The sequence below is a fragment of the Phyllobates terribilis genome, unplaced genomic scaffold, assembly GCF_046119375.1.
Source record: "Phyllobates terribilis strain yellow unplaced genomic scaffold, ASM4611937v1 Scaffold_9__5_contigs__length_417890890, whole genome shotgun sequence".
NCBI classification, from domain to species: Eukaryota; Metazoa; Chordata; class Amphibia; order Anura; family Dendrobatidae; genus Phyllobates; species Phyllobates terribilis.
The window spans coordinates 416,403,592-416,547,770 of NW_027362769.1; the positions used below are offsets into that span (position 1 = coordinate 416,403,592).

Here is a 144,179-nt window from a genome sequence, read left to right on the forward strand (position 1 = left end):
ATACAAAGAACTCTTTTATAAACCCCCTCAGAAACTGCGCTGCAAAGGCATCTACCGTATTGGTGTAACACTGGAGTAGCGGTGAGATGACCAGGCTGAAGGCCGGTACCGGCAGTGAGCCAGACAAGCATGGTGCAAGCCGTCACGCTAATGCATGCCCTGAGGGCCGGGGTACTCCACTAAAGGGATGGGGACTTCTTCAGAGCCCTTCCTAGGTGCCAATAGCGGAGTGCCTGGTGGATGGGCACAGTTGGGTCAAACACACCACTAAACTAAACTGGAAAGGTAGAGATGAACCTAACAAACTAGGAAGGTCAAGGAGCATAAATAGTGTCCCCAGGAACGGAGTACACTGGCACTGACACCCCACCCCTCGCAGCCTGTTGGGGAGCCGGTGTATACCCAGAAGCACGAGGGTCACGCTTGCTCTTCCTGACAATGCGAGGAGCGAGAGCAGAGGACGTCATAAGTCTGATATTGACTACCTAGAGCCAATGCGTCTGCATACGGCTGGGTACGTGCGTCTGCATACGGCGGGGTTTTTTGTGTCTGCATACGGCGGGGTGCGTGCGTCTGCATACGGCTGGGTACGTGCCTGCGGTTGCCTCTGTGAGTTGCTGTGTAGGACAGTTGGGACATCTGGCCACTTTCTGCCATCACTATTCGCTTTCTTATTATTCCATTTTGTACAGGATGACGACTGTCTGACAAAGACGAGGTGTTTTCATCATTTTCACTCGTTCTGCCTGGGCCGCTACGCCAAGCACTGCCGGGATAATGGACAGGGAGAGGTAAGAGTATATATCTCTGCGCTCCGTGAGAGGTCAGAGCTGCTCCTGGTCACCTGAAATCCACTGACTCGTGTCGTCTGCGTCACTCTCTCCCATGCCACGGGCTGCTCCTGGTCACCTGAAATCCACTGACTCATGTCATCTGCGTCACTCTCTCCCATGCCACGGGCTGCTCCTGGTCACCTGAAATCCACTGACTCGTGTCGTCTGCGTCACTCTCTCCCATGCCACCGGCTGCTCCTGGTCACCTGAAATCCACTGACTCGTGTCGTCTGCGTCATTCTCTCCCATGCCACTGGCTGCTCCTGGTCACCTGAAATTCACTGACTCGTGTCATCTGTGTCACTCTCTCCCATGCCACGGCCTTTCCTGTAGGATCCGGTCGTCTGTCCAGTTTGTCGTGTCAGTCTGACCTGTGACTTTAACAAGCTTCAGTCTGCTGCACCGCCGCAGCAAGCGGAGGTAAGAAAACCCCCTATTCTTCTACCCTAAGCCCTTCCTAGCTGCCAGCACTAGCATCCTCAGCCCCTGCCTTTCCTGATTCCCCAGGAGCTATATATTCCAGACTCGCTCACATTACAGAGAGAGAAAGAACTGCGCCAGGTTTATGAACGCCAGTTGGCAAATGGAGGAATAATTGACCTAGAAGCTGAGAAGAATCGCTTCTTCATTAGTATCCAGGAGGTGAGTACCCTGTTGCCCTCTGTATTAGATTTCACCTTCTTTGCCGTGTGTGTCGCTCATCTTTGTCTCCTGTTTAGACCTCAAGCAGCGAACATGAAGTTCTCCAAACTGATCCGGTCTCCTCCCATCCTACTGTCCCAAGCTCTGAAGCTACCCTGGGCCCCTTTGTCGTCGAGCCTCGTGTAGGAGGTCTCGGGGCTAGTGGAAGGACACATTTGTGTGGAAACAGACCTCTCCGGAATGACCACTCAAATGGCCAAGTGTGTCGTGATAGCAGAGGATGGACAGCCCGTGGCAGGAGGCGACCTGACCCTCGAAGAGTCAGTCGAGAAGCTGCTTCCAAAGATGACCAAACGGCGGTCAGAAGCCGGGTGACCGCCTGCCGGAACGATGGGACGGTGCAGGCGCCTCCAAGAGGCTGCACTGACGGCTCACTGGGCGAAAAGCCTGATCTATAACACATGTGATAAGTGATTGAATAAAGCATAATGGACTTCTGTAGTGACCGTCTAGACACAGAACATATCCTATTACTCAGGTGAATGCTTGACCCAAAGAAATGGCACAGACTCCTCCAGCAGCACTGAGGATTTCAGGAGACGTGTTTGCTGTGATGTGTATATCGCTGTGATTACGGAAGTTAGGATAAGGTTGTATGAAACCTGAACAGGGTCATCATGTAGGGAGGAGAGAGCAGCACAAAGTATTTCAGGAAGCTGATATGCTCTTTATTTAGATAGCTGTATGTAGACATCAGTAGAGGAGGCCCGTGTTACAGTGATCGGGCACTGGTTAATCTGTGGCTTCTTTGAATGTGTTCTCTGTCCCGTGAGATGATGAGGATTCAGGTGTTGGCCTTCACCTACTGCAAGCAGAGTATCTATCCCCAGAAAAGCGCTCTGATCTACGATAGTCAGGATTCCCCGTGTAAACAGTCCAAGCCGTGTATCATTACCCCGATGTCTATAGTGCCGCCGGCTCCTGGAGGCTTCATCACCACAACGAGCAGAAGCGTGACAATGACATCTGTCTGCTCAGCTGTCCACATCTTCTGGTAGTGCCGATGTCTTCATCATGGGCGAGATGTGGAAAAATCAACCTGCAGAGGAGCCGACAGGTTCTGTTCACATGTTGTTTTTTACACCTGTCCTTTGGCAATAATGGACTTTGTGCCCCGTGTCTTCTTGCATTCCTTTAGCTAGTTTCTATATACTGCTCAATATTGAACATCAAGAAGGACAAGTGGTGGGATTCTGGAGATCACACAATGGAGACGTCTCTAATCTGCAAATGATGAAAAAAAATGATAACAAAATTTTCCAACCATCTTGATTTATTCAGTATGAGCTCCAGGCGCAGGAATCCCGGCACTTCCAACCCTGGCTGCGATCACTGAGGTCATTAATGGTCGTCTGAGGAAGGTTCTGTCGCTGAATGTACAAATCATCAGGATTCACTGCTGGCAGCTCCTGTGTAATCACCGACCAATGACGTCCCCTATGTGCTGGATGAAGACAAGTCCAGAGACTCTGCCGGCAGCTCCTGTGTAATCACCGACCAATGACGTCCCCTATGTGCTGGATGAAGACAAGTCCAGCGACTCTGCCGGCAGCTCCTGTGTAATCACCGACCAATGACGTCCCCTATGTGCTGGATGAAGACAAGTCCAGAGACACTGCTGGCAGCTCCTGTGTAATCACCAACCAATGATGTCTCCATTGAGCACATTGGGGACAAGTCCGGAGACGCTGCTGGCAGCTCCTGTGTAATCACCGACCAATGACGTCCCCTATGTGCTGGATGAAGACAAGTCCAGAGACACTGCCGGCAGCTCCTGTGTAATCACCGACCAATGACGTCCTCAATGTGCTCAATGGAGACAAGTCCGGAGACGCTGCCGGCAGCTCCTGTGTAATCACCGACCAATGACGTCCCCAATGTGCTCAATGGAGACAAGTCTGGAGACGCTGCCGGCAGCTCCTGTGTAATCACAGACCAATGACGTCCCTGATGTGCTCGATGGAGACAAGACCAGAGACGCTGCCGGCAGCTCCTGTGTAATCACAGACCAATGACGTCCCTGATGTGCTGGATGGAGACAAGTCCAGAGACGCTGCTGGCATCTCCTTGTAATCATCGACCAATAACGTCCCCGCTGTGCTCAATGGAGACAAGACTGGAACTGCTGCCGGCAGCTCCTGTGTAATCACTGACCAACGTTGAGGCGAGTACAGTACTAAGCAAATTAAGAATAATTAAAATAAGCGCATTTCGTTAATTGTTTATTTTTATCAAAGTGAATGAACAAAAGAAAATTGTAAATCTCGTCACAATATTGATTGCCCGCCCGTCGTCACCATCAGTTCTTCTATGTAAATTTGTACAGTCAGGGACTTTGTAGGATTATAGGCGAGTATATGAGTAACCAATAACACCAAATAGCTGATGATCGTTATTTTCAAGTGTACGTTGAAACAGAAACCACTATGAATGAGGCTTAAGACTGGGTGGGGAACAGCCAAACACTGTTTGTGGTCAGGTTGTGGAAGACAGTTTCCTGTCACAGGTCCAACACTATCGCAAAAGTGAGCACAGGAGCAAGACACAGGGCAGTTATACTACATCAGCGAGGTCATTCCCAGGCAAAGAATTCAGGATGTGCTGTTCAATCTCTTGTAGAGGCACCAAAATCTGAGCAATGTTGATGACTGCAGAGGCCGTGATTGGCCAAGGAAACTTATTGTAGCAGATAAGACACATTTGCTTATTTCCCTTCCTAATTTGGCTTTTATCCTAAGTCATATTGCAAGGCTCGTTAAAGGGTCGATTGTGACTTGTAGGATTGCTGCTCCCAATAGGTGGCGCTATAGAGTTCAAGTCCTCTTTTCTATGAAGAGGCAATTTGCATATTACATTTCCCAGAGGAGCATTGCACAACTGTAACGAAACAGCTTCTTATCTTAATCAGCCAGATGTTTAGATTTGTTAAGCCAAGAGAAATACACTATTATCGTTGTTGACTTTTGAATGTACAGTACAGACCAAAAGTTTGGACACACCTTCTCATTTAAAGATTTTTCTGTATTTTCATGACTATGAAAATTGTACATTCACACTGAAGGCATCAAAACTATGAATTACCACATGTGGAATTATATACTTAACAAAAAAGTGTGAAACAACTGAAAATATGTCTTATATTCTAGGTTCTTCAAAGTAGCCACCTTTTGCTTTGATGACTGCTTTGCACACTGTTGGCATTCTCTTGATGAGCTTCAAGAGGTAGTCACCGGAAATGGTCTTCCAACAATCTTGAAAGAGTTCCCAGAAATGCTTAGCACTTGTTGGCCCTTTTGCCTTCACTCTGCGGTCCAGCTCACCCCAAACCATCTCGATTGGGTTCAGGTCTGGTGACTGTGGAGGCCAGGTCATCTGGCGTAGCACCACATCACTCTCCTTCTTGGTCAAATAGCCCTTACACAGCCTGGAGGTGTGTTTGGGGTCATTGTCCTGTTGAAAAATAAATGATGGTCCAACTAAACGCAAACCGGATGGAATAGCATGCCACTGCAAGATGCTGTGGTAGCCATGCTGGTTCAGTATGCCTTCAATTTTGAATAAATCCCCAACAGTGTCACCAGCAAAGCACCCCCACACCATCACACCTCCTCCTCCATGCTTCACGGTGGGAACCAGGCATGTAGAGTCCATCCGTTCACCTTTTCTGCGTCGCACAAAGACACGGTGGTTGGAACCAAAGATCTCAAATTTGGACTCATCAGACCAAAGCACAGATTTCCACTGGTCTAATGTCCATTCCTTGTGTTCTTTAGCCCAAACAAGTTTCTTCTGCTTGTTGCCTGTCCTTAGCAGTGGTTTCCTAGCAGCTATTTTACCATGAAGGCATGCTGCACAAAGTCTCCTCTTAACAGTTGTTGTAGAGATGTGTCTGCTGCTAGAACTCTGTGTGGCATTGACCTGGTCTCTAATCTGAGCTGCTGTTAACCTGCAATTTCTGAGGCTGGTGACTCGGATAAACTTCTCCTCAGAAGCAGTGGTGACTCTTGGTCTTCCTTTCCTGGGGCGGTCCTCATGTGAGCCAGTTTCTTTGTAGTTCTTGATGGTTTTTGCAACTGCACTTGGGGACACTTTCAAAGTTTTCCCAATTTTTCGGACTGACTGACCTTCATTTCTTAAAGTAATGAGGGCCACTCGTTTTTCTTTACTTAGCTGCTTTTTTCTTGCCATAATACAAATTCTAACAGTCTATTCAGTAGGACTATCAGCTGTGTATCCACCAGACTTCTGCACAGCACAACTGATGGTCCCAACCCCATTTATAAGGCAAGAAATCCCAGTTATTAAATCTGACAGGGCACACCTGTGAAGTGAAGACCATTTCTGGTGACTACCTCTTGAAGCTCATCAAGAGAATGCCAAGAGTGTGCAAAGCAGTCATCAAAGCAAAAGGTGGCTACTTTGAAGACCCTAGAATATAAGACATATTTTCAGCTGTTTCAAACTTTTTTGTTAAGTATATAATTCCACATGTGGTAATTCATAGTTTTGATGCCTTCAGTGTGAATGTACAATTTTCATAGTCATGAAAATACCGAAAAAATCTTTAAATGAGGAGGTGTGTCCAAACTTTTGGTCTGTACTGTATGTGGTCAAGAAGGACAGTGGCTCAGTGTTTGGTAACAATGATGTTTACTATGCTAATTACATATTTGTACTAAGCCAGCTAGTTTATTTACAAGAGCAGGGGGATTAGCTCAAACAAGAGACCTGAGCACTGCACCTTACCCCCCACCACCCCCGACATCAGCTTTGTAGCATGTCTCCAGCCAGAGTGACACAGATTTGGATTCTGCATAATTCCAGCCTAAGGGTACATGACCCTGACTGTAAGGATACTGATCTGCTCCATTGACCACAGAGAACCCATGGATCCATTTGCGGAGACCATGTTGGGAAGATGAATAATAATAATTTTTATTTATATAGCGCCAACATATTCCGCAGCACTTTACAATTAAGCGGGGACATATACAAACAATAAATTCAATACAAGGTAAGACAGTTTAAACAGTTACATTAGGAGTGAGGGTCCAGCTGCTCGCAAGCTTACATTCTACAAGGAAATGGGGGGACACAATAGGTGGAAAGTGCTTGTTATTTCAGGTCTGGCAATTATAATAAGTCGGGATTATCATATAAAGCTGTATGATCCGGTCATCAGCCTGTATGTTCAAGTGCAATACTCAATTACCGAGTGCAGTTATCGTGTGCATGGAGGGTGTAGAGACAGATGAACAGTGGGGGGCAGATTCTGAATAGTATTTAGGAGGGAACAGGGGAAAGTTAGTTTACTGGGTATTTGAGGTGGTCGGCTTGTTTAAAGAGATGGGTTTTTAAAGCGCGCGTAAAGACGTGGGGGCTAGGCATCAATCCAATCGTCTAGGGTAGAGCATTCCAGAGAACTGGCGCAGCACGAGAGAAGTCTTGGAGACGGAGGTGCGAGGTTCGGATTATGGGGGATGTTAGTCTTAGGTCATTTGTGGAACGGAGGGCACGTGTAGGACGATAGACTGAGATGAGAGCGATGAGTTTATATTGGACCCTGTAGCGAATGGGTAACCAGTGTAATGACTGGCACAAGGTCGAGGCATCGGTGAAGCGGCTGGACAGAAATACGGCCCTGGCTGCCGCATTCAGGACGAATTGGAGAGGAGAAAGTTTGGTAAGAGGGAGACCGATCAGGAGAGAGTTGCAGTAGTCCAGACGAGAGTGAATAAGAGCGACAGTAAGAGTTTTAGCAGTTTCACTGGTGAGAAAAGGTCGGATTCTGGAGATGTTTTTAAGATGCAGGTGACAAGAGCGGGTGACTGGTTGGATATAGGGAGTAAAGGAAAGTTTAGTGTAGAATATGACCCCAAGGCAGCGGGCGTGCTGCTGGGAGTTATGGTTGAACCCTCCAAGATAATTTCGATGTTAGGTAGAGTTAGGTTAGTAGAGGGGGAAACACAAGAAGTTCAGTTTTGGAGAGATTCAGTTTAAGATAGAGGGAGGACATGATGCTAGAGACAGCGGACAGACAATCCTTGGTATTTTGTATTAGGGTAGGGGTGATGTCAGGGGAAGAAGTGTATAATTGGGTGTCGTCAGCATGGAGATGATACTGGAACCCAAATCTGCTGATTGTTTGTCCAATAGGGGCAGTGTATAGAGAGAAGAGGAGGGGGCCTAGGACTGAGCCCTGCGGACCCCGATAGTAAGGGGATGAGGAGGGGAAGAGGAGCCGGCAAAAGATACAGTGAAGGAGCGGTCAGAGAGGTAGGAGGAGAACCAGGAGAGAACGGTGTCCTTGAGGCCGATAGAGCGGAGCATAGTGAGGAGGAGCTGGTGATCCACAGTGTCGAATGCTGAAGAGAGATCCAGGAGATCAGCAGGGAGTAGAGACCATTAGATTTAGCTGTTAGTAGATCATTAGAGACTTTAGTGAGGGCAGTTTCAGTAGAATGTAAAGAGCGGAAACCAGATTGTAAAGGGTCGAGGAGAGAGTTATCTGAGAGATAGCGGATTAGACGGGAGTGGACCAGGCGTTCCAGGAGTTTAGAGATGAAAGAAAGATTAGAGACAGGTCTGTAGTTGGCCGTGCAGTTATGGTCCAGGGATGGCTTTTTAAGTAAAGGGGTTAGGATGGCGTGTTTAAATGAGGAGGGAAAGATACCTGAAGAAAGAGAGAGGTTAAATATTTTAGTTAGGTGAGTGGTGACCACCGGTGAGAGGGACTGCAGGAGATGTGAAGGAATGGGGTCACTGTTGCAGGTTGTAGGCCGAGAAGAAGCGATGAGCTGGGTAACTTCTTCTTATGTAACAGGCTCAAAGATGGCTAGTGAGCTTGAAGTGCGGCAGGGAAGGGGATCCAGGCACTGAGGAGATTGGGCTGAGATGTCCTGATGGATGTGGTTGAAGTCACCTGGCCCCATGGATATGTTGTTTGGAGTTGCCAGGTGGGACCCTCCGGTCGCCTGGAACCCATGGAGACGTTCGAAGAAGCCAGATTGGGACCAGCCGGTCATCTGGCCCCATGCAATTTCTGAGAGGCCAGGGTGGGACCCTTGGGTCTCTTGGCCTTGTACCTCGATGGACTCCTAGCTTCCTAAGCTTGCCGCTACCTTCTCTCTGTGAGGGCCCGTTAGAAGCGGGGGGCCACTGGTTGAGGTAGTCTTTCCTGGAAGTCCCAAAGCCGCAGCTGTGCTATCCCAGGCGGGCAGAGGAGGAAGGGTGAGACTGTAATTTTGCACCATCTTGGGTATTAGCTGGGATTGTTCTGTGTGTTTATTGTCCGCTTTGTAGTTCAATAAAGTATTGCCACGCTGTTTTACCCTCACCCTGTGTTGTCTGAGTAGTGTTATGCCCACGGAAGACCCCAGGTCTTCACAACGGCGAATAAGCCTCCTTACCTTGGCATGCCAGAGTCGGTATGTCACTCTCCACAAGGAGAAACGTTACCCCTTAGACCTTATTTCCCTTTGAAATTGTTGGATGTCCAGCAATGCCATCAGCTAAGAACTGTGTAAGAAAGACTTAGCACTCGCCTCTTCACATAGACTGAAATATTTTATTGTTCATAGAAATTCCAGATTCAAGACGTTTCGGTCAGTAAGACCTTCATCAGTCATGTGGGAGTTGATTACACTGCCGCAAGAGGCACTGAAAGGGTGTCTGCAGTATCCACTGCTTTTACACTGTTTAAAGGATTGGGGTCCTACTTGTGCACGGAAGTATACTCGGAAGTGCAGTGTTTATTATAATCAGCTCAGAGCTGGCAGAAACCGCCGGTGCGACCCATCAATCTACTTTTCGGAGATGTCTGGCCAGAAGTGGCCTTTATGCAACTGTGGACAAAAACCAAACCGTCTACATGGAAACCGGCAGACATAGGAACTGGGTGCAGAGACAAGGTACTAGTTACCCTGGACGAGTCAGAATGTGAAATATTTGGCTGTAACGGAAGGCAGTCTGTTACTAAAGGGCAGGAGAGTGGCACAATGAGGGTCCGCTGGAGAGTGGCACAATGAGGGTCCGCTGGAGAGTGGCACAATGAGGGTCCGCAGGAGAGTGGCACAATGAGGGTCCGCAGGAGAGTGGCACAATGAGGGTCTGCAGGAGCACTGAAGCACGGTGGAAGTGAGTGGTAGGTTTGTGGCTGCATTTCAGCAAATGGAGTTGGAGTTTTTGGTTAGGATTACTAGTGTCCCCGATGCTGAGAAATACAGGCAGATACTTACCCATCATGGAGGCGTCTGATTGTCTCCCAATTTATTCTACAGCAGGACAACTACTCCAAACATCCAGCCAATGTCATCAAGATCGAGGAGAGATGATGCGGCCCCACAAAGCCCTGATCTGACATCATCCAGGCCGTCTGGGGGTCACATGAAGAACCAGAAGACTCAGTACAAGCCTCATACCCGGAAGACCCCTAACAAGATCCTCCATAATGGAGGCGACGGGCGGTCACTCCAGACTAATGATGGGGGTGATACCGACAATGGAGGTCACAAGTGCTCATCAGATACTAATGGCATTTACATTTCTCCATTCACTTTGCATTTTGTTAATTGATGAAAAATAATTAACATTTCTATTTTGACTGCTTCTTTCTCTGCAACATTTTTTTTTCCATTCCTGGCTACGAAATTTGCACAGTAGTGTGTATGTGTGTGTGTGTATATATATATATATATATATATATATATATATATATATATATATATATATATATATATATATATATATATATATATATATATATATATATATATATATATATATATACTATGGTGTGAGAAGGAGCAGCAGTGACGTGATCATGGTGAGCAGGACGCTGGAGCGGAGCCCGATGCGGGTGCTGGAAGCCGTCACATTGGGGGCTGCTGTACTGTTAGGAGTCGGCGGCGTTGAACTTTGAAATGAAGCCTGCACATTACTGTGTGTGTGTATGTATGTATGTATGTGTGTATATATATATATATATATATATATATATATATATATATATATATATATATATAATATACAGTACAGACCAAAAGTTTGGACACACCTTCTCATTTAAAGATTTTTCTGTATTTTCATGACTATGAAAATTGTACATTCACACTGAAGGCAGCAAAACTATGAATTAACACATGTGGAATTATATACTTACCAAAAAAGTGTGAAACAACTGAAAATATGTCTTATATTCTAGGGTCTTCACAGTAGCCACCTTTTGCTTTGATGACTGCTTTGCACACTCTTGGCATTCTCTTGATGAGCTTCAAGAGGTAGTCACCGGAAATGGTCTTCACTTCACAGGTGTGCCCTGTCAGGTTTAATAAGTGGGATTTCTTGCCTTATAAATGGGGTTGGGACCATCAGTTGTGTTGTGCAGAAGTCAGGTGGATACACAGCTGATAGTCCTACTGAATAGACTGTTAGCTGCTTTTTTCTTGCCATAATACAAATTCTAAGTAAAGAAAAATGAGTGGCCATCATTACTTTAAGAAATGAAGGTCAGTCAGTCCGAAAAATTGGGCAAACTTTGAATGTGTCCCCAAGGGCAGTTGCAAAAACCATCACGCGCTACAAAGAAACTGGCTCACATGAGGACCGCCCCAGGAAAGGAAGACCAAGAGTCTCCTCTGCTTCTGAGGATAAGTTTATCCAAGTCACCAGCCTCAGAAATCGCAGGTTAACAGCAGCTCAGATTAGAGACCAGGTCAATGCCACACAGAGTTCTAGCAGCAGACACATCTCTACAACAACTGTTAAGAGGAGACTTTGTGCAGCAGGCCTTCATGGTAAAATAGCTGCTAGGAAACCACTGCTAAGGACAGGCAACAAGCAGAAGAGACTTGTTTGGGCTAAAGAACACAAGGAATGGACATTAGACCAGTGGAAATCTGTGCTTTGGTCTGATGAGTCCAAATTTGAGATCTTTGGTTCCAACCACCGTGTCTTTGTGCGACGCAGAAAAGGTGAACGGATGGACTCTACATGCCTGGTTCCCACCGTGAAGCACGGAGGAGGAGGTGTGATGGTGTGAGGGTGCTTTGCTGGTGACACTGTTGGGGATTTATTCAAAATTGAAGGCATACTGAACCAGCATGGCTACCACAGCATCTTGAAGCGTCATGCTATTCCATCCGGTTTGCGTTTAGTTGGACCACCATTTATTTTTCAACAGGACAATGACCCCAAACACACCTCCAGGCTGTGTAAGGGTTATTTGACCAAGGAGGAGAGTGATGGGGTGCTACGCCAGATGACCTGGCCTCCACAGTCACCAGACCTGAACCCAATCGAGATGGTTTGGGGTGAGCTGGACCGCAGAGTGAAGGCAAAAGGGCCAACAAGTGCTAAGCATTTCTGGGAACTCTTTCAAGATTGTTGGAAGACCATTTCCGGTGACTACCTCTTGAAGCTCATCAAGAGAATGCCAAGAGTGTGCAAAGCAGTCATCAAAGCAAAAGGTGGCTACTGTGAAGAACCTAGAATATAAGACATATTTTCAGTTGTTTCACACTTTTTTGTTAAGTATATAATTCCACATGTGGTAATTCATAGTTTTGATGCCTTCAGTGTGAATGTACAATTTTCATAGTCCTGAAAATACAGAAAAATCTTTAAATGAGAAGGTGTGTCCAAACTTTTGGTCTGTACTGTATATTTACTATGGTGTGAGAAGGAGCAGCAGTGACGTGATCATGGTGAGCAGGACACTGGAGCGGAGCCCGATGCGGGTGCTGGAAGCCGTCACAGTGGAGACTGCTGTACTGTTAGGAGTCAGCGGCGTTGAACTTTGGAATGAAGCCTGCACATTTCTTCCATTAAGCGGCTGCGGAGAGCGAAAATTATTTTGCAATGTCTCCAAATTTCCTGAAACATTTTGTTTTAGACCAGATGAGAAAGCTTTCACCTGAAATACAAGAGAAATGGATCAACTTTTACTCCAGGTCCAGGAGAATGGACAGGGTCACGTGTGATTACTGACACCTTTGATTAGTACACCCTTAGCATTGTGCCAGCTTGTGCACCCTCAGCACTTTGTGGCAGTCGCCCAATGATGCCAGTCTCTAGTATTAATGCCGTCTGCCCCATACAATGGCTTCTGTTTTGCTGTATTCCCCACAGCTTCATTCACTATTATGGGACTGATGATGATGATCTCCATCTCTCCTATAGACGTGAGTGGAGCACCCTTCATGGCCAGGTTTGTTTCTGCTGGAATTGATGTAATATTCCTGGAAGTTGAACAGATCACTGAGATATTAAGATGCAAGACTGTAGAATTGCCGTTCTCAGAACCTGTTTGCTTCCAGCGACTATACCTTTACCAGCGAGGGTGTTTATTACAGATGGGAACCTTACGTGCCACACACTACTAGACTATTGTGGTCAGAACTGCACTGCGGATTTACTTCTATGCTGTTGGAAGGAATGAAAGACTCCAAACAAACCGCTCCCTACATCTTCACTACTGGGACTTGCAGGTGTAATATGGAGGGGGAAGGTAGTATTTTCTTCAGCCACATCTACACTTCTAGGTTTGGATTTCCCAATAGCAGACTGACCTCCAGATAGTCTCCATTCTGATACTCACCACCGAGGACGGGACAGTTATTGGAGTTTTGAAGACGGACCAGAGCACGGCCTCATCACATGTGGGAGTGGTAAGGGACCCCATATAGCGGTAGAACATTGTAAGATTGGCATCTCCCAGTAAATCATTCAGAGAGAAGCTAGAATTCAGCTGCAATTTCATTCCTGGAAAGAAGAAGGCAATATAAGAAATTGAGACAACCTTCCAAAATGCAAGCTTGTGACTCTGTTAGAAGAAAAGGTGCAAAGTCTTCAGGAAAGAATAGCTACGCTGAAGCTCATCAAAGAAGATGAGGATTTCCTTGATATTGCAAGAGAAGGACTTTTCCTCGTTCCTGCAGAAACTAATGGCAGAGTAGAAATAACTATTCAGAATGTTCGAAGAAAATAACCTTTAATTGTACCCAAGTGACCCAAAGAAGCAGGAGGATGAGGAGGCGGTCAGCACCCATACCGCTGAAGAACCGCTGCCAGGCTCTCACGCAGGACAACTATGAAGATGGACATCAAAAAAGTGCTTTGCCCACAAAGAACACTCCAGTAAACCATCAGAAGACTCTTGAAGGGAGAAAAAGAGCTGAGGTGAAAAAGTAAAGCACAGTGGTGGTCATGGGGGACTCCCTACTGAGAGGAACAGAAGCCACTATCTGCCAAACCGGACATCACCTCACAAAAAGTGTGCAGTCTTCCACGTGCTCAAATAAAAGATGTATCTGATAGGGTACCAAAACTCTTAAGTGGCACAGATGACTACAAATACATGTAGAAACAAATTACATAGCAAAAAAGGACCTGGAAACGACATGCAGACACTTTGAAGACCTAGGCTGGAAAGTGAAGGAACTGGGACCGCAGGTGGTGTTCTAATCCACCCTCTCTGCAGAGATCCATGCTTCAGAGAATAGTAGCTCTGTAGAAACTTTCGGTAAAATACAAGGAGAGAAGAACAGGAAGGACACTATTGTAGGTGTTTACTGTAGGCCACCTGGATAGACTGAAGACATGGATGAACTCTTTTTACATGAGATGTCTTTGTTCTGAAAAAAAGTACGACATTGATTGTCAGGGTCCCACAGAGATGACACCGGGGAGATCACACAATATGTCACCGCTGCCGTCACTCTGTCAGGATTTCGTCAGGGATTTGCGAGCACACGATCCCTACTACTCACTACGTAGGTATCGGCAAGCGACCAGTGAGCGTATGGCTTACCTCTGGATTCCAATACATGGAATACGTGTATACGCCCCCTAACAGTCACTGTCAGCTTCACGATAGTCCAATTATTATTATTCGCTGCCACCACTGGCCGAGTTTGAAATCTAATACAGGCCTGGCCCGATGCCTGCGTTCTGGTAGCGAATGGCTTCGGGGGGGGAGGGAACGATTACAGAGCAAAAGAAACAACCATTCAATTTTATATTTAATCCAAAAGAGAGGCAGTGTTTATGAAAAAAAGATACAAGATTTTACAAATAGGGACAATACAATACCAGCCTTCATATTTTTATTAAGTTATCGCAAAAAACAGATAATCTATCTTTGGTTGATCGCAGATGCCCAAAAGTGAAACCATATTTTCTATTATGATTTTACCTTCCTTTAGAGACCACACATGACATGGTTGTGGTCTGCTATTTTGTTACTTGTGCGCCACAGCCCCCGGAGGGGCTTACAGCGACAGGAAAATATCCATATCGTTCCTAAAAATATGGGTCCCATTATTATCAGAATTATGGAACTTTAGTTATTCCATATTTCGTGTTGGTGCCAAACGTCTGGAGACCTCTGTTTAAATTCCTTTTGATGTCCTGGGAATCAAGCTTCCTCAGCTAGATATAAATTGTCGCAGGTCTGTGTTAGAGGAAAGCTACACTCGCATTTTAATTGGGTTGGTAGCACCTCTCTTGAGCCAGCATTTGTTTATGCTACTTCTGCTGTGGGTGATAATTTGCAGAGAGATCACCCTTTAGATTGTCAGCTCTTTTCTTGTGACAAATGATGGATAAAGGAGGGGTGAGAGGAAAGAGGGGTTTGGGAGAAATTGTTAAAATTTTCTTAATATTTCCCTGACAGTGATCATGGGAGATTTTAAGTATCCAGATATTTGTTGGGAATCTCTCTCAGGCAAAAGTAATGGGTCCAGAAAATTCTAATCTAAAGATGAATATTATGCTGTCTGCAGGAAATGCAGGGCAAGCGTTAGAAGATCTAAAGCCAGTAATGAAATATGGCTTGCAAGGGAAACCAAAAGCAATAAAAAAGGATTTTGTGGTATGTCAAAAACAAACGACAAAGATGCTATACGATTTTTACAGGAAGAAAAGCGTGAAGTGGTCGAAAATGATGTTGAGATGACTGAACTTTAAAATTTCTATTTTGCATTTGGGTTCTCTAAGAAAGCAAATGTAACATCAAGTGATCTTCACTGTGCTATCTAAGGAAAAAAATAATCCACACCATCTATAAACAGAGAGATGGTGAGGGAACACTTGGCTAATTTTAAATTAATTTAAATCTCTTGGTCCAGATGAATTGCATCCTAGAGTACTGAAAGAGAAGGCAGAGGAAAATGCAGAACCACTATCCAGAATCTTTGAAAATTCATGGAGAACAGGAGAAGTCCTTGAATATTGGAGAAGGGAAAATTTGTCTTCAAAAAAAAGTAAAAGAAGATGGATCCAGGAAATTTACAGGCCAGCGAGCCTTACTTCTATGCCAGGAAAGATCTTTGAACAAACTATTAAACAGCATGTATGTAAGTACTTGGATAAGAATACAGTAATTAACCAGAGCCAGCATGGGTTTGTAGAAAAAAACAAGTCATGCCAGACTAATCTACTTTTTTTCTATGATAAAATCACTGACTGGGTGGATAAGGGAAATGCGCTAGATACACTATATCTGTATTTCAGCAAAGCTTTTGATAAAGTATCTCATATTATCCTTATTGAAAAAATTACCAAATATGAAATTGACAAGGCAACGGTTAGGTGGATTCATAATTGACTCGTATGCAAAGAGTCGTAATAAATGGTTGCACATCCAATTGGAAGAGTGTTTCAATTGGGGCACTACAAGGCTCTATCCGGGCCCCAGTGTTGTTCAACGTGTTTTATGAATGATCTAGATAAGGGAACTGAAGGTAAACTAATCAAATTTGCAGATGATGCAAAGCTAGGGGGAACAGTTAACACTAGGTAAGACTGAGAAAGGATTCAGAAGGATCTAGATAAGCTTGAACAATGAGTAGCGACTAATAGAATGGTATTTAACAGGGAGACATGCAAGATTCTACTTGTGGGCAAGAAAATCGAAAATGACATCTATAGAATGGGAGGAATAGAACTAAGCAACAGCATGTGTAAAAACGACTTGGGACTTAGGTATACTAATAGATCACAGCCGGCACATGAGTCAACAGTGTGATGCAGCAGCTAAAAAAGGCAAATACAATTCTGGGATGTATTAAGAGAGGCATACAGTCTAGATCACGTGAAGCAACTATCCCCCCCCACCTCCCCCTTACTCCTCCTTGGTCAGACCTTGTCTGGAATACTGTGTCCAGTTCTGGGCACCACATTTTAAAAAAAGTAATCAAAAAACTAGAGCAATTTCAGAGAAGAGCTAATAGGTTGGTGAGCGGACTGCAAACCATGTCCTATGAGGAACGGTTAGAGGATTTGGGAATGTTTAGCTTTCAAAAAAGAAGGCTAAGAGGAGACTTAATAGCTGTCTACAAATAGTTGAAGGGCTGTCACATTGTAGAAGGATCATCTTTATTAAGAAAAGACTAGAAGCAATGGGATGAAACTGAATGGGAGGAGACACAGATTAGATATTAGAAGACACTGTAAGACAGTGAGGAGATCAATGAGTGGAACAGGCGGCCACGAGAGGTGGTGAGTTCTCCTTCAATGGACGTCTTCAGAGGCCGGACAGACATCTGTCTGAGATGGTTAAGTGAATCCTGCATTGAAGAGGGGGTTGGACACGAGGACCCTGGAGGTCCCTTCCAACTCTACCATTCTATGATCTTAGTGATCAACTACTCTGCATATATCCATCCACCACACTGCAGAGCACATGTTGATTATGAAGAAATAGTGATGCACATGGAGGATAGCCTTAAGGAATATTACATAGACACAGTCCAGTAGAAAGAAAGCCTGGCCATAAAGGGAACCGATGGTTCCTGATGGGTGGAGACAGGATCACCTACTCTGATTGTACCCAACACTGCAGTCAGTACTCACCGTCATGTGCTCTGATCATACCCGACATGGCACTCCCCACCACACATGATTGTACCCAACACAGTAGAAAGTACTCACTATTGCACCTGCTATGTTCACACCCGATATGGCAGTGAGTACTCAATGTCACCATGTTCTCTGATATTACGCAACATGGCAGCAGGTACTCACCGCACACTTGCTCTGATTGTATCCATCACAACAGCGAGTACTCACAATCACACAAGCTCTGATTGTAGCTGACACGGAATCGAGCATGCAATGTCATATGTGCTATGATCGCACCCGACATACGAGTACTGAATGTTGCACAGGGTCTGATCTTCGCTGACCACAGTGGCAAGCAATGGAAATGAATTAACCAAATGCAGCAAAAAGTTTGAAATATTTTTGTGGTGCCATATTCAAAAACATAACAAGGTAGTTACCCGGAGAGGACACTTTATCCAGCAGCTCGGACAGAAATGCAAGCTGTGATTTATTAGCAGAGTCCACGGCCTGTAGAAATAGAAAATATTACAGCATTATAATCCACTCGCCCCATAATAACTGCATGTTTTTTTCCACACCTGCCTAAAAGTTTTGCAAAGTAGGTATACTTTAAAAAAATAGTGTTTAATAGTTTACTTTTAGCAATTAAAAATGCAGCGACTGAACATAAGAGAAATTCAAATCCGTATTTGGTGATTGCCTGTCGCCTCCATCGTTCTTCTAATCACTTGCGCACAGTGTATGAAGCAAATTAACAGGGGGTTGCCCAAAACATCTTGGAGAACCGAGCCCAAATCTTCTGTGTATGAGGCTTGTGCAGATCCTCTTGTCTCTTCATGTAATATCTTACAAACACGATGACGCTCAATTCTGAGGCTTGGAAAGAAGTGAGAGTTAAAAATATGAGTTGAATGGAGTTCATGGACTACAAGTACTTAATTGTCCCTTACCTTTTTTATGCATTACTATTTTTGGTTTGGATAAAGGATAGCAAGATTCCCTACAGTGCACAGTCCGCTATGCACACCTGGCCAAAATTGTTGGTAGCCCTCGTTTAATGAAAGGAAACCCCACAATGGTCACAGAAATAACCTGAATCTGACAAAAGTAATAATAAATTAAAAATCTATTAAAATGAACAGATGAAGGTCAGACATTGCTTTTCTGCTTCCACAGAATGTTTAAAATAATTAAACTCCTGAAATCGGCCTGGACAGAAATGATGGTTCCTCTTCTTCTTAACTTAATATTTTGTTGAACCTTTTGAGGCAATCGCACGATTCCTGTAACTGTCAATGAGACTTCTACGCCTCTCGACAGGTATTTTGGCCACTCCTCATGAGCAAACTGCTCCAGTTGTCTCGTGTTTGAAGGTTGCCTTTTCCAGACGCCATGTTTCAGCTCTTTCCAAAGATGCTCAATAGGATTTAGGTCAGGGCTCATAGAAGGCCACTTCAGAATAGTCCAATGTTTTCCTCTTCATGGGTGTTTTTAGCTGTGTGTTTTAGGTCATTATCCTGTTGCAGAACCCATGACCCAATCTTTCTGACACTGGGCAGCACATTTCTCTCTTGAAGCCCTTGATAGTCTTGAGATTTCATTGTACCGTGCACAGATTCAAGACACCCTGTGCCAGATGCAGCAAAGCAGCCCCAGAACATAACAGAGCCTCCACCATGTTTCACAGTAGGGACAGTGTTCTTTTCTTGATATGCTTCATTTTTCCGTCTGTGAACATAGAGCTGATGTGCCTTGCCAAAAACTTCCATTTTTGTCTCATCTGTCCATAGGACATTCTCCCAGAAGCTTTGTGGCTTGTCAACATGTAGTTTGGCAAATTCCAGTCTGGCTTTTTTATGATTTTTTTTCAACAATGGTGTTCTCCTTGGTCGTCTCCCATGAAGTCCACTTTGGATCAAACAACGACGGATGGTGCAATCTGACACTGATGTTCCATGAGCTTGAAGTTCACCTTTAATCTCTTTAGAAGTTATCCTGGGCTCTTTTGTTACCATTCATATTATCCGCTCTTTGATTTGTCATCAATTTTCCTCTTGCGGCCACGTCCAGGGAGGTTGGCTACAGTCCCATGGATCTTACATTTCTGAATAATATGTGCAACTGTAGTCACAGGAACATCAAGCTGCTTGGAGATGGTCTTATAACCTTTACCTTTAACATGCTTGTCTATAATTTTCTTTCTAATCTCCTGAGACAACTCTTTCCTTTGCTTCCTCTGGTCCATGTTGAGTGTGGTACACACCATGTCACCAAACAGCACAGTGAGTATCTGTAGCCCTATATACAGGCTACAGGCCCACTGACTGATTACAAGATTGTAGACACCTGTGATGATAATTAGTGGACACAACTTGATTAAACATGTCCCTTTTGTCACATTATTTTCAGGGGTACCATCATTTCTGTCCAGGCCTATTTCATGAGTTTTTAATTTTTTTTAAATTCTGTGGAAGCAGAAAAGCAATGTCTGACCTTCATTTGTTCATTTTCATAGATTTTTAATTTATTATTACTTTGGTCAGATTTAGGTTATTTCTGTGACCATTGTGTTTTTTTCTTTCATTAAACGAGGGGGACCAACAATTTTGACCACGTGTGTATGTATGCACAACTGTAGCAGTTTGAGTGACAGATGTGAGCATGTTGCCCAGCTGGATGCTCTTATTATAATAGTAATGCGGAGGAGCAAAATGCATCTCTTGAAGGCGAGTTTACAATTTTGAGATTCGCAAGCAAATAATGGGGATGACGTGGAGAAGTAAGTCAGGATAGGCAAGTAGCTGGGTTAATTTAGTAAAGGGGAGTGGAAAGGGACAAAGAAAAAGGCTGCTCCTGTTCTGTACTTCCAAGCAAAATTGCCAAATTGGGTTACGATGCAAGGGTTTTGTGACGACTCGGCATCAATCTGGCCACTTGTGCGAGGGTTTATTATTCTTAATTATGCCAATGTACTATTCCTTTGTTCACTAAGTCAAGGGACATGAGCCATTTGTTTCATGTGAAACTGTCCGATGACCCTTTTTGTATGTTAATTTCATAGAATCATAGAATGGTAGAGTTGGAAGGGACCTCCTGGGTCATCTGGTCCAACCCCCTGCTCAAAGCAGGATTCACTAGATCATCTCAGACAGATGTCTGTCCAGCCTCTGTTTGAAGACGTCCATTGAAGGGGAACTCACCACCTCTCGTGGCAGCCTGTTCCACTCATTAATCACCCTAACTGTCAGAAAGTTTTTTCTAATATCTAATCTGTGTCTCCTCCCATTTAGTTTCATCCCATTGCTTCTAGTCTTTCCTTGTGCAAATGAGAATAAAGATGATCCTTCTACAATGTGACAGCCCTTGACATATTTGTAGACAGCTATTAAGTCTCATCTCAGTCTTCTTTTTTGCAAGCTAAACATTCCCAAATCCTGCAACCGTTCCATTTGTTGAATGCCTGCTGATTACGGATTGCATCAGCCCCCTGCATTGTACTAGTCTGCACCACTTGGAGGACAATTATGCAGACTAATTGAACAATCGAACAATGAGTGAACAGCCATGACTGCCTCCCCCCAATCTTGTGGGATAATGCCCTGAGGTTTATAAAAGGGCCCTGTTCCTGTCACCGGTTTGATTCTACAGGACATCAGCCCAGAGACCATAGTTTCAGCTGGTTGGAATACAGATGGGCTCCACTGCACAGCACTGTTCCAACCTGGGCTATCCAAATGACTTTGCCAATCAGGTCACCTGGCCACCTACCTCACTGTGCTCGGTTATCTTCCTAAGCTCGCTGCTACCTCCTCTCTGTGGGTGCCTGCCAAAAGCGGGGTGCTGCCTGTTGGGTTATTTGGCCCTAGATGTCCCAAAGTTGGAGGTTCTACTCCTTGGTGAGCCAGCGGAAGGGTGAGATTCTGTCATTTGCACCGTCTTCTGTCCTTGCTGGGAATATGCCCCAATAAATTCTTACTGGAGTGTGGCACCTACACCCTGTGTTGTCTCAGTAGTGTTCTGCCTATGGGAAAGGAGTACAGATGTTCAATGAGATGAGCCATGACCCGTGCGGTCTTTCTAAAGACAGCTGGGCCAGCAGATGAGAGCACCCACTGAACCTCGTGTTTCCACAATTGGTGGCAGCAGTGGTATACTACTCAACCCAGCTGATCCAGTGGTACTGCAGGGGACTAGTGTTCATAGACATCACCATCCAAATGCTCCACAACCAGGGAGGCATATAGGCATACTCAGCAAGCCATAGGTGAGGCATACACAGCAGGTTTTGAACGCCACGATATCCAACCCTGCCACCTCGGCCTTGGGAAGTCTAACAGAGTGGATATACAGTCTCAACAGGAAACTGCAACTACAGGAGCTGTGCCAGCTTCGACGGATTGAATGCTGGGCCATTGACACCGGGTTGAATTTGATCCAGGAATTGGTCTGTTGGGATGCCCGGAACACCGTGGAGGACAACGAAAACTGCCCAAGTCGACCCAGAGGAATTAAATTGCTAGCCAGATCAAGGATCCAGTGGCATTCTGGAATCAACAACTCTGTCCCAAGCAGCCCGAATCCAGGAGTTGGTTGCGTTGAGGCCTGGAGTTTCAAGCAGGGAAGAGCACTTGTGTTATGTAATCATTTTTGGAGATAATAATATAATATTATTTATTTATATAACGCCATTGATTCCATGGTGCTGTACATAAGAAGGGGTTACATACCAGATACAGACATCACTTACAGTAAACAAAACTATTAATGATAGACTGATACAGAGGGAAGAGGACCCTGCCCTTTCGGGCATACATTCTACAGGGAGTTCCAGTTCCCCTTCCGCTAGCGCCGGCCCCGTTCTCCATGATGGTCCACCACCAAGGAAATCACCTCCGCTACAGAGATGTGCCAGTATTTAATGAGTCCAAAACCGAGGCTGATGAACACCTGCAGATCTTTGAGACCCTGATGCTGATGCACCAGATATCCACAGCTGATTGGGCCAAATACCTGTGGACTAGTTTAACTGGTTGGGCTGAGGATGCTGTTTGGTCGCTTGGGCCTTGGGACTCCCTGGACTATGGGACTATTAAGTACACCTTGTTGGCCTTTTTTACCATCACCCCTGGAAGATATTGCACCAAGTTCCAGACTTTGTTCACCAGGGGGCCTTGTATGTAGAATTCTGCACTGCAACTGCTGTCTTCATGGTCAGGCTGCCCACTCCACTGTTGCTCTCTGGGACATGATCATGCTCGAGCAACTTATGGAGAAGATGGCCCTAGAAATGCAAGAATGGGTAGCCAACCGTAACCCCGACATCCCAGAGCCAGCAGCCCGATTGGTTATAAACTCGACTGCCAATCGACACCGCTGGAGACCTGATATGCCCATCGATCCCAGAAGACCCATCAACCAAGGACTTGTGCCCACCAACTACTCAAGCAGAAACCTCACCAGGACAAAGATTTACAAACAGGACCTGTGATTTGTCCAACCCACAATGCTGTTATAAGTGTGGGTGCTTTGGAGACATCATCAAAGATTGTCAACAGGGTCAGAGTGCCTTGCCTGAAGCTCGTCTGCTGGCCCGGCTGGTCAATGTCTGCCAAGATGAGCCATCATAGTCTGAGGGACACTACCCCCGGGATACACCAGCAGTGGAGGAAGTGATATACCCTGTCTAAACTCTACAGCAGGTTGGCCACCCTATACCAGCCAACCTCATTCGCCACATCCAGCTGGTCAACGTTGGTGACATCCAGGGACTTCGGGACACTGGGTCTTCCATCACCCTAGTCAGCCCAGATATTATCCCCCCCAGAACACTATGTACCAGGCCACCAAGTGACCATCTCCCTGGCTGGGGGTCAGTGCTCGGACATCCCTCTGGTATGTGTGAAGTTGGACAGGGGGTCCGACCAAGGAGAGGTCGAAATGGGGCTCCCCACACCTGTCATTTTAGTGAATGACCTGGGACAAGGGCTGTCCAGTCAGTTTGGTTTCGGGTGATGACTGTGAGGCTGCGTGCCCATGATGCATTTTTCAAGAGTTTTTGCTGCGGAATTTCCACAGCGGAAACGCTTTTAAAACGCTTGGTAATACGTGCCCCACGGTCCCCAATGACAATCCGCATGTTCTGTGCCCATGCTGAAGATTTTTCCGCAGCGGATTTTCTGTGCGGAAAAATCCGCAGTATGTCCATTATTTGTGCGTTTCCACATGCGGATTTGCCGACTAAATGCATTTGAAAAACGCATGGCAAATCCGCATGTCAAAACGCTTCAAAAACGCGTGTTAAAATCCGCATGCGTTTTTTACTGGCAAGGACATGCAGAAATTTTCTGCTTCAATTCTGCATCGTGGGCACATAGCCTGACAATCTAAGCATCCTGATGCGTTTCCTTTGGCCACCGCTTTTGAGGATAGCTCACACTCCAAGCCTCCATCCTCCTCTTCAGAGCCGGCGACAAGTACATCTGACCAGACTGTGACTATTGACTGGGGGAGATAGATAGATCATAAGTAGTTTAGGGAAGCCCAACTCCGACCCCACCCTAGAGCTTGTCCACAGTATGGCTGTCTGATGGGAAAAAAATTAGGGGGAGGTGTATCGATGGGAGAAGGGGCTCATATCGGGAAAAGCTTGCATCCTGCCTAGAGAAACCATTGATCCGTGTCCATCAGCTTGTTGTACCGCCAGCAGTATCAACCCCAACTCATAAGCTTGGCCCGTGATGTCCCTGAAGCTGTGCACATGGGGGGTCAAAAAGACCTAGACCCGTCTACTGCATAGTTTCTTTTGGCCAAAGGTCACTCGAGGTGCAGAAATACTGAGCCGCTTGTCTGGTATGTCAACAAATGGTGGAGCACCCTGTCTTACCCTTCTCCAATCCATGCCTCTGATAGGTGAACCATCCCAGAGGGTTTCCATAGATGTTAGTAGGTCCCTTAGCCATCCCCAGCTGCAGCAGAAAGAGGTTTATCCTCACCCTGGTCGACTTTGCCACCCGGAGGCCATTGTCCTGTCAGCCATAGATGAGTAGCACGTGGCTCAAGCTATACTGGACATCTTTAGTCGAGTAGTGTTTTGATAAGAGGTATTGACCGACCAGGGGGCCCAGCTCCAAAGCGAGCTGATGCAGACCCTCTTGGTGAAACATGGGGGTGCTTCAATGGAATGCTCAAATAGCTCATTAATCAGTATGCGGAGTCCGAGTTCTCTCTCCCTTCGATTTGCTGTGCGGCCGAAAAGTACGAGGACCTTTTGTAGCTGGTAAAAAAGAGTTGGGAGGACACGTTCCCACATAAGAGGTTCCGATTCAGGATTATGCCAAAAGTTTAGGGAAAAGATGAGGTACCTCATGACCTTTCCCCCCGGGAATTTAGAAGTCGCTCAGGAAAGACAACAACTGTGTTACAATTGTCCTGCCAGAAATTGCCCGAGTACACAAGGTTCTAGTTCTAGTACCAGTATGCAAAAACGAGCTGCAAGCCATGTGGGCTTGTCTGTTTAACTTTACCAGGAATGCGGGAATACTCACTATGCCGTGGCCCTGGATCGAGCAGGTGCCTATGAACGGACTTATCATGTCAACAGGCTAAAAGCTTTTGAGGAAAGGGAGATCACCACTGTTTTAGTTTGTTGTCCCTCTTTAGATGAACCAGATATAGACCAGATCACAAACGTATTGGTGGAATCCAAAAGGGGAATGGGGATAACTGATGTCCCGTTGGGGGAACGGCTTGGTCCATCACAAAAGCAACAGCTAACGAACATGCTCTGAACATATGGACCCCTATTCACAAGTTGACCTGGTCGAACACCCCTTGTCCAGCATCATGTCAACACAGGGGCAGCCACTCCACTAAGACTACCCGCCTACTGGGTGACACCTCTAGTGTTGGCAATGATGAAGTCTGAGGTGCATGACAAATGAATATGGGGGTCATAGTTCCTTCCCATAGCCCATGGGATGCCAGTGAAGTGTTGGTGCCCAAGAAAGACTATAGTACTCTCTTCTGTGTGGACTATAGGTGACTAAGTGAGGTCACCATTACAGATGCTAACCTCATGCCTCAGGTGGATGAACTACTGGACAGGTTAGGGTGTCTCAGTTCATATCTACCCTCGATGTGAGCAAGGGATACTGGCAGATCCCACTTATAAATGAGGCTCAAGAGAAGTCCACATTCATCACACCTTTTGGCCTGTATGAGTTCACCATCATGCTATTTGGGATGAAGAACGCCCCAGCTACCTTCCAAAGGATGGTGGACCAGTTACAAGAGAAATTTCAGGGGGTAGGCCCAGGCCTACCTGGATGATATCGCTATCTTCAGCAACATGTCACGGGTGTGTCAGAGGTGACAGACAGTCGTCCTGCAGTGGTTTGCAAGAAATCTCCACGTTTGGCAGACAGCTGCCTAGCTAGGAGGCTGTCTTTAGGACCCAGCGACTACCTCCCTCTGGCCTGGGTGTATATATACCTGATCTCTCCAGGTGGGCATCGCCGGTTACACTTATTTCTACTTGGAACTTGGCTGAAGCAGCATCACGTCCTCTCTGGAGTCTTGAGGCCATGTGCCCTGTTGGACTTTCTTCTAAAGCTAAGCTGTTATTCCCCTGTGTTGTCTTCCCCTTTTGTCATTAGAGTGCTAGCGGAGGTTGACTAGTGCTCATCTCCTCCCATCCCCAGCTATAGCCTTATGCCAGGGATAGTAGGGTGAGGCACGTGATCGGCGACAGCTGCGGAGGCTGTATAGGGACGTTAGAGGGAGACAGGGTGGCGCTAGTCCAGATTAAGAGGTCACCTCTTCCCCCTTTCCCTGGTGTCTGGGGTCCCTTTCCTCTGTGTTGCACTCACACCTGGCGTGACTCTCTTTGTTGCACTCACACCTGGCGTGACACACGTGGCAAGAGCATCTTCAGAATGTGTCCCATGTGCTGCAGAGGGTAGACAAAGCCCAGCTCACCATCCGACCCGACAAGTGTTATATAGGGATGGTCGAGGTGCTATACCTGGGACATCGGGTAGGAAGTGGGTGCATCCATCCAGAACCCACAAAAATAAAAGCCATTACCCAGTGGCCCACCCAGTCAACCAAAAAACAGTACAGTAGCAAATCTCCTCACTAACCTCTGCACCAAAAGAATTGCCCGCAACCTAATTTGGACCCCAGAATGCGAGTCCACATTCCTCCAGTTGAAAACACGGCTAGCCCAGTCCTCACTGCTCCCGACTTTAGCTGTCGGTTCATTGTCCAAACAGACGCATCAGATACCGGATACTTAGCCAAGTGGGAGCCGACGGTCAGGAACACCCGATGGCCTATGTCTCCAGGAAGCTGTTGGACTGGGAGAGGGCATATGCCACAATAGAAAAAGAATGCCTGGCCGTAGTCTGGGGACTGAAAAAATTGCAATCGTACCGCTAAAGCAAGGGGCTCACAGTCCTAACTGACCGCAATCCCTTAAATTGGCCAAATCGAACTTCTGGTGACAACAGACTTTACTCAGATCGAGTCTCCCAAAAAAGGGCGAAGATCATGGAAAAGCTGACGGACTGTCCCGACAAGTGGAGAAGGATGATCGGAAGCCTATCTAGTCTGGCAACCCCGTCAACAGCGACCCACATCAGGATTCAGCAGTCTCCGGGACAAATTACCAAGGATGAAGAATGTGACGATTCTGCATCAATCTGGCCACTTGTGGCCACAATCTGGGTGAATTATTAATTATGCCAGACGTACTATTCCTTTGTTCAGTAAGTCAAGGGACAGGAGTCATTGTTTCATGTGAGACTGTTCGATGACTCTTTTTGTATGTTAATTTGTGGAATGCCTGCTGATTAGAGATTGCATCAATCCCCTGTGGTGTACTATTCTGCACCACTTAGAGGACAGTTTTCGACACTGTTGCTTCTGGGCCATTGATGGTCTCTGATATCGTGACATCCTCCACTTTGGCTTCGGTACTGGCTCCCAGGCAAGGAGCTCCCATGGTTTCCTGACCTCGCCACCGCTTGAGCAAATTCACATGATATACCTGGTGCGGCTTTTTTCAGCCTGGCTGGTGGACTTTGTAATTAACTTCACTGAGTTTCTTCACCTCATACGGGCCTAGCCACTTGGCCAGGAACTTTTTCTAGACTGTGGGGATAAGCACTAGAATGCGGTCCTCAGGCTGGAATTGCCTCATCATTGCTGATCGGTTATATACCCTTTCCTGTGCCTGGAGGAGATGCACCTTCACGACAGGCATCACTTTCGCCATTCTTTACTGCATCTGGCATTGCTGCTGTGCTTGCTGCTGCAATTGAATCTGTTGTAGCAACAGCTTGGTTGTTTCCCGCTAAGCTTGCTGCTGCAGGAGCTGCTGCTGCTCTCGGTGATGATGTAGCTGCTGCAGGTGCTACTGGTGCTGTTGTTGTTGGCTTTGGATCAGATGCTTGATGAGCTCCTCCATGCTGCCAGACATCGCTAACTGGCTGGCGGCCTTTAACTAGGCCAGGACATATAACACTTTCTCTGCCAGCTACACATGATCCTGTAATCTTGAACGCATTGGACACACCAATTGTGGTAGATTGACTCACTTGGTTGCTTCCGGAGGTAGACACAGGAACTTTTTCATCTGCAGGTTTATTAAATATGGCATAAAGTGCTGCAGGTTCAATAAAATAAACACGGTCTTGCTGGCATAACGGCAAACAAAAAGACAGAGTATAGCACAGTCCTTAGGCATGCAGGATTTGCCTGCTCAGGTTATCGCACACTTCACTCTCCATGAAGTTCCATACAGGAGACCAATCGTTTATAGAGGCTGAGTGGATACCTGTTACAGGTAGCATACGGCTTCAGGGGTTTATAGAGAAAGAGGAACAGGGCTATTAGATTTTATATATTTAATCCAGAAAGAGGCAGTGTTTTAAAAAATGTACAAGATGATACAAAATGGGAACAAAACAACATTATATATACAATTACATAAAATAAAAAGGGATATCAAAAGAAAAGTACTAAACCTGTGTTTAGTACAACGGAAATTGCGCAGATCGTAGTGGAGGGAAGCTCTCCTTTTAGGTAATTGGTACAGAACCTCAGCTCACTGTGTCTTCCAGAACTGACAAAGGCAATAATTCAGAATTCAGGACTTTTTAGGAAGCAAAAATAAATTGTGATATGCAGTGTGTAGTAACATACAGTGTGTGCGCATCTATCATACAATGTATGTGTGACTTACGGTGTGAGTGTACTATGGAGAAAGTGTGTGTAACAGACAGTTCGTGTATGTGTTTGGCTGTGTGTATGTAACTCCGTACATGCTAGGGTAAACGTGCTAGAGTGTGCGTCCGTGGGTGCATTTGTGTGCTTAGGTGCTTGTATGCGTCTGGTTGCGTGTCCATGCCTGGCTGCATATTGGGGTGTGCTTGGGTTTCCGTGCCTATGTTTGTGCCTCGGTATGTGCTAAAGTATGTATGAGTGCTTGAATGCATGTGCAGGCTGGGTGTATGTATACGCATGCTAGGGTGGTGTGTGTGTATGCTAGGGTGTGCATGCCTCTGTATGTATATAGATGTGATTTGCTAGACTGTGTGCCTGGGTTACAATAGTGCATCCTAGGGTGCTTTTATTTGTCTAACTAGATGTATGTGCCTGTGTGCGTATTTGTCAGTGCTAGGATGTGCGTACCTGTGTGTAAGCCCAGGTCTGCTGTCGTGTTGGCTAGAGTGTGTATGCCTGGGTGCATGTGTGTGCTTGTGCTACAGTCTTTGTTCCCGTGTGCCTGTGTATTTGCCGGAGTACTTGCCTGGGTATGTATGCGTGCAACCAAAGGTGTGTCTGCATGAGACCAGTATACCTATGATATGTGTGTGGGTGCATGTACCTAGGTGTGTGTGCACTAGGGTTTGTGTGCCTGGGTACATCTGCAAGCGTGCTGTGTGTGTCTGGGTGTCCATATGTGTAAGTCCTACGGTGTGCATATATGCCTAGGTATGTGAGCATGCATCCTAGGGTGTCCCTGCATGGCTGGGTGCATGCATGACTGCATATGTGTGTGTGCTGTGAACGCCTTCATGCATTACATGTCTCCTAGGGTGTGCGTGTGCCTGGGTGCATTTCTGCGTGTGTGTTCATTTGTGCTGTTTGTTCCTGGGTGTATGTGCATGCTTGAATGCACCTGCATGCATTTGTGTTGTGTATGCCTGGGTGCATGTCTCCTAGGATGTGTGTGCATGCTGCGTGTGCCTGCGTGCATGCTGTGCGTGCCCACGTGTGAGTATGTGATCTGCGTTCCTGCGTGGGGTACTTGCCCCACTAATAATGTGCTTTTAGCTGTGTGATTTGAATTGGGGGTCAGACGAGGGACCCTTTATGCTATTACTCACATCAATGAAGAACCCCAGGACGGCTATTCCAGTCGGGTCTTGTTTGGCTTCTGACAGGCTGATTCCTCCCTTTGTGTGAACGATGTGCATCTATGGAAAACAAAGCAGTATTAGTGTATGTGTGCAAACATGGCCGACAACCCCATCCACACTGAAAAACAAATTTTTTGGGGGGCGTTGTCATGCTGGAAAAGTGCCCATCTCCCAAGGGCCCGGAGTGATGGCGGCATCTTCTCTGTCACTATAGCTAGAACAGTACATCTGTGACTTCATGATCCCATCACTGACATATAGCCCCTCGACACCAGCAGCTCATGTGCCCCCCGACACGGCATCTCACGTGCCCCCTCCCCCCCGACACTATTATCTCGTGTGCTCCCCTTCCTTCCCGACACCAGCATCTCTCGTGACCCCCTCCCGACACCGGCATCTCGCGTGACCCCCGACACCGGCATCTCGCATGCCCCACATAATGACATGACCACCACCGGATTTCACTGGAGGCGCGAGGCATTTGTCTCTGGATGCCTCACCTTTGCGACACCACACAGTTTTAAAGCCATCAGTTCCAAGAACTTCTATCTTGGTCTCATCGCTCCAGAGTGCAGAGTCCCCGTATCCCCATATTTTTCAGCCTGGGTATTGGAAAATTATTAGAGGCTTTTTTGTGCTGGGCTTTGAGTGGCTCCTTTCCTGGATGCCCCCCATGCTGCTGTTCCTTTGCAGTGCACGCCGGATTGTGTCTCCCCCGGTTCGGCTTTCTACTGCTTTAGATAACTGTAGTGAACTTAAATGTGGATTTTCTTCCGCTTTTGTGTTAAAGAAACCTCCCATCTATTTTTTTTATTATGTGTGTGTATATGTGCATTTAGTGTAGTATGAGTGTATGACTATACTCACCTGCTGCTGCTCACTCCGGTGTCCAGCGGCGTTCTTCTCCTCTTCTCAGTGACATCGCCCCTCTGCAGACTGTCTGGGTCAAGCAGAACGCATCATGTAAGCCTATGGAGAGTTAGACTTGCATTGTAAAAAGACTTCCGGCACACACGGAGCATGTGTTAGAACCTTGCTGTTAGGTTTTTTTCCTTTGCTGGTCACATGACCTTGTTGGCCTATTTAATCCTGCTCCGCCCTTCTGGCTTTGCTGGACTTCATTGTATATCTACTTTCTAGCTAGCCTGTGCTCTGTATCTAGCTCTGTTAGTTTGCTTGGTCTACGGACCTCTATGTTCTATCTATTTTGTTTGTTCGTCTGTCTGCTACTATTTCTGTTAGGAGGTGTCCCATATTCCTCCCAGTCCTTAGTACTTGTAGAGATTCCCTCCCCACATCTATAGGTCTCCGTACAGACTAGATTAGGACTTTAGCAGGTCTGATCGCAGGATCAGGTTCCCTGTTACATCGTAGGGATTCAGCTGAGTCCTATAGTAGGGACAGATCTCCTCTCTTTCCTTAGCTTTGGTAGCAGAACATAACAGCATGGAGTGAGTTGGCTAGTCACAATTGTGCTGATGTCACTGAGAAGCGAAGGAGAACAGTGCTGGACACCGGAGAGAGCAGTGGTAGGTGAGTATATCAATACACTCACTCTTCATTACATGTATGTTGTCATAGATGTAATGGTAAAATGGGATCAAAAGCCATAAAGCCAAGTCTTAAGAAGGGACTTTTCACCCTCCTATTGGGGATTGAAGCAGGGCTTTATTCTGAATTGAATGAAACAAGAGCTCGCACTTCATTCCAACCCCTATTCAGCTCTGACCTCTTGCTCTGAACAGGTAATTGAAGTAGGTTGTCTGCTGAAGAACAGCCATGAAGTCTTGGCTCAGTCTATTCAAGAGGCTGAGAAGCGACAAATCGATCACCTCCGGAGGAAACTTGTTGGGTCTTCAAAGGATAACTATATCAGACTTTGTGGAACCAGTTTGCAGTTACGAATACTATTTTTTTGGTGAATGGCGCAGGTCTTCTAGTTATGGGAAACATATTTTCGGTGTCATGACGAAGTGGCGAATGTAACGTATTTACTTACATCACTAGGCTCCAAATTAATATCGAACAGATGGATAACTATTGTAAGGCAGCACTAGTCCTCATACTGGGGGACACTCGCTGCACCGGGTCAATTAAAGCACACCAGCCACGTTTTCCAGTATTTCACAATCCAGCAGTTTATTACACGTCATAAACTGCTTATAACCGAGTCCATCTCAGTGGCTCGCCGACATATCACACATATAATGTCCAAGAGCCTTTCCAGTGACAGATATGTCCACTAGGCTACAGATACAGCCTTCAGCAAGGTAACAATATAAATGTCCACATCAAGTAGTGTTTTTACCTTTGCCGGGTTTTAGCTGCTTCAGATTTGTTCTGCCACAGCTGTGGCTTTACGGCTTCCCAGATGGGGGGTCTCCAGCCCTCATTCCTTCAAAGGCTACTGGTATGTTTACACACATAACATCCAGCCTCTGCCTTCCAGGACTCTTGTATTCCAAGCCTCTTGCCCTCAAAGGCTACTGGCATCTCTTACACACAAGGATCCAGCCTCTGCCTTTCAGGCTTCACCAGGCCTCTCTAGGCCTCACTAACTGTGTCACACACAGGGAACAGGCCTCATGCCTTTCACCCCTGTTTCAAAACTACCAGGGTTTATATATCTTCCAATGCACACAGGACCTGTGCTGATGTCACAGTCATGTGATCAGACCATCTGTGTGCACAGGACCTGTGCTGATGTCACAGTCATGTGATCAGACCTTCTGTGTGCACAGGACCTGTGCTGATGTCACAGTCATGTGATCAGTCACCTGAGGGGGAGGTACATGGTCAGCCAAAACACACCCTGGACCATTACAGTAATGCCGCAAGCCGCTGCATTACACTATATATATGTCACGTTTCCTATAAGATGGGAGGCCTCTTTAACCTCCGTGCTCGGCCAATACGTCTCTGTGACATGGCACAGTTCTATCTTTGCTTTTTTTATATATCACTTCTGCTCCAGTATCTGACTGATAAGTAAAGCTTTGCCTATTGTAATGTCTCCCTGAGACCGCAGACTCAAAAGACTTGATCAGACAGACTTTGGACAAGTCACTCCGTCTGGTAGACTCCAGAGAAATCCCAATACCCTTTAACCTGTGTACAGGGATCTGGTGAACGTACAATTTTCATAGTCATGAAAATACAGAAAAATCTTTAAATGAGAAGGTGTGTCCAAACTTTTGGTCTGTACTGTACAAAGATTTTACAAAGGCGACATTACAATACAGAATATACAGTTACACAAAATAAACAGGATTAAAGAAGAAACTTACTCTATACAGCTCTGGCAAAAATTAAGAGACCACTGAACAGTTTTCTATTGGAAAGCATTGAAAGACTGGTGGAAAGCAGCCAAGACGCATGAAAGCTGGGATTAGAAATCATGGTTATTCCACCAAATATTGATTTCTGAACTGTTCCTGAGTTAAAACACGAGTGATTTGAGGTCTGAAAGCTGTTTCTTTATTAGTATTTTGACGCTTTATCATTTGCTGCAAATAAATACAAAATTTTTAGCTTTGAATTTCGGAGACGTTGTCAGTAGTTTATAGAATAAAACAACAATGTACATTTTACTCAAAAATCTACCTAGAAAGAGAAAAATCACAGAAAATGAAAATTTTGCAGTGGTTTCTTAATTTTTGGCAGAGCTGTAGTTCGCAGAGACGACTCAATATAGCTGGAGGGGAGCTATCCTATGACTGTTACGTAATGGGATCCGTTGCTTATAATAAATATATACTCCCAGCAATGAATATTGATCCATCCTCCGTGAATTCTTTTATGCCTAAAGGGAGACCTGCCCACACACCCCCTTTGCTGACAACACGTGGGCTGGACTCCACCATTCCCAGTTTTATTAAGATATCTGGTTTTTGTGATAACTTATCGTTGGTTGATCGTAGAGGCCCGAAAGTGATACCATTTTTTACCATTATGAATTTACCTTCCTGTAGAGACCACACATGACATAGTTGTGGTCTGCTATTTTGTTATTTTTGCGCCACAGCTCCCGGAGGGGCTCACAGCTACGGGAAAATAAGCATATTGTTCCTTAGCTGACCCGGTCACTAAAAATATGGGCCCCATTATTATCAGACGTATGGAACTTTAGTTATCCATATTTCGTGTCGGCTCTGGCATGGCTACAGACCTCTGTTAAATTCCCTTTGACGTCCTGGGAATACTAACTCCTCAGCTAGATGTACATTTATCACAAACCTGTCTAATTGAGTTTGGTAGCACCTTTTGGGCTAGCAATTGCTTGCCAGGCATTTCTCATGTGTGTGTTAATTTGCATAGATGCCACTGGCCAAGTGTCATCTCTTCTCTTTTGACAATTGCTATAAGGGAGGAGGGAAGAGGGGTCTGGGAGAGAGACTTCTTAATATCTTCTCAATATCTATGACATGGGAGAAGAAAAGATTTTCAATTTTTCTATGACAGGGTGAAAACAGGAAGACACTAAAAGCAAACAGGAGCAGACGACACACACCTAACCAAGGATGCACAAGCTATATCTGGCAGCTTCCAGCAGTAAGCTGGGAGCTTTCGTAGGGTGTGGTGCTTTCCAATTAGCTGGAGCAGGGAGCTGATAACTTCAGCTGAACAGTGCACACACACTGGAAAGCACTGCAGGTCCCAGCCACTAACCTTAATGGCCCATGGTCTAGAGCTTCTGGTTCTGACATCTTCTCTGTCACCAGCACCACCCGCAGAGTAAATACGGCAGCATCTGGCGACAGAAGCGGAAGTTGCAGGAACTGGTTCTGGTGGTGGTGATAGTACCCCCCCTTTTATGAGAGCCTTCGGACCCCTAGAACCAGGCTTACTTGGATACATAAGATGAAACTTCCTGATAAGGTTTTTGGCGTTATTACTCGGCATAACCCAGGAGCTCTCTTCTGGGTCCTAACCCCTCCAGTGCACAAGATACTGCACAGACCCTCTTATTATACAAGAATCCAGTATACTCTGCACCTCAGATTCCAAATTGCCTTTAACTAGAACAGTAGGAGGAGGATTTGTGACTGGGTAAACTGGGGAACTATATGGCTTGAGGAGGGTTTTATGAAACACATTGGGTATCTTAAAAGATGGAGGAAATTTCAGGCGGAAAGCGGCAGGGTTAATGACCTCGATAATCTCATAAGGACCAATAAAACTGGGATCCAGCTTGGCTGAAGGAACCTTAGGCTTGATATTTTTTGTGGACAACCATACCTTGTCTCCAGATCCAAAACTTGGGCCTCTAGAGTGTCTCTTATTAGCAGCTGGGGTCTGACCACCCAGCGCCCTTTTCAGGTGCTCTCTGGCTTCAGACCAGATAACCTTTTATTTATCCACAGGTTTTTCAACCTCTGGAGTGGTTGAAAAGAAGCCAAAATGAGGATGCAATCCAAGATTACAGAAAAATTTGGAAGTTTTAATGGATACTTGATTATTAATAGCAAATTCAGCTAATGGCAGATGATCCACCCAGTGAGACTGATGATCAGACACAGAACACCAAAGATATTGCTTTGAGCATTTGATTTGCAGACTGTCTGACCATTGGTCTCTGGGTGGTAGGCTGAAGAAAAAAACAACTAAATATTGATTTTTTTCTTTACAGAATACCCTCCAAAATCTGGAAATGAACGGAGTCCTTCGGTCGGAAACTATATTTTCCGGAACACCATATAATCGCACAATGTGATTAATGAACAACTTACTTAGGGTTTCAGAGTTGGGTAACCCAGACAGAGGGACAAAATGACACGGTGTACTGAATCTGTCAACCACCATCCAAATAAGTCTTCCCTTCTGAGGGTGGGAGGTCAGTAATTAGGTCCAAGAACTCCTAGGGTTGGGTAGGGGCTGGAGAAAACTGGCAGGATGGGTTCTGGTTGTCTTGGCTCAGGCACAAGTTTCATAAGCAAGCACATATTCCCTACAGTCTTTAACTATGGCCACCAAAAATTCCTGGGTATCAGTCGTATAGTTGTTAGAACCCTCCTGTTTGTTTTTTCTATCTTGTGTTTTGTGGTCACGTGACCATCTGCCTTTATATTCCAGCTCCGCCCTTCTGGCTGTGCTGGACTTCAGTGTTTGACTGTTTCTCTAGCCTGGTGCTTCGGTGCCTTTCTCTGTCAAGTTCGCTTGGTCCTCTGGGACCTCTAGTACATTTTTGTCAGTTTGTCTTTTTGTGTTCTGCAACAACTTCTCTGTTTAGGAGGTGTCCCATTTTGTGTCCCAGTCCTTAGTTCTTTTAGGGACCCCTTCCCTTATGCTATAGGTCTTCGTTCAGACAAGCCGAGGACTAAGGCGGGTCTGTTCACTAGGAACAGGCAGCGCCCTACATTGTAGGGATTCTGCTTAGTCTTACAGTAGGGACAGCTTTCCCCTATCTTTCCTTAGTACATGTTGCAGATCATAACAATAGTATGGTTTATACCAGGTTAACCTGCAAGCCCAGATTCATAAGACTCCTAAAGAATACGTAGGCAAAACTGGGAAGGAACAATTAGTTTTTGTGTAGGAGTAGTGACAGGGACTTGCTCTTACGATCTACGGATCTCTTCCACCAGATCTCAGGAAACAGACGACACCACTATATCCTCAGCGAGACTAGGAACTGGTGCCGAGTCCTCAGACTGAGGACAGAAATCTCAGGAGCATGCATCAGCTTGTGTGTTCTTAGTAACGACAGGTCTGAATATCTCCAAAAAATCAAATCTATAAAAGAACAAAGCCCATCTCGCTTGCCTTGGGTTGAGTCTCTTAGCTAATTCAAAATAAGTCCAATTTTTGTGGTCCGTGATAATGGTCATTTTATGTTTTGCGCCTTTGAACACCCACTTAATTGCCAACAATTCATGAGTATTGATCTCAGAATTCCTCGTGGCAGATGAAGAAAATTTTAGTGGAAAGAAGGCGCATGGACGGATTTGAGCGAGAGACATGGTACCTTGCGGTAACACTGCTCCAACCTCAGAAACATGGACCTCCAGAATAAAAGAGCGCTCAGGATCGGGCTGAATCAGTATTGCGTCAGACCTAAAACACTCCTTTACCTTCGAGAAGGCACAGATTGCCTCAGGCTTCAAATTAACCACATCTGCCCCCTCCTTAGTCAAGTCAGTGAGTGCTCTGTCAACATTTTTTAATAAATTTACAATAATAGTTTGCAAATCCAAGAAAACGCGGCAAAGCTTTCAGAGACTTTGTCTTGCACTCACGCCTTAATTGGTTGGACCCTAAAGGGGTTCAAGCGGAAGACTTGAGCAGACAAAATATACCCCATTTTGCTAGTTTAAAAAATGTTTTCTGATTCTTTGGAGCACAGGACGTACATGTCAGATGTGTGACAATATCAGGTGAATAAACCAAGATGTCATCCAGAGACCACCACATATTGACCACCGATATCTCTGAATAGGTCATTAAGATTCTGAAAAACAGCCAACGCGTTTCTGTGCCCAAAAGGCATCTCAAGACCCTCACAGTGCCCCTCAGGAGTGTTACCTGCTGTCTCACTCATCTCCATCTCTGATACGCTCCCCGCAGCTGGTTGTGGAGATCAGGGATGAGCGGCAGAGGACACGGACTCTTTACAGTAACTGAGTTAAAGGGATTTCCCCATGAATGAAAGTTCAATTTAAAAATTGTCTGTGTCTGACCGTGTACGGAACATACCACAGCTCCTGGGCGGGGGGAGGAAGCAAAAGACAATGCAGACATTACAGCCGGGGATCGCAGAGGATTCATTCTGTGAGGTAAAATATTGTTTAAAAACAGGCAGTGAAATATTTTACCTCACAGAATGAATCCTCTGCGATCCCCGGCTGTAATGTCTGCATTATCTTTTGCTTCCTCCCCCGCCCAGGAGCTGTGGTATGCTCCGTACACAGTCAGACACAGATTATTTTTAAAATTAACTTTCATTTGTGGGAAAATCCCTTTAAATGCTCAGTACAAGGTCTGAGACCACCATCTTTTTTATCAACAAATTGGCGCCTACTGGTGACGTGGACGTCTGTTCAACCTCTTTGTAGACCGTCTGCTATTTAATCTTTCATGACCGAACGTTCTGGGCCAGAAATATTATATATTTTACCTTTGGGGAGAGTGGAGTTGGGTACAAGGTCTATAGGACAATCATAACCTCTGTGTTGGGGGAGTTTTTCAGATTCGGACACAGAAAATACATCAGCAAAATTTGTGAATACATGAGGTAAAGCATTGAGTGCGGCTTTAGGGCACGTTCCAGCGATCCGGAGCTGCTGCGGCCCCGGAGCTGCTGTGGCCCCGGCGCTGCTGCGGCCCCGGCGCTGCAGAACATCCGCATCACTTCTGCCCTCATTATGCCACTGAGCGGACGCACATTGGTTTTTTTCACATGCGGACTAACCTCATTGATGTTTAGTCTTTGGGGAAAGCCCCCATGTGGACCCTCTAGAAACAGTGACCTGCTCCGGACTGCGTGTCCGCGGGTGCACGGAGACACACAATGGCCATGGGATTTCTAGAAATCCACTATGCTGTAACATCGGCCTCTGCGGTTCTGATGCTGCATAGACACAGTGCCAAAACCGCAGGAAATCCTGAACGTGGGCCCGCACCCTTACACAGATTCACAGACGGACACTCGGGGCTCCAGCGTACCATATCACCCCGGTGCCCCTCAATGACTGGGCTATGGTTACGTAACCAAGGACCAAGTCCGCGGCCGCCGACAGGTTATAAAGGACGAAAAATGACAGATTCAAAATGTAAGGCTCCAACATGCAGGGGCCCCTCCTAAGATTACTTTCACCCTGACCTATAACCGAGTGCTATATGATGTTTTATCGGATAGCACTCAGCCCAATGTTATACTTCGGGGCAGTGCTGATCTGCCATTATTTTCTCATGCCGATCCGGCCACAGCATGCTGCGAGTGCCTCCAATGACCGGATCTTGCGCATGCATACAAGTCTATGGGTGCGTGTGAAACATCGGACTGATCTCTGATGTCATCTGAGTGCAGTCCGACATCCGCCTTAAGATACGAGGAAGAAGATTAAGAAATTAAGTGCTCTGTCTTCTCCACACCTGTGCTGAGATTCTTTCATGTGAGAGAAACTGATCACACTCAGATGACACTTGGCTCAGACTCTGACAGTTTGCTCCGAGTGTCATTCGCATAATCATCCCTATTCTCTGGCATACCAGCGCACAAGCTGGTGTGAAGGAGCCTGGGTGCGGTACTTCACCACGCCCTGGGTGAGAGGTGTATCATCAATAGCAGAGACTTTCATAGGGACACAGTCTAGCTGGGGTAAACTAAGATCCTTTGCCTCCATGGCATCAACAAAACTTGTTGCAGGATCACGATCAATAAAGACCTGAAGCCGCACAGACTTTTCTAGGAAAGATAAACAGGTAACAGTAATTTTTCAGAATCACAGGGAGATACCTGTGTGCCTAGGTGGGCATCTTAGGGCCCGTCCAGACCCTGATGTTTCTCTCATGGCAGTTGTCTTGGGCAGGAGGACCTCTAACATTCAGGCTCTCCAAATACAGGCTTGTGTTGCTTGCTCCCTTGTAGTTGATGGGAGTGAGTCGCCCCAATCTGCATGGGTTCCTCAGTGAAGGTAATAGGTGCACTGGTCTTAGGAGAAGTTGCCGCGTCAGAAGTGCGTTCCTGTCTGTGTTCACACAATCACCTATCCAGACAGATTACCAGGGACATGGCAGTATCGAGAGAGTCAGGAGAAGGGAACTGAACCACCATGTCCTTGACTTGGTCAAAGAGTCCAGAGCAAAACCGATAGCAAAGGGCTGGGTCATTCTACTGCGTGTCTGTGGCCCAAACTCTGTACAATAATCCTCGGCAGGACGTCGCCCGCCAAGGAGTGTAGTTAATTTACTTTCAGAGAAAGCTACTCTGTCCGGGTTGTCATACAGAAGCCCTAAGGCCCCAAAAAGAGTTTATACTGGAGAGTTCTGGAGAGTCAGGGGGGAGGGAGGAGGCCCAGGCCTGGAGGTCTCCCTGCAACAGGGATACGTTGAGTCTCGCACGCGGCTCTCGCAACCAGACCTATGTGGCGGACCCTGAAACACAAGCAACAGCTTTCCTTAAAAGAAAAAAAAACTTTACGGTCGCCTGAAAATCGGTCAGGAAGGTTAACCTTGCGCTTGGAAAAATCGAGGGAGGTGCCGCAAGGGCTTGAGCCTGAGCGCATTCTTGCTGCTGAATCTGCTCTGCAAGACCTTAGACTAAATGGGCCAGATCTTGCATTTGATCCACCACTGCTTGGAGAGGATCCATAATTTGTTTGGGCCAAGTGCCTCTTGAGAAAGCCACATTGCATGAGGCGAAACGCGCGTTGAGGTGGTTCTTTCCATGGGTTCCTGCACTTAGCACTTTAAACTTTGGGTCCTATCCTCTGGTAAGGTTCTTTTGAAATTATTGACTGTGGGTATAATGCGGATGGAACTTAGTCCCAGCTATAATGCTAATGATTGTTTCCCAGCTGTCTTACTTTCACTCTCTTTTATGCTATTTACCTTACCTTGGGAGCCCTCACTCCACAACTGATATATATGGTATGGATATATGTGGGGGAGGTCACCAGTTGTTCAGTGCTGCTATTTCCTGATCCTATGTCTCTCTATCTTTAAAATGCTGTGATTTTTTTATATTTATGTATTAATAAAGATTATCCTTCTATATAAGTCACTCCATGTCTTCTCCTTGTTCTTAAGGCTCCAAAGGCTGCCTTGAACAGACTTGTCTAAAACCAATCCGACTGGCACAATCCAGAGAAACCCCAACACCTTTCAATCTCTGTACAGGGATCTGGTTTTACAATGGGACCCAGTGGAATGCTATCATGGAAGGGCTGCCATCCAGAGGCAGGAATGGTTGCCACGCAGCGTCAGAGCCGAGAGATCACATCAAGGACAAAATCAGGATCAGTGTCAGGGAAATATTGAGGAATATTGAAAGTCTGTCATAGATATTGGCCATTTCTCCCTTATTCCGCTTTTGGTCAGTACAAAGCAGTCTCCATAAAAATCTCAGCACAAAGCCCCAATTAACCAAGTCCTTAAACAAACTGCTGGCAGCCAAGAAGTGTTATAACTTAGTTAAGATGGGGGCATCTTGTCCCTGGAAGACGCAGGGGGTGATTAAAATGCAGGATTGCAATAATTTGCATGCAACTGGGAAAGCTTGCTTCCCGAGCTTCAAAAAGAAATCTCCAGACACTTTGACTCTGAAACAAAATATGAAATATTGTAAGTTCCATGCGTCCGACAATAACGGGACCTATATTTTTAGTGGCAGAATCAGCCAAGGAGCAATATGCATATTCCCTGTCACTGTAAGTGTCTGCGTAGAGCTGTAGCGCAAAAACACCAGGATAGCAGACTGCAACTATGCGATGTGTGGTCTCTACATAAAGGTAAAATCATAATAGAAAATATGATATCACTTTTGGGCTTCTGGGATCAACGCGCGATAAGTTATCCCAAAAACCAGGGTTTTAATACAAATCTGAAGGGTGGAGCCCAGCCCCCTGTGATGTCATCACAGGGAGGTCTGTCCCTTCAGCATAAAATAGTTTGTTGAGGCTGAAGCCATGTTCTTTGTCCAGGAGTATATGTCTATCATAGCGGAGGACCCTGTTCGATAACAGTAAACGGAGCGTCTCCCATCCACCTATATTGAATCTTCGCAGCGGTCTTTATAGTATAAGTTTCTCCTTTTATCCTGTTTTATTTGTGTAATGGCTTATGTATTTTAATGTTTCCTTTGTAACATTCTTGTATATATTTTTACTAAACACTGCCTCCCTTTTGGATTAAATATAGAGTGTAATAGTTCTGTTTTTTTTGTCCTGTAATCGTTCCCTCCCATGAAGCCATATACGCTACCAAAACACAGGCGTCCAGCCTGGCCTGTATTATATTTCAAACTCGGCCGGTGGTGGCAGAGAATAATAATAATTGGGCTATCGTGAAGCTGACAGTGACCGTACGGAGGACGTAAACACATATTCCATGCTTTGGAACCCAGAGGTGTGATGCCATGCGCTCACTGGTCGCTTACCGATACCTAAGGAGTGAGTAGTCTGGATCGTGAGCTCGTGATTCCGGACGAAATCCGTGACAGTGACGGCATGGTGAGATATTGCGTGATCTCCCCGGTGTCGACGCTGTGGGAATCCCTGACAAATTGGTGGCAAGCAGTGGGATATTACAGAACATCAGTGGCTGGATTGAGCAATCATTCCTGTCACTGAAAACTTGCACGGTTCTTGCGAGAATTCTGTGCAGAGTTTTAAGAAATCAGACTCTGTGTTTTAATATTTTTTATCTGGGACATTACTGTGCGTGTAGCAGTTGCATCCTCTCCCTTCTCTTGTTTTTCTGTCCTATCTTTTATTTGACAATAATGGCTACACGTGGAGAGCCCTGGTATCACCAGCAGTCAGAGGACACTATCACTGCTCTCTGTGAGCTTAGACAGATTGACCCCACTGGCAAAACCAAGACCCAAATGATTGCTGAACTGTTGCAAGGTGCTGCAGAGCCTGTCCGACAGCAGAGCCTTGATGACGGGGTGGCCAACCAAGGCCCGGTTGGCGCTTCTTCAGGGGTCCCACCTGTGATTGCCAGCCATACCCGCAGCCAGGGTAGTGTGGACCCCCACCTGCAGATGGACTTGGAGCTGCTCGCTGCAGATGATTGTGACAGGCGACTGCAGCTGATCTTAAAGTTCCAGAAGCAAGTAGAGCAACAGGCCCAAGCTGACCGAGAGGCTGCTGAGCGCCAGGACAAAGATGACGGAGAGGAGCACCAGGCCCGAGCTGACCAAGAGGAGCGCCAGGCCCAAACTGACCAAGAGGCTGCTGAGCTAAAGTGGAAAGATGAGCAGCGAAACCAGCTGGAGCTAGCCCGGATTCATAAGGTGTCATCCACCACACAGACCCATGAGTCCAACAGTGCCAACCGTTTTAAACCCCGTCCTGTGCATTTCCCTGTGATGGAAAAGGATGGGGACTTGGACACATTTCTGCGAGGCTTTGAAAAGGCTGCCCACGGACCAGTTGCAAGGTACTTAACTCCAGGGCTCCAAGGAAAAGCTCTGGAGGTGTTTGCTTCTTTCCCTCGAGAGCAAGATGGAGACTTCAAGGCCATCAAGCTTGTCCTGACAAAAAAAAGTACAAGCTGACTCTGGAGGTTTACTGGAAAAAGTTCAGAGTCCTCCAACGTGGACCCCATGATAGCTACAGTGATTTCGTGGATGGGCTCAGAACCAACTTTGAGCAGTGGGTCCAAGGACTGTCGTTACCACCTTCAAGGACCTGAAGGATCTGATGGTGAAGGACCAGTTTCTTCATCTTTGCCCAGTGGAAATGCGACAGTTTGTGCTGGACCCGAATGAAGCAGCCAAAGCAGCCCAGATCGCTGATGCCTATGAGGCCAACCGCACACCAGAGGTGTGGAAGTCAGCCGCCGCCAGCTGGAAAAGGGGTAAGTGTTATGTTCTGCAACTTAGAACTAAGGAATAGGAGGGAAAAGCTGTCCCTGCGCTGAGACTGGGGTGGGTGCCCTATTCCTTATGAATAGTCCCACCGAAACTCCTGCACTGAACTCAAACGAAGACATGTAGTAAAGGGAAAGGGGTCCCTAAAAGATTTAAGGACTGGGAGCAAAAGCAGGAGACCTCATAACAGAAAAGTTAGTTGCAGAAACGAAAATTAAAGGAAACAAAACTGGTGGAACAAGAAGTCCCAGGATAACAATAGTCCAAAGCAAGAAGAACTAAACCAGGAATTATCCTCGGGGCCGAAACCTCTGCCAGAAAACCACAACAAGATGGCCGATAGTAAAACCACATAGATTCTAACTGTAAGCCTACAACCACCCCCAGTGTTCCAGCCAGCCGGCCCTCAGTGGGTTTTGCCCCATCGTCCAGCACCTGGTCTGCATTTGACTCCCATAAGTGCTATACTTCTGACCAAACGGGTCACATCAGCCTAGTCTGCTCGGAGAGACAGAAGATGAACCCCACACCTGAGGCCCCAGGGCCTACTGCAGCCATTCTTTTTGTGGGTGGGGCGGTTGGAAAGGCCCGTGAGAACTTACAACCTGTTACTGTGGGCAACACCGTTACTGTTGGCCTTAAGGACACCAGTGCAGAACGTACCCTCTTCTGCCCTGAGTTTGTGTTACTAGAGGAACTCATTCCTGGGAAGACCCTGACTGTCACCGGGTTTGGGGGTGTTCGCCGTTCCGTACCGATGGCCCGAGTTTTCCTGGACTAGGGTGTGGGGAGGGGGTTAAGGGAAGTGGGGGTGTTGGAGAATCTCCCCACTAATGTGCTATTGGGAACTGATCTGGGACGGTTTGTTGCCCGATACATTCCTGACAACCCTCCCAGATCTGATATGTCATGTAATGCCGCTGTCAAAAATGTCAATGTGATGTATAATAAAAATGTGTGTTGTGGTAAATGGGGAACTCAGCCACCTCATCCCGCAGGGTGATGCTGCTGAGGATCCCCTAAAGCGAGCCAGCATAAGTGCTATGGGCAAGGGGAGCAGGCACGGACACCAGGAAGCAGGTCATCCCGTGCAGGTGACCAGTGTCACGCCAGATAGTGGCATGGTCAATATTAGCTGCCCCATGACTAGCACAGCTCCAAATGAAGATGAGTGATGAGAAACGATGGGGTAAAAATGATGGCAGGAAGGGTAGGCCCCACAACCATGCAAGGTAGGAGGAAGGCACGCATAGCCTGTCAAAGGTGTGGGGAAAACGTAACCAGAACCTGTCAGGGTGATCAGAAAGCTGGATCCCCAGCTTGTCGGATCAGCAGGAAGGGTGGGCCTGGAGGTGGGCTAAAAGGGTCGATTGGTAAATCACCCCTTACGCCCCCTCAAACAGGGGGAGATGTCAGGGAAATATTGAGGAATATTGAAACTCTCAGGACAAAGCCCAAATTAACCCAGTCCTTAACCAATCTGCTGGCAGCCAAGAAGTGTTATAACTTAGTTAAGATGTGAGCATCTTGTCCCTGGAAGACGCAGGTAACTGGGAAAGCTTGCTACCTGAGTTTCAAAAAGAAATCTCCAGACACTTCGACTCCGAAATGAAATATGAAATATTGTAAGTTCCATGCGTCCATAAATAATGGGACCTATATTTTTAGTGGCAGAATCAGCCAAGGAGCAATATGCATATTCCCTGTCACTGTAAGTGTCTGCGTAGAGCTGTAGCGCAAAAACACCAGGATAGCAGACTGCAACTATGCGATGAGTGGTCTCTACATGAAGGTAAAATTATAATAGAAAATATGATATCACTTTTGGGCTTCTGGGATCAACGTGAGATAAGTTATCCCAAAAAACAGGTTTTTAATACAAATCTGAAGGGTGGAGCCCAGCCCCTGTGATGTCATCACAGGGGGGTTTCTCCCTTCAGCATAAAATAGTTTGAGCCGTAAAAGCTGTAGAAATGGAACAGATAATGCACTCACCAACAGTGTTGCTTGATGATAGTCCTGTTTATTCATGATTGCACATGCAGAATGGTGGTGCAGGTTCTGGGGTGCGGGGGTGAGAGGACAACGGCCGTTTCGTGCGAGTCCTGCGCTTCATCAGGTTCACTACAGATGAGCAGCCGGAGCCTTATGGTTAAATACCTGAAAATGAGGCAGTACGGCCAACGCACCTGCACAGGTGATGATTAAGTGAAAAAACACACAAATAAAAAAATGCTTAAAAACACAATGCGACGTATACACAATTACCATGGACTTCTGGAAACTCCTATACATACAGATAAATCCAGGCGATCATTGAGTCCTGTCGGACCTTGTGTGATAGAGTCCAGGATTAGCCGAGCTTCTTTTTGAAGTAAAACTAAATTGTAATTACCTCCGTTTTTGGGCGGACTGACCCTCAGGAGACTCTCAAAGTGTCATTTATTAGTGTCGCCACCATGAGCTTCATTCATGTGCTGAACTAAACGGGGAGCCTTTTCCTGAACGAATCCATCTATACACTGTGTTCCAAATTATTATGCAAATAATATTTTCTCAGATTCCCTATATGAATTGCAGTCATTGTAATTTTCCAGTCCAATAACTATTCGAGTACAATTGAAAGGTTTTTGTATAAACTGCCTATGATAACAGGATATTTTTAAAAAAATAAAACACTCAAACTGCCCTCAAAATGCATGTTCCAAATTATTCTGCACAGCAGAGTTTTCAACCTTTTCATTTTAATAAAGAACAAAAAAATGGTCATTTGTGAAATTATAAGCATTAGCAGGTTATTACACACTGAAATCAAACAGTTTTCACCTCAAAACTTTATTCCAGGTGATGTCACATTTGCACATAGGACCCCTTGTTGGAAAGGAGCTTCTGAACTCTCTCGTCCATTGAATTTGTCAGGTTTTGGATGGTTTCTGCTTCAATTGTTTTGCATGAGGACAGAATACCCTCCCAGAGCTGTTGCTTAGGTGTGAACTGCCTCCTGCCATCATAGACACTCCTTTTGATGATGCTCCAGAGGTTCTGAATGGGGTAGAGGTCAGGGGAGCATGGGGGTCACACCATAAGTTTGTCACCTTTTATGCCCATATCAGCCAGAGATGCAGATGTGTTATGTGCAGCATGAGACGGTGCAAACTTATGGTGTGACCCCCATTCTCCCCTGACCTCACATACAGGGGTCTGATGGTTCCCTATGTAGAAAAACCTACAGAGACAAAAAATCGCATAGACCACATAATTAGTCTTACAGGTAATCAGATCCTTTACTTGACACTTTAGGCTTCCCGATTGGAAAAACTTACTGCTGAGATGCAGTGAGCAGTGTGAACAGTGTCCACATTTGTAATTGTCTCTCTCCAACCAGTTCTTAGGCTATGTGCCCACGATGCAGAAATGAAGCAGAAAAAACGCCTGCAGATTGTACATGCAGATTGTACATGCAGATTGTGCGAGCGTTTCTCCTGCCAGGGACATGCGGGTTGACAAGCGATTTTAACATCACTAGGAAAGTACTTGACAACTTGGTCACACGATATAAATCCATGCAACCGGCATATATAGTGTGACCGAAAGAATGGTAAAAAAATAACTATATACTTACCGTCCGATGGCCCGGCGTGTGCTGCCGCGTTCGTTCTTGGTTGCCGGGATATCGCGAGACACTGCGCTGAAGGGCCTGCGGTCACATGACTGTGACGTCACCGAAGGTCCTTCAGTCTTGCACGCGAGCAGAGGGAAGGAGACCGGGGGCCGTCGGAAGGTGAATATAATCTTTATTTTTTATTTTATTCTTGTTTTTTATGGTACCCGTGTCCGGAGGAGAGTCTCCTGTCCTCCACACCCGGGTACCATCCGCACATTAGAACGCGCCAATAACGCAAGTACAGATGCAGTCTTGCGGAATTGGCATGTTCTAATGCAAGTCAATGGCAGCGATTACGCTGCGTGTCCGCAAAATTAATGGACGTGCTGCGGATTTTTGAGCGCAGCATAAACGCTGTGGAAAAATCCGCATCATGGGCATTGAAAGTGCGGAATTGCATAGGGGACCATGGCAGAAGGCTTACCATGCGTTTATCATGCGGAAATTTCCGCACCAAAAACGCATGAAATACGCATCGTGGGCACACAGCCTAATGAGGAATTTTACATAAGAGATCAGAAAGATTGTGGCATCTTATATATGTGAACAGGGGTTTATTTTTTGCCTTTTGCTGCAGGACCCTATCCTGCTCTAACATATGCCAGCTCTTCCCATTATCCAGGTTACGATGCTTAAATGACCCCATCTGAATTATTATCCTCCTTATCTTTTGCTGTTCAGGAGGCTGATTTTTAGGGGGGACAGACCCCTTATGGAGGGCCTGCTCTAATAATTTGTTGGGATACCCCCTATTCAAAAAATCGCTTTTCATTATTTCTACTTGTTTTTTAACCCCCTCATCACTGTTGTTAATTCTCCTCAATCTGAGGAATTGTCTGTACGGCCGCCCTCGCTTAGTATGGCCGGGGTGAGCGGATTCATACCGCAGGAGGGAATTGTCTGTACGGCCGCCCTCGCTTAGTATGGCCGGGGTGAGCGGATTCATACCGCAGGAGGGAATTGTCTGTACGGCCGCCCTCGCTTAGTATGGCCGGGGTGAGCGGATTCATACCGCAGGAGGGAATTGGCCGTACGGCCGCCCTCGCTTAGTATGGCTGGGGTGAGCGGATTCATACCGCAGGAGGGAATTGTCTGTACGGCCGCCCTCGCTTAGTATGGCCGGGGTGAGCGGATTCATACCGCAGGAGGGAATTGTCTGTACGGCCGCCCTCGCTTAGTATGGCTGGGGTGAGCGGATTCACACCGCAGGAGGGAATTGTCTGTACGGCCGCCCTCGCTTAGTATGGCTGGGGTGAGCGGATTCACACCGCAGGAGGGAATTGTCTGTACGGCCGCCCTCGCTTAGTATGGCTGGGGTGAGCGGATTCATACAGCAGGAGGGAATTGGCCGTACGGCCGCCCTCGCTTAGTATGGCTGGGGTGAGCGGATTCATACCGCAGGAGGGAATTGTCTGTACGGCCGCCCTCGCTTAGTATGGCCGGGGTGAGCGGATTCACACCGCAGGAGGGAATTGTCTGTACGGCCGCCCTCGCTTAGTATGGCTGGGGTGAGCGGATTCACACCGCAGGAGGGAATTGTCTGTACGGCCGCCCTCGCTTAGTATGGCTGGGGTGAGCGGATTCACACCGCAGGAGGGAATTGTCTGTACGGCCGCCCTCGCTTAGTATGGCTGGGGTGAGCGGATTCATACCGCAGGAGGGAATTGGCCGTACGGCCGCCCTCGCTTAGTATGGCCGGGATGAGTGGATTCATACCGCAGGAGGGAATTGGCTGTACGGCCGCCCTCGCTTAGTATGGCCGGGATGAGTGGATTCATACCGCAGGAGGGAATTGGCTGTACGGCCGCCCTTGCTTAGTATGGCCGGGGTGAGCGGATTCACACCGCAGGAGGGAATTGTCTGTACGGCGGCCCTCGCTTAGTATGGCTGGGGTGAGCGGATTCATACCGCAGGAGGGAATTGTCTGTACGGCCGCCCTCGCTTAGTATGGCCGGGGTGAGCGGATTCACACCGCAGGAGGGAATTGGCTGTACGGCCGCCCTTGCTTAGTATGGCCGGGGTGAGCGGATTCACACCGCAGGAGGGAATTGGCTGTACGGCCGCCCTTGCTTAGTATGGCCGGGGTGAGCGGATTCACACCGCAGGAGGGAATTGTCTGTACGGCGGCCCTCGCTTAGTATGGCTGGGGTGAGCGGATTCACACCGCAGGAGGGAATTGTCTGTACGGCCGCCCTCGCTTAGTATGGCCGGGGTGAGCAGATTCACACCGGAGGAGGGAATTGGCCGTACGGCCGCCCTCGCTTAGTATGGCCGGGATGAGTGGATTCACACCGCAGGAGGGAATTGTCTGTACGGCCGCCCTCGCTTAGTATGGCCGGGGTGAGCAGATTCACACCGGAGGAGGGAATTGGCCGTACGGCCGCCCTCGCTTAGTATGGCCGGGATGAGTGGATTCACACCGCAGGAGGGAATTGTCTGTACGGCCGCCCTCGCTTAGTATGGCCGGGGTGAGCAGATTCACACCGGAGGAGGGAATTGGCCGTACGGCCGCCCTCGCTTAGTATGGCCGGGATGAGTGGATTCACACCGCAGGAGGGAATTGTCTGTACGGCCGCCCTCGCTTAGTATGGCCGGGGTGAGCGGATTCATACCGCAGGAGGGAATTGGCCGTACGGCCGCCCTCGCTTAGTATGGCCGGGGTGAGTGGATTCATACCGCAGGAGGGAATTGTCTGTACGGCCGCCCTCGCTTAGTATGGCCGGGGTGAGCGGATTCATACCGCAGGAGGGAATTGGCTGTACGGCCGCCCTCGCTTAGTATGGCCGGGATGAGTGGATTCATACCGCAGGAGGGAATTGGCTGTACGGCCGCCCTCGCTTAGTATGGCCGGGATGAGTGGATTCATACCGCAGGAGGGAATTGGCTGTACGGCCGCCCTTGCTTAGTATGGCCGGGGTGAGCGGATTCACACCGCAGGAGGGAATTGTCTGTACGGCGGCCCTCGCTTAGTATGGCCGGGATGAGTGGATTCACACCGCAGGAGGGAATTGTCTGTACGGCCGCCCTCGCTTAGTATGGCCGGGGTGAGCAGATTCACACCGCAGGAGGGAATTGGCCGTACGGCCGCCCTCGCTTAGTATGGCCGGGATGAGTGGATTCACACCGCAGGAGGGAATTGTCTGTACGGCCGCCCTCGCTTAGTATGGCCAGGGTGAGCGGATTCATACCGCAGGAGGGAATTGGCCGTACGGCCGCCCTCGCTTAGTATGGCCGGGGTGAGCGGATTCATACCGCAGGAGGGAATTGGCTGTACGGCCGCCCTCGCTTAGTATGGCCGGGGTGAGCGGATTCATACCGCAGGAGGGAATTGTATGTACGGCCGCCCTCGCTTAGTATGGCCGGGATGAGTGGATTCACACCGCAGGAGGGAATTGTCTGTACGGCCGCCCTCGCTTAGTATGGCCGGGATGAGTGGATTCATACCGCAGGAGGGAATTGTCTGTACGGCCGCCCTCGCTTAGTATGGCCGGGGTGAGCGGATTCACACCGCAGGAGGGAATTGTCTGTACGGCCGCCCTCGCTTAGTATGGCCGGGATGAGTGGATTCATACCGCAGGAGGGAATTGGCTGTACGGCCGCCCTCGCTTAGTATGGCCGGGGTGAGCGGATTCATACCGCAGGAGGGAATTGTATGTACGGCCGCCCTCGCTTAGTATGGCCGGGGTGAGCGGATTCATACCGCAGGAGGGAATTGGCTGTACGGCCGCCCTCGCTTAGTATGGCCGGGGTGAGCGGATTCATACCGCAGGAGGGAATTGTATGTACGGCCGCCCTCGCTTAGTATGGCCGGGATGAGTGGATTCATACCGCAGGAGGGAATTGGCTGTACGGCCGCCCTCGCTTAGTATGGCCGGGGTGAGCGGATTCATACCGCAGGAGGGAATTGGCTGTACGGCCGCCCTCGCTTAGTATGGCCGGGGTGAGCGGATTCATATCGCAAGAGGGAATTGGCTGTACGGCGGCCCTCGATTAGTATGGCCGGGGTGAGCGGATTCATACCGCAGGAGGGAATTGGCTGTACGGCCGCCCTCGCTTAGTATGGCCGGGGTGAGCGGATTCGTACCGCAGGAGGGAATTGTCTGTACGGCTGCCCTCGCTTAGTATGGCCGGGGTGAGCGGATTCATACCGCAGGAGGGAATTGTCTGTACGGCCGCCCTCGCTTAGTATGGCCGGGGTGAGCGGATTCATACCGCAGGAGGGAATTGTCTGTACGGCCGCCCTCGCTTAGTATGGCCGGGGTGAGCGGATTCATACCGCAGGAGGGAATTGTCTGTACGGCCGCCCTCGCTTAGTATGGCCGGGGTGAGCGGATTCACACCGCAGGAGGGAATTGTCTGTACGGCCGCCCTCGCTTAGTATGGCCGGGGTGAGCGGATTCACACCGCAGGAGGGAATTGTCTGTACGGCCGCCCTCGCTTAGTATGGCCGGGGTGAGAGGATTCATACCGCAGGAGGGAATTGTCCGTACGGCCGCCCTCGCTTAGTATGGCCGGGGTGAGCGGATTCACACCGCAGGAGGGAATTGTCTGTACGGCCGCCCTCGCTTAGTCTGGCCGGGGTAAGCGGATTCATACCGCAGGAGGGAATTGTCTGTACGGCCGCCCTCGCTTAGTATGGCCAGGGTGAGCGGATTCATACCGCAGGAGGGAATTGTCTGTACGGCCGCCCTCGCTTAGTATGGCCGGGGTGAGCGGATTCATACCGCAGGAGGGAATTGTCTGTACGGCCGCCCTCGCTTAGTATGGCCGGGGTGAGCGGATTCATACCGCAGGAGGGAATTGTCTGTACGGCCGCCCTCGCTAAGTATGGCCGGGGTGAGCGGATTCGTACCGCAGGAGGGAATTGTCTGTACGGCCGCCCTCGCTTAGTATGGCCGGGGTGAGCGGATTCGTACCGCAGGAGGGAATTGTCTGTACGGCTGCCCTCGCTTAGTATGGCCGGGGTGAGCGGATTCACACCGCAGGAGGGAATTGTCTGTACGGCCGCCCTCGCTTAGTCTGGCCGGGGTGAGCGGATTCACACCGCAGGAGGGAATTGTCTGTACGGCCGCCCTCGCTTAGTATGGCCGGGGTGAGCGGATTCATACCGCAGGAGGGAATTGTCTGTACGGCCGCCCTCGCTTAGTCTGGCCGGGGTGAGCGGATTCATACCGCAGGAGGGAATTGTCTGTACGGCCGCCCTCGCTTAGTATGGCCGAGGTGAGCGGATTCATACCGCAGGAGGGAATTGTCTGTACGGCCGCCCTCGCTTAGTATGGCCGGGGTGAGCGGATTCATATCGCAGGAGGGAATTGTCTGTACGGCCGCCCTCGCTTAGTATGGCCGGGGTGAGCGGATTCATATCGCAGGAGGGAATTGGTGCCAGTTGATTTTGTAAAACACTCTGTCAGAATTTTACCGTCATCCACATGAATTTTTACATCTAAAAAATCTATGGCCTCTCCTCCTCCCCACTGGGCTGTAAATCTCATATTACAAAAATCCGAAGTATTAAGAATTTATAGGAAATCGAAAAATTCCTCTTTTTTCCCCATCCAGACTATGAACACGTCGTCCACATAACGTAGCTAAGCATGTATACATTATGGATTATTGAAAAAGAAGCAAGACAAAAATATATCTCATACCCTACCATAATTATATATAAATGTAAAGCAAAGTTGCATAATAAATATAGGGTACTTAGTGAACTATTTTTGATCAAAAAAAGTATACAAGCCGTCCCACCAGCGGCAAGGTGACCCTAAATTGGGACGGTACCTATACTGCCTATATTAAAAACCTTACTGTATATCAAAGTTGAAGTAATGCATATAAAAGGGTAGACAAATAGGACCGGGTCCCAACTCCAGACCACCTAGGCCCGTGGTAAGCTACATATATACCAATCAGCTCAACAAAGGGCATGCCACACCCTTAAATTGCACAGAATGCAAACAAGTCAAAAAACCAGACAATGTGAACTGAGGTCTAAGATGGCAGACATACAAGAAACAGAGGCATGTTCACACTAGCAAAAAAGAAGCAAGACAAAAATATATCTCATACCCTACCATAATTATATATAAATGTAAAGCAAAGTTGCATAATAAATATAGGGTACTTAGTGAACTATTTTTGATCAAAAAAAGTATACAAGCCGTCCCACCAGCGGCAAGGTGACCCTAAATTGGGACGGTACCTATACTGCCTATATTAAAAACCTTACTGTATATCAAAGTTGAAGTAATGCATATAAAAGGGTAGACAAATAGGACCGGGTCCCAACTCCAGACCACCTAGGCCCGTGGTAAGCTACATATATACCAATCAGCTCAACAAAGGGCATGCCACACCCTTAAATTGCACAGAATGCAAACAAGTCAAAAAACCAGACAATGTGGTACCCTATATTTATTATGCAGGTATATATGTAGCTTACCACGGGCCTAGGTGGTCTGGAGTTGGGACCCGGTCCTATTTGTCTACCCTTTTATATGCATTACTTCAACTTTGATATACAGTAAGGTTTTTAATATAGGCAGTATAGGTACCGTCCCAATTTAGGGTCACCTTGCCGCTGGTGGGACGGCTTGTATACTTTTTTTGATCAAAAATAGTTCACTAAGTACCCTATATTTATTATGCAACTTTGCTTTACATTTATATATAATTATGGTAGGGTATGAGATATATTTTTGTCTTGCTTCTTTTTTGCTAGTGTGAACATGCCTCTGTTTCTTGTATGTCTGCCATCTTAGACCTCAGTTCACATTGTCTGGTATTATGGATTATTGGTAGAGGTAATAAACTCATTTTCTAGCCAAGCCAGAAATAAATTGGCGAACGTACATGAGACAGGCGTGCCCATGGCGGGACCACTGCACTGTCTGAACCACTTGTCACAAAATGTAAAAGCATTATTGGATAGGACAAAGTCCAACCCCTGGCGAATGAACTCAACAAGGTTACCGTCCATTCCGTGAGGCTGGAGAATTAGACGCACCGCTGTGATGCCCTGTGCTTGAGGAATGCGGCTGTATAAACTCTCCACGTCAACTGAGACCAAATGAAATCCTTCTTGCCACTCGATATCATAGAGGCAGCTCAAAAAAGCTCCCGTGTCCTTAAGAAGGTAAGAAGGAATAGCCTGAAGCATGGGGCGCAGTAACCAGTCAAGGTATTGGGATAAGAACTCTGTGACGGAACCAATGCCGGAGACTATGGGCTCACCCGGCGGCGCCGTTAAGGACTTGTGGACTTTAGGGATGTAGTACCAATAAGGTTTTAAGGGGAACTCAGGAAGCAATTTATTAGCAGTTTTATGTGACAGAACACCGCATTGCACAAACTGCAAATGTGGACACTGTTCACACTGCTCGCTGCATCTCAGTGGTTTTTCAAATCGGGAAGCCTAAAGTGGCAAGTAAAGGATCTGATTACCTGTAAGACTAATTATGTGGTCTATGTGATTTTTTTGTCCCTGTAGGTTTTTCTACATAGGGAACCATCAGACCCCCGTATGTGAGGTTCGGGGACCATTATAGATCGATTCGTGCAGGAAAAGGCTCCCCGTTTAGTTCAGCACATGAATGAAGCTCATGGTGTTGACACTAATAAATGACGCTTTGCTGGTCTCCTGAGGGTCAGTCCGCCCAAAAACGGAGGTAATTACAATTTAGTTTTACTTCAAAAAGAAGCTCGGCTAATCCTGGACTCTATCACACAAGGTCCGACAGGACTCAATGAGCGCCTGGATTTATCTGTATGTATAGGAGTTTCCATAAGTTCATGGTAACTGTGTATACGTCGCATTGTGTTTTTAAACATTTTTTTATTTGTGTGTTTTTTCACTTAATCATCACCTGTGCAGGTGCATTGGCCGTACTGCCTCATTTTCAGGTATTTAACCAGAAGGCTCCGGCTGCTCATCTGTAGTGAACCTGATGAAGCGCAGGACTCGCGCGAAACGGCCGTTGTCCTCTCACCCCCGCACCCCAGAACCTGCACCACCATTCTGCATGTGCAATCATGAATAAACAGGACTATCATCAAGCAACACTTGGTGAGTGCATTATCTGTTCCATTTCTATAGCTTTGATGGCTCAGGTTTTACTATATATGGAATTTGAACCACCTGGCTCGCATGCACACGACTAGTGCCCTGTCTACGTGGTTTTCAGGCTAACACTCTTTCATAAGTAGAGTGCCGCGACTAGTGCTCGAAATTGAAGTCTGCACATTGTGACTGGTGCCTTACTATTTTTCTTTACATGCTGGAAATAGTTTGTTGAGGCTGAAGCCGTGTTCTTTGTCCAGGAGTATATGTCTATCATAGCGGAGGACCCTGTTCGATAACAGTAAACGGAGCGTCTCCCATCCACCTATATTGAATCTTCGCAGCGGTCTTTATAGTATAAGTTTCTCCTTTTATCCTGTTTTATTTGTGTAACTGCTTATGTATTTTAATGTCTCCTTTGTGACATCCTTGTATATATTTTTCCTAAACACTGCCTCCCTTTTGGATTAAATATAAAATGTAATAGTTCTGTTTCTTTTGTCCTGTAATCGTTCCCTCCCCCCGAAGCCATATACGCTACCAAAACGCAGGCGTCCGGCCAGGCCTGTATTATATTTCAAACTCGGCCGGTGGTGGCAGCGAATAATAATAATTGAGCTATCGTGAAGCTGACAGAGACCGTACGGAGGGCGTAAACACGTATTCCATGCTTTAGAACCCAGAGGTGTGATGCCATACGCTCACTGTTTGCTTGCTGATACCTAAGGAGTGAGTAGTCTGGATCGTGAGCTCGCGATTTCGGACGAAATCCGTGACACAGTGACGGCACGGTGAGATATTGAGAGATCTTCCCAGTGTCGTCGCTGTGGGAATCCCTGACAATCAGTAAGAATAGTCAGAAACACAAGCCGAGGTCAAAACACTAAAACCAAACAGAAGCAGAAGACACCTAGCCAGGGAAACACTAAGCTATATCTGTCTGCTTCCAGCAGTAAGCTGGAAGCTTTAGCCGGGTGTGGTGATCTCCAATTGGCTGGAGCAGGTAGCTGATAATAACTCTAGAATTAGAATTAGAATTTTGTAGTGTACACTTTAGCTTTGCTCCTAAGACTTGCATTTTTGTGTGCTAATTTTTGCAACATGGGTCTTGAATGAATTTGTTAGGAAAATTACTTTTTTTGGTTGCAAAATAACAAATCTTGTGTGGAGCCAATAGTCACCATTTGTGGGAGTATTTTGTAGTACAAAAAGTTGAATGTGAAAAGAAACGAAAGGTTTTCTGACGAACCTGTTGGGGTGTACTCATTTATGCTGAGTACTCTAGATATCTATACATTATCTACATATATGTGACATGTACCTAACGATTCACATATATATGGAGTAAAGCCAGGAACTCATTTTTGGCTTGATCCTTGGGGGCTGATATTGAGAGGGACATTTATGAAGTGCATATGGCGCACTATAACCAGTATTCCTCCTACTCCTGTGATGAGTAACTGATCTAATGAGGAAGGTTACGCGAGGGAACAAATAACGATGTGTGACCGGCTAATTAGTCAAGGTGGATGCTAAATGTGTAAAGAATATATTGCACAGTAAGAAACCAGAGATTCATCATCAGACAATAGCGCGGGAATAGATCGTCCGATCGAGCCGCGTGACTACTGTTAGGAAGGAATATTATCATATCAAAGGGATTGTTAACATTTGCCTATGTTATGAGGGGATGTCTTACCACTCAATTTAGTCATATAAAAACATAACAAAGAGACAGGGTCCTCTATACAGTCCTGCTGATGGTTATTGGCACCATGAAGTGTAAGGACATAATGTGGAATCTCCTGAAAATAATGAATCCAGTGAAACAGTTTTTCGTATAGAGACTCGTGGTAAATACAAAAGAGCAAATGATGAACAATAATTTAAAACCAAAAACCAATGGAGGAAAAATAAAAAAACCTAAAGCTGATGTCACTGGTATCGGCTCCTTTACATTAATTTAGTATGGAAACACATTGTGACTCACCTGTGGTAAATCACAAAAGAGATTCTCCTGTGATTGTCGGTGCCCATGTGACATGAATTAGCCAGTGAATGATATCTTCACTGTTAAAAAGCCACATGGTAGGCCCTGATCCTTTGTCACAATGGTGAAGACAAAGGAGCTGTCTGAGGAAATCAGAACTGCTATTATTAGCAAACACAAGACTTCCAAAGGGTATAAGGCCATCTTTAAAGACCTTGGTATTCCAGTTTCAACTGTGCGCAATGTTATTAACCCATTATCTACCAATGTCCTTTTTTTGGGACGCCTAATTTTTTGCTTCTAGCAACTAAGATTTTCTAATTAGGGCCAATTAGGTCCAAAAAAAACAAAAATGAAAATTGCTAATTTGGCAAGTAATGGGGTAAGAAGTTTGCCCAGCATGGAACCGTCCAGAACCTCACTGGACGTGGAGGAACGAGGAAAATTGACAAGAAATGTCTTCAAAGGTGGGTGCGAATGGTGACAAAAAACACCACATCAAACATCTAAAGGCCAACCTGGAACAGTCTGGGGTCATGGTTTCCATAAGTACCATACGCCGCACACTAAGCCAAGAAGAGCTTTACAGGCAAAGGCTAAGGAAGAAACCATTGCTGAAGAAAAGACATAAAAAGGAATGACTGCTCTTTGCTAACGAGTACCTTGACAAACCACAATCCTTCTGGGAAAATGTTCTGTGGACAGATAAAATAAAAATAGAGCTTTTGGCAATGCAAAGCAACAGTTTGTTTACACACGGCACAATGAAGCTTATAAGGAAAAGAACACCTTACCAACAGTTAAGCATGATGGAGGACCCATAATGTTGTGGGGTTGCTTTGCTGCGTCTGGTACTGGAGGTCTTGACTGTATCACATGGATCATGAAATCAGAGAATTATCAAGAGATTTTAGTGACATGTCCTACCCAGTGTAAGAAAACTTGGTTTGAGTCAAAAATCATGGGTCCTCCAACAAGACAATGACCTAAAGCACACATCCAAAAGTACACAGGAATGGCTGGAAAAGAAAAAAATGACTGTTTTAAAATGGCCAGCAATGAATCTTGACCTCAATCCCATTGAAAATCTTGGGGTGAGCTGAAGTCTGCAAAAAGAACCCTGCAAACATTCAAGAGCTTGAACAAACTGCAAAGGAAGATGGGAGAAAATCCCAGATGAGAAGTACAAGAAGCTTATAGATTTTTACACAAAATGTTTGGAGGCTGTCAGCAATGCCGGAGGGTGTGCAGCCAAATGTCACGATTATCGCAGCCTGGGAAGGTCACGCAGAACCATCCGCTGTGATCTCATGTACAATCTATGAAAAAAATGAAGGGGTGCCAATAATGGTGACCAGCACTGTATGTGGCTGGGCTGCAGTGAGTCCTCTATATATGACTGGGCTGCAGGGGGTCCCCTACATGTGACTGGGCTGCAGGGGGTCCCCTACATGTGACTGGGCTGCAGGGGGTCCCCTACATGTGACTGGGCTGCAGGGAGTCCCCTACATGTGACTGGGCTACAGGGGTTCCTCTATACCTGACTGGGCTGCAGGGGGTCCCCTACATGTGACTGGGCTGCAGGGGGTCCCCTACATGTGACTGGGCTGCAGGGGGTCCCCTACATGTGACTGGGCTGCAGGGGGTCTCCTACATGTGACTGGGCTGCAGGGGGTCCCCTACATGTGACTGGGCTGCAGGGGGTCCCCTACATGTGACTGGGCTGCAGGGGGTCCCCTACATGTGACTGGGCTGCAGAGAGTCCTCTATATATGACTGACAAACAAAGTAGCACTCTGTAACGCTAAGAAAGCGAACATGAAATGTATGAAATCTGAATAGCATTACTGCTGCAGAAAATAGAAATAAATGAGAAATCTTTTCTTCTAAATTCTCCAATTCATGTGAACCTGGTAGCCGCATTAATGCGTTTCTCAAAATACCAGGACCCTATCAATGTGAACCGTTCTCTAAGAGACTGTCTGCTTTTATTTCTATTTTCTGCAGCAGTAATGCTATTCACATTTCATATATTTTATGTTCGCTTACTTAGCGTTACAGTTTGCTGCTTTGTTTGTTAGTTGTAAATGGAGATGGCTGCTCCTAGTAAGCACCTGTTCACACCTATTTCTTGTTTTGGAAGTGCCGGACAGTTTTTTCAGTTCCTATGTATAAGCTGTGACTGAGCGCTCCGCCTCTAGGCCACAGGCGATTTTAATTGCAGCAGGATCTTATCATCCCACATACAAGCAGACATACAGTAGAGGAAATAAGTAATAATAAGTATTAATTTTAACATTGAGAGATAGAATATCCCCCCAAAAAATCAAGAAAATCACATTGTATAAATTAGATAATTTATTTGCATTTTGCAGTGAGAAATAAGTATTTGATCCCCTACAAACCATTATGAGTTCTGGCTCCTAATCAACTCGTTACCTGCATTAATGACAGCTGTCTTACATAGTCACCTGTATAAAAGACTCCTGTCCACAGACTCAATCTGTCAGACTCTGACCTCTACAACATGGGCAAGACCAAAGAGCTTTCTAAGGATGTCAGGGGCAAGATCATAGACCTGCACAAAGCTGGAATGGGCTACAAAACCATAAGTAAGACGCTGGGGGAGAAGGAGACAAGTGTTGGTGCAATAGAAAGAAAATGGAAGAAATACAAAATGACTGTCAATCGACATCGATCTGGGGCACCATGCAAAATCTCACCTCGTGGGGTATCCTTGATCATAAGGAAGGTGAGAGATCAGCCTAAAACTACACGGGGGGAACTTGTTAATGATCTCAAGGCAGCTGGGACCACAGTCACCAAGAAAACCATTGGTAACACATTACGCCTTAAAGGCTTAAAATCCTGCAGTGCCAGCAAAGTCCCGCTGCTCAAGAAGGCACATGTGCAGGCCCGTCTGAGGTTTACCAATGAACACCTGGATGATTCTGTGAGTTATTTGGAGAAGGTGCTGAGGTCAGATGAGACAAAAATTGAGCTCTTTTGCATTAACTCAACTCGCCGTGTTTGGAGGAAGAAGAAGGATGAGTACAACCCTAAGAACATCGTCCCAGTCGTGAAGCATGGTGGTGGAAACATTATACTTTAGGGGTGCTTTTCTTCAAAGGGGACATTATGACTGCACTGTACTGAAGGAAAGATGGATGGGGTCATGTATCGCGAGATTTTGGCCAAGAACCTCCATCTGTCAGTAAGAGCATTGAAGATGGGTCGTGGCTGAGTCTTCAAGCAAGACAATGACCCAAAACATATCGCCAAGGCAACAAAGGAGTGGCTCAAAAAGAAGCAAATTAAGGTCATGGCGTGGTCTAGCCAGTCTCCAGACCTTAATTCTATAGAGATCTTATGGAGGGAGTTGAAGCTCCGAGTTGCCAAGTGACAGCCTCAAAATCTTAATGATTTGGAGATGATCTGCAAAGAGGAGTGGACCAAAACTCCTCCTGACATGTGCGCAAACCACATCATCAACTACAAACAACGTCTGACTGCTGTGCTGCAAACAAGGGTTTTGCCACCAAGTATTAAGTGTTGTTTGCCAGAGGAATCAAATACTTATTTCTCACTGCAAAAAGCAAATAAATTATCTAATTTATACAATGTGATTTTCTTGATTTTTTGGGGGGATATTCTCTCAATGTTCAAATTAACCTACCCTTAAAATTATAGACTGTTCATGTCTTTGTCAGTGGGTAAACTTATAAAAACAGCAATGAATCAAATACTTATTTCCCCCACTGTAGTCTCTTAGAGAACGGTTCACATTGATGGGGTCCTGGTATTTTTAGAAACCCCTTCCTGCGGCTACCAGGTACACATGAATTGGCCAATTTATGCGCTAAGATTTCTCACTTATTTCTATTTTCAACAGCAGTAATGCTATTCATATTTCATATATTTCATGTTCGCTTACTTAGCGTTACAGTTTGCTGCTTTGTTTGTTAGTTGTAAATGGAGATGGCTGCTCCTAGTAAGCACCTGTTCACACCTATTTCTTGTTTTGGAAGTGCCGGACAGTTTTTTCAGTTCCTATGTATAAGCTGTGACTGAGCGCTCCGCCTCTAGGCCACAGGCGATTTTAATTGCAGCAGGATCTTATCATCCCACATACAAGCAGACATACAGTAGAGGAAATAAGTAATAATAAGTATTAATTTTAACATTGAGAGATAGAATATCCCCCCAAAAAATCAAGAAAATCACATTGTATAAATTAGATAATTTATTTGCATTTTGCAGTGAGAAATAAGTATTTGATCCCCTACAAACCATTATGAGTTCTGGCTCCTAATCAACTCGTTACCTGCATTAATGACAGCTGTCTTACATAGTCACCTGTATAAAAGACTCCTGTCCACAGACTCAATCTGTCAGACTCTGACCTCTACAACATGGGCAAGACCAAAGAGCTTTCTAAGGATGTCAGGGGCAAGATCATAGACCTGCACAAAGCTGGAATGGGCTACAAAACCATAAGTAAGACGCTGGGGGAGAAGGAGACAAGTGTTGGTGCAATAGAAAGAAAATGGAAGAAATACAAAATGACTGTCAATCGACATCGATCTGGGGCACCATGCAAAATCTCACCTCGTGGGGTATCCTTGATCATAAGGAAGGTGAGAGATCAGCCTAAAACTACACGGGGGGAACTTATTAATGATCTCAAGGCAGCTGGGACCACAGTCACCAAGAAAACCATTGGTAACACATTACGCCTTAAAGGCTTAAAATCCTGCAGTGCCAGCAAAGTCCCGCTGCTCAAGAAGGCACATGTGCAGGCCCGTCTGAGGTTTACCAATGAACACCTGGATGATTCTGTGAGTTATTTGGAGAAGGTGCTGAGGTCAGATGAGACAAAAATTGAGCTCTTTTGCATTAACTCAACTCGCCGTGTTTGGAGGAAGAAGAAGGATGAGTACAACCCTAAGAACATCGTCCCAGTCGTGAAGCATGGTGGTGGAAACATTATACTTTAGGGGTGCTTTTCTTCAAAGGGGACATTATGACTGCACTGTACTGAAGGAAAGATGGATGGGGTCATGTATCGCGAGATTTTGGCCAAGAACCTCCATCTGTCAGTAAGAGCATTGAAGATGGGTCGTGGCTGAGTCTTCAAGCAAGACAATGACCCAAAACATATCGCCAAGGCAACAAAGGAGTGGCTCAAAAAGAAGCAAATTAAGGTCATGGCGTGGTCTAGCCAGTCTCCAGACCTTAATTCTATAGAGATCTTATGGAGGGAGTTGAAGCTCCGAGTTGCCAAGTGACAGCCTCAAAATCTTAATGATTTGGAGATGATCTGCAAAGAGGAGTGGACCAAAACTCCTCCTGACATGTGCGCAAACCACATCATCAACTACAAACAACGTCTGACTGCTGTGCTGCAAACAAGGGTTTTGCCACCAAGTATTAAGTGTTGTTTGCCAGAGGAATCAAATACTTATTTCTCACTGCAAAAAGCAAATAAATTATCTAATTTATACAATGTGATTTTCTTGATTTTTTGGGGGGATATTCTCTCAATGTTCAAATTAACCTACCCTTAAAATTATAGACTGTTCATGTCTTTGTCAGTGGGTAAACTTATAAAAACAGCAATGAATCAAATACTTATTTCCCCCACTGTAGTCTCTTAGAGAACGGTTCACATTGATGGGGTCCTGGTATTTTTAGAAACCCCTTCCTGCGGCTACCAGGTACACATGAATTGGCCAATTTATGCGCTAAGATTTCTCACTTATTTCTATTTTCAACAGCAGTAATGCTATTCATATTTCATATATTTCATGTTCGCTTACTTAGCGTTACAGTTTGCTGCTTTGTTTGTTAGTTGTATATGGAGGTAGCTGCTCCTAGTAAGCACCTGTTCACACCTATTTCTTGTTTTGGAAGTGCCGGCCTGTTTTTTCAGTTTCTCTATATATGACTGGGTTGCAGGAGGTCCTCTATACATGACTGATCTGCAGTGGGTCCTCTATACGTGACTGGGAAGCAGGGGGTCCTCTATACGTGACTGGGCAGCAGGGGGTCCTCTATACGTGACTGGGCAGCAGGGGGTCCTCTATATGTGACTGGGCAGCAGGGGTCCTCTATATGTGACTGGGATGCAAGGGGTCCTCTATACGTGACTGGGCTTCAGGGGGTTTTCTATATGTGAATGGGCTGCAGGGGGTCCTCTATATGTGACTGGGATGCAAGGGGTCCTCTATACGTGACTGGGCTTCAGGGGTTTTTCTATATGTGACTGGGTTTCAGGAGGTCCTCTATATGTGACTGGGCTGCAGGGGGGTCCTCTATACATGACTGGTCTGCAGTGGGTCCTCTATACGTGACTGGGCTGCAGGGGGTTTTCTGTAAGTGACTGGCCTGCAGGGAGTCCTCTATACGTGACTGGGAAGCAGGGGGTCCTCTATATGTGACTGAGAAGCAGGGGGTCCTCTATATGTTACTGGGCAGCAGGGGGTCCTCTATATGTGACTGGGCTGCAGGAGGTCCTCTATATGTGACTGGGATGCAAGGGGTCCTCTATACGTGACTGGGCTTCAGAGGGTTTTCTATATGTGAATGAGCTGCAGGGGGTCCTCTATATGTGACTGGGCTGTTCCCACTCGATGGAGAATGTCAGGAACGACACCAGAGGGATCACACAATATCCCACCGCTGCTGTCACTTTCAGAGCTTTTCCTCTGAGCCCTGGAGTTAAATATCTGGCCTACTGGTCTTCAGGCAGCTGGTACTGCCTGCAGGCTTTTTAAAATCCTCGCAGAAATATGTCCAGTCTGATTCCTTAAAACGTTGCACAGAATTCTCGCAAGAACCGTGCAAGTTTTCAGTGACCGGAATGATTGCTCAATCCAGCCACTGATGTTCTATAATATCCCACCGCTTGCCACCAATTTGTCAGGAAAGATACCGGGGGGATCACACAATATCCCACTGCTGCCACCAATTTGTCAGGAACGACACCAGGGGGATCACACAATATCCCACTGCTGCCGTCACTTTGTCAGGATTGTCAGGGATTCGTGCACACATGATCCCGATTACCCACTAGTTAGCTATCGGCCAGAGAGCGTATGGCGTACACACCTCCGGATTCCAATGCATGGAATATGTGTATATGTCCCCGTACGGTCACTGCCAGCTTCACGATAGCCAAATTATGATTATTCGCTGCCACCACGATCAAATTTGAAATACAATACAGGCCTGATCGGGCGCCTGCTTTCTGGTAGCGTATGGCTTCGGGGGAGGGAACAGAGCAAACAGCAAAAGAAACAGGACTATTAAATGTTATATTTAATCCAAAAGAAAGGCAGTGTTTATGAAAAATATACAAAAGGTTTTACAAAAGCAGACAATACAGTAACGAATATACAGTTACACAAAATAAATGGGATTAAATAAGAACTTACTATACAGATCGCAGAGACGATTCATTTTAGCTGGAGGGGAGGCGCTCCAATTGATTTGACCGTTATCGAATGGGACCCCTTGCTTGTAGAATATATACCTCCCAGCAATGAGTATAGACCCATCTTCAGCTGGGTCTTTTATGCTGAAGGGGGGACCTGCCCACACACCCCCTGTGATGACCTCATGTGGGCTGGGCTCCACCCTTCATATTTTTATTAAAAACTCTAACTTCTACGATAACTCCTCGCTGGTTGATCGCAGAACCTCGCAAGTGTTACCATATTTTTTATCACAAATGTATCTTTCTTTAGAGACTACACATGGCATAGCTGCGGTCTGTTAATTTGGTACTTTTGCATTACAGCTCACCGGAAGGGCTCACAGATCCGGAAAAATATACAGTTTGTTCCTTAGCTGACCCTGCCGCTTAATTATGTGTCCTATTATTATCAGAAGTATACAACTTCCGATATTCCATATTTCATGTCGGAGCCGGAGAGACTGCAGATTTCTGTTGACCAAATGAGGATGCCCTGGGGGTGAAAGAGAATTATTTTTGAAACTAGGAGCTGCGTCCTCCTCACCTAGGTGTATATTTATCACAGGCCTGTGCTACTAGGAATTACATTTGTATGTTAATTAGAATGGAAGAGTGAGTTTGCCACCCCTGGTCTGTGTACGGCGATTTGCATAGAGACCGCTCCATAGATTGCCAGCTCTTCTACTCTGACAAGTAGTATAGAGGAGGGGGAAGAGTGGTTTGGAGGGGGGGGGGGTATTTTCTTAATATTTTCTATGACATCTCCCCCTCTTTGAGCTAGCCTAGGGATCAATTTACAGATCGCCCCTTAAACCTACTTTGCGGCCCACTCTTCCTGCTAATCCGACAAGCCATGGACCCAATTCACCCACCCCCCTTACCGACTGGGGATCCAGCTTTACGATCACCCTGACCGGTTCGGGAAACATTTTTCCCACACCTCTGACAGGCTATAGGTACCTTCCCCCACTACTCATGACAGGCAGTGGGAAACACATTTTCTTTTACCTTGCCTGGTTGTGGGGCCCACCTTTCCACCCCTCATTGTTACCAGGGGAGTTGGGCTAACTATGGGGCAGCTACGACCGGCCATGTCACAGTCCGTCGTGACACTGGTCAGCGGCACTGGACCACTTTCCTTATGATCCCCCCATTTCTCCCCATCCTTTCCCTTTACCTCTGGAGCCGTGCTAGTCATAGGGCAGCTACCACCGACCATGTCACCATCTGGCGTCACACTGGTCACCTGCATGGGACGACCTGCTTCCTGTTGTCCGTGTCTGCTCCCATCGCTCATAGCACTTATACTGGCCTGTTTTAGGGGATCCGCAGAAGCGTCACCCTGTGAGTTCCCCTTTACCACAACACACACATTTTTATTATGCATTACATTTACATCATTGACAGTAGCTTTACATGACATATCCGATCTGGGAGGGTTGTCAGGAATGTATTGGGCAACCAACCGTCCCAGATCGGTTCTCAATAGCACATTAGTGGGGAGATTCTCTGACACACCCACTTCCCTTAACCCCCTCCCCGCACCCCAGTCCAGGAAAACTCGGGCCATGAGTATGGGACAGCGAACATCCCCAAACCCGGTGACAGTCAGGGTCTTCTCAGGGATAAGTTCTTCCGGTAACACAAACTCAGGGCGGGTGAGGATCTCTTTTGCGCCAGTGTCTTTAAGGCCAACAGTAACGGTGTTGCCCTCAGTGACCGGTTGTAAGTTTTCACAGACCCGGCCAACCGCCCACCCACAAAAAGAATAGCTGCAGTAGGCCCTGTGGCCTCAGGTGTGGGGTTCATCTTCTGCCTCTCCGGGCAGACAAGGCTGATATGACCTGTTTGGTCACAAATATAACACTTATGGGAGTCGAATGCAGGCCAGGTTCTGGAAGATGAGGCAGGACCCGCTGAGGGCCAGCTGGCTGGAACACTGGGGGTGGTTGTAGGCTTACCCCCTCTCCAGCTGATGACAGCTGACTTCTGCACCTCTGGGGTGTGGTTGGCCTCATAGGCATCCGCGATCTGGGCTGCTTTGGCGGCTTCCTTTGGCTTCCGGTCCAGCACAAACTGTCTCACTTCCACAGGACAAAGATGAAACTGGTCCTTCACCATCAGATCATTCAGGTCCTCGAAGGTGGTGACTGACAGTCACTGGATCCACTGCTCAAAGTTGGTCCTGAGCCCATGACGCGCCCCTGGGCCTGTGCTGAGTAGCGTTGCGCACGCGGGAGCCTACCCGGAGCCGGATCTGATAGGGGTAGTAGTCTCGTGGCGGTGACCCGGTCCGTGCCCAGGGAGTCAAGCTGAGTGGCAGTTTTTAGCAGAAGATGGTACGGTGTTCGACTACGCCACCCGTTGAATGCGGCTATGAAGCCGCCGCTGCAGGGCAGACCGCTGAGGCCGGTGGAAGGATGGTGCAGCGTGGATGGTGTAACCCCCAACGGGAGGGGTATGGCCTCAGGGCAGCCGACGTGGATGATGGGGGTAGCAGGAACCACTCAGAGACGATGCGGTGTAGTTCAGGGTCTTTACTGGTGACAAAGATAGACCCTCCCGGAGTACTGGCTAGCGGTCGGGGCCTGGTCAGTCCTTGAGCAGATGGGATCCCCCTTGGCCAGGCGGAGTTGTAGGCCTCCCCAACTAAATGTACTCCTCTGGCTTCCTTGCTAGAGGCGGGTAAAGGTAGCCCACGTCCCTGAGTGTACCGTGTGGTGCTCACCCGTATGGCCGGTGACTCGGGGCCTTCTAGTGGCTTCCGCTCCACGACGGCGGTGCTGGTCCCACGCGTGTGACCGTGCCTTCGGGTTTCTTGGCCAGAGGACCTGAAATCCCCTGCCGGGCGGTTTCTGCTGCTGGGTCTGGGTTAATCCCCACAGCCTCGGACTCCGGGTCCGGTGGTAACTCTTCAATCAGGGCAAGCTCTTCAGCTGCCAGCCCCTGATTCCTTTTAGCACTGCTCCCACTGAGCTCCTGATCTTTCTTTCCTATGCTGCTCCTCTTCTTCTCTCTACTCTTCTCTTCTCACTAACCCTGCCTCAGCCCCAGCTTTATATAGGGGAAGTTCTTCCCCTCCCAGGACTGGGCAGGAGGTGTGGCATGCATAGGATTCCTGACCAAGAGACCTCTCACCTGCTCTCAGACATAACATTGCTATTACTGTGGAGACCAGACCCCTGGGGTGCCACATTCCCCCCTAGTGAATTTTAGTACTCCGGGACTAAACATACTTTTGTAAACATAACAAATTACAAACAGAAACAACGCAATAAAGAAAAACATTAGGATGGTCACGGCGTGTCCGCAACCGGGTGCAGTTTTTCAAGAAAACAAGGGTGTCCATTTCACCAACACAGGGAGACGTAACCAGGTAGGGGTCTGTCCTGCCCTGAGTCCTTAACAGTCTTTCAGTCCGTCCTGGGTTACGCTCCAACTATATACACAAAGGATTCCCGGTAAATCCACCAAAGACTCCTATAAATAACTAGAAACACAAAATTATACACAAGCAACAATAGACAGGTAAACATTAATAAACAATCTAAACACTTAGATCCTCCAACGTATGGGCAACTGGCCTCTAGTGACCCTAGTGGACCTACGGAGCTGGCTCACTGGTCCTGAGCTACAGGGTATAGGAGCTGTCAAGGGTAAACTGGGCAGCCGTCTACGGACTCTTTGGCTCACTAGGGGTATGGCAGGCTCACTATAAGCAGAGGGTTGATTCTACGGGTCTGCTTGTGTAGGGTCTTCTGCCTCCTGGACCGGCTGTTCTTCCAGTTCTACCTGTGTCTCCGTAGGCACTTGGGATGCTGGTTGGAGGAACGTGAGGACGGGTACCACAACAGCACCATTGACTTGAGTCCAAGACCGAGGGAAGTCTCCTAGCACAGTACTAACCATATCTTCCCTTTCCTCTACGGGTCGAGGGTCCTCTTGTTCCTCTTCAGGGTTCCGTAGCTGTTCGGGACACTTCTTTAGGTGATCCCGGGATACAATGGCTGTGGTTTCCCCTCCGTCTTTACTGATTGTACAGATCTTCGGGTTGTCGTGGCTTGAGGGCAGTACGGTGTACGGGTCCTTCTCCCATTGGTCGTCCAACTTGTGGAGCCGTCTTTTCCTCTTCAAGACCTGCTCTCCGGGCACCAGGGGAAAAGCGGGAGCATACTGGTTGTAAGTTTTCTCTTGTCTTTCCCAGGCTTGACAGAGACTACGCTCCACGCTCTCCTGTACTCTTCGGTATTGCTGCTGCCTCTCTGTGTCCCAGTTGGCTTCTGGTGAAGTGTCCTCGGGTGTCAGGACTCCCATCTCCAGATCAACAGGAAGCTTACCAGGTCTTGCCCTCATTAGGTAAGCCGGGGTACAGTTGGTGGAACCTACAGGGATGTGGTTGTATAGGTCCACCAGGTCGGGCAGCTTCTCAGGCCACAGACTGCGTTCCTCCAGGGGCAATGTTTTCAGGAGATCTATCACCACCTGGTTCATTTTCTCACAAAGTCCATTAGTTTGCGGGTGATAGGGTGTTGTTCTTATCTTCCGGCATCCATACAGGGTGCAGAACTCCTGGAAGACCTCCGCTTCAAAGGCAGGCCCCTGGTCCGTCAGCACCTGCTCCGGATATCCATGCGGACGGCAGAAGTGCTGCTGGAAGGCTCTAGCTGCTGTGTGAGCCGTTAAGTCCTTGACGGGGACGACAACCAAGAACCGGGAGTAGTGATCCACGATGGTTAACGCGTAGACGTAGCCACCTCTGCTTGGGGTCAGCTTTACATGATTCAAGGCTACCAGTTCCAACGGCTGTCTGGTGATGATGGACCGCAGGGGAGTCTTCTGGCTGGCACGGTCCCTCCTTCTTAAGTTGCATGGGCCACAGTCTCTGCACCACCTCTCGATGGTTCCTCTCATGCCTACCCAATGGAACCGCCCGCGCAGCAGAAACTCCAGCTTCTTCCATCCGAAATGCCCAGCTCCGTCGTGGTATGCCTCCTTCACCATAGCTGCGTCTCTTCTTGGCACCACTACTTGCCAGATTAGTTCATGCGTCCGGGAGTTAACCATTCTGCGGCACAACTTTCCCTTATAAAGAAACAGTCGACTCTTCTCAGCCCACAGTTGCTTGGCTTCCTCCGGAGCGTCTGGGTCAAGGCGTGCATCTGGCCGAGTCAGCATCTCCTTTACCAGACGGACGGCAGGGTCACTGTCTTGCGTCTCCACCCAGTTGTAATGAGGTAAGGGGTTGAACGTAGCGGTTTGCTTACTTCTTACACGGTGGGAATACTGGATAGTCCCATGACTGTGGAACGCGGGGAGCTCAACTTCTTCCAGTTCCTCTGAATCTTCCCCTACGTCCGGTAGGTTTGGCATCCTGGACAGGGCGTCTGCGTTGGTATTGGAGCGTCCTGCCCGGTATTTGATTGTAAACTCATAGTTGGACAAGCGGGCCATCCATCTCTGCTCTAGGGCACCGAGTCTTGCAGTGTCCAGGTGTGTCAACGGGTTGTTATCCGTGTACACGGTGAACCGGGAAGAAGCGAGGTAGTGCTTAAAGCGTTCGGTGACTGCCCACACCACTGCCAGGAACTCTAGCTTAAATGAGCTGTAATTCTCAGGGTTTCTTTCGGTGGGTCGCAGTTTTCGGCTGGCGTAAGCAATTACCCGTTCTTTCCCCTGCTGGATCTGGGATAGTACGGCTCCTAGCCCGATGTTACTGGCGTCGGTGTAGAGGATAAAGGGCTGGCTATAATCAGGGTACACCAGGATTTCATCCCCCGTGAGGGCCATCTTCAGCTGGCGGAAGGACTCTTCTTCCAACTTCTCCCATCTGAAGGGCGGCTTCTGGTTCTTGGCCTTCCTGGACTGGCCTATCAGGAGGTCCTGCATAGGAGCTGCCTTTTTGGTGAAACCGGGAATGAACCTTCGGTAGTAGCCTACCAACCCGAGGAACTGCCTCACTTCCTTTACGCTGGAGGGGCTTGGCCATTCCTTAATTGCGGTGATCTTATCAGGGTCGGGAGCCACTCCGTCAGCACTCACCACGTGTCCCAGGTACTGCACCTTTGGCTTCAGGAGGTGACACTTGGAAGGTTTCACCTTTAGGCCGTAACTTGCCAGAGCTTCAAACACTTCCGCCAGGTGCTTCAGGTGGTCCTCGTAGGTCTTGGAGTAGACGATGACATCGTCCAGGTATAACAGGACCGTCTCAAAGTTCCGGTGTCCCAGACAGCACTCCATCAATCGCTGGAAGGTTCCTGGTGCGTTGCAGAGTCCAAACGGCATGCAGGTAAACTCGCTAAGTCCCATCGGGGTGGTGAATGCGGTCTTCTCCCGATCCGCCTCTGCTACAGGAACCTGCCAGTACCCGCTAGTGAGATCCAAGGTGGAGAAGAAGTTAGCAGATTTTAAAGCAGCCAAAGACTCCTCTATTCTTGGTAAGGGGTACGCATCTTTGTGTGTGATACGGTTAATTTTCCGGTAATCTACACACATTCTCATGGTGTTGTCTTTCTTTTTGACCAAGACTAGTGGAGCTGCCCAGGGGCTACAGCTATCCCTGATTACCCCAGCCTCCTTCATGTCTCTAAGCATCCCCTTGGCGTGTTGGTAGTGTGCAGGGGGTACGGGCCGATACCTCTCTTTTATGGGAGGATGGTCTCCCGTGGGGATGTGGTGTTCTACCCCCTTGACTCGCCCGAAGTCTAACGGGTGTTTACTAAACACTCTCTCGTACTCTTGAACCACCCGGTAGACTCCCTGTTTCTGGTGGGAGGGAGTGGAGTCAGTACCCAAATGTAGTTGCTGACACCAATCCTCCATTATTTTCTCAGAGCCGTTACCTTCCTCCGGATGAGATGGAGGCAAGGGTTCCACAGACTGTATAGAATTTTGGTTGATAGTATATAATTTGGCTAGCGTAGCATACCGGGGCAGGTATACTTCCCTTTTCCCAATATTTATTATGCGAACGGGTACCCTCCAATGGCGTACATCAACTACCCCCCGGGCTGTCAAAATGGTGGGCCTACTGTCTGAGTAGACTGGCTCTACCATGGCCTGGTAATCTCTACCTCTCAGACCAATAGCTGCCCGGCACCAAATCATCATTTCATTTTTCGGGGGTATGGCAATAGGGAAAGGGTCACACATTCTTACGCTACCAATCTCACCGCCGGAGAGTTCCACTTGTTGCCGTCGCATCAGTGCCCGGATCTCTTTCTGGAGCACTCGCTGCTGGCCGGAGCTGGCGTTCTTGGCAACCTGCTGTAAAATGAAAATCACCTCTGCAAGACAATTTTCAATCACATTAGTTCCTAGAGTTATCTTTGGGTGACTCTCACGCTTGTCAATGTCCACAATGATCAGTCCCTGTGCTGCCAGTTCGACTCTACCGATTTTAATGGTCATCTCTTTAAATCCGATCTGCGGCACGGGTTGACCATTGCTGGCAATGATACTCAAGTCATCGTCAGGGTAGCGGGTTATATCCGAGTCATTCCAGTACTGCTTGAAGAGCACGTACGGGATGGTGGTGACCTGTGACCCGGTGTCCAGTAGGGCACTCATAGGAATGCCATCCAGTACCACAGGCAAGACTGGACGTCCTCCCACATATTTGTCGCGCCAGCTCGATGGGCCTGGTGATCTTTTTCCTGGGGGTTGGCCCTCTACCCCAGGTTGTGCCAGTTTAAAGGACAGTACCTTGCCATATGTCCGGGTTGATTGCAGCGGCGGCAGATGGGTTGTCCGTCCTCGTTGTATCGGTCGCTGGGTCTTCCTCTGGCCGGTGGGGTCCTCCTTGGTCGACGCCACGGGGTGTCCTCCGGTCCGGATGCCAGCTGGATCTTCCCTGGAGTGGAAACCTGTAAAGACTGCACAGTTCGGGTTAGCGCAGCAACGCTTTTAGCTAGCTCTTGGACCTGATGGTGCAGGTCTGGAGCCGGGTCATTGTTCAAGGCCTGCGCATCAGCCCCCACAGGCCCTGCCGACAAGGGCGCCGCCTCCTGGTGGTAAGTGATAGCTGGGCGCCTGTGGGTCACAACGCCACCCGGTGCCGGTTCTCGGAGCACCCGGATGGCTCTGTCCTTGAACTGTGCAAAGTCCAGATGAGGATCCTGTAAGGCTATGGCCCGCAACTGGGTTCGGTGGACATTGCAATATAGTCCCTCTATAAATTGTTCGGTCAACAGCCTGTCCTCGTTTCCCACGCTGTCGGGGTCGGTCTGCTTAATGGCTCTCAGGGCCTCTTGTAGGTTTAGTGCATAGTCTCTTCTACTCTCATGTGCTCGCTGCTTGCACCCATAGAATTTAAGCTTAATCTCGGCTGAGGTGCGGGTATCAAAGGTGTCCCTCAGCCGGGTTAGTATCCCTGCGACAGTCCTCCTCCCAGGTGGCCAGGACTTTACCTCCCTTTGGGCTGCCCCGGTTAGTTGGGCCACCAGGATGCTCACTTTTTGCTCTTCTGTGAGGGGGTACACCTGGAAGAGGCTATCCAGCTTTTCTCTAAAGTCATTCAGGGTATGTGACTCCCCTGAGTATTGGGGTAGCCAGGCTGCTCCCGGGATATAGGGCATGGTAAAAGGCATGACTGCAGCAGCGCTGGCGGGGGTTGAGGCAGTGAAGCTCTCCTCCGTATCCGACATCTTCCTCCCCCCTAGTGGACCGTGGCCTACCTTGCGATGATCCTCTTCCGTAGGCCGCGGCTCCGCAGTGGATCGTCAGGGTTGAGGACCTTCTGTCGCGCTCCTGTGACGTCAGCGTCTGCTGGGCTCCTTCCAGGACCTTACGCGACGTCTGGACGTGAGGCGGGGCTTCAGTTCTCGCGCGCTTTTGGAGTCCACACCCCTCTTCTTCCCGCGCGGCGTCTTCAAGATGGCGTCCAACGGCGGGAAAACTCCACGGAAGGCGGGAAGAAGGCTGAAAATGGCGCCGGATGGCGGGAAAACTTCACGGATGGCGGGAAGAAGGCTGAAGATGGCGCCGGATGGCGGGAATCTTCGCGGATGGCGGGAAGAAGGCTGAAGATGGAGCCGGATGGCGGGAATCTTCACCACAGGTTAGTTTAAAAGTCTCTTTTTTCAGGCACGCAGTACCCGGTGGTTGCGGGCACGGTATCCTGCCGACTACGCCAAAAGCTGACGCGCCCCTGGGCCTGTGCTGAGTAGCGTTGCGCACGCGGGAGCCTACCCGGAGCCGGATCTGATAGGGGTAGTAGTCTCGTGGCGGTGACCCGGTCCGTGCCCAGGGAGTCAAGCTGAGTGGCAGTTTTAGCAGAAGATGGTACGGTGTTCGACTACGCCACCCGTTGAATGCGGCTATGAAGCCGCCGCTGCAGGGCAGACCGCTGAGGCCGGTGGAAGGATGGTGCAGCGTGGATGGTGTAACCCCCAACGGGAGGGGTATGACCTCAGGGCAGCCGACGTGGATGATGGGGGTAGCAGGAACCACTCAGAGACGATGCGGTGTAGTTCAGGGTCTTTACTGGTGACAAAGATAGACCCTCCCGGAGTACTGGCTAGCGGTCGGGGCCTGGTCAGTCCTTGAGCAGATGGGATCCCCCTTGGCCAGGCGGAGTTGTAGGCCTCCCCAACTAAATGTACTCTTCTGGCTTCCTTGCTAGAGGCGGGTAAAGGTAGCCCACGTCCCTGAGTGTACCGTGTGGTGCTCACCCGTATGGCCGGTGACTCGGGGCCTTCTAGTGGCTTCCGCTCCACGACGGCGGTGCTGGTCCCACGCGTGTGACCGTGCCTTCGGGTTTCTTGGCCAGAGGACCTGAAATCCCCTGCCGGGCGGTTTCTGCTGCTGGGTCTGGGTTAATCCCCACAGCCTCGGACTCCGGGTCCGGTGGTAACTCTTCAATCAGGGCAAGCTCTTCAGCTGCCAGCCCCTGATTCCTTTTAGCACTGCTCCCACTGAGCTCCTGATCTTTCTTTCCTATGCTGCTCCTCTTCTTCTCTCTTCTCTTCTCTTCTCACTAACCCTGCCTCAGCCCCAGCTTTATATAGGGGAAGTTCTTCCCCTCCCAGGACTGGGCAGGAGGTGTGGCATGCATAGGATTCCTGACCAAGAGACCTCTCACCTGCTCTCAGACATAACATTGCTATTACTGTGGAGACCAGACCCCTGGGGTGCCACACCCATCTACCACATCACCGTAGCTGTCATGTGATCCACGTTGGAGGGCTCTGAACTTTTTCCGGTAAACCTCCGGAGTCAGCTGGTACTTTTTAATCTGCTTGATGTCCTCATAGTCTCCATCTTGGTGTCGAGGGAGAGAAAAAAACACTTTCAGAGCTTTTCCTCTGAGCCCTGGAGATAAATATCTGGCCCACTGGTCTTCAGGCAGCTGGTACTGCCTGCAGGCTTTTTCAAATCCTCGCAGAAATATGTTCAGTCTTGTTCCTTAAAATGTTGCACAGAATTCTCGCAAGAACCGTGCACGTTTTCAGTGACAGGAATGATTGCTCAATCCAGCCACTGATGTTCTGTAATATCCTACCGCTTGCCACCAATTTGTCAGGAACGACACCGAGGGGGATCACACAATATCCCACCGCTGCCATCACTTTGTCATGATTGTCAGGGATTTGTGCACACACGATCCCGATTACCCACTACTTAGCTATTGGCAAGTGAGCAGAGAGCATATGGCGTACACACCTCCGGATTCCAATGCATGGAATATGTGTATACGTCCCCGTACGGTCACTGCCAGCTTCACGATAGCCCAATTACGATTATTCTCTGCCACCACCGATCAGATTTGAAACACAATACAGGCCTGATCGGACGCCTGCTTTCTGGTAGCGTATGGTTTTGGGGGAGAGAACGATTACAGAGCAAAAGAAACAGAACTATTAAATGTTATATTTAATCCAAAAGAAAGGCAGTATTTATGAAAAATATAGAAAAGCTTTTACAAAAGGAGACAATACAGTACAGAATATACCGTTACACAAAATAAACGGGATTAAAGAACTTATTATACAGATCCCATCGATGATTCAGTTTAGCTGGAGGGGAGGCGCTCCAATTGATTTGACAGTCATCGAACGGGACCCCTTGTTTATAGAATATATACCTCCCGGCAATGAGTATGGACCCATCCTCAGCTGGGTCTTTTATGTCGAAGGAGGGACCTGCCCACCCCCTCCCCCCTGTGATGACCTCACATGGGCTGGTCTTCAACCTCCATGTTTTTATTAAAATATCTAACTTCTATGATAACTCCTCGCTGATTGATCGCAGAAGCTCACAAGTGATACCACATTTTTTATCACAAATTTATCTTTCTTTAGAGACTACACATGGCATAGCTGCGGCCTGTTATTTTGGTACTTTTGCATTACTGCTCACCGGAGGAGCATACAGCTACGGAAAAATAAGCGTATTGTTCCTTTAGCTGACCCTGCCGCTAAAATTGTGTCATATTATTATCAGAAGTATAGAACTTCCAATATTCCATATTTCGTGTCGGTGCTGGCGAGACTGCAGATTTCTGTTGACCCAATGGAATGCCTTGGGGGTGAGAGAGAATTCTTTTTGAAGCCAGGAACTGCATCCTTCTCATCTAGATGTATATTTATCACATTCGTGTCGGTGCTGGCGAGACTGCAGATTTCTGTTGACCCAATGGAATGCCTTGGGGGTGAGAGAGAATTCTTTTTGAAGCCAGGAACTGCATCCTTCTCATCTAGATGTATATTTATCACATGCCTGTGCTACTAGGAATTACATTTGTGTGTTAATTAGAATGGAAGAGTGAGTTTGCCACCTCTGGCCTGTGTACAGCGATTTGCATAGAGACAGCTTCTTTGATTGCCCGCTCTTCTATTCTGAGAAATAGTACAGAGGAGGGGGAAGATGGGTTTGGGGTGGAGAGAGAGAAATTCTTAATATTTTCTATGATACAGGATTATACCTAAATTACTTTCTGGAACTTAAACCTCATGGATTGTCAGTGGATCGTACGTCCTGGTGCCCCGTTACCTCCATAGGGTACTGCCGTCCTGTTAGTCGGTGCTCAGAGCCCACGGTGCCATTTCCCCAGTGAAAATGAAAAGCAGTAGCTATGTATGTTGCAGGGAGACCCCCACCAGATACCGAGACTCCATCGCTGATGGAAACTTCCACTGTGAAGACAGTAAAAGAAGGAGGTGACTGATACATATAATGGGGCGATAGCGGGAAATTATCAACTGTGTCTGTAGGATTGTTATTAGTGCTGAGTGTCTATGGGATTACAATCTGTAGGATTGTTATCAGTGCTGAGTGTCTATGGGATTAGAATCTGTAGGATTGTTATCAGTGCTGAGTGTCTATGGGATTATAATCTGTAGCATTGTTATCAGTGCTGAGCATCTATGGGATTACAATCTGTAGGATTGTTATTAGTGCTGGGCAGCTGATGAATTTTAATTAGTGGGGTTAGTATCTGAGTTGTGAAACTATGGGATTATAATCCCTGTCAGTATTACCACTGGTAAAGTTGTGGATTGGTTAGCGTGTCAGTAGAGGGCCATTGAAGTCACCTCTACAGTGACGGTACCTGTATGCCCCGTGTTGCTCAGGCTCTGCAGGACGTCCTTATTACTGTAGTTGGTAAACACCAATTGGCCCAGGCTCCCATTGAAATTAGCAGAGGCCTCTGGGATATCTATTGGCGACTGACGTGATCCATTACAGGAGCCCAATGATGTCCAAGTGGCCGGACCTGAGGAGCAATAATGAGATCAATAATCAGCGCAAGATCTAACCATCTAAACCAGAAGTCAATGAGATGCCAAAGACCAGCACAGCTCCCACAGAGAGACCAAAGATCCCCACACATCAACCACAGCTCCCACAGGGAGACCAAAGCCCCCCAGCGACCACAGCTCCCACAGGTAGACCAAAGCCCCCCAGCGACCACAGCTCCCACAGGGAGACCAAAGCCCCCCCAGCTCCCACAGAGAGACCAAAGCCCCCCCCATGACCACCGCTCCCACAGAGAGACCAAAGCCCCCCCACAACCACAGCTCCCACAGAGAGACCAAATTTCCCCACACATCAACCACAGCTCCCACAGGGAGACTAAAGCCTCCCCAGTGACCACAGCTCCCACAGGGAGACCAAAGCCCCCCCAGCGACCACAGCTCCCACAGAGAGACCAAAGATCCCCACACATCAACCACAGCTCCCACCGAGAGACCAAAGCCCCCCAGCGACCACAGCTTCCACAGAGAGACCAAAGCGCCCCCATGACCACAGCTCCCACAGAGAGACCAAAGATCCCCACACATCAACCACAGCTCCCACCGAGAGACCAAAGCCCCCCAGCGACCACAGCTTCCACAGAGAGACCAAAGATCCCCACAGCTCCCACAGGGAGATCAAAGCCCCTCCAGTGACCACAGCTCCCACAGAGAGACCAAAGATCCCCACACATCAACCACAGCTCCCACCAAGAGACCAAAGCCCCCCAGCGACCACAGCTCCCACAGAGAGACCAAAGCGCCCCCATGACCACAGCTCCCACAGAGAGACCAAATTTCCCCACACATCAACCACAGCTCCCACAGGGAGACTAAAGCCTCCCCAGTGACCACAGCTCCCACATGGAGACCAAAGCCCCCCCAGCGACCACAGCTCCCACAGAGAGACCAAAGATCCCCACACATCAACCACAGCTCCCACCGAGAGACCAAAGCCCCCCAGCGACCACAGCTTCCACAGAGAGACCAAAGATCCCCACAGCTCCCACAGGGAGATCAAAGCCCCTCCAGTGACCACAGCTCCCACAGAGAGACCAAAGATCCCCACACATCAACCACAGCTCCCACAGAGAGACCAAAGATACCCAGCTCCCACAGAGAGACCAAAGCGCCCCCATGACCACAGCTCCCACAGAGAGACCAAATTTCCCCACACATCAACCACAGCTCCCACAGGAAGACTAAAGCCTCCCCACTGACCCCAGCTCCCACAGGGAGACCAAAGCCCCCCCAGTGACCACAGCTCCCACAGAGAGACCAAAGATCCCCACACATCAACCACAGCTCCCACCAAGAGACCAAAGATCCCCACACATCAACACAGCTCCCACCGAGAGACCAAAGCCCCCCAGCTCCCACAGAGAGACCAAATATCCCCACACATCAACCACAGCTCCCACAGAGAGACCAAAGCCCCCCAGCGACCACAGCTCCCACAGAGACCAAAGATCCCCACAGCTCCCACAGGGAGACCAAAGCCCCCCCAGTGACCACAGCTCACATAGAGAGGCCAAAGATCCCCACACATCAACCACAGCTCCCACAGAGAGACCAAAGATCCCCACACATGAACCACAGCTCCCACAGAGAGACCAAAGACCTCCAGCTCCCACAGAGAGACCAAAGATCCCCACACATGAACCACAGCTCCCACAGAGAGACCAAAGCCCCCCAGCGACTACAGCTCCCACAGAGAGACCAAAGATCCCCACACATCAACCACAGCTCCCACAGGGAGACCAAAGCCCCCCAGCTCCCACAGAGAGACCAAAGATCCCCACACATCAACCACAGCTCCCACAGAGAGACCAAAGCCCCCCAGTGACCACCGCTCCCACAGTGAGACCAAAGATCCACACACATCAACCACAGCTCCCACTGGGAGACCAAAGCCCCTCCAGCGACCACAGCCCCTACACAGTGAACAAAGGCACCCACACCCACACAGTAACCACAGCCTCCTTAGAGGGACAAAAAAAAACAGCTCCCACAAAGAGACCAAAGATCACCACACATCAACCACAGCTCCCACAGAGACCAAAGCCCCCCCCACAGCTCCCACAGAGAGACCAAATTTCCCCACACATCAACCACAGCTCCCACAGAGAGACCAAAGCCCCCCAGTGATCCCAGCTCCCACAGAGAGACCAAAGATCCCCACACATCAACCACAGCTCCAACAGAGAGACCAAAGCCCCCCAGCTCCCACAGAGAGACCAAAGATCCCCACACATCAACCACAGCTCCCACAGAGAGACCAAAGTCCCCCAGCAACTACAGCTCCCACAGAGAGACCAAAGATCCCCACACATTAACCACAGCTCCCACAGGGAGACCAAAGCCCCCCAGTGATCCCAGCTCCCACAGAGAGACCAAAGATCACCACACATCAACCACAGCTCCCACAGAGAGACCAAAGATCCCCAGCGACCACAGCTCCCACAGCGAGACCAATGATCCCCACACATCAACCACAGATCCCACAGAGAGACCAAAGCCCCCCAGCGACTACAGCTCCCACAGAGAGATCAAAGATCCACACACATCAACCACAGCTCCCACAGGGAGACCAAAGCCCCTCCAGCGATCACAGCCCCTACACAGTGAACAAAGACACCCACACAGTAACCACAGCCTCCTTTGAGGGACAAACCCCCCCAGCTCCCACAGAGAGACCAAATATCACCACACATCAACCACAGCTCCCACAGAGACCAAAGCCCCCTCCCTACAGCTTGACCAAAGATCCCCACAGCTCCCACAGAGAGACCAAAGATCCCCACACATCTACCACAGCTCCCACAGGGATACCAAAGCCCACCTGCTCCCATAGAGAGACCAAAGATCCCCACACATCAACCACAGCTCCCACAGAGACCAAAGCCCCCCTTCACAGCTCCCACAGAGAGACCAAAGATCCCCACAGCTCCCACAGAGAGACCAAAGATCCCCACACATGAACCACAGCTTCCACAGAGAGACCAAAGCCCCCCAGCGACCACAGCTCCCACAGAGAGACCAAAGATCCCCACACATCAACCACAGCTCCCACAGGGAGACCAAAGCCCCTCCAGCGACCACAGCCCCTACACAGTGAACAAAGACACCCACACAGTAACCACAAAACCCACCTTCACTGACCACAGTCACCCACAGAACAACAACAGCTGCCACACACAACAACCAAAGACCTCCCCAAAAAAGACTACAGCCCACCTATAGCAACCAGAGGCCACCACAGACTGACCAAAAAAAACCATACACATCGACCACATCCTCCCCATAGTGACCAAAGACCCACTGCCACAGCGGTAACTCGCATGCCTTCTCAGCATCGCCGTACTCATCGTGGTCAGGCAGGCTCGCTGAGTTTTGCCTCTTGCAGCACTCCTCAACACTGCTGCATATGAATGTATTTCCATTTGGCCTTAGGGGTGCATGTCCGGTCTCTGCAGGAATTTAACCCTGCTGTGTTCTGCAGAGATTAGGTTCCCCGGCATATCCAGCAGGTTTTATAATAGGCAGCTCTACCCACCACTCTTGACCCTAACGTTGGTTCTCAGTCAGTTTGTTCTGCTACTGTCCAGTTAGGCCATGTGTGTTTTGTTTATCCCATTATTAACCTGGCTCGCATGCCCGTCCTGTCTGACCTCTCTGCTCCTGGTCTCGGCTATGTGCATCGATCCTGTTCTGCCTGCCCTGACCTCGGACTGTCCCACCACTTCTTTGTGTTTACCCTCCTGTACCACGTACCCGCGTTTCTGACTCTCTGGTCGGCTGCTGCAGTCCCGTGGACTGGCCTGGAGTGGTTCCTGTTGTGTAGTGGCAACCCAACCTATCCTAACGATCAGAGGCCATAGTGAAGACCCAGCAGACACCTGGTCACGCTCCTCCAGGGTAAGCCCGGCCCATTGTACAGTGGGTGCACCCCCCCAGCGTTATACCCACACACAGTGACCATAACCCCCACACAACGATCACCGGGCCACATAGCAACCACATTCCCCACAGCAACCAAAGCCCCCATTCAGTGACTCAATATCCCCACACAGCAACTAATAACCCCCACACAGCAACCAAAGACCCCTACACACAGCAAACACTGCCTCCACACAGTTGAGCACAGCCGCCGAAAGAGCAAACAAAGCTCCACATACAGTAACCAAAGACCCCACACACCAGTGACCAAAACCCCCCTCAGCAACCACAGCCCCCACACAAAGACCAAAGAGCATCCACACAGTGTCGAAAGATACCCACACAGCAACTAAAGACCCACAGACAGCGAGCACAGACCTCCATACCAGATACAACAGTCCCCTGCATAGTGGCCATAGTGTCCCACATATCGACCACACAGTATTGACTGCAGGCCACAGAATATATCTATTATACATGTCCCTTACGAGCCACAAATATATGTACAGAATGGGAGACAACAACTGTAATGACAAAAAGACTCACCACAGGACGGCTCAGTGTAACACCAATCTGGAACAGGAAGACATGAGAATCACATAACTAGGAAGAGTATGAGGAGGAAGAGAAAAAATAAGGGGGTGATGGAGAAGTAATGGATACAGACATTATAGGAGAGGTCCATGGGATGATGGAGCCGTCATGGATACAGATATTATAGGAGGGGTCCATGGGATGATGGAGCAGCCATAGATACAGATATTATAGAAGGGGTCATGGGATTATGGAGCAGTCACAGATACATATATTATAGGAGAGGTCCATGGGATGATGGAGCCGTCATGGATACAGATATTATAGGAGAGGTCCATGGGATGATGGAGCTGCCAAGGATACAGATATTATAGGAGAGGTCCATGGGATGATGGAGCAGTCATGGATACAGATATTATAGGAAAGGTCCATGGGATGATGGAGCAGCCATGGATACAGATATTTTAGGAGAGGTCCATGGGATGATGGAGCAGTCATGGATACAGACATTATAGGAGAGGTCCATGGGATGATGGAGCAGTCACAGATACATATATTATAGGAGAGGTCCATGGGATGATGGAGCCGTCATGGATACAGATATTATAGGAGAGGTCCATGGAATGATGGAGCAGTCATGGATACAGACATTATAGGAGAGGTCCGTGGGATGATGGAGCAGTCATGGATACAGATATTATAGGGGAGGTCCATGGAATGATGGAGCCGTCATGGATACAGATATTATAGGAGAGGTCCATGGAATGATGGAGCAGTCATGGATACAGATATTATAGGAGAGGTCCATGGGATGATGGAGCAGTCATGGATACAGACATTATAGGAGAGGTCCATGGGATGATGGAGCAGTCATGGATACAGACATTATAAGAGAGGTCCATGGGATGATGGAGCAGTCATGGATACAGACATTATAAGAGAGGTCCATGGGATGATGGAGCAGTCATAGATACAGATATTATAGGAGAGGTCCATGGGATGATGGAGCAGCCAAGGATACAGACATTATAGGAGAGGTCCATGGGATGATGGAGCAGCCATAGATACAGATATTATAGAAGGGGTCATGGGATGATGGAGCAGTCATGGATACAGACATTATAGGAGAGGTCCATGGGATGATGGAACAGTCATGGATACAGATATTATAGGAGAGGTCCATGGGATGATGGAGCAGTCATAGATACAGATATTATAGGAGAGGTCCATGGGATGATGGAGCTGCCAAGGATACAGATATTATAGGAGAGGTCCATGGGATGATGGAGCAGTCATGGATACAGATATTATAGGAAAGGTCCATGGGATGATGGAGCAGCCATGGATACAGATATTTTAGGAGAGGTCCATGGGATGATGGAGCAGTCATGGATACAGATATTATAGGAAAGGTCCATGGGATGATGGAGCAGCCATGGATACAGATATTATAGGAAAGGTCCATGGGATGATGGAGCAGTCATGGATACAGACATTATAGGAGAGGTCCATGGGATGATGGAGCAGTCATGGATACAGATATTATAGGAGGGGTCCATGTGATGATGGAGCAGTAATGGATACAGATATTATAGGAGGGGTCCATGGGATGATGGAGCAGTCATGGATACAGGTCAGTGATTTTAGGAGGGGTCATGGGATGATGGAGCAGTCATGGATACAGATATTATAAGAGGGGTCCATGGGATGATGGAGCAGCCATAGATACAGATATAGAAGGGGTCCATGGGATGATGGAGCAGCCATAGATACAGATATTATAGGAGGGGTCATGGGATGATGGAGCAGTCATGGATACATATATTATAGGAGGGGTCATGGGATGATGGAGCAGTCATGGATACAGATATTATAGGAGGGATCCATGGAATTATGGAGCAGTCATGGATACAGATATTATAGGAGGGGTCATGGGATAATGGAGCAGTCATGGATACAGATATTATAGGAGGGGTCATGGGATGATGGAGCAGTCACAGATACAGATATAGGAGAGGTCCCTGGGATGATGGAGCAGTCATGGATACAGATATTATAGAAGGGGTCATGGGATGATGGAGCAGTCACGGATACATATATTATAGGAGGGGTCATGGGATGATGGAGCAGTCATGGATACATATATTATAGGAGGGGTCATGGGATGATGGAGCAGTCATGGATACAGATATTATAGGAGGAGTCATGGGATGATGAAGCAGTCATGGATACAGATATTATAGGAGGGGTCCATGGGATGATGGAGCAGTCATGGATACAGATATTATAGGAGAGGTCATGGGATGATGGAGCAGTCATGGATACAGATATTATAGGAGGGGTCATGGGATGATGGAGCAGTCATGGATACAGATATTATAGGAGAGGTCATGGGATGATGGAGCAGTCACGGATACATATATTATGGGAGGGGTCATGGGATAATTGAGCAGTCATGGATACATATATTATAGGAGGGATCCATGGGATGATGGAGCAGTCATGGATACAGATATTATAGGAGGGGTCATGGGATGATGGAGCAGTCATGGGTACAGATATTATAGGAGGGGTCATGGGATGATGGAGCAGTCATGGATACATATGTTATAGGAGGGGTCCATGGGATGATGGAGCAGTCACGGATACATATATTATGGGAGGGGTCATGGGATAATTGAGCAGTCATGGATACATATATTATAGGAGGGATCCATGGGATGATGGAGCAGTCATGGATACAGATATTATAGGAGGGGTCATGGGATGATGGAGCAGTCATGGATACAGACATTATAGAAGGGGTCATAGGATGATGGAGCAGTCATGGATACATATGTTATAGGAGGGGTCCATGGGATGATGGAGCAGTCATGGATACAGATATTATAGGAGGGGTCATGGGATGATGGAGCAGTCATGGATACAGATATTATAGGAGGGGTCATGGGATGATGGAGCAGTCATGGATACAGATATTATAGGAGGGGTCATGGGATGATGGAGCAGTCACAGATACAGATATTATAGGAGAGGTCCATGGGATGATGGAGCAGCCATAGATACAAATATAGGAGGGGTTCATGGGATGATGGAGCAGTCATGGATGCATATATTATAGGAGAGGTCCATTGGATGATGGAGCCGTCATGGATGCATATGTTATAGGAGGGGTCATGGGATGATGGAGCAGTCATGGATGCAGATATTATAGGAGGGGTCATGGGATGATTGAGCAGTCATGGATACATATATTATAGGAGAGGTCATGGGATGATGGAGCGGTCACGGATACAGATATTATAGGAGGGATCCATGGGATGATTGAGCAGTCATGGATACAGATATTATAGGAGAGGTCCATGGGATGATGGAGCAGCCATAGATACATATATTATAGGTGGGATCATGGGATGATGGAGCAGTCACAGATACATATATTATAGGAGAGGTCCATGGGATTATGGAGCAGTCATGGATACAGATATTATAGGAGGGGTCATGGGATGATGGAGCAGTCATGGATACAGATATTATAGGAGGGGTCATGGGATGATGGAGCAGTCACAGATACAGATATTATAGGAGAGGTCCATGGGATGATGGAGCAGCCATAGATACATATATTATAGGAGGGGTCATGGGATGATGGAGCAGTCATGGATACAGATATTATAGGAGGGATCCATGGGATGATGGAGCAGCCATAGATACAGACATTATAGGAGAAGTCCATGGGATGATGGAACAGTCATGGATACAGATATTATAGAAGGGGTCATGGGATGATGGAGCAGTCATGGATACAGATATTATAGGAGGGGTCATGGGATGATGGAGCAGTCATGGATACAGATATTATAGGAGAGGTCCATGGGATGATGGAGCAGTCATGGATACAGATATTATAGGAGGGGTCATGGGATGATGGAGCAGTCACGGATACATATATTATAGGAGGGGTCATGGGATGATGGAGCAGTCACGGATACATATATTATAGGAGGGGTCATGGGATAATGGAGCAGTCATGGATACAGATATAGGAGGGGTCCATGGGATGATGGAGCAGTCACGGATACATATATTATAGGAGGGGTCATGGGATGATGGAACAGTCATGGATACAGATATTATAGGAGGGGTCATGGGATGATGGAGCAGTCACGGATACAGATGTTATAGGAGGGGTCATGGGATGATGGAGCAGTCATGGATACAGACATTATAGGAGAGGTCCATGGGATGATGGAGCAGTCATGGATACAGATATTATAGGAGAGGTCCATGGAATGATGGAGCAGTCATGGATACAGATATTATAGGAGGGGTCATGGGATGATGGAGCAGTCATGGATACAGACATTATAGGAGAAGTCCATGGGATGATGGAGCAGTCATGGATACAGATATTATAGAAGGGGTCATGGGATGATGGAGCAGTCATGGATACAGACATTATAGGAGAAGTCCATGGGATGATGGAACAGTCATGGATACGGATATTATAGAAGGGGTCATGGGATGATGGAGCAGTCATGGATACAGATACTATAGGAGGGGTCATGGGATGATGGAGCAGTCATGGATACAGATATTATAGGAGAGGTCCATGGGATGATGGAGCAGTCATGGATACAGATATTATAGGAGGGGTCATGGGATGATGGAGCAGTCATGGATACATATATTATAGGAGGGGTGATGGGATGATGGAGCAGTCACGGATACATATATTATAGGAGGGGTCATGGGATGATGGAGCAGTCATGGATACAGATATAGGAGGGGTCCATGGGATGATGGAGCAGTCACGGATACATATATTATAGGAGGGGTCATGGGATGATGAAACAGTCATGGATACAGATATTATAGGAGGGGTCATGGGATGATGGAGCAGTCACGGATACAGATATTATAGGAGGGGTCATGGGATGATGGAGCAGTCATGGATACAGACATTATAGGAGAGGTCCATGGGATGATGGAGAAGTCATGGATACAGATATTATAGGAGAGGTCCATGGAATGATGGAGCAGTCATGGATACAGATATTATAAAAGGGGTCATGGGATGATGGAGCATTCATGGATACAGATATTATAGAAGGGGTCATGGGATGATGGAGCAGTCATGGATACAGATATTATAGGAGGGGTCATGGGATGATGGAGCAGTCACGGATTCATATATTATAGGAGGGGTCATGGGATGATGGAGCAGTCATGGATACATATATTATAGGAGGGGTCATGGGATGATGGAGCAGTCATGGATACAGATATAGGAGGGGTCCATGGGATGATGGAGCAGTCATGGATACATATATTATAGGAGGGGTCATGGGATGATGGAGCAGTCACAGATACATATATTATAGGAGGGGTCATGGGATGATGGAGCAGTCACGGATACAGATATTATAGGAGGGGTCATGGGATGATGGAGCAGTCATGGATACAGATATTATAGGAGAGGTCCATGGGATGATGGAGCAGTCATGGATACAGATATTATAGGAGAGGTCCATGGGATGATGGAGCAGTCATGGATGCATATATTATAGGAGGGGTCATGGGATGATGGAGCAGTCATGGATACAAATATCGGAGGGGTCCATGGGATGATGGAGCAGTCATGGATGCATATATTATAGGAGGGGTCATGGGATGATGGAGCAGTCATGGATACAGATATTATAGGAGGGGTCATGGGATGATGGAGCAGTCACAGATACAGATATTATAGGAGGGGTCATGGGATGGTGGAGCAGCCATGGATACATATATTATAGGAGGGGTTATGGGATGATGGAGCAGTCACAGATACAAATATTATAGGAGAGGTCCATGGGATGATGGAGCAGTCATGGATACAGATATTATAGGAGGGGTCATGGGATGATGGAGCAGTCATGGATACAGATATTATAGGAGGGGTCATGGGATGATGGAGCAGTCACAGATACAGATATTATAGGAGAGGTCCATGGGATGAATGAGCAGCCATGGATACAGATATTATAGGAGAGGTCCATGGGATGAATGAGCAGCCATGGATACAGATATTATAGGAGAGGTCCATGGGATGATGGAGCAGTCATGGATACATATATTATAGGAGGGGTCATGGGATGATGGAGCAGTCATGGATACAAATATAGAAGGGGTCCATGGGATGATGGAGCAGTCATGGATGCATATATTATAGGTGGGGACATGGGATGATGGAGCAGTCATGGATACAGATATTATAGGAGGGGACATGGGATGATGGAGCAGTCATGGATGCAGATATTATAGGAGGGGTCATGGGATGATGGAGCAGTCATAGATACAGATATTATAGGAGGGGTCATGGGATGATGGAGCAGTCACAGATACATATATTATAGGAGGGGTCATGGGATGATGGAGCAGTCATGGATACAGATATTATAGGAGGGGTCCATGGGATGATGGAGCAGTCATGGATACAGATATTATAGGAGGGGTCCATGGGATGATGGAGCAGTCATGGATACATATATTATAGGAGGGGTCATGGGATGATGGAGCAGTCACAGATACATATATTATAGGAGGGGTCATGGGATGATGGAGCAGTCATGGATACGGATATTATAGGAGGGTTCATGGGATGATGGAGCAGTCATGGATACAGATATTATAGGAAGGGTCATGGGATGATGGAGCAGTCACGGATACATATATTATAGGAGAGGTCATGGGATGATGGAGCAGTCACGGATACAGATATTATAGGAGAGGTCCATGGGATGATGGAGCAGTCATGGATACAGATATTATAGGAGGGGTCATGGGATGATGGAGCAGTCACAGATACAGATATTATAGGAGGGGTCATGGGATGATGGAGCAGTCATGGATACAGATATTATAGGAGAGGTCCATGGGATGATGGAGCAGTCATGGATACAGATATTATAGGAGAGGTACATGGGATGATGGAGCAGTCATGGATACAGATATTATAGGAGGGGTCATGGGATGATGGAGCAGTCATGGATACAGATATTATAGGAGAGGTCATGGGATGATGGAGCAGTCACGGATACATATATTATAGGAGAGGTCATGGGATGATGGAGCAGTCACGGATACAGATATAGGAGAGGTCCATGGGATGATGGAGCAGTCATGGATACAGATATTATAGGAGAGGTACATGGGATGATGGAGCAGTCATGGATACAGATATTATAGGACTGGTCATGGGATGATGGAGCAGTCATGGATACAGATATTATAGGAGAGGTCCATGGGATGATGGAGCAGTCATGGATACAGATATTATAGGAGAGGTCCATGGGATGATGGAGCAGTCATGGATACAAATATTATAGGAGGGGTCATGGGATGATGGAGCAGTCATGGATACAGATATTATAGGAGAGGTCATGGGATGATGGAGCAGTCATGGATACAGATATTATAGGAGGGGTCATGGGATGATGGAGCAGTCATGGATACAGATATTATAGGAGAGGTCATGGGATGATGGAGCAGTCATGGATTCAGATATTATAGGAGGGGTCATGGGATGATGGAGCAGTCATGGATACATATATTATAGGAGGGGTCATGGGATGATGATGAGCTAACATAGTAAGACCAGGCCAATGGAGCATCTTTAGTAGCAGGATTCCAGCTGAGGCAGGTTCTTAATCCCACGTGTGGGATATTTGTCCAGAGTCTACGTGTACCTGAACATTAACCCTTTCAGGGAAGGGGAATGGGAGAAGTAATGGAAGTTAGAGCACAAACATTTCTTATATCTGATGAATCTCTCGTTGAGCGGCATCATTACCTGCTTTACTGGATGGAGAATAGAGGAGCAGTAGAAGAGCCAAGCGATGAAGCTCCATAATGGTGGAAGATATCTGTGGCAAGAAGCAAGTTTACAAATGGGGTAAGTCCTCCTCGTACATGTGCACCGTCCTCCCAGGCCGCCCTCCAGATCCCGCACATACTACTAGAGGATAGTCACGGATCACTATATACTGTAATGTACATTATTGTGCTGAGATCTGGAGGATAGCCACCTCAACATATATAATATATTCTTCTTTTTTTTAATTTGTTTTATTGAGAAATTACATAACCAAGAAAAAAATCTGTGAAAGACGTTGGCCAGCGGACAGTGCGACGCAATGAACGTAGGTAGAAACACTCTGCATTGTTTGGGTGAAATACTGTGTAGACCCGTCCAAGAGAATCACTGGAACGTCCCACCCTTGGAGCCTTGAACCTTGTTGCTGCTTGCAAAATACTTTTCTTATTTTATTCCATGTATAATATTTTGTAACGTTTGAATATAAGCCGGATGTCTTTCATGGATGGTAGCATTTAGTAATCGCCATGAGGATTCGTTACTACTTGTATACCTTCTCATCTGATGGAGCATAATCTCATCACATGCACATTTTTTTATTGTATAACCTGCTATATCACTGCTCTTGGTAACGGATTTGCGAATGTATTTGACTTCACAGAATTACAATATTTTACTTTAATGTGCGACTCAAACATTTTTGAAAGCCGTGGAGTGTAAGGTACAACCCATCGGTTATCCATTTCAATATCTGCGTACTGATTAACCCTATTAAATCTGAATGTTGCCGTATATCCTCCCTGTCCAGGTTTCCGTCTTCTGTAAAGAGGATATCCATCATCTCCTGTCTGTGTTTCTTCAATTAAGTTGCGTTGATACTTTTTATTCTTTTTATTGCCTTTTCCTTTCTTTATGCATGATGATCTTGGGTCAAGTGGCTCACATGACCTGTGGATCATATTTTAATAAATAGGTTCAGAAAGTACCAAGTCCTCTTTTGAGTTTGGAATAACACTGTCCATTTGAACAGGGCATATCTTGTCCTTTTAGCCATATCAGTATTTGTGCATACCAGAGACCTCTTTTCTGTCACTCAATTAAATACATTAAACAATGAGTTTCACCAAAAATGTGACAATTAGTAATTGCCACCATGACCTTAATAGTGAGTGTTCTGTAAACCATACGCTACGAAGCCATACGCTACCTATCAGGCGTCCAGTAAGCCTGTAAAAACAACTGATGACAGCTAATAATATTTCTTGGGTTGTTGTGGAGTTAGCAGTGACCAGGGTACAGTGGGTACGGAAAGTATTCAGACCCCTTTACATTTTTCACTCTTTGTTTCATTGCAGCCATTTGGTAAATTCTAAAAAGTTCATTTTTTCTCATTAAAGTCCACTCTGCCCCATCTGGACTGAAAAAAAACAGAAATGTAGAAATTTTTGCAAATTTAAACAAAAAGAAAAACAGAAATATCACATGGTCATAAGTATTCAGACCCTTTGCTCAGACACTCATATTTCAGTCACATGCTGTCCATTTCCTTGTGATCCTCCTTGAGATGGTTCTACTCCTTCATTGGAGTCCAGCTGTGGTTAATTAAACTGATAGGACTTGATTTGGAGAGGCGCACACCTGTCTATATAAGACCACACAGCTCACAGTGCATGTCAGACCAAATGAAAATCATGAGCTCAAAGGAACTGCCCAAGGAGCTCAGAGTCAGAATTGTGGCAAGGCACAGATCTGGCCAAGGTTACAAAAGAATTTCTGCAGTACTCAAGGTTCCTAAGAGCACAGTGGCCTCCTTAATCCTTAAATGGAAGAAGTTTGGGACCACCAGAAGTCTTCCTAGACCTGGCCGTCCAGCCAAACTGAGCAATCGTGGGAGAAGAGCCTTGGTGAGAGAGGTAAAGAAGAACCCCAAGATTACTGTGGCTGAGCTCCAGAGATGCAGTAGGGAGATGGGAGAAAGTTCCACAAAGTCAACTGTCACTGCAGCCCTCCACCAGTCGGGCCTTTTAAGGCAGAGTGGCCCGACGGAAGCCTCTCCTCAGTGCAAGACATATGAAAGCCTGCATAGAGTTTGCTCAAAAACACATGAAGGACTCCCAGACTATGAGAAATAAGATTCTCTGGTCTGATGAGACGAAGATAGAACGTTTTAGTGATAATTCTAAGCGGTATGTGTGGAGAAAACCAGGCACTGCTCATCACCTCCCCAATACAATCCCAACAGTGAAACATGGTGGTGGCAGCATCATGCTACAGGGGTGTTTCTCAGCTGCAGGGACAGGACGACTGGTTGCAATTGAAGGAAACATGAATGCGGCTATGTACAGAGATATATCCTGGATGAAAACCTCTTCCAGAGTGCTCTGGACCTCAGACTTGGCCGAAGGTTCACCTTCCAACAAGACAATGACCCTAAGCACACAGCTAAAATAACAAAGGAGTGGCTTCAGAACAACTCTGTGACCATTCTTGACTGGTCCAGCCAGAGCCCTGACCTAAACCAAATTGAGCATCTCTGGAGAGACCTGAAAATGGCTGTCCACCAACGTTCACCATCCAACCTGACGGAACTGGAGAGGATCTGCAAGGAAGAATGGCCGCGGATCCCCAAATCCAGGGGTGAAAAACTTGTTGCATCATTCCCAAGAAGACTCATGGCTGTACTAGCTCAAAAGGGGGCTTCTACTCAATACTGAGCAAAGGGTCTGAACACTTATGACCATGCAATATTTCAGTTTTTCTTTTTTAATAAATTTGCAAAAATTTCTACATTTCTGTTTTTTTTCAGTCAAGATGGGGTGCAGAGTGTACTTTAATGAGAAAAAAATTAACTTTTTAGAATTTACCAAATGGCTGCAATGAAACAAAGAGTGAAAAATTTAAAGGGGTCTGTATACTTTCCGTACCCACTGTATATACATATTCCATTAGTTTTGAATTGGAGGTGTATATACCTTATGCTCATTGTTAGTTTCCCGATAACCGGCCTATTAGTGGAAAGAGCCTGCGGCCTCCTCCGTTACTCATCGGTCAATCGTGTAATTGTCTAGAAGATAAGGGGCAGCAGAAAGCTGTTTGCTTCATAGATAACAGCGGGTGGGTTGAGATACGATCCCCATGGCTGCGATCTTTGAGAGGGTATAAATAATGTGTGTGTATATAATAGTGTATATATAATGTGTCTGTTTATTGTGAGAAGGTCACTGGTAAAATACTGGAGGGGAGATATGTGTCACTCCAGTATGCTGAAGCATTTTTACAAGTTCATATCATTCTAACTGCTGAGAGGGGTTAATCGGCCGTGTTAAAGGTTTGGTTTTTGTGAATAGCTGAAGAGTGGATGGGAGGCTTTTCACCATATCTCCACCCCTGGGTGTGGTCCAGAAGGTGTACATGTAGTCTTTGAACTCATTCAGTGTTTGGTGTGTCTGGAGACAAGATCTCCAGAGCTGTGCTCATGTTAAAGAAAACTGAACCATGTGTTTTTTTCCCTGAGTGGGAGGATCCCCGCAGTCACAGACTGTACTGTGTTATTTTGTTTTTCCCATTATGACATAAGGGCCGTGTTTATTAACTTAACTTTGCATTGGTTTATGCAGTATGTTTTTAATAAACCAGTTGAAATCTTAAATTGAAAGTGTTCCTGTGAATACATCTTGGAGCAGCTGAGTGAACTGATCTACCACAATTGATGTTATAGGTGCGAGCAGCGTTCCCAGGGAACACGTGTGACTGCTATAGAGGGACTGCATGTCCAGGGTGAAGGCGGCCGTCAGATAGCATGGAGGACCTGATTAAACACCTGGTGCAAGCCCAGCAACAGCTGGCACAACAGGAGACTAGTAAGCTGCTTATGCAACAGATCCAGCAACAGCAGCTCCAGCAACAGCAGCAGTAGCAACAAGTCTAGCACTGACAACAGCAGCAGAAGATTGAGTTGCTCACTGCCAGGGTTTCACAGGGATGACACCAGGGAGATCACACAACATCTCACCATTGTTGTCACTCTGTCCGGATTTCGTCAGGTATTCGAGCGCACATGATCCCGACTACTCGCTAGCTATCAGCAAGTGAGCAGAAAGCGTATTGCGTCACACCTGCGGATTCCAACGCATAGAATGTGTCTTCACCCCGTACGGTTACTGCCAGCTTCACGATAGCCCGATTACGATTATTCGCTGCCACCACCGGACAGATTTGAAACATAATACAGGCCTGGTCGGACGCCTGTGTTCTGGTAGAAAATGGCTTCGAGGGAGGGAACGATTACAGGACAAAAGAAACAGAACTATTACATTTTATATTTAATCCAAAAGGGAAGCAGTATTTAGGAATTATATACAAAGATTTTACAAAATGAGACAATACAATACATATGCAGTTACACAAAATAATAAGGAGAAACTTGCTATAAGATCGCAAAGACGATTCACTATAGCTGGAGGTTGGGGGAGCTCCACTTTGATTTGAATGTTAATGTGATCCGTTGCTTATAGTTATAAGCTATATGCTTATAGCTCTCTATACCCCCCGGCAATGAATGCTGATCCATCCTCCGTGGATTCTTTTATGCCTAAGGGGAGACCTGCCCACACACCCCCTGTGCTGACATCACAGGGGCTGGGCTCCAGTCTTCACATTTTTATTAAGATATCTGTTTTTTTTGTGTTAACTTATCATTGGTTGATCGTAGAGGCCCGAAAGTGATACCATTTTTTTCCGTTATGAATTTAGCTTACTGTAGAGACCACACATGACATAGTTGCGGTCTGCTATTTTGCTACGTTTGCGCTACAGCTCCCCAGAGGGGCTCACAGCTACGGGAAAATAAGCATATTGTTCCTTAGCTGACTCTGTCACTAAAAATATGGGCTCCATTATTATCGGACGTATGGAACTTTAGTTATCCCATATTTTGTGTCGGCTCCGGCCTGGGTACAGACCTCTGTTAAATTCCCTTTGACGTCCTGGGAATGCTATCTTCTCAGCTAGATGTAAATTTATCACAAGCCTGTGTTCAATTGGGTTTGGTAGTACCTTTTTGGCTAGCATTTCCTTAACAGGAATTTCTCATGTGTGTGTTAATTTGCGTAGATGCCACTGGCCAAGTGTCTGCTCTTGGTCCTTTGACAAATACTATAGGGGAGGGGGATGAGAGGGGTTTCAGGGAAAGAGAGAAATTGTTTCATATTTTCTTAATACTTCCATGACATTCACGGAGGCAGTTTGTGGTATGGCAGCAGCTCCGACTCCAAGGTCAGCTGATGATTTTTCCATCCGGAAAGCAGTAAGAAGAGCACTGCAGAAAATGACCCCAAAAGATGATATAGAGGACTTTTTGACTGTGTTTGAAAGAATCATCGAGAGAGAGAAACTCCCAGCAGAGGAATAGGTGGAAGTGCTGGCACCATACTTAACGGGGAGCCCCACAAAGCCTACTAAGACTTTGTCTTAAAAGACATATACAACCCTGAAAATACCCAAAATATCTGAAACAGGGTATGTATTTAAATAAATATATATGTGGGTGTTGTCCCAAGAAGACTAATGCATAACAACAAAATATAGTCAAAGAACACCAAAAAAATGGTGAAAAATATTTTTATTAATAAATATAAAAGCTGCGTCTTGCAGACAAATAAAAAATAGATATAAAAGGGGAAACAACAGTCAGCAGAAATCACAGAGAAACGTATATAAAGTGGGTATAGTCAGTTGGTAACAATCTACTATATAATTGTCTTATCCCGTCTGTCTGTCTGTCTGTCCAGGAAATCCCGCGTCGCTCATTGGTCCGGCAGCGGCCAATCAGCGCCGCGGGATTTCAGAAAAAAGATGGCGGCCGTTAGCGGCTCATCTGTGGGACGGAGCTCAGCGGCGTTGCAGCCGGGAGATGCGCTCATCTCCCGGCCGGTAACAGCAGAAGGACCCCGACCGTCGGACCCATGTGCAGGATGGAGATGCAGCCGGGAGATGAGCGGCGCGATGCGCTCATGTCCCGGCCGGTAGCAGCAGAAGGACCGCCGGCGTCGCTGACATCCATGCGGAAGGGAGGACGGGGAGCAGCGCTGCGGGTCGGGATACTTCTGCTGCTAGCGCCCGCTATGTCCCGGGTTCTCGCAGCGGAAGTACCCGCACAGGCAGCGCCGCTCCCCGGTCCTCACCAAGACGATTCGATGATTGGTCGCGGTCTTCGGACCCGACCAATCACTGATCTTAGCGCAAAAGTTAAATACCGCTGTGCTGATTGGTCGTGGACGCTGCCCGCGACCAATCAGCGATTTGGGCGCCAAATTTAAATATCGGCCGCGACCAATCAGCACAGTAGTGGTTAACTTTAGCCGCAAGATCAGTGATTGGTCGCGGGCCAAGACCGCGACCAATCACCGATTTGTGCGGCACATTTAAATATCGGCCGCGACCAATTGGATGTCAGCGCCGCTCCCCGGCCCTCCCTTCACACCCTTGCCGCATGGATGTCAGCGGCGCTGCCTGTGCGGATACTTCCGCTGCGAGAACCCGGGACATGATCGGGCGCTCGCAGCAGAAGTATCCCGACCCGCAGCGCCGCTCCCCGGTCCTCCCTTCACACCCTAGCCGCTGATGTCCCCACAGTATCCGCATGGTGTTACAAAGATCCGGACATTTGTGTTAAAAATCGCTGATTGGTCGCTGGCGGTGCCCGCGACCAATCACCGATTTGGGCGCCACATTTAAACACCGCTCTGCTGATCGGTCGCGGCCGGCGGCCTCGACCAATCAGTGATTTTGGCGCCAAATTTAAACACCGCTCTGCTGATCGGTCGCGGCCGGCGACCAATCAGCGATTTTGGTGCCAAATTTAAACCCCGCTCTGTATCGCTCTGCTGATTGGTCGCGGTCGGCGGCCGCGACCAATCAGCAGTATTGTCGCCAAATTTAAACACCGCTCTGCTGATTGGTCGCGACTAATCAGCGATTTTGGTGCCAAATTTAAACACGCTCTCCAGTCCTCACTAACACGGTTCGCAGATTGGTCGCGGCCGCCGCCCGCGACCAATCACCGATATTGCCGCCAAATTTAAACACCGCTTTGCTGATTGGTCGCGGTTGCCTAACGCGACCAATCAGCGATTTGGTCGCCAAATTTAAACGCCGCTCTGCTAATTGCGCCCCATCGGCCGCATACATATTCTAGAATACCCGATGCGTTAGAATCGGGCCACCATCTAGTTACATGATAATGTAACAACATATCGGATCCAAAAAAGTACTACATAGATTTAGTAAAAATACACATGTCCCAGATGGCACAGTAAAAAATAGTGTCCTCCTTAATCTATATATATAATCGTCTTATCCCGTCTGTCTGTCTGTCTGTCTGTCTGTCTGTCTATCTGTCTGTCTGTCTGTCCAGGAAATCCTGCGTCGCTCATTGGTCCGGCAGCGGCCAATCAGCGCCGCGGGATTTCTGAAAAAAGATGGCGGCCGTTAGCGGCTCATCTGTGGGATGGAGCTCAGCGGCGATGCAGCCGGGAGATGAGCGCCGCGAGGCGCTCATCTCCCGCGCGGCGCTCATCTCCCGGCCGGTAACAGCAGAAGGACCCCGACCGCCGGACCCATCTGCGGGACGGAGATGCAGCCGGGAGATGAGCGGCGCGAGGCGCTCATCTCCCGGCTGGTAGCAGCGGAAGGACCGCCGGCGTCGCTGACCTCCATGCGGAAGGGAGGACCGGGGAGCGGCTCTGCGGATCGGGATACTTCTGCTGCGAGCACCCGCTCATGTCCCGGGTTCTCGCAGTCGAAGTAGCCGCACAGGCAGCGCCGCTCCCCGGTCCACACCAAGACGATTCGATGATTGGTCGCGGTCTTCGGACCCGACCAATAACTGATCTTAGCGCAAAAGTTAAATACCGCTGTGCTGATTGGTCGCGGACGCTGCCCGCGACCAATCACCGATTTGGGCGCCACATTTAAATATCGGCCGCGACCAATCAGCACAGCGGTGTTTAAATGTGCGATCAAGATCGGTGTTTGGTCGTGGCCGATATTTAAATTTGGCGCACAAATCGGTGATTGGTCGCGGGTCAAGACCGTGACCAATCACCGATTTGTGCGGCACATTTAAATAGCGCCCGCGACCAATTGGATGTCAGCGCCGCACCCCGGTCCTCCCTTCACACCCTAGCCGCATGGATGTCAGCGGCGCTGCCTGTGCGGATACTTCTGCGAGAACCAGGGACGCTCGCAGCAGAAGTATCCCGACCCGCAGCGCCGCTCCCCGGTCCTCCCTTCACACCCTAGCCGCTGATGTCCCCACAGTATCCGCATGGTGTTACAAAGATCCGGACATTTGTGTTAAAAATCGCTGATTGGTCCCTGGCGCTGCCCGCGACCAATCACCGATTTGGGCACCAAATTTAAATATCGGCCACGACCAATCACCGATCTTGGCTCCACATTTAAACACCGCTGTACTGATTGGTCGCGCCCGCTATTTTAATGTGGCGCCCAAATCGGTGATTGGTCGCGGGCAGCGGCCGCGACCAATCAGCAGAGCGGTGTTTAACTTTAGCGCCAAGATCACTGATTGGTCGCGCTCTCCGCACGCGACCAATCAGCGAATCGTATTGGTGAGGAGCGGGGAGCACAGCTGCCTGTGCGGCTACTTCCACTCAGAGAAGCCGGGACATGAGCGACTGCTCGCAGCAGAAGTATCCCGACCCGCAGCGCTGCTCCCCGGTCCTCCCTTCACACCCTAGCAGCTGATGTCCCCACAGTATCGGCATGGTGTTACAAAGGTCCGGACATTTGTGTTAAAAATCGCTGATTGGTCGGTGGCGCTGCCCGCGACCAATCACCGATTTGGGCGCCAAATTTAAATATCGGCCACAACCAATCACCGATCTTGGCTCCACATTTCAACACCGCTGTACTGATTGGTCACGGACGCTATTTAAATGTGGCGCCAAAATCGGTGATTGGTGGCGCCTAGCGTCGGCGACCAATCAGCACAGCGCTGTTTAAATCTGGAGCCAAGATCCGTGATTGGTCGCGGTCAATATTTAAATGTGGCGCCCAAATCGCTGATTGGTCGCGGGCAGCGCCAGCTACCAATCAGCGATTTTTAACACAAATGTCCGGACCTTTGGAACTCCATGCCGATACTGTGGGGACATCAGCGGCTAGGGTGTGAAGGGAGGACCGGGGAGCGGCGCTGCGGGTCCGGATACTTATGCTGCGAGCGCCCGGTCATGTCACGGCTTCTCGGAGCGGAAGTATCCCCACAGGCAGCGCCGCTGACATCCATGCGGAAGGGAGGACCGGGAAGCGGCGCTGACATCCATGCGGCTAGCGTGTGTAGGGAGACATGACCGGGGAGCGGCGCTGCGGGTCCGTATATTTCTGCTGCCAGCGCCCGCTCATGTCCCGGCTTCTCGGAGTGGAAGTAGCCGCACAGGCAGCGCTGCTGACATCCATGCGGAAGGGAGGACCGGGGAGCACACTGTCCGCTGCTTAGGAACACGGCGCGCGACATTTAAAACCTGTGGTGATTGGTCGCGGACGCCGCCCGCGACCAATCACCACAGATTTCCGCGCCAAATTTAAACACGCTCTCCGGCCAATTACCGCAACATTTCAAATATCTATGCCACCTTCGGGAGATAGCACGGCTAACTCCGCCCATGTGGTCATGTGACTCACAAAATGCTCATAACGTACTGAGCAGGTTTTCTCTGTCACACTGTGCGAGGGACTTCAGTCAGACTGTGCGAGGGACTTCTGTCACACTGTGCGAGGGACTTCAGTCAGACTGTGCGAGGGACTTCAGTCAGACTGTGCGAGGGACTTCAGTCAGACTGTGCGAGGGACTTCAGTCAGACTGTGCGAGGGACTTCTGTCAGGTTTACTGAACACGTTCTGCCAGTGACAGTGCGCTGAAGAGATACTTCTTTACGCTTCCTGTTTTATAATGGGTCGTAAGCGAAAATACGCCACGGAGGAAGACAGAAAAGCAGCAGAAGCAGCAAGAAAACGACAACGTCGAGAGCAACAGACACCACAACATACTGCCGCCAGACAAGCCCAGGATGCGGAAGCTCACAAAAAACGTCGGGAACAGGAGACACCGCAACACACTGCCTCCAGACAAGCCCAGGATGCAGAAGCTAAAAAAAAACGCCGGGAACAGGAGACACCGCAACACACTGCCGTCAGACAAGCCAAGGATGCAGAATATCGCAAGAAACAACGGGCGCAGGGCACACCGCAACACACTGCCGCCAGACAAGCCCAGGATGCGGAATCTCACCAAAAACACCGGGAACAGGAGACACCACAACACACTGCCAGCAGACAAGCCCAGGATGCGGAATCTCACAGACAACGTCGGAAACAAGAGACACCACAAGACACTGCCGCCACACAAGCACAGGATGCGGAATCTCACAGACAACGTCGGGAATGGGAAACACCGCAACACACTGCAGCTAGACACGAACACGATGCAGAATCCCATAGACAATGTCGTCTGAATGAATCTCCAGAATCCAGGACAAACCGAGAACAACACGATCGACAAATTTATCAAAAAAGAATGCTCTACCAACTAAGGCAAACCCAGCAGAACATTCAACAACTTGCACGTTACGTAACAGACAATGAAACTATCATTATTCAACACTACTGTGGGAAGATGAATGTAGTTTGTTCAAAATGCGAATCTATGAATTTTATCGAGGAAAAACCATCTGACAATCAGTTTACTCAATGCTGCCAAAAAGGAAAAGTGATGCTACCAAGATGTCACTACTCAGATCTGTTTGAGCAGTTGATGAAATGAACGCATGAACACAGTAGAAATTTTATGGAAAATATCAGAAGTATCAACAGTTCTCATGCGTTTGCTTCATTTGGTGCCAACATTGCACCGCCCCCTGGATTCGGACCGTATTGTTTTAAAATTCATGGCCAGATCTACCACCGTACTGGAACACTTCACCCAGAACTAGGACAACCATCAACATTTGCACAATTATACATCTTTGATCCAAATGAGGCTACAGAACAAAGGATGAACTGAAAAGAAAATGAAAAGTGTAATGCAGAACTGATGAACCTAATTGCCGTACATTTACAAACAATCAGCCCATTTGTTGCCGCATATCGCATGCTAAAAGACGTTGAAGCTGAGGAGGAACAGAGAGCTATACAAAATGGGACGGAAATGCCTTCTATTATCATGGCCATTAAACAAGAACGTCAACAAGATCCCCGATGTTACAACAAACCACGTGTAAGTGAGGTCGCAGTTGTTTTTCAAAACGATGATGGAGAGCCTCCTTTTCAAAGAGATATATTAGTCCATCTTAAGCCAGACAAAAACAACCCTTTCGTTCCTAAAACACAACGGATTAGCATTTTGCACAGCAACCTTGATGCTCTTCTGTATCCACTATTCTTTCCAAGCGGTGATCAAGGGTGGCATGAAAACCTACACCAGCAAGGAACTTCAAGAAGAATTACACAACTACAGTACTACAGTTTTCTTCTGTCTGTGCGAAATTACTTCAATCCTATTTTAAACAGTGGGAAACTGACACAACAGTACTTAGTAGACGCATACGTTAAAATTGAAGCAAATCGGCTCAATTTCAAACGAAGGAATCAAAAACAACTTAAAGTTGAAGACTACTGCGTTCTTCAAGAACATTTGCTAAAACAATCCATTCAAAAAGGAATTCCAATTGGAAAAACAGTAATTCTCCCGTCGTCCTTTGAAGGTAGCCCCCGCAACATGCAACAGCGTTATCAAGATGCAATGGCAATAGTAACAAAGTATGGAAGACCTGATATTTTTTTAACAATGACCTGTAATCCTAAATGGCCGGAAATTACAGAAAATCTACAACCCTGGCAGCAAGTTGAACACAGGCCGGACTTAGTTGCATGCGTATTTCGACTAAAACGCAGCAGCCTTTTTGAAGACATCAAAAAAGGCCTTTTTGGAACAGTCGTAGCAATGGTACACGTCATAGAGTTTCAGAAACGAGGTCTCCCACATGCGCATATACTAATTATTTTAGACGCGGATTCCAAGTTTCGCACGGAGGATGAAATTGACAACATAGTGTGGGCTGAAATTCCTAACCAAGAAAAGTATCCTGAACTGTATAATATTGTAATCTGTAATATGGTTCATGGCCCATGCGGTGTAGCAAATCCAAAAAGTCCATGCATGGAAAACGGAAAGTGTACAAAGGGGTTTCCAAAGCAGTTGAAACAGCACACTGTTAAAGATTTGGACGGCTACCCATTCTACCGGAGACAACTGATTGATAACATTGCACACAACAAAAAGATTATAAATAACTCATGGATAGTTCCATACAACCCGTACTTATTAAAACGCTACAACTGTCACATCAACGTTGAAATCTGCGCTTCAATAAAAAGTGTTAAATATGTTTTCAAGTACATCTACAAGGGGCATGACAAAGCTAACGTCGAAATCCAACAAAAAACAGTCAATCACAATGAATCATCACGGTTTGTTGACTCAAGATATGTCAGTGCTCCAGAAGCTGCTTGGAGAATATTTGCATTTCCAATGCATTCACAGTCCCATGCCATTATACGTTTAGCTATTCATTTACCAAATCAACAGCAGCTTTATTTCTTTGAAAATGCTCAAGTCAAAGATGTCTCCAAAAATTTAAGCACAACATCAACATTAATGGAATGGTTTTTGCTGAACCAACGTGACGAAAACGCAAGGCAGTATTTGTATCGAGAGATTCCAGAGCACTACGTTTGGAATAAAACTTGGAAGCCAAGACAACGAGGACTTAGCAGAATAATTGGATGCATGTATACTGTTAGTGTCAAGGATCAAGAAAGATATTGCCTTCGGCTGTTACTACTGCATGTCAAAGGAGCTAGAAGTTACGAAGATTTGAAAACAGTTAATGGAGTATTGCACGATACATTTAAAGCTGCAGCTTTGGCTTTAGGACTTCTATTGGATGAAACTATGTGGACACTTACTTTAGAAGACGCAGCTACTCTACATATGCCTAAGAAACTTCGTGAATTGTTTGCCTACATTTGTGTCTTTGGACCGCCTACAAATCCGGCTCAACTTTGGACAAATTTCAAAGAACATATAATTGAAGATTACTGCTTACGTCTTCACAACAAAAGTGGAAATTGTCACAATTGCGAATCTTATGCCATGCAAGATGTCCAAAATATCCTACTACTGCATGGAAAAACGTTTTCAGACTTTAATTTGCCACAGCCTGCAAGTCAAGTTGCACAAATTCAAGAGTATGACGAAGCTTATGAATTATTGTTGGCTACAGAGAAGAAAAACTCCTTAAATCAAGAACAACGGATTGCATATGACACTATTGTGAGCGCTGTAGAAAACCAAGCCGATCCAACGCCAAAATGTTTCTTTATTGACGGTCCTGGAAGCAGCGGTAAAACATACCTCTATGAAGTTTTAATGCATCACGTTAGAGGGTTAGGAAAAGTCGTATTGCCATCGGCTACAACAGGTATTGCAGCAAACCTTTTACGAGGAGGTCGCACTATGCATTCACTCTTTGGGATACCAGTTCCGGTCAATGAAATCTCCGTTTCCAGAATCAAACAAGACACATTTGCAGGAAAACAGTTGAACAGTGCAAATCTTTTGATATTTGATGAGTGCACCATGGCACCTAAATATGCTTTGAGCTTAATTGACAGACTTCTGCGTGAAGTTATGACTACAAATATTGCTGAAAAAAATGAAATTCCTTTTGGAGGTAAAGTTTTTGTCCTTGGCGGAGATTTTAGGCAATGCCTTCCAGTTGTACCGAATGGAACAAGAACAAATATTATCGAGTCAACCTTAAAAATGTCAGACCTTTGGAAAGAGTTTAATAAACTCCAACTAATTAACAACATGCGATCTTCTGACCCAGAGTACAGCAACTGGCTTCTTAAACTTGGTAATGGTGAACTTAGCAATGAATATAACCTTGGAGAAGACATTATTGAAATACCAGAAGACATGGTGTGCACTGACTGCATCGCAAGTGATGTTTTTGGACAACGCGTTGAAATAGATGTAAACGACCAAAGCAGTGTTGAGAGGGCCTCTTCCTATGCAATTCTCTGTCCCAAGAACGATGACGTAGCTCTGCTAAATTCCCGTGTGATGGATAGAATGCCTGGAGAGTATAAATTATACAAAAGTGATGATTCGGTGGATGTCGACAATGAAGATGAACGAGAGCATTATCCAGTTGAATTTTTAAATAGTGTTACGCCATCAGGAATGCCATCCCACAGACTACAACTTAAAGTTGGAGCAATTGTAATGTTGCTTCGGAATCTAAATACAAGAATGGTCTATGTAATGGAACTCGCCTTATTGTTACTGGACTCCATTCCCATATAATTCAAGCAACAGTGATCACTGGATCTGCAAAAGGAGACGAAGTGTTCATTCCACGCATTGATTTATGTCCTTCAGACACCGCTCTTCCATTTAGGCTTCGACGTCGACAGTTTCCAGTAAAACCAGCATTTGCCATGACAATAAACAAGTCACAAGGTCAAACTCTACACCGTGTTGGCATATATTTACCGGAGCATGGACAACTCTATGTTGCATTTTCAAGAGTTAAAATGAGATCCAATGTCAAGGTGCAAGTTTTGAAGACCCATTTACAAGGAAAGTTGCTTCCAGATAGTCCAAAAGTATTCACCAAAAATGTCGTGTACAAAAATATTTTAGGTTGATATTGTTAATAAATAAATTCTAGGGTCGTACTTCTTTTGTCCGATGATTTATTGTAAAATATTGTTACATATTCATGGAATAGTTTATATATTTTGATCATATGTTTAATAATTTGGTTCAGTTGTATTAAGTTCTATAACCAATAATAGTTAATAAAGTATTATTCTGTGTATTCATTGTATTATTGTTAAATCTTCATAGCGACATCTGCGGCATGTGCTACTAAAGTGAATGCAGATTTGTGACTCTCCACGCACTTAGTCCCGGCGTGGAAAGCAGCGAATCTACAGACAGCAGCTAATCACAGCAGTATCTGAGAGCGCGTGCTGTGCCTCACATCCTGCCAGGAGCTGCTGAAAACAGGACAGACAGCAGCAACTCAGGGCAGTATCTGAGAGCGCGTGCTGTGCCTCACATCCTGCCAGGAGCTGCTGAAAACAGGACACACAGCAGCAACTCAGGACAGTATCTGAGAGCGCGTGCTGTGCCTCACATCCTGCGAGGAGCTGCTAAAAACAGGACAGACAGCAGCAACTCAGGGCAGTATCTGAGAGCGCCTGCTGTGCCTCACATCCTGCCAGGAGCTGCTGAAAACAGGACAGACAGCAGCAACTCAGGACAGTATCTGAGAGCGCGTGCTGTGCCTCACATCCTGCGAGGAGCTGCTAAAAACAGGACAGACAGCAGCAACTCAGGGCAGTATCTGAGAGCGCGTGCTGTGCCTCACATCCTGCGAGGAGCTGCTGAAAACAGGACACACAGCAGCAACTCAGGACAGTATCTGAGAGCGTGTGCTGCGCCTCCAATCCTGCGAGGAGCTGCTGAAAACAGGACAGACAGCAACAACTCAGGGCAGTATCTGAGAGCGCGTGCTGTGCCTCACATCCTGCGAGGAGCTGCTGAAAACAGGACAAACAGCAGCAACTCAGGACAGTATCTGAGAGCGTGTGCTGCGCCTCCAATCCTGCGAGGAGCTGCTGAAAACAGGACAGACAGCAGCAACTCAGGGCAGTATCTGAGAGCGCGTGCTGTGCCTCACATCCTGCGAGGAGCTGCTGAAAACAGGACAGACAGCAGCAACTCAGGGCAGTATCTGAGAGCGCGTGCTGTACCTCACATCCTGCGAGGAGCTGCTGAAAACAGGACAGACAGCAGCAACTCAGGGCAGTATCTGAGAGCGCATGCTGTGCCTCACATCCTGTGAGGAGCTGCTGAAAACAGGACAGACAGCAGCAACTCAAGGCAGTATCTGAGAGCGTGTGCTGTGCCTCACATCCTGCCAGGAGCTGCTGAAAACAGGACAGACAGCAGCAACTCAGGACAGTATCTGAGAGCGCGTGCTGTGCCTCACATCCTGCGAGGAGCTGCTGAAAACAGGACACACAGTAGCAACTCAGGACAGTATCTGAGAGCGCGTGCTGTGCCTCACATCCTGCGAGGAGCTGCTGAAAACAGGACACACAGCAGCAACTCAGGGCAGTATCTGAGAGCGCGTGCTGTGCCTCACATCCTGCGAGGAGCTGCTGAAAACAGGACAGACAGCAGCAACACAGGACAGTATCTGAGAGCGCGTGCTGTGCCTCACATCCTGTGAGGAGTGGCTGAAAACAGGACAGACAGCCGCAACTCAGGGCAGTATCTGAGAGCGCGTGCTGTGCCTTACATCATGTGAGAAGCTGCTGAAAACAGGACAGACAGCAGCAACTCAGGGCAGTATCTGAGAGCGCGTGCTGTGCCTCACATCCTGTGAGAAGCTGCTGAAAACAGGACAGACAGCAGCAACTCAGGGCAGTATCTGAGAGCGCGTGCTGTGCCTCACATCCTGCCAGGAGCTGCTGAAAACAGGCCAGACAGCAGCAACTCATGGCAGTATCTGAGAGCGCGTGCTGTGCCTCACATCCTGCCAGGAGCTGCTGAAAACAGGACAGACAGCAGCAACTCAGGGCAGTATCTGAGAGCGCGTGCTGTGCCTCACATCATGTGAGAAGCTGCTGAAAACAGGACAGACAGCAGCAACTCAGGGCAGTATCTGAGAGCGCGTGCTGTGCCTCACATCCTGTGAGAAGCTGCTGAAAACAGGACAGACAGCAGCAACTCAGAGCAGTATCTGAGAGCGCGTGCTGTGCCTCACATCCTGTGAGGAGTGGCTGAAAACAGGACAGACAGCCGCAACTCAGGGCAGTATCTGAGAGCGCGTGCTGTGCCTCACATCATGTGAGAAGCTGCTGAAAACAGGACAGACAGCAGCAACTCAGGGCAGTATCTGAGAGCGCGTGCTGTGCCTCACATCCTGTGAGAAGCTGCTGAAAACAGGACAGACAGCAGCAACTCAGGGCAGTATCTGAGAGCGCGTGCTGTGCCTCACATCCTGCCAGGAGCTGCTGAAAACAGGCCAGACAGCAGCAACTCATGGCAGTATCTAAGAGCGCGTGCTGTGCCTCACATCCTGCCAGGAGCTGCTGAAAACAGGACAGACAGCAGCAACTCAGGGCAGTATCTGAGAGCGCGTGCTGTGCCTCACATCATGTGAGAAGCTGCTGAAAACAGGACAGACAGCAGCAACTCAGGGCAGTATCTGAGAGCGCGTGCTGTGCCTCACATCCTGTGAGAAGCTGCTGAAAACAGGACAGACAGCAGCAACTCAGAGCAGTATCTGAGAGCGCGTGCTGTGCCTCACATCCTGCGAGGAGCTGCTGAAAACAGGCCAGACAGCAGCAACTCATGGCAGTATCTGAGAGCGCGTGCTGTGCCTCACATCCTGCCAGGAGCTGCTGAAAACAGGACAGACAGCAGCAACTCAGGGCAGTATCTGAGAGCGCGTGCTGTGCCTCACATCCTGTGAGGAGTGGCTGAAAACAGGACAGACAGCCGCAACTCAGGGCAGTATCTGAGAGCGCGTGCTGTGCCTCACATCATGTGAGAAGCTGCTGAAAACAGGACAGACAGCAGCAACTCAGGGCAGTATCTGAGAGCGCGTGCTGTGCCTCACATCCTGTGAGAAGCTGCTGAAAACAGGACAGACAGCAGCAACTCAGGGCAGTATCTGAGAGCGCGTGCTGTGCCTCACATCCTGCCAGGACCTGCTGAAAACAGGCCAGACAGCAACTCATGGCAGTATCTGAGAGCGCGTGCTGTGCCTCACATCCTGCCAGGAGCTGCTGAAAACAGGACAGACAGCAGCAACTCAGGGCAGAATCTGAGAGCGCGTGCTGTGCCTCACATCCTGCGAGGAGCTGCTGAAAACAGGACAGACAGCAGCAACTCAGGGCAGTATCTGAGAGCGCGTGCTGTGCCTCACATCCTGCCTGGAGCTGCTGAAAACAGGACAGACAGCAGCAACTCAGGGCAGTATCTGAGAGCGCGTGCTGTGCCTCACATCCTGCCAGGAGCTGCTGAAAACAGGACAGACAGCAGCAACTCAGGGCAGTATCTGAGAGCGCGTGCTGTGCCTCACATCCTGCGAGGAGCTGCTGAAAACAGGACAGACAGCAGCAACTCAGGACAGTATCTGAGAGCGCGTGCTGCGCCTCACATCCTGCCAGGAGCTGCTGAAAACAGGACAGACAGCAGCAACTCAGGGCAGTATCTGAGAGCGCGTGCTGTGCCTCACATCCTGCGAGGAGCTGCTGAAAACAGGACAGACAGCAGCAACTCAGGGCAGTATCTGAGAGCGCGTGCTGTGCCTCACATCCTGCGAGGAGCTGCTGAAAACAGGACAGATAGCAGCAACTCAGGGCAGTATCTGAGAGCGCATGCTGTGCCTCACATCCTGTGAGGAGCTGCTGAAAACAGGACAGACAGCAGCAACTCAGGGCAGTATCTGAGAGCATGTGCTATGCCTCACATCCTGCCAGGAGCTGCTGAAAACAGGACAGACAGCAGCAACTCAGGACAGTATCTGAGAGCGCGTGCTGTGCCTCACATCGTGCGAGGAGCTGCTGAAAACAGGACAGACAGTAGCAACTCAGGACAGTATCTGAGAGCGCGTGCTGTGCCTCACATCCTGCGAGGAGCTGCTGAAAACAGGACACACAGCAGCAACTCAGGGCAGTATCTGAGAGCGCGTGCTGTGCCTCACATCCTGCGAGGAGCTGCTGAAAACAGGACAGACAGCAGCAACTCAGGGCAGTATCTGAGAGCGCGTGCTGTGCCTCACATCCTGTGAGGAGTGGCTGAAAACAGGACAGACAGCCGCAACTCAGGGCAGTATCTGAGAGCGCGTGCTGTGCCTCACATCATGTGAGAAGCTGCTGAAAACAGGACAGACAGCAGCAACTCAGGGCAGTATCTGAGAGTGCGTGCTGTGCCTCACATCCTGTGAGAAGCTGCTGAAAACAGGACAGACAGCAGCAACTCAGGGCAGTATCTGAGAGCGCGTGCTGTGCCTCACATCCTGCCAGGAGTTGCTGAGAACAGGCCAGACAGCAGCAACTCATGGCAGTATCTGAGAGCGCGTGCTGTGCCTCACATCCTGCCAGGAGCTGCTGAAAACAGGACAGACAGCAGCAACTCAGGGCAGTATCTGAGAGCGCGTGCTGTGCCTCACATCCTGCCAGGAGCTGCTGAAAACAGGACAGACAGCAGCAACTCAGGGCAGAACCTGAGCGCGCGTGCTGTGCCTCACATCCTGCGAGGAGCTGCTGAAAACAGGACAGACAGCAGCAACTCAGGGCAGTATTTGAGAGCGCGTGCTGTGCCTCACATCCTGCCTGGAGCTGCTGAAAACAGGACAGACAGCAGCAACTCAGGGCAGTATCTGAGAGCACGTGCTGTGCCTCACATCCTGCCAGGAGCTGCTGAAAACAGGACAGACAGCAGCAACTCAGGGCAGTATCTGAGAGCGCGTGCTGTGCCTCACATCCTGCGAGGAGCTGCTGAAAACAGGACAGACAGCAGCAACTCAGGGCAGTATCTGAGAGCGCGTGCTGCGCCTCACATCCTGCCAGGAGCTGCTGAAAACAGGACAGACAGCAGCAACTCAGGGCAGTATCTGAGAGCGCGTGCTGCGCCTCACATCCTGCGAGGAGCTGCTGAAAACAGGACAGACAGCAGCAACTCAGGGCAGTATCTGAGAGCGCGTGCTGTGCCTCACATCCTGCCAGGAGCTGCTGAAAACAGAACAGACAGCAGCAACTCAGGGCAGTATCTGAGAGCGCGTGCTGTGCCTCACATCCTGCCAGGAGCTGCTGAAAACAGGACAGACAGCAGCAACTCAGGGCAGTATCTGAGAGCGCGTGCTGTGCCTCACATCCTGCCAGGAGCTGCTGAAAGCAGGACAGACAGCAGCAACTCAGGGCAGTATCTGAGAGCGCGTGCTGTGCCTCACATCCTGCGAGGAGCTGCTGAAAACAGGACAGACAGTAGCAACTCAGGGCAGTATCTGAGAGCGCGTGCTGTGCCTCACATCCTGTGAGTAGTGGCTGAAAACAGGACAGACAGCCGCAACTCAGGGCAGTATCTGAGAGCGCGTGCTGTGCCTCTCATCATGTGAGAAGCTGCTGAAAACAGGACAGACAGCAGCAACTCAGGGCAGTATCTGAGAGCGCGTGCTGTGCCTCACAACCTGTGAGAAGCTGCTGAAAACAGGACAGACAGCAGCAACTCAGGGCAGTATCTGAGAGCACGTGCTGTGCCTCACATCCTGCCAGGAGCTGCTGAAAACAGGCCAGACAGCAGCAACTCATGGCAGTATCTGAGAGCGCGTGCTGTGCCTCACATCCTGCCAGGAGCTGCTGAAAACAGGACAGACAGCAGCAACTCAGGGCAGTATCTGAGAGCGCGTGCTGTGCCTCACATCCTGCCAGGAGCTGCTGAAAACAGGACAGACAGCAGCAACTCAGGGCAGAACCTGAGCGCTCGTGCTGTGCCTCACATCCTGCGAGGAGCTGCTGAAAACAGGACAGACAGCAGCAACTCAGGGCAGTATCTGAGAGCGCGTGCTGTGCCTCACATCCTGCCTGGAGCTGCTGAAAACAGGACAGACAGCAGCAACTCAGGGCAGTATCTGAGAGCACGTGCTGTGCCTCACATCCTGCCAGGAGCTGCTGAAAACAGGACAGACAGCAGCAACTCAGGGCAGTATCTGAGAGCGCGTGCTGTGCCTCACATCCTGCGAGGAGCTGCTGAAAACAGGACAGACAGCAGCAACTCAGGGCAGTATCTGAGAGCGCGTGCTGCGCCTCACATCCTGCCAGGAGCTGCTGAAAACAGGACAGACAGCAGCAACTCAGGGCAGTATCTGAGAGCGCGTGCTGCGCCTCACATCCTGCGAGGAGCTGCTGAAAACAGGACAGACAGCAGCAACTCAGGGCAGTATCTGAGAGCGCGTGCTGTGCCTCACATCCTGCCAGGAGCTGCTGAAAACAGGAAAGACAGCAGCAACTCAGGGCAGTATCTGAGAGCACGTGCTGTCCCTCACATCCTGCCAGGAGCTGCTGAAAACAGGACAGACAGCAGCAACTCAGGGCAGTTTCTGAGAGCGCGTGCTGTGCCTCACATCCTGCGAGGAGCTGCTGAAAACAGGACAGACAGCAGCAACTCAGGGCAGTATCTGAGAGCGCGTGCTGCGCCTCACATCCTGCGAGGAGCTGCTGAAAACAGGACAGACAGCAGCAACTCAGGGCAGTATCTGAGAGCGCTTGCTGCGCCTCACATCCTGCGAGGAGCTGCTGAAAACAGGACAGACAGCAGCAACTCAGGGCAGTATCTGAGAGCGCGTGCTGTGCCTCACATCCTGCCAGGAGCTGCTGAAAACAGGACAGACAGCAGCAACTCAGGGCAGTATCTGAGAGCACGTGCTGTGCCTCACATCCTGCCAGGAGCTGCTGAAGACAGGACAGACAGCAGCAACTCAGGGCAGTTTCTGAGAGCGCGTGCTGTGCCTCACATCCTGCGAGGAGCTGCTGAAAACAGGACAGACAGTAGCAACTCAGGGCAGTATCTGAGAGCGCGTGCTGTGCCTCACATCCTGCGAGAAGCTGCTGAAAACAGGACAGACAGCAGCAACTCAGGGCAGTATCTGAGAGCGCGTGCTGTGCCTCACATCCTGCCAGGAGCTGCTGAAAACAGAACAGACAGCAGCAACTCAGGGCAGTATCTGAGAGTGCGTGCTGTGCCTCACATCCTGCCAGGAGCTGCTGAAAACAGGACAGACAGCAGCAACTCAGGGCAGTATCTGAGAGCACGTGCTGTGCCTCACATCCTGCCAGGAGCTGCTGAAAACAGGACAGACAGCAGCAACTCAGGGCAGTTTCTGAGAGCGCGTGCTGTGCCTCACATCCTGCGAGGAGCTGCTGAAAACAGGACAGACAGTAGCAACTCAGGGCAGTATCTGAGAGCGCGTGCTGTGCCTCACATCCTGCCAGGAGCTGCTGAAAACAGGACAGACAGCAGCAACTCAGGGCAGTATCAGAGAGCGCGTGCTGTGCCTCACATCCTGCGAGGAGCTGCTGTACACAGGACAGACAGCAGCAACTCAGGGCAGTATCTGAGAGCGCGTGCTGTGCCTCACATCCTGCCAGGAGCTGCTGAAAACAGGACAGACAGCAGCAACTCAGGGCAATATCTGAGAGCGCGTGCTGTGCCTCACATCCTGCGAGGAGCCCGCATAAAACAGGACAGACAGCAGCAACTCAGGGCAGTATCTGAGAGCGCCTGCTGTGCCTCACATCCTGCGAGGAGCTGCTGAAAACAGGACAGACAGCAGCAACTCAGGGCAGTATCGGAGAGCGCGTGCTGTGCCTCACATCCTGCGAGGAGCTGCTGAAAACAGGACACACAGCAGCAACTCAGAGCAGTATCTGAGAGCGCGTGCTGTGCCTCACATCCTGCGAGGAGCTGCTGAAAACAGGACAGACAGCAGCAACTCAGGGCAGTGTCTGAGAGCGCGTGCTGCGCCTCACATCCTGCCAGGAGCTGCTGAAAACAGGACAGACAGCAGCAACTCAGGGCAGTATCTGAGAGCGCGTGCTGCGCCTCACATCCTGCGAGGAGCTGCTGAAAACAGGACAGACAGCAGCAACTCAGGGCAGTATCTGAGAGCGAGTGCTGTGCCTCACATCCTGCCTGGAGCTGCTGAAAACAGGAAAGACAGCAGCAACTCAGGGCAGTATCTGAGAGCACGTGCTGTCCCTCACATCCTGCCAGGAGCTGCTGAAAACAGGACAGACAGCAGCAACTCAGGGCAGTTTCTGAGAGCGCGTGCTGTGCCTCACATCCTGCGAGGAGCTGCTGAAAACAGGACAGACAGTAGCAACTCAGGGCAGTATCTGAGAGCGCGTGCTGTGCCTCACATCCTGCGAGAAGCTGCTGAAAACAGGACAGACAGCAGCAACTCAGGGCAGTATCTGAGAGCGTGTGCTGTGCCTCACATCCTGCCAGGAGCTGCTGAAAACAGAACAGATAGCAGCAACTCAGGGCAGTATCTGAGAGCGCGTGCTGTGCCTCACATCCTGCCAGGAGGTGCTGAAAACAGGACAGACAGCAGCAACTCAGGGCAGTATCTGAGAGCGCGTGCTGTGCCTCACATCCTGCCAGGAGCTGCTGAAAGCAGGACAGACAGCAGCAACTCAGGGCAGTATCTGAGAGCGCGTGCTGCGCCTCACATCCTGCGAGGAGCTGCTGAAAACAGGACAGACAGCAGCAACTCAGGGCAGTATCTGAGAGCGCGTGCTGTGCCTCACATCCTGCCAGGAGCTGCTGAAAACAGGACAGACAGCAGCAACTCAGGGCAGTATCTGAGAGCACGTGCTGTGCCTCACATCCTGCCAGGAGCTGCTGAAGACAGGACAGACAGCAGCAACTCAGGGCAGTTTCTGAGAGCGCGTGCTGTGCCTCACATCCTGCGAGGAGCTGCTGAAAACAGGACAGACAGTAGCAACTCAGGGCAGTATCTGAGAGCGCGTGCTGTGCCTCACATCCTGCGAGAAGCTGCTGAAAACAGGACAGACAGCAGCAACTCAGGGCAGTATCTGAGAGCGCGTGCTGTGCCTCACATCCTGCCAGGAGCTGCTGAAAACAGAACAGACAGCAGCAACTCAGGGCAGTATCTGAGAGTGCGTGCTGTGCCTCACATCCTGCCAGGAGCTGCTGAAAACAGGACAGACAGCAGCAACTCAGGGCAGTATCTGAGAGCACGTGCTGTGCCTCACATCCTGCCAGGAGCTGCTGAAAACAGGACAGACAGCAGCAACTCAGGGCAGTTTCTGAGAGCGCGTGCTGTGCCTCACATCCTGCGACGAGCTGCTGAAAACAGGACAGACAGTAGCAACTCAGGGCAGTATCTGAGAGCGCGTGCTGTGCCTCACATCCTGCCAGGAGCTGCTGAAAACAGGACAGACAGCAGCAACTCAGGGCAGTATCAGAGAGCGCGTGCTGTGCTTCACATCCTGCGAGGAGCTGCTGTACACAGGACAGACAGCAGCAACTCAGGGCAGTATCTGAGAGCGCGTGCTGTGCCTCACATCCTGCCAGGAGCTGCTGAAAACAGGACAGACAGCAGCAACTCAGGGCAATATCTGAGAGCGCGTGCTGTGCCTCACATCCTGCGAGGAGCCCGCATAAAACAGGACAGACAGCAGCAACTCAGGGCAGTATCTGAGAGCGCCTGCTGTGCCTCACATCCTGCGAGGAGCTGCTGAAAACAGGACAGACAGCAGCAACTCAGGGCAGTATCTGAGAGCGCGTGCTGTGCCTCACATCCTGCGAGGAGCTGCTGAAAACAGGACAGACAGTAGCTACTCAGGGCAGTATCTGAGAGCGCGTGCTGTGCCTCACATCCTGCCAGGAGCTGCTGAAAACAGGACACACAGCAGCAACTCAGGGCAGTGTCTGAGAGCGCGTGCTGTGCCTCACATCCTGCGAGGAGCTGCTGAAAACAGGACAGACAGCAGCAACTCAGCGCAGTATCTGAGAGCGCGTGCTGTGCCTCACATCCTGCGAGGAGCTGCTGAAAACAGGACAGACCGCAGCAACTCAGGGCAGTATCGGAGAGCGCGTGCTGTGCCTCACATCCTGCGAGGAGCTGCTGAAAACAGGACACACAGCAGCAACTCAGGGCAGTATCTGAGAGCGCGTGCTGTGCCTCACATCCTGCGAGGAGCTGCTGAAAACAGGACATACAGCAGCAACTCAGGGCAGTATCTGAGAGCGCATGCTGTGCCTCACATCCTGCGAGGAGCTGCTGTACACAGGACAGACAGCAGCAACTCAGCGCAGTATCTGAGAGCGGGTGCTGTGCCTCACATCCTGCGAGGAGCTCCTGAAAACAGGACAGACAGCAGCCACTCAGGGCAGTATCTGAGAGCTCGTGCTGTGCCTCACATCCTGCCAGGAGCTCCTGAAAACAGGACAGACAGCAGCAACTTAGGACAGTATCTGAGAGCGCGTGCTGTGCCTCACATCCTGCCAGGAGCTGCTGAAAACAGGACAGACAGCAGCAACTCAGGGCAGTATCTGAGAGCGCGTGCTGTACCTCACATCCTGCCAGGAGCTGCTGAAAACAGGACAGACAGCAGCAACTCAGGGCAGTATCGGAGAGCGCGTGCTGTGCCTCACATCCTGCGAGGAGCTGCTGAAAACAGGACAGACAGCAGCAACTCAGGGCATTATCTGAGAGCGCGTGCTGTGCCTCACATCCTGCCAGGAGCTGCTGAAAACAGGACAGACAGCAGCAACTCAGGGCAGTATCTGAGAGCGCGTGCTGTGCCTCACATCCTGCGAGGAGCTGCTGTACACAGGACAGACAGCCGCAACTCAGGGCAGTATCTGAGAGCGCGTGCTGTGCCTCACATCCTGCGAGGAGCTGCTGTACACAGGACAGACAGCAGCAACTCAGGGCAGTATCTGAGAGCTCGTGCTGCGCCTCACATCCTGCGAGGAGCTGCTGAAAACAGGACAGATAGCAGCAACTCAGGGCAGTATCTGAGAGCGCGTGCTGTGCCTCCGATCCTGCGAGGAGCTGCTGAAAACAGGACAGACAGCAGCAACTCAGGGCAGTTTCTGAGAGCGCGTGCTGTTCCTCACATCCTGCGACGAGCTGCTGAAAACAGGACAGACAGTAGCAACTCAGGGCAGTATCTGAGAGCGCGTGCTGTGCCTCACATCCTGCCAGGAGCTGCTGAAAACAGGACAGACAGCAGCAACTCAGGGCAGTATCAGAGAGCGCGTGCTGTGCTTCACATCCTGCGAGGAGCTGCTGTACACAGGACAGACAGCAGCAACTCAGGGCAGTATCTGAGAGCGCGTGCTGTGCCTCACATCCTGCCAGGAGCTGCTGAAAACAGGACAGACAGCAGCAACTCAGGGCAATATCTGAGAGCGCGTGCTGTGCCTCACATCCTGCGAGGAGCCCGCATAAAACAGGCCAGACAGCAGCAACTCAGGGCAGTATCTGAGAGCGCCTGCTGTGCCTCACATCCTGCGAGGAGCTGCTGAAAACAGGACAGACAGCAGCAACTCAGGGCAGTATCTGAGAGCGCGTGCTGTGCCTCACATCCTGCGAGGAGCTGCTGAAAACAGGACAGACAGTAGCTACTCAGGGCAGTATCTGAGAGCGCGTGCTGTGCCTCACATCCTGCCAGGAGCTGCTGAAAACAGGACACACAGCAGCAACTCAGGGCAGTGTCTGAGAGCGCGTGCTGTGCCTCACATCCTGCGAGGAGCTGCTGAAAACAGGACAGACAGCAGCAACTCAGCGCAGTATCTGAGAGCGCGTGCTGTGCCTCACATCCTGCGAGGAGCTGCTGAAAACAGGACAGACAGCAGCAACTCAGGGCAGTATCGGAGAGCGCGTGCTGTGCCTCACATCCTGCGAGGAGCTGCTGAAAACAGGACACACAGCAGCAACTCAGGGCAGTATCTTGAGAGCGCGTGCTGTGCCTCACATCCTGCGAGGAGCTGCTGAAAACAGGACACACAGCAGCAACTCAGGGCAGTATCTGAGAGCGCATGCTGTGCCTCACATCCTGCGAGGAGCTGCTGTACACAGGACAGACAGCAGCAACTCAGCGCAGTATCTGAGAGCGGGTGCTGTGCCTCACATCCTGCGAGGAGCTCCTGAAAACAGGACAGACAGCAGCCACTCAGGGCAGTATCTGAGAGCTCGTGCTGTGCCTCACATCCTGCCAGGAGCTCCTGAAAACAGGACAGACAGCAGCAACTTAGGACAGTATCTGAGAGCGCGTGCTGTGCCTCACATCCTGCCAGGAGCTGCTGAAAACAGGACAGACAGCAGCAACTCAGGGCAGTATCTGAGAGCGCGTGCTGTACCTCACATCCTGCCAGGAGCTGCTGAAAACAGGACAGACAGCAGCAACTCAGGGCAGTATCGGAGAGCGCGTGCTGTGCCTCACATCCTGCGAGGAGCTGCTGAAAACAGGACAGACAGCAGCAACTCAGGGCATTATCTGAGAGCGCGTGCTGTGCCTCACATCCTGCCAGGAGCTGCTGAAAACAGGACAGACAGCAGCAACTCAGGGCAGTATCTGAGAGCGCGTGCTGTGCCTCACATCCTGCGAGGAGCTGCTGTACACAGGACAGACAGCCGCAACTCAGGGCAGTATCTGAGAGCGCGTGCTGTGCCTCACATCCTGCGAGGAGCTGCTGTACACAGGACAGACAGCAGCAACTCAGGGCAGTATCTGAGAGCTCGTGCTGCGCCTCACATCCTGCGAGGAGCTGCTGAAAACAGGACAGACAGCAGCAACTCAGGGCAGTATCTGAGAGCGCGTGCTGTGCCTCCGATCCTGCGAGGAGCTGCTGAAAACAGGACAGACAGCAGCAACTCAGGGCAGTATCTGAGAGCGCGTGCTGTGCCTCCGATCCTGCGAGGAGCTGCTGAAAACAGGACAGACAGCAGCAACTCAGGGCAGGATCTGAGAGCGCGTGCTGTGCCTCACATCCTGCGAGGAGCTGCTGAAAACAGGACAGACAGCAGCAACTCAGGGCAGTATCTGAGAGCGCGTGCTGTGCCTCACATCCTGCCAGGAGCTGCTGAAAACAGGACAGACAGCAGCAACTCAGGGCAGTATCGGAGAGCGCGTGCTGTGCCTCACATGCTGCCAGGAGCTGCTGAAAACAGGACACACAGCAGCAACTCAGGGCAGTATCGGAGAGCGTGTGCTGTGCCTCACATCCTGCCAGGAGCTGCTGAAAACAGGACACACAGCAGCAACTCAGGGCAGTATCTGAGAGCGCCTGCTGTGCCTCACATCCTGCCAGGAGCTGCTGAAAGCAGGACAGACAGCAGCAACTCAGGGCAGTATCTGAGAGCGCGTGCTGCGCCTCACATCCTGCGAGGAGCTGCTGAAAACAGGACAGACAGCAGCAACTCAGGGCAGTATCTGAGAGCGCGTGCTGTGCCTCACATCCTGCCAGGAGCTGCTGAAAACAGGACAGACAGCAGCAACTCAGGGCAGTATCTGAGAGCACGTGCTATGCCTCACATCCTGCCAGGAGCTGCTGAAGACAGGACAGACAGCAGCAACTCAGGGCAGTATCTGAGACCACATGCTGTGCCTCACATCCTGCCAGGAGCTGCTGAAAACAGGACAGACAGCAGCAACTCAGGGCAGTTTCTGAGAGCGCGTGCTGTGCCTCACATCCTGCGAGGAGCTGCTGAAAACAGGACAGACAGTAGCAACTCAGGGCAGTATCTGAGAGCGCGTGCTGTGCCTCACATCCTGCCAGGAGCTGCTGAAAACAGGACAGACAGCAGCAACTCAGGGGAGTATCAGAGAGCACGTGCTGTGCCTCACATCCTGCGAGGAGCTGCTGTACACAGGACAGACAGCAGCAACTCAGGGCAGTATCTGAGAGCGCGTGCTGTGCCTCACATCCTGCCAGGAGCTGCTGAAAACAGGACAGACAGCAGCAACTCAGGGCAATATCTGAGAGCGCGTGCTGTGCCTCACATCCTGCGAGGAGCCCGCATAAAACAGGACATACAGCAGCAACTCAGGGCAGTATCTGAGAGCGCCTGCTGTGCCTCACATCCTGCGAGGAGCTGCTGAAAACAGGACAGACAGCAGCAACTCAGGGCAGTATCGGAGAGCGCGTGCTGTGCCTCACATCCTGCGAGGAGCTGCTGAAAACAGGACACACAGCAGCAACTCAGGGCAGTATCTGAGAGCGCGTGCTGTGCCTCACATCCTGCGAGGAGCTGCTGAAAACAGAACAGACAGCAGCAACTCAGGGCAGTATCTGAGAGCACGTGCTGCGCCTCACATCCTGCCAGGAGCTGCTGAAAACAGGACAGACAGCAGCAACTCAGGGCAGTATCTGAGAGCGCGTGCTGCGCCTCACATCCTGCGAGGAGCTGCTGAAAACAGGACAGACAGCAGCAACTCAGGGCAGTATCTGAGAGCGCGTGCTGTGCCTCCGATCCTGCGAGGAGCTGCTGAAAACAGGACAGACAGCAGCAACTCAGGGCAGTATCTGAGAGCGCCTGCTGTGCCTCACATCCTGCGAGGAGCTGCTGAAAACAGGACAGACAGCAGCAACTCAGGGCAGGATCTGAGAGCGCGTGCTGTGCCTCACATCCTGCCAGGAGCTGCTGAAGACAGGACAGACAGCAGCAACTCAGGGCAGTTTCTGAGAGCGCGTGCTGTGCCTCACATCCTGCGAGGAGCTGCTGAAAACAGGACAGACAGTAGCAACTCAGGGCAGTATCTGAGAGCGCGTGCTGTGCCTCACATCCTGCGAGAAGCTGCTGAAAACAGGACAGACAGCAGCAACTCAGGGCAGTATCTGAGAGCGCGTGTTGTGCCTCACATCCTGCCAGGAGCTGCTGAAAACAGAACAGACAGCAGCAACTCAGGGCAGTATCTGAGAGTGCGTGCTGTGCCTCACATCCTGCCAGGAGCTGCTGAAAACAGGACAGACAGCAGCAACTCAGGGCAGTATCTGAGAGCACGTGCTGTGCCTCACATCCTGCCAGGAGCTGCTGAAAACAGGACAGACAGCAGCAACTCAGGGCAGTTTCTGAGAGCGCGTGCTGTGCCTCACATCCTGCGAGGAGCTGCTGAAAACAGGACAGACAGTAGCAACTCAGGGCAGTATCTGAGAGCGCGTGCTGTGCCTCACATCCTGCCAGGAGCTGCTGAAAACAGGACAGACAGCAGCAACTCAGGGCAGTATCAGAGAGCGCGTGCTGTGCCTCACATCCTGCGAGGAGCTGCTGTACACAGGACAGACAGCAGCAACTCAGGGCAGTATCTGAGAGCGCGTGCTGTGCCTCACATCCTGCCAGGAGCTGCTGAAAACAGGACAGACAGCAGCAACTCAGGGCAATATCTGAGAGCGCGTGCTGTGCCTCACATCCTGCGAGGAGCCCGCATAAAACAGGACATACAGCAGCAACTCAGGGCAGTATCTGAGAGCGCCTGCTGTGCCTCACATCCTGCGAGGAGCTGCTGAAAACAGGACAGACAGCAGCAACTCAGGGCAGTATCGGAGAGCGCGTGCTGTGCCTCACATCCTGCGAGGAGCTGCTGAAAACAGGACACACAGCAGCAACTCAGGGCAGTATCTGAGAGCGCGTGCTGTGCCTCACATCCTGCGAGGAGCTGCTGAAAACAGGACAGACAGCAGCAACTCAGGGCAGTATCTGAGAGCACGTGCTGCGCCTCACATCCTGCCAGGAGCTGCTGAAAACAGGACAGACAGCAGCAACTCAGGGCAGTATCTGAGAGCGCGTGCTGCGCCTCACATCCTGCGAGGAGCTGCTGAAAACAGGACAGACAGCAGCAACTCAGGGCAGTATCTGAGAGCGCGTGCTGTGCCTCCGATCCTGCGATGAGCTGCTGAAAACAGGACAGACAGCAGCAACTCAGGGCAGTATCTGAGAGCGCCTGCTGTGCCTCACATCCTGCGAGGAGCTGCTGAAAACAGGACAGACAGCAGCAACTCAGGGCAGGATCTGAGAGCGCGTGCTGTGCCTCACATCCTGCCAGGAGCTGCTGAAAACAGGACAGACAGCAGCCACTCAGAGCAGTATCTGAGAGCGTGTGCTGTGCCTCCGATCCTGCGAGGAGCTGCTGAAAACAGGACAGACAGCAGCAACTCAGGGCAGTATCTGAGAGCGTGTGCTGTGCCTCACATCCTGCCAGGAGCTGCTGTAAACAGGACAGACAGCAGCAACTCAGGGCAGTATCTGAGAGCGCGTGCTGTGCCTCACATCCTGCGAGGAGCTGCTGAAAACAGGACAGACAGCAGCAACTCAGGGCAGTATCTGAGAGCGCGTGCTGTGCCTCACATCCTGCCAAGAGCTGCTGAAAACAGGACAGACAGCAGCAACTCAGGGCAGTATCGGAGAGCGCGTGCTGTGCCTCACATCCTGCCAGGAGCTGCTGAAAACAGGACACACAGCAGCAACTCAGGGCAGTATCGGAGAGCGTGTGCTGTGCCTCACATCCTGCCAGGAGCTGCTGAAAACAGGACACACAGCAGCAACTCAGGGCAGTATCTGAGAGCGCCTGCTGTGCCTCACATCCTGCCGGGAGCTGCTGAAAACAGGACAGACAGCAGCAACTCAGGGCAGTATCGGAGAGCGTGTGTTGTGCCTCACATCCTGCCAGGAGCTGCTGAAAACAGGACACACAGCAGCAACTCAGGGCAGTATCTGAGAGCGCGTGCTGTGCCTCACATCCTGCAAGGAGCTGCTGAAAACAGGACAGACAGCAGCAACTCAGGGCAGTATCTGAGAGCGCGTGCTGTGCCTCACATCCTGCGAGGAGCTGCTGAAAACAGGACACACAGCAGCAACTCAGGGCAGTATCTGAGAGCGCGTGCTGTGCCTCACATCCTGCGAGGAGCTGCTGAAAACAGGACAGACAGCAGCAACTCAGGGCAGTATCTGAGAGCGCGTGCTGTGCCTCACATCCTGCGAGGAGCTGCTGAAAACAGGACAGAGAGCAGCAACTCAGGGCAGTATCTGAGAGCGCGTGCTGTGCCTCACATCCTGCCAGGAGCTGCTGAAAACAGGACAGACAGCAGCAACTCAGGGCAGTATCTGAGAGCGCGTGCTGTGCCTCACATCCTGCGAGGAGCTGCTGTACACAGGACAGACAGCCGCAACTCAGGGCAGTATCTGAGAGCGTGTGCTGCGCCTCACATCCTGCGAGGAGCTGCTGAAAACAGGACAGACAGCAGCAACTCATGGCAGTATCTGAGAGCGCGTGCTGTGCCTCACATCCTGCGAGGAGCTGCTGTAAACAGGACAGACAGCAGCAACTCAGGGCAGTATCTGAGAGCGCGTGCTGTGCCTCACATCCTGCCAGGAGCTGCTGAAAACAGGACAGACAGCAGCAACTCAGGGCAGTATCTGAGAGCGCGTGCTGAGCCTCACATCCTGCCAGGAGCTGCTAAAAACAGGACAGACAGCAGCAACTCATGGCAGTATCTGAGAGCGCGTGCTGTGCCTCACATCCTGCCAGGAGCTGCTGAAAACAGGACAGACAGCAGCAACTCAGGGCAGTATCTGAGAGCGCGTGCTGCGCCTCACATCCTGTGAGGAGCTGCTGAAAACAGGACAGATAGCAGCAACTCAGGGCAGTATCTGAGAACGCGTGCTGTGCCTCCGATACTGCGAGGAGCTGCTGAAAACATGACAGACAGCAGCAACTCAGGGCAGTATCTCAGAGCGCCTGCTGTGCCTCACGTCCTGCGAGGAGCTGCTGTACACAGGACAGACAGCCGCAACTCAGGGCAGTATCTGAGAGCGTGTGCTGTGCCTCACATCCTGCCAGGAGCTGCTGAAAATAGGACACACAGCAGCAACTCAGGGCAGTATCTGAGAGCGCGTGCTGTGCCTCACATCCTGGAAGGAGCTGCTGAAAACAGGACAGACAGCAGAAACTCAGGGCAGTATGTGAGAGCGCGTGCTGTGCCTCACATCCTGCGAGGAGCTGCTGAAAACAGGACACACAGCAGCAACTCAGGGCAGTATCTGAGAGCGCGTGCTGTGCCTCACATCCTGCCAGGAGCTGCTGAAAACAGGACAGACAGCAGCAACTCAGGGCAGGATCTGAGAGCGCGTGCTGTGCCTCACATCCTGCCAGGAGCTGCTGAAAACAGGACAGACAGCAGCCACTCAGGGCAGTATCTGAGAGCGCGTGCTGTGCCTCCGATCCTGCGAGTATCTGCTGAAAACAGGACAGACAGCAGCAACTCAGGGCAGTATCTGAGAGCGCCTGCTGTGCCTCACATCCTGCGAGAAGCTGCTGAAAACAGGACAGACAGCAGCAACTCAGGACAGTATCTGAGAGCGTGTGCTGTGCCTCACATCCTGCCAGGACCTGCTGAAAACAGGACAGACAGCAGCAACTCAGGGCAGTATCTGAGAGCGCGTGCTGTGCCTCACATCCTGCGAGGAGCTGCTGAAAACAGAACAGACAGCAGCAACTCAGGGCAGTATCTGAGAGCGCATGCTGTGCCTCACATCCTGCCAGGAGCTGCTGAAAACAGGACAGACAGCAGCAACTCAGGGCAGTATCTGAGAGCGCGTGCTGTGCCTCACATCCTGCCAGGAGCTGCTGAAAACAGGACAGACAGCAGTAACTCAGGGCAGGATCTGAGAGTGCGTGCTGTGCCTCACATCCTGCCAGGAGCTGCTGAAAACAGGACACACAGCAGCAACTCAGGGCAGTATCTGAGAGCGCGTGCTGTGCCTCACATCCTGCAAGGAGCTGCTGAAAACAGGACAGAGAGCAGCAACTCAGGGCAGTATCTGAGAGTGCGTGCTGTGCCTCCGAGCCTGCGAGGAGCTGCTGAAAACAGGACAGACAGCAGCAACTCAGGGCAGTATCTGAGAGCGCGTGCTGTGCCTCACATCCTGCCAGGAGCTGCTGAAAACAGGACAGACAGCAGCAGCTCAGGGCAGTATCTGAGAGCGCGTGCTGTGCCTCACATCCTGCCAGGAGCTGCTGAAAACAGGACAGACAGCATCAACTCAGGGCAGTATCTGAGAGCGCCTGCTGTGCCTCACATCCTGCGAGGAGCTGCTGAAAACAGGACAGACAGCAGCAACTCAGGACAGTATCTGAGAGCGTGTGCTGTGCCTCACATCCTGCGAGGAGCTGCTGAAAACAGGACAGACAGCAGCTAATCACAGCAGTATCTGAGAGCGCCTGCTGTGCCTCACATCCTGCCAGGAGCTGCTGAAAACATGACAGACAGCAGCAACTCAGGACAGTATCTGAGAGCGCGTGCTGTGCCTCACATCCTTCGAGGAGGTGCTGTACACAGGACAGACAGCCGCAACTAAGGGCAGTATCTGAGAGCGCGTGCTGTGCCTCACATCCTGCGAGGAGCTGCTGAAAACAGGACAGACAGCAGCAAATCAGGGCAGTATCTGAGAGCGTGTGCTGTGCCTCACATCCTGCGAGGAGCTGCTGAAAACAGGACAGACAGCAGCAACTCAGGGCAGTATCTGAGAGCGCGTGCTGTGCCTCACATCCTGCCAGGAGCTGCTGAAAACAGGACAGACAGCAGCAACTCAGGGCAGTATCTGAGAGCGCGTGCTGTGCCTCACATCCTGCCAGGAGCTGCTGAAAACAGGACAGACAGCAGCAACTCAGGACAGTATCTGAGAGCACGTGCTGTGCCTCACATCCTGCCAGGAGCTGCTGAAAACAGGACAGACAGCAGCAACTCAGGGCAGTATCTGAGAGCGCGTGCTGTGCCTCACATCCTGCCAGGAGCTGCTGAAAACAGGACAGACAGCAGCAACTCAGGGCAGTATCTGAGAGCGCCTGCTGTGCCTCACATCCTGCCAGGAGCTGCTGAAAACAGGACAGACAGCGCTGGAGCAGAGAAAGGAAACAAGGTGAGGATTAGGGTTTAGTTTTTGAACTGTGCTGTAGAGATGGGGAAATGAGAAGGTCATACCAAACCAGGATAAGGGGGCCATACAAGCTAAGATGAGGAAGGCGTATAATCCAAAATAAGTCAGCCATACAAACCAGGATTAGAGGAATGACGGAGCCATACAAACCACATTGACAGACCGCGCTGTGGATGCTGGATGTGACACGATGGGGGATAACCCCGGCCACAGCCCGTCATTTACTGTGGTGCGTGGAACAGCAGACCCCCGGCTGCAGCCGCAAATAGTCGTGAGAATTACGTGCTGGCTGTGCGTCGTCAGCGATGTTTTCACAAGCAGGATTCACAACATGACGTAATGACAAAATTCATTAGGGGCCCCGAGGGGATACATTGTGAAGTTAATTAAAAGTAGTGCACAACCCATTTAAACACTGCTTCGCTGCTTAGTCGCGCCCGGTCTGCCGCATGCATATTCTAGATTACCCGATGCATTAGAATCGGGCCACCATCTAGTCTACATATATAATTGTCTTATCCCATCTGTCTTTCTGTCTGTCTGTCCAGGAAATCCCGCGTCGCTCATTGGTCCGGCCGCGGCCAATCAGCGACGCGGGATTTCAGAAAAAAGATGGCGGACGTTAGCGCCTCATCTGCCGGACCGAGGTCAGCGGCGATGCAGCCGGGAGATGAGCAGCACTAGCAGCAGAACTACCCCAACCGGCGGCGCCGCTGACCTCCATGTGGCTAACGTCGGGAGATCAGCAGCTTGGCCCGCTGATCTCCCGATGGCAAGTGTGAACGGAGGACCGGGGAGCAGCACCGCCGGTCGGGATGCTTCTGCTGCGAGCAGCCGCTCATCTCCCAGCTGCTCGCAGCGGAAGTACCCGCACAAGCAGCGCCGCTCCCCAATCCTCGCTAATATGACGCTGATTGGTCGCGTCTGGCGGCTGCGACCAATCAGCGATATGGGCGGCAAATTTAAACGCCGCTCTGCTGATTGGCGCCAAATTTAAACAACGCTCTGCTGATTGGTCGCGGCCACCAGCCGCGACCAATCAGCGATTTTGGCGCCAAATTTAAACAACGCTCTGCTGATTGGTCGCAGCCGCCAGCCGACCGCGACCAATCAGCGAGATTGGCGCCAAATTTAAACACCGCTCTGCTGATTGGTCGCAGTCGCCGGCCGCGACCAATCAGCATTATTGGCACCAAATTTAAACACCGCTTTGCTGATTGGTCGCAGTCGCCGGCCGCGACCAATCAGCATTATTGGCACCAAATTTAAACAACGCTCTGCTGATTGGTCGTGGTCGCCGGCCGCGACCAAACAGCATTATTGGCGCCAACTTTAAACACCGCTTTGCTGAGTGGTCGCGGTCACGACTAATCAGCGATTTTATCGCCAAATTTAAGAAAGCTCTCCAGTCCTCACTAACACAGTTTTGCTGATTGGTTTCATCTATACTGGAAATTTATAGGGATGTACCATAGTCAGAAATAGAGAACACAATGTAAAATAGCTAAATAGAAGTAATAATACCAGATGTAGCTGTCCCAATGCTCAGCTCCAACGTATGCTTTGCCTGGTGGCTTTCTCAAGGAGTATGAGATAGTCATGAAGTGGGGGCGGGGGGAGCATATATATATCCGTTCCACCAATAGAAGCAAGAATGTCGAGCTGTTTAATCAAATAAAATGACCCGTCTCATAGGATAAGGTATAAGGTCCAACTATAATGGATCATCTCATTGGTGGGGCAGGTAGGTGACTCAGGTGTGCGGGATATTGAGGGGAAAGGTAAACCCCTAATAAGCACCACCATTCGGAGCGCACATGGTTGAAAAGCTGGGCGACGTCAAGTACAAGGTCCACTAGCCAGGGAGAAGAAAACCGTACCAGGTGTACCACGTCAACCTGCTGTTACGGGTGTGTCAAAGGTGACAGACAGTCGCCCTGCAGTCGGTTGCAGGAGATCTCTACGTTTGGTTTTACGGACATCTTCTTAGAGACTGGTTTCTCTAGGACCCACCGGCTACCTCCCTCTGGCTGATCAGCTCCCTGGCGTGAGTGTATAAATACCTGGTGTGTCTCAGAGGGAGGTGCCGGCGATTTTCATTGCTACTTGTGAGGCTTTAGCAAGAGCAGTACTTCGTCCTCTCTGGAGCTTGAGGCCGTGTGCGCATTTGTCGTCTAAAGCTAAGCAATCTCCCCTGTTTGTCTACCCTTGTTGTCTATAGAGTTTAGTGGAGATCAACTAGTGCTCATCTCCTCCCTTCCCTAGCCTTAGCCATACACCAGAGAAAGTCAGGGTGCGGTACGCGTGCAGTGATTGGTGAAGAGCCAATATAGGGATGGTAGTTGAGACAGGGTGACACTAGACCAGACTAGGAGGTCTCCACTCCCCCCTTTCCCTAGTGTCTGGGCTCCCTTAACCTCTGTGTTGCACTAACTCTTTCCCACACCCTGTGTGACACCTGCTTAAGCCATGGCAAGACAGGGAGCTGATGGAAGCTACGTGCCTGGGGGCCAGTCCAGAAGCCAAGGTCGAGGATGCCCGTGGCAAAGACCCTGTCACTGGCCCAGAAACAACAATGCCGAGAACTGCTTCAGTGGAACCGAGACCTTTTTTCAGAGTTGCCAAGATGTACACAGGTCTTCAAGCATGAAATCCTGACAGAACCACGTGTGCGGGTAAACCTAAAGCAATTTCACATTTCAGAAGCCCAAGGCGAAGTGACTTTGAAGGAGGTTAAGAAAATGTTAAGTCTGGGCATCATTGAGAAGTCAAAGCGCAGCTGGTCCAGTTCCATTGTCCTTGTGCCAAAGCCTGATGGAGAATGGCACTTTTGTAATGATTATAGGAAGTTGAGTGAGGTGTCCAAGTTCGATGCGTATCCGATGCCCCAAGTCAATGAACTCATTGAGAGTCTGGGGTCAGCCAGATACATTACCACCCTTGACCTAGCGAAAGGGTACTGGCAAATTCTGTCCCAGAGTGCCAAGGAGAAGACTTCCTTCTCTACACCTGACAGGTGCTTACAATACACCAGAATGCCTTTCGGGCTGCATGGAGCCCCAGCCACCTTCCAGAGTGCCATGGACCGCATCCTAGCCCCTCACAAGAAGTTTGTCGCACCTTACCTGAACGATATTGTGATCTTCAGCATGGATTGGGGAAGTCATCTGCAGAAGGTCCAGGCAGTACTCAATGCACTGAGGAAGGCAGAGTTTACCATAAACCCAAAGAAGTGCGCCATGGAGAAGGAGTCCAAATACTTAGGCTATATTGTGGGGAGGGGCGATGTAAAGCCGCAAGTGAACAAAGTAAAGGCAATCCAAAATTAGCGGCAACTGATCCTGAAGTAACAGGTTAGGGCGTTTCTGGGAATTGTGGGATACTATCGGTGGTTTATCCCGAATCTCGCCATGATAGCCGCATCCCTGACCAACCTCCTTAAGAGCATGAATACATCGATGGCCAAGTGGTCTTTCAAAGTGGAGATGGCGTTCCAAGAGTTGAAGCTCGCTCTGGGTAAACAGCCAATCTTGGTCGCAACTGACTTCAATAAGGAGTTTGTGGTCCAGACAAATGTCTCAGAGTTCGGGTTGGGAGCCATGTTGTCCGAGGAAATAAATGGCGAGGAACTTCCAATCCTATAACTAAGTAGGAAACTCTCCTCCTGTGAACAGAATTATGCTATCGTGGAGAAAGAATGCTGGGCCATCAAATGGGCAAATGACACCCTCAGGTACTACCTGCTATGTAGAAAGTTCAGGCTAGTGTCAGACCATGCACCCCTGAGATGGATAAGACATAGGAAGTGAAAGAATGCTCGGGTGACTAGGTTTTTTTCTAGAGGTCCAGGACTTGAGCTTCCACGTGAAGCACAGGCCCAGGAAACTACACGGTAACGCAGATGCCATGTCTAGACTTCCCTGTTTAGTGACTGATGGTGTGAAAACCCCAGGATTTAGGCTGAGGGGGGATATGTGAAAAGGTTACTGGTAAAATACTGGAGGGGAGATATGTGTCACTCAGAATGTTAGCCTCAGTGATATGAACCTGGAAAATGCTCCACCATACTAAGTGCTGAGATGGGTTAATTGACCATATTAAGGGCTTGGTTTTTGTGAACAGCTGAAGAGTGGGTGGGAGGCTGTTCAGCATATCTCCAACCTAAGGTGTAGTCCAGAAGGTAATATGGAGGTAAAGTGTTCGGTGTGTCTGTAGACGAGATCTCAGGAGCTGTGCTGGTGTTAAAGAGAATTGAACCATGAGTTGTTCCCTGAGTGGTCGAATCCCAACAGCCACACAGACTGTACTGTGTTATTTTGTTTTTCCCGTTATGCCAGAAGGGCCGTGTTTATTAACTTAACTTTGCATTGGTTTATGCAGTACGTTTTTAATAAGCCAGTTGAAAGCTTAAATGGAAAGTGTTCCTGTGAGTGAGCTGATCTACCACAGTATCATAGTGTACAGGTGCATCTCACAAAATTAGAATATCATCAAAAAGTTAATTTATTTCAGTTCTTCAATACAAAAAGTGAAACTCCTATATTATATAGAGTCATTACACACAGAGGGATCTATTATATAGAGTCATTACACACAGAGGGATCTATTATATAGAGTCATTACACGCAGAGCGATCTATTATATAGTCATTACACACAGAGGGATCTATTATATAGAGTCATTACACGCAGAGCGATCTATTATATAGAGTCATTACATGCAGAGGGATCTATTATATAGAGTCATTACACGCAGAGGGATCTATTATATAGAGTCATTACACGCAGAGGGATCTATTATATAGAGTCATTACATGCAGAGGGATCTATTATATAGAGTCATTATACGCAGAGGGATCTATTATATAGAGTCATTACACGCAGAGGGATCTATTCTATAGAGTCATTACACGCAGAGGGATCTATTCTATAGAGTCATTACACGCAGAGGGATCTATTCTATAGAGTCATTACACGCAGAGGGATCTATTATATAGAGTCATTACACGCAGAACGATCTATTATATAGAGTCATTACATGCAGAGGGATCTATTATATAGAGTCATTACACGCGGAGGGATCTATTCTATAGTCATTACACGTGGAGGGATCTATTATATAGTCATTACACGCGGAGGGATCTATTATATAGAGTCATTACATGCGGAGGGATCTATTATATAGAGCCATTACACACGGAGGGATCTATTATATAGAGTCATTACACACGGAGGGATCTATTATATAGAGTCATTACACACGGAGGGATCTATTATATAGAGTCATTACACACAGAGGGATCTATTATATAGAGTCATTACACAGAGAGGGATCTATTCTATAGAGTCATTACACGCAGAGCGATCTATTATATAGAGTCATTACACGCAGAGGGATCTATTATATAGAGTCATTACACGCAGAGGGATCTATTCTATAGAGTCGTTACACACAGAGGGATCTATTATATAGAGTCATTACACGCAGAGGGATCTATTATATAGAGTCATTACACACAAAGGGATCTATTATATAGAGTCATTACACGCAGAGGGATCTATTATATAGAGTCATTACACACAGAGGGATCCATTATATAGAGTCATTATACACAGAGGGATCCATTATATAGAGTCATTACACACAGAGGGATCTATTATATAGAGTCATTACACTCAGTAAATGCCTCAATACTTGGTCGGGCTCCTTGTGCATCAATTACTGCATCAATGTGGCAATGTGGCATGGAGGGATCAGCCTGTGTCATGGAGGGATCAGCCTGTGGCATGGAGGGATCAGCCTGTGGCATGGAGGGATCAGCCTGTGGCATGGAGGGATCAGCCTGTGGCATGGAGGCAATCAGCCTGTGGCATGGAGGCAATCAGCCTGTGGCATGGAGGGATCAGCCTGTGGCATGGAGGGATCAGCCTGTGGCATGGAGGGATCAGCCTGCTGAGGTGTTATGGAAGCCCAGGTGGCTTTGATAGCAGCCTTCAGCTGCTCTGCATTGTTGGCTCTGGGGTCTCTCATCTTCCTCTTGACAATACCCCATAGATTCTCTATAATAGATTCTCTATGGGGTTAAAGTCAGGCGAGTTTGCGGCCAATCTAGCACAGTGATACTGTTGTGTGTAAACCAGGTATTGGTACTTTTGGCAGTGTGGACAGGGGCCAAGTCCTGCTGGAGAATGACATTTCCATCTCCGAAAAGCTTGTCTGCAGAGAAGCATGAAGCGCTGTAAAATGTCCTGGTAGACGGCTGCGCTGACTTTGGTCCTGATAAATCACAGTGGACCTCCACCAGCAGATGACATGGCCCCCCAAACCATCACTGATTGTGGAAACTTCACACTAGACCTCCAGCAGCTTGGATTGTGGCCTCTCCACTCTTCCTCCAGACTCTGGGACCTTGATTTCCAAATGAAATGCAAAATTTACTTGCATCTGAAAACAACACCTTGGATCACTGAGAACAGTCCAGGTCTTCTCCTTGGCCCCGGTAAGACGCTTCTGGCATTGTCTATTGGTGAGTGGCTTGACACAAGGAATGCGACCTTTGTAGCCCATGTCCTGGATACGTCTGTGTGTGGTGGCTCTTGAAGCAATGACTCCAGCAGCTGTCCACTACTTGTGAGTCTCCCCCAAATTTTTGAATGGCCTTTCCATAAAAGAGTTGTCCATTGCTTTCACTTTGATGCCCCTCCGTATGATAGGCCATCAATGTCTGATTGGCCGAGTCCCGCACGCTGCACCCTCACCGATCAGCCGTTATCAATGCCAGGGGGCCGGCCACCAGCCGGAAGTCCTTACCTGCGGTGCTTGGCCGTTCATCTGTAGTGGCCGCTGCGGGGGAATACACATCCACCTCCCATTCAATTGAATAGGAGGCGGATATGCAGTAACAAGCGCCGGCCACTAAAACTTGATGGCCAAGCACCGCAGGTAAGGACTTCCGGCTGGTGGCCAGCCCCTTGGCATTGATAACGGCTGATCGGTGAGGGTGCCGTGTACGGGACCCCGGCCGATCAGACACTGATGACCTATCCTACGGATAGGGCATCAATGTGAAAGTAATGGACAACTCCTTTTAACAATCCTTTCAAGGCTGCGCTTATCCCGGTTGCTTCTGCACCTTTTTCTACCACACTTTCTCCTTCCACTCAACTTTCCATTAATATGCTTGGATACAGCACTGTGTGAACAGCCAGCTTGTGACCTATGAGACCTCTTTTTATTATAGGCACTCATCTCAACTAACATGTATACATAACTGTGATCCATGAAAGTATCCACCATCCAGCAGATCACATTGCTGTAGTCATCCCTCTGAGATAGAAGATAATGGACGCGGTGGCTTGTAGTCTCAAAACATCATTAATCACAGCTTAATCTTCAGAATGGTGGCTGCACAACTTCTAACCCTACGTCTACATCTGGTTTCTTACCTGTGGCCTCAGGAGTGATGTTCCTCAGCTCATGTCCTAGGATCAGGTGTTGGGCACCTATATAGGTTCAGAAATATTTGTGCATGGACCCTCCCATCTTGTCAGCCGCTTGTGCCTGGGGCAAGGACAACATTCTGAATGTTCAGCCTGAGGGAGAGAAAATACAAAGAAAGTAAAAAACAAGTGGTTTATCAGATGGAGATCTGTGTACTATAAACACACGACACGGCCTTCTACATGGGAAGGACATCATGCCACATCACTGCCAGGATATGGCACCACCAGACACCACTCTATCACACACAGGTGTACACAGGTACAGGACCATACACAGAGTGGACGACATCACTGCACAACAACATTATACACAGAGTGGACGACACACGGAAAAAACACACACAGAAAATATCAAAACCGTCTACACTGACAAAACTCTGCTCACAACAAAGTACACAGACAGGACATAACAATAGACACCAAGCGTACAAGACAATGCCGTCCTACCGACCACACACTACACCTGGGATGCACATACCGGGGATCTATATGGACTAGATGAAGCATGTCAGACTTCTCAGCGTAAATAAGAACACCCAACAGGTTTGTCAGAAAAGCTTTCATTTCCTTTCAGAATCAACATTTTCCATGGGACACCGTACTACAAAATACTCCCACAAATGCGAGCTATTAATTGCAAGCAAGGTTTGTTATTTTGCACACCCAAAAAAGTAATTTTTCTAACATATTCATTCAAAGCCACGTTGCAAAAATGAGTACACCCCAATGGAACTCTTAGTAACAAAAGCTAAAATTTAGAATACATGGCTTCAAAACTGTATGGTATCACAAAGTTGAAGAATACAAAGACAAATTCACGATGCCTCCAGTGAAACATGGTGGTGGCAGTGTCCTTATGTGGGACACACCAGCTGCTAGTGTTGGAGGAGTTACTTATCATTGAAGGCATCATGAAGTCACAGATGTCCTCTATAGTGACAGAATAGATGCCGCCATCACTCCGGTCCTCGGTAGATGGCACTTTTCAAACATAACAATGATATAAAACAGGTGACAGTGACTCAGTGGCCAAGTGTCTCCTGATCTGACCAAACCGGACACTTATGGGAAGTTCTGGAGACAAGTTGTCATCACTCTACATCCAGCATCCAGCCTCTAGAACTCGTTCTGGAGAATGGAGAAAGATGGATGTTTTAATATGTCGCCACCTTGTTCCTTCCAGGCCTAGAAGACTTGGAGCCATCCTTACACATCATGGAGGTCACACACAATACTAGATATAATCGTTTTTGTTGTGGGGTGTACTCATTTTTGCATTAACTAATTTGAGTAAAACTGAAGATTTTGTAATGAAAGTTATAATATTAACCTTACTTCCATGTTATGGGTTATAAAATGTGCTAAGAAACACAGAATTGTCAACATTTTGGAAATTGTTCTTGTGTTCAGTGACCTATTGATTAAAATCTTAGTTTTCAAAGAGGGTGTACTCATTTATGCTAAGTACTGTATATACCTGGGATACATATATACTGTATATCTATAATATAAGGACAGACTAGATGGAGCATGTGCTCTCCCCCTGCCGTTAATCTTCTATCTGTCTGTATAGATACAAACCTGAGATACATACCGTTGTGCTCAAAAGTTTACACACCCCGGCAAAATTTTTGCTTTCTTGGCCTTGTTTCAGAGAATATTAAATTATAACAAAATAACTTTTTCTCCACTCGTGGTTATTGGTTGGGTGAAGCCATTTATTGTCAAACTACTGTGTTTTCTCTTTTTAAATCTTAATGACAACCAAAAACATCCAAAAGACCCTGATCAAAAGTTCACATACCCCAGTTCTTAATACCGTGTATTGCCCCCTCTAACATCAATGACAGCTTGAAGTCTTTTGTGGTAGTTGTGGATGAGGTTCTTTATTTTCTCAGATGGTAAAGCGGCCCATTCTTCTTGGCAAAAAGCCTCCAGTTCCTGTAAATTCCTGGGCTGTCCAGCATGAGCTCCGCGCTTGAGATCTCCCCAGAGCGGCTCAATGATATTGAGGTCAGGAGACTGAGATGGCCACTCCAGAACCTTCACTTTGTTCTGCTCTAGTCAATGACAGGTCGACTTGGCCTTGTGTTTTGTATCGTTATCATGTTGGAACGTCCAAGTACATCCCATGTGTAGCTTCAGGGCTGATGAGTGCAAATTTGCCTCCAGTATTTGCTGATAACGTGCTACATTCATCTTTCCTTCAACTTTGACCAAGTTTTCTGTGCCTTTGTAGCTCACACATCCCCAAAACATCAGCGATCTACCTCCATGCTTTACTGTAGGAATGGTGATCCTTTCAGCATAGGTCATGTTGACCTCTCTCCAAATGTAACGTTTATGGTTGTGGCCAAAAAGTTCAATTTTGGTCTCATCACTCCAAATTACCTTGTTCCAGAAGTTTTGAGGCTTGTCTCTGTGCTGTTATTATTATTATTTATTATTATAGCGCCATTTATTCTATGGCGCTTTACATGTGAAAAAGGGTGTATACATAGCAAAAACATTTACATAATCTTAACAAAATGAGTCAGTGACTGGTACAGGAGGAGAGAAGACCCTACCCACAAGGGCTCACAATCTACAAGGGATGGGTGAGGATACAGTAGGTGGGGGTAGAGATGGTCATGCAGCGGTATGGTGGAGCTGTGGTTACTGCAGGTTGTAGGCTTGTCGGAAAAGGTGGGTCTTCAGGTTTCTTTTGAAGGCTTCCACGGTAGGTGAGAGTCTGATGTGTTGGGGTAGAGAGTTCCAGAGTAAGGGGGATGCACGGGGCAAATCTTATATGCGATTGTGGGAAGAGGAAATAAGAAGGGAGTAGAGAAGGAGATTTTGTGAGGATCGGAGGTTGTGTGCAGGTAGGTACCGGAAGACTAGGTCAGAGATATATGGAGGAGACAGGTTGTGGATTGCTTTGTATGCCATGGTTAGGGTTTTGAACTTGAGTCTCTGGGCAATGGGGAGCCAGTGAAGGGATTGACAGAGGGGAGAGGCCGGGGAATAGCAGGGGGACAGATGGATTAAACGAGCAGCAGAGTTAGGATGGATTGGAGGGGCGCGAGAGTGTTGGAAGGGAGGCCACAGAGCAGGAGGTTGCAGTAGTCGAGGTGGGAGATGATGAGGGTGTGCACTAGTGTTTCTGCAGAGTCTTTGCCGAGGAATGCACAGATCCGGGAGATATTTTTGAGTTGGAGTCAGCTGTGGAAAGGGCTTGGATATGTGGTTTGAAGGAGAGATCAGAGTCCAGGGTTACTCCAAGGCAGCGAGCTTGTGGGACTGGGGAGAGTGAACAGCCATTGGCGTTGATGGATAGGTCAGATGGGGGGGGATGAATGAGATGGTGGAAAGATGATGAATTCTGTTTTATCCATGTTAAGTTTTAGAAATCTGACAGAGAAGAAGGATGAGATAGTGGACAGACATTGTGGGGTTTTGGTTAGTAGGGAGGAGATATCGGGTCCAGAGAGGTAGATCTGTGTGTCATCAGCATAGAGGTGATACTGAAAGCCATGAGACTCTATGAGCTGTCCCAGGCCTAAGGTGTAGATGGAGAAGAGCAGAGGTTCTAGAACTGAACCTATTTGGCGTATTGTAGGCAAAATGCTTCGTGGCATTTGCGCAGTAATGGCTTTCTTCTGGCAACCTGACCATGCAGCCCATTTTTCTTCAAGTGCCTCCTTATTGTGCATCTTGAAACAGCCACACCGCTAGTTTTCAGAGTCCTGAATTTCACCTGATGTTGTTTGTTTTCACAGAGCCTCTGATTTTCCATTTGTTAATCACAGTTTGAATGCTGCGGACTGGCATTATCAATTCCTTGGATATCTTTTTGTATCCCTTTCCTGTGTTATACAGTTCAACTACCTTTTCCCATAGATCCGTTGACAATTCTTTTGCTTTCCCCATGACTCACAATCCAGAAACGTCAGTGCCTGGATGAAAGATGCAAGAGTCTGTCTGGATCCCAGAAACTCACTCAGCTTTTATGCACACACACTGATTACAAGCAAACAGGTCACAGGTGAGGATGTTATCTTTAGTAGCCATTCAAACCCATTTGTGTCAAATTCTGAGCATGTTATCAGGCCAAAATCACCAGGGTATGTGAACTTTTGATCAAAATCATTTGGATGTTTTTGGTTGTCATTAAGATTTAAAAACAGAAAACACAGTAGTTTGATAATAAATGACTTCACCCAACCAATAACCATGAGGTGAGAAAAGTATTTTTGTTATCATTCATATTCTCTGAAACAAGGCCAAGAAGGGAAAAATTCTGCCGGGGTATGTAAACTTTTGAGCACAACTGTATGTCTACAATATAAGGACAGACTAGATGGAGCATGTGCTCTCCCCCTGCCATTAATCTTCTATCTGTCTGAATAAATATAAACCTGAGATACATACAGTACAGACCAAAAGTTTGGACACACCTTCTCATTTAAAGATTTTTCTGTATTTTCATAACTATGAAAATTGTACATTCACACTGAAGGCATCGAAACTATGAATTACCACATGTGGAATTATATACTTAACAAAAAAGTGTGAAACAACTGAAAATATGTCTTATATTCTAGGTTCTTCAAAGTAGCCACCTTTTGCTTTGATGACTGCTTTGCACACTCTTGGCATGCTCTTGATGAGCTTCAAGAGGTAGTCACCGGAAATGGTCTTCCAACAATCTTGAAGGAGTTCCCAGAGATGCTTAGCACTTGTTGGCCCTTTTGCCTTCACTCTGTGGTCCAGCTCACCCCAAACCATCTCGATTGGGTTCAGGTCTGGTGACTGTGGAGGCCAGGTCATTTGGCGTAGCACCCTATCACTCTCCCTCTTGGTCAAATAGCCCTTACACAGCCTGGAGGTGTGTTTGGGGTCATGGTCCTGTTGAAAAATAAATGATTGTCCAACTAAACGCAAACCGGATGGAATAGCATGCCGCTTCAAGATGCTGTGGTAGCCATGCTGGTTCAGTATGCCTTCAATTTTGAATAAATCCCCAACAGTGTCACCAGCAAAGCACCCCCACACCATCACACCTCCTCCTCCATGCTTCACGGTGGGAACCAGGCATGTAGAGTCCATCCGTTCACCTTTTCTGCGTCGCACAAAGACACGGTGGTTGGAACCAAAGATCTCAAATTTGGACTCATCAGACCAAAGCACAGATTTCCACTGGTTTAATGTCCATTCCTTGTGTTCTTTAGCCCAAACAAGTCTCTTCTGCTTGTTGCCTGTCCTTAGCAGTGGTTTCCTAGCAGCTATTTTACCATGAAGGCCTGCTGCACAAAGTCTCCTCTTAACAGTTGTTGTAGAGATGTGTCTGCTGCTAGAACTCTGTGTGGCATTGACCTGGTCTCTAATCTGAGCTGCTGTTAACCTGCGATTTCTGAGGCTGGTGACTCGGATAAACTTATCCTCAGAAGCAGAGGTGACTCTTGGTCTTCCTTTCCTGGGGCGGTCCTCATGTGAGACAGTTTCTCTGTAGTGCTTGATGGTTTTTGCAACTGCACTTGGGGACACTTTCAAAGTTTTCCCAATTTTTCGGACTGACTGACCTTCATTTCTTAAAGTAATGATGGCCACTCGTTTTTCTTTACTTAGAATTTGTATTATGGCAAGAAAAAAGCAGCTAACAGTCTATTCAGTAGGACTATCAGCTGTGTATCCACCAGACTTCTGCACAACACAACTGATGGTCCCAACCCCATTTATAAGGCAAGAAATCCCACTTATTAAACCTGACAGGGCACACCTGTGAAGTGAAAACCATTTCCGGTGACTACCTCTTGAAGCTCATCAAGAGAATGCCAAGAGTGTGCAAAGCAGTCATCAAAGCAAAAGGTGGCTACTTTGAAGAACCTACACTGTGTGCAGAATTATTAGGCAAGTTGTATTTTAGAGGATTATTTTTATTATTGATCAACAACTATGTTCAAAATCAACCCAAAAGACTCATAAATATCCAAGCTTAATATTTTTGGAAGTTGGAGTGGGGTTTTTTTAGATTTGGCTATCTTAGGAGGATATCTGTTTGTGCAGGTAACTATTACTGTGCAGAATTATTAGGCAACTTAATAAAAACCAAATATAATCCCATCTCATTTGTTTATTTTCACCAGGTACAAAAATATCAGTGCACACAATTTAGAAATAAACATTTCTGACATGCAAAAACAAAAAAATGAGTGATGAATATAGCCACCTTTCGTTATGATGGCACTCAGCAGCCTTCCATCCATAGATTCTATCAGTTGCTTGATCTGTTTTCGATCAACATTGCGTGCAGCAGCCACCACAGCCTCCCAGACACTGTTTCGAGAGGTGTACTGTTTTCCCTCCCTGTAGATCTCACCACAGCCTTCCAGACACTGTTCCGAGAGGTGTACTGTTTTCCCTCCCTGTAGATCTCACATTTTATGATGGACCACAGGTTCTCTATGGGGTTCAGATCAGGTGAACAAGGGGGCCATGTCATTATTTTTTCTTCTTGTAGACCTTTACTGGCCAGCCACGCTGTGGAGTAGTTGGATGCATGTGATGGAGCATTGTCCTGCATGAAAATCATGTTTTTCTTGAACGATACCGACTTCTTCCTGTACCACTGCTTGAAGAAGTTGTCTTCCAGAAACTGGCAGTAGGTCTGGGAGTTGAGGTTCACTCCATCCTCAACCCGAAAAGGGCCCACAAGTTCATCTTTGATGATACCAGCCCATACCAGTACCCCACCTCCACCTTGCTGGCGTCTGAGTCAGAGTGGAGCTCTCTGCCCTTTACTGATCCAGCCTCTGGCCCATCCATCTGGCCCATCAAGAGTCACTCTCATTTCATCAGTCCATAAAACCTTTGAAAAATCAGTCTTAAGATATCTCTTGGCCCATTCTTGACATTTTATCTTATGTTTCTTGTTCAGAGGTGGTCGTTTTTAAGCCTTCCTTACCTTGGCCATGTCCCTGAGTATCGCACACCTCGTGCTTTTTGATACTCCAGTAATGTTGCAGCTCTGAAATATGGCAAAACTGGTGGCGAATGGCATCTTGGCAGCTTCACGCTTGATTTTCCTCAATTCATGGGCAGTTATTTTGCGCCTTTTTTGGCCAACACGCTTCTTGCGACCCTGTTGGCTATTTGCCATGAAACGCTTGATTGTTCGGTGATCACGCTTCAAAAGTTTGGAAATTTTGACATCTCACAATTTTGGACTTTTTAGAGCCCGTCAAATCTCTCTTCTGACCCATTTTGCTAAAGGAAAGGAAGTTGCCTAATAATTAAACCCACCTTATACAGGGTGTTGATGTCATTAGGCAACACCCCTCCTCATTAAAGAGATGCACATCACTAGATTTACTTCATTGGTAGTTGGCTCTCAAGCCTATGCAGCTTGCAGTAGGACAACATGTAGAAAAAGTATCATGTGAGCAAAATACTCATTTGCCTAATAATTCTGCATACTTTTTTGTTAAGTATATAATTCCACATGTGGTAATTCATAGTTTTGATGCCTTCAGTGTGAATGTACAATTTTCAAAGTCAAGAAAATACAGAAAAATCTTTAAATGAGAAGGTGTGTCCAAACTTTTGGTCTGTACTGTATGTCTATAATATAAGGAGAGACTAAATGGAGCATGTGCTCTCTCCCTGCCCTCAGTCTTCTATCTGTCTGTATAGATATAACCCTGAGATACACATGTCTATAATATAAGGACAGACTAGATGAAGAATTCATGTGTACCCGGCAGTCACGATAAGGCAATTCTCGTTGCTGGAAACCTATCTAATGTGAATCCTCTCTTCCCAGCAAAGAGAGTCGCCTTATTATGGCTGCCGAGTACACATGAATTGGCCAATTTAAACGCTAAGTATTCTCAATTATTCCTATTTTCTAGAACAGTAATTCAATTACAATTCCATGTGTGCAAACTATAGTGCTACCTTATTTGTTAGTTAAAAGATTCCTACAAGAATCATGGAGCCAAAGTCCAAAAGTTACGTATAACACCAAAAACTTCATTTTACTGGTTATACAAAACAGGGTAATATACAGCCCTGCTGATGGTTATTGGCCCCATGAAGTGTAAGGACATAATGTGGAATCTCCTGAAAATAATGAATCCAGTGAAAGTTTTTCGTATAGAGACTCGTGGTAAATACAAAAGAGCAAATGATGAACAATAATTCAAAGCCAAAAACCAATGGAGGAAAAATAGAAAAACCTAAAGCCGCTGTCACTGGTATCGGCTCCTTTACATTAATTTAGTATGGAAACACATTGTGACTCGCCTGTGGTTAATCACAAAAGAGATTCTCCTGTGATTGTCGGTGCCCATGTGACATGAATTTGCCAATGAATGATGTCTTCACTGTTTTAAAAAGCCACATGGTAGGCCCTGATCCTTTGTCACAATGGTGAAGACAAAGGAGCTGTCTGAGGACATCAGAACTGCTATTATTAGCAAACACAAGACTTCCAAAGGGTATAAGGCCATCTCCAAAGATCTTAGTATCCCAGTTTCAACAGTGCACAATGTTATTAAGAAGTTTGCCAAGCATGGAACCGTCAAGAACCTCCCTAGACATGGGGGAAAGAGGAAAATTGACAAGAGATGTCTTCGAAGGTTGTTGCGAATGGTGGAAAAAACACCACATCAAACATCCAAAGACCTGAAGGCCAACCTGGAACAGTCTGGGGTCATGGTTTCAACCAGTACCATACACCGCACACTAAACCAAGCAGACCTTTATGGGTGAAGCTCAAAGAAGAAATCATTGCTGAAGAAAACAGTAAAAAACAGGGAGTGATCCAGCATCCTGAAGTCTTCTTTAAAATCAATAATCATATGCAGAAAAGTCACAGCCTCCAAGGGAGGAGGTGATGTACAGACGCCTTTCAGACCTTATGGCCCTTAATCATTCTACAATGATTAAGGACCATATGATTTTTTAAATACTTTTCCAATAAAGGATTATTGATTTTAAAGAAGACTTCTGGATGCTGAATCACTCCTTGTTTTTTCCTGTTAATGTCCCGGGGCACTGCCAGCTGTTCCGTGCACCTGATGTCTTAGTAACTTGAGCTAACTTTTTTTCCTCTTTTGTTTCATTGCTGAAGAAAAGGCATAAAAAGGAACAACTGATCTGTGCCAAAGAGTACCTTGACAAACCACAATTCTTCTGGGAAAATTATCTGTGGACAGATGAAACAAAAATAGAGCTTTTTAACAATGCAAAGCAACAGTTTGTTTACAGATGGCGCAATAAAGCTTATAAGGAAAAGAACACCTTACCAACAGTTAATCATGGTGGAGGATCCATAATGCTGTGGGGTTGCTTTTCTGCATCTGGCACTGGATGCCTTGACCGTATCTCAGGAATCATGAAATCAGAGAATTATCAAGAGATTTTAGAGCGAAATATCCTACCCAGTGTAATAAAACTTGGTTTGAGACGAAGATCATGGGTCCTCCAGCAAGACAATGACCCAAAGCACACATCCAAAAGTACACAGGAATGGTTGAAAAAGAAAAAATGGACTGTTTTAAAATGTCCAGCAATGAGTCCTGACCTCAATCTCATTAAAAATCTTTGGGGTGAGCTGAAATCTGCCATTGGGAAAAAGAACTCTGCAAACATTCAAGAGCTCGAACAAACTGCAAAGGATAATGGGAGAAAACTCCAGCTGAGAAGTGGAAGAAGCTTATAGATGGCTACAAGAAATGTCTAGAGGCTGTCAGCAATGCCAAAGGGGGTGCAACCAAGTATTAATTAGGGGGGCAACCAAGTATTAATTAGGGGGGCAACCAAGTATTAATTAGGGGCTTTTATTGCTGCACATGCTGCTTATTCTGTTTCTTCTTTGTTTTTCACCTTCCATGTTGCAATTAACAATAATTTATTGTTGTATTACTTTGGACCACTAATTAAAAAATCCCGAGGATATAACTTTGGTACATTTCCATTTATTTCTGAAGATATTGTACAGTCTATGAAAAAAATGAAGGGGTGCCAATAATGGGGACCAGCACTGTAACATAAACATAAATGTAAAAAGGTCCGCAGGTGTTTAAGGCTGCAGGTTCCCAAACAAATAGCAGGTCATGGTAACAGATATCTTCACAAAATATCAAGCAGTATGTATATTGATATTCATATCTCACATTCTGATAGTCCCATGTAAGATCTATAGATCAAGAAATGCATAAAGTGCTAGTGCATAATCATAATATTAATTTCCAATATTGGAATAAAGTTTGATCTGATGGCTATATAGTGATACTATATTATTCATCCACTATAACCACCCGGACTAACACGACTCATAAAGTAGGAAGGTAAGTAGATCCTATAGTTGACAAATGAGTAGATAAGCGATGAGAATGGGCCATGAGATTCAAAACAAGAGATGTACAAGGGAAGTCATCTTACCCATATTTACCCTGTGTGGACCAGCTCTGCCAGTGATACTATATAGCCATCAGATCAAATTTTATTCCAATATTGGAAATTAATATGATGATGAAGTGTGGCGTCCCTGAGGGTTCGGTCGCCACAGAGGTGTTTCATCTCAGCCAGAGATGTGGCATCTCACTCTCAGGTAAAGAAGGAGTACAGCTCAAGACCCTAACACCTGCATCCAACACACCACTCCAGGCCAGCAGGAGGGGCAAGATGCCTCCCACGTACTTGCTGAGCCCCTTTCCTGGCTGAAGTGGGGGGAACCTAGTTGGTAAGGGGAACCATGTAGCGGGTGTGGGTGGAGGAAGTAGTTAAGGGGAGCACATAGAAGGAAGATATAAGTAGAGAAGCCATCTTAGAAAGACAGTTTTAGTCAGAGGAGGAAAGTGACAGGAGCAGAGGCTCTGCAGGAGCTCTGCTCCAGAAGTGGGCCTAGTCAGGGAGGCCCGAGGTTGAAGAGAAGGAGAGGAGAGGGAGCAGGAAGGCTCCAGGAACCAGAAGAAAGGACCCTAGGGGTTCAGGCAGTGCGAGAGGCCACCCGTACGCCCGAATCTACCGGGAGGTGGAGGTGTCAGGCTGCATAAAGGGAACCGGTCCCTCAGCTAGCAGAAGACTGTACGTCTTAACTAGAAACCGGAGGCTGCAGTATTTCATGTCCTGTAGCCAACAGTCCATACCAGTCTCACCAGGAAGGTAGTTATATAGGACCCAGGGGACGGAACAGACGTCGCCCGGCAAGGCCCGCAGGTACTGGACTGGGACACTTGGTATGAGGTTCAGGGAGACAGCCAGAGATAAGACACAGAAGGGGGTCCTGCTATGTACTCTGGAGTTACCTGGGGGTGGACTGAGCCCCTCACTGAGTAAACGCAGCACGGCACGGGAAGTTACTTTGACGTCTGTAACTTGGACTGCAATAACCGTGAGTAAAGACCCCGGGGACTGCACTTCCTTGTCTCTGTGTTTCTTGCTGCGCCATCAACCCCTGCACTACAACGCCCAGCACAACCTGCAATTTCCACACTGCCCTGGAGCTAGCTCTTCCTGTGGAGAGCCACACTATCCCTGCTGCAGTAACATCAGCTTCAGAGGACTGCTCCGGCGGCGGCTCCCTTTAGCCGCATACCACAGGTGATGTCACAAACTTTAATATAAACTATAAAAATCCCCTGTAAATATAACCCCTTTTATTGACCTCCCTGGGTCACGGACCGGGTCACCGCCACTGTGACATTCCCCCAGCATCCACTGGCCTGGCACCGGGTACCCCACGGCCCAGGGGGCACGTCATATTTGGAGTCACGAACAGGATATGAAACCCACCTGTTATCACCGGGTGTTGTGCGCCTAAAGACTGTGTTTTCTTCTGAATGTGGCGCCCACCCCTGAAGAACGGGCGCCATTATGTGCGAGCCAAACAACAACGAGAGATCGCCTCCCATCGTGGGCCGGGTCCTAGAATGGCACCTAAAGCACGGCCCACCCACTGCAACTGTGGCCATAACCCTGGACCTGTCCATCGGTCTAGAGGAGACACCCAAAGTGTGTCCGATAGCAAGTTGCCATGGAACCGCCCCCGAAAAGGGAGAGGAGAAAAGAAACCGGGGAGACAGGGCGGTGTCTCCAGGAGTCCAGACAGACCACACCCGACAGGCAGCGTGAATGGGAGTCAGGACCGAGCTCCCGCCCGTAGCCTGCAGCAGCCAGAGACACCCCTCACCTTGGAGGAGGTAGTCTCCAAGTTATCCCTGGTGGATGCGGAGTTCCTCCACGCCGAGGTGCAAGAACTGGTTCAGAGAATGGAAAAGGCCCAGCAGGCGGCCATGGCCAGCTGGAAGGAGGAGATGCTGGAGAAGATAGTGACCAGGCAGCAGCCAGTGCTGCATGCTACCGTTTGCGCCCCAGCCCCGGCGGAGCTGCTCATGGACCGGGAGGTGTCAGGCCGAACTGAAGCGGTCGCGGGAGCAGGTAGGAGTGAAGTCCCTGTCCCGGACGTGGC

The 144,179-nt window shown here is 48.4% G+C and overlaps 2 protein-coding genes across 2 annotated transcripts in view; one reads left to right on the forward strand and one right to left on the reverse strand.

Moving 5' to 3' along the window:
• Positions 1-1,976, forward strand: part of RNF25 (ring finger protein 25) — a 19,097-nt gene extending 17,121 nt beyond the window's left edge. The window contains exons 7-10 of the mRNA XM_073646288.1: positions 693-791; positions 1,167-1,253; positions 1,341-1,475; positions 1,553-1,976. Of these exons, the coding sequence (XP_073502389.1) occupies positions 693-791; positions 1,167-1,253; positions 1,341-1,475; positions 1,553-1,933 (702 nt within the window). The 3' untranslated portion in view covers positions 1,934-1,976. The remainder of the gene's footprint in view (positions 1-692; positions 792-1,166; positions 1,254-1,340; positions 1,476-1,552) is intronic.
• Positions 1,977-12,201: 10,225 nt separating this feature from the next.
• LOC141161478 (carbonic anhydrase 4-like) lies at positions 12,202-89,623 on the reverse strand. The gene is made up of 7 exons (XM_073646289.1): positions 89,566-89,623; positions 81,744-81,770; positions 77,075-77,239; positions 76,516-76,658; positions 17,816-17,885; positions 13,132-13,295; positions 12,202-12,447 (listed from the first exon to the last, which is right to left on the reverse strand). The coding sequence occupies exons 1-7, from the start codon at positions 89,621-89,623 to the stop codon at positions 12,202-12,204; spliced, it is 873 nt and encodes a 290-aa protein (XP_073502390.1).
• Between the last annotated feature and the right edge of the window lie 54,556 nt (positions 89,624-144,179).

Bases quoted from the DNA above. Each gene is read 5' to 3' on its own strand.
- LOC141161478 (XM_073646289.1), bottom strand. From the start codon at position 89,623: ATGGAGCTTCATCGCTTGGCTCTTCTACTGCTCCTCTATTCTCCATCC. The intron at 81,771-89,565 runs GTAATGATGCCG...TTCCTGTTCCAG, and splicing joins TTCTCCATCCAGTAAAGCAG to ATTGGTGTTACACTGAGCCG. The intron at 13,296-17,815 runs GTAACTACCTTG...TCTTCTTTCCAG, and splicing joins GGATAAAGTGTCCTCTCCGG to GAATGAAATTGCAGCTGAAT.